This window comes from Haliotis rubra, unplaced genomic scaffold, assembly GCF_003918875.1.
Source record: "Haliotis rubra isolate DU_JTF1 unplaced genomic scaffold, ASM391887v1 Scf769, whole genome shotgun sequence".
NCBI classification, from domain to species: domain Eukaryota; kingdom Metazoa; phylum Mollusca; class Gastropoda; order Lepetellida; family Haliotidae; genus Haliotis; species Haliotis rubra.
The window spans coordinates 134,074-278,252 of NW_025767489.1; the positions used below are offsets into that span (position 1 = coordinate 134,074).

Sequence of the window (144,179 nt, forward strand, 5' to 3'; positions counted from 1 at the left end):
AATGTTCTCACGCTTCAGTGGTTGGTACTAGTTTTTTCCTACTGTGACTTTTGCGCTGGTCACCACGAGCTATTCAGGTTACCTCACATGTATCCTGGGTAATAGCACATGCTGTAAATGGAACGAACTCAAAGAAACAAATATGGTAATTATTCTTAACATTGCATTCCTTCTCCGTTTTCTGGCCTTATTACGGACTCCATCGCGTAAATCATTAGACGGGTCTAGTCAAGCGAGGAGGTGGGAAGGATTAGAGGTTGTCACAGTATGTTCAGGCTTATTAGGTGATTGTCTGGGTTTTTACAGGGCAAGGCTGCATGGCAGGCGGACCGTTGTGTGGCATCAGGTGAAACAGGCTCCTATGTTTCTATGCAAAGTTGTGTGAGTGTCAACTGTTACCGGTAGTTTATCCTTAGTGTCATCACCGAGTTTCAGTGGTCCACCCATTTCTGTTATGCATTTGAAGCCCAATGGAATCGTTTTGAGGAGACCGCCTCCCTGGTGTAGTGGTTAGAGCGTCCGCCCGGAGAGCGGAAGGTCGCTGGTTCGATCCCCGGCCGCGTCATACCAAAAGACGTTAAAATATGGTACTTGTTGGTCCCTGCCTGGCCCTCGGCATTAATGGGTACAACAAGGACTGGTCGGCTCGGAGTCAGTATAATGTGTCTGAGTGGGGTATTCATGCATCACTGCGGCATGGTATCTCAGTGGGCTAGCACTATAAAACCAGCTTAAGTCTTGGCTAGTACAAGCAGCCGCACATACACATACACAAGCATGCACGTCGTCATATAGCGAAATATTCTCAAGCACGACGTTAAACCCAATTTTACTTCACTTCACTTCACTTCGTTTTGAGGAATAATCGAGACTGATTATTCCATGGCGTTGACATCTTATATATCTTGGAATACCCGCTCATCCATTGACTGGCGTAATTTGGTCAGGTTCCTTGAATGTACTCGTCGGTGGCGCGCAATATTGTGCTTACGATGTGGTCTACAGTTACATACAATAAATGTTCATGAACCTTCGTACTATATAGGACCATGATATTGTTAAAACATTGTCGCAACCCTCTTGGGATCCACTGGCTATAACTTGGTAATCATAGTTATTTTCTGGGGATCACAATTTGACTGATATTCCAGTTAAGGTTATACTGAAAGCTTTAGATCCTTCTACTTTTATTAGTTACTACAAGCAGTTGTTCATGTTCTACAATGATACTGCCCAGTCATGACATATGACTGTTATGGCCTTTCTCCTGAACTTTGCAAAACGGTGTTACAAATCCGATGAAAAACTTCGTTTTGAAGCTCGTCCCTCCATGTCTTTCAATGGATAAGAACTTCTAAAACCTTTCCTTTACCACATCATTAATCGCATCTAACATTTAGGAACTGCAAGACGTTTACAGCTGCCATAATCGTGTTAAACTACCGCTGAATTTAAAAAAGCATATTCTCATGAGAATGTGGTTTTGTTGGAATTAGGCCTATTACCCGAACTGTCTATATTTTTGTGGAGTGAAGGCTTTTCTTCGGCGTTCGATGGTGATGTATGCTTCGCTATCGGGTCAGGATCAGTGGCTATATCCTCAACGAAATATGATAATAAATTCAATCTGATATGGAAATTATGTGACAGTATATAGCTTAATCTGTTTTGGCATAACACAGAATTTTCGTATTTCTTGCTGAATATGTTTCGGAAAGCAGACTATCTTTTGGGCTTGTAAGACTGAACATTATTTAAATGTTTGTGAAATACCTTGTATATATATCACTTGTTTCTGTGACTTTGCTGCGCTAAATTCATCTACAATCAGACGGTGTCTGCACAATCGCTGTTTGTACGACCTTCAACATGTACACCGACTGTTTGTATGACCTTCAGTCTGTACACTGACTGTTTGTACGAGCTTCAGTCTGTACACCGACTGTACGAGCTTCAGTCTGTACACCGACTGTTTGTACGACCTTCAGTCTGTACACCGACTGTTTGTACGAGCTTCAGTCTGCACACTGACTGTTTGTACGACCTTCAGTCTGTACACCGACTGTTTGTACGACCTTCAGTCTGACGAGCTTCAGTCTGTACACCGACTGTGTACGAGCTTCAGTCTGCATACTGACTCTTTGTATGACCTTCAGTCTGTACACCGACTGTACGAGCTTCAGTCTGTACACCGACTGTTTGTACGAGCTTCAGTCTGTACACCGACTGTTTGTACGAGCTTCAGTCTGTACACTGACTGTTTGTACGACCTTCAGTCTGTACACCGACTGTTTGTACGAGCTTCAGTCTGTACACCGACTGTTTGTACGACCTTCAGTCTGTACACCGACTGTACGACGACCTTCAGTCTGTACACCGACTGTACGACCTTCAGTCTGTTACTGTTTGTACGACTGTCTGTACGACCTTCAGTCTGTACACTGACTGTTTGTTCAGTCTGACTGTACGACCTTCAGTCTGTACACCGACTGTTTGTACGAGCTTCAGTCTGTACACCGACTGTGGTATGGTTGCTGTAAACTGTATGTAATGACAGTGTCTAGCGACCGAGTCATGCCTGGTACCCATATGCAGCACATCAAATGAGCATGCTGGTTTGGACTCTATATAGATGTGTTGACTAATATCGTTAACTGTTGCTATCAAACCACTTGATCATACAACAACTGTAAGTCCACTTTCCGCATATAAAACATGATACAAGACATTTTACCTCTACTACTTGCCTTACTAACAGACTGTTCTACTTGTATGCCTAAAGGGAAATGTAGGGTTCCCTAAAATATTTCTGTTATTCCTAACACTGTAAATGAGTGAACGATCTTTTGTACTTGTGAAATCATTAACAGATGTGCTAGAAATTATCCAAAATATACATGTTTATAAAAGTGAAGCAGCAGTTCGAAACGATCAACCATACCACCCGTCTTCTTCTCAGTCTTCTGAACATTTTACATCAAGTGCACTTGTGCATGTTACATCAAGTGCATCTCGCCATCATGGAGCTCACACGAGGCAGAATAAAGATGACATTTACATTCAATTTCCTGAGTAAGTCACTTTGCATTCAGGGACTGTATTTTGTCTGCATGAAGATCGTACTTTACATAATTATGCAATTTTGGGTTGTCAAATGGTCTGAGGCGTTGTTGCAGGTTTGCATCCCTGGGCAAATGTTCACAGATTGTAATCCTGTGATTAACAGCGCCATGCCCAAGCTCGTAGGTTTGATCACAGTGGTACATGTTTTACCATATCACTTTGACTCAACACTTCAAGACATACCTGAAAATACTATTATAAATATATTCTATTATTCTTCAAAATTCTTAATCCTCTTTACAAAGGAAGTTTCCAGCGCTGCAATAACTTTTAATATATTGATTCATTTGTCTCTTTTTTAAATTTCCTTGACGGTAATGGAACTTTCTTTCCGACCAATAGTTTTGCATAAACGTATTGATTGATATGCCAACAGAGGCAATTAAATGTGGACATGTGGCTGCTAAACTTGCCATATAGATTGTCATAGGTTCACTACGCGCCGTAAATTGAACAGACGCTTTCTGACCTTTGATACAACATGCATTCAGTTTCCCGTTTATCTTTCCTTTATGCTCCATATACAATGGTTTGTAAGTCACATAATGTGATAATTTCAGCATAGAGACATTTGAAAAAACAAGTTGTGAAATGAGCTTTCTTATTTGTATCACGAAAACGTCACACAAACCGAAAGAGTACGTCCTCAAGACAGAAAACACACTTATCATAAGGTACTTCTGTTTAAAGCAGAATCCGTTGTACAATTCCCATTTCAATTATATAATGAGCATGTGTGTATGTACCACAGTCATTTAGTAACGGTGTTAATCTCCAACTGGCGGGTCGTGGTCTGTAATGATGTCTGAGAATTACTCAGTGAAGGTATTACTACTTCCTCAAAACGTTTTGTGTAACACTGCATATCCTCAATATATCATTAAACGTGCCAACCTCATCTTTCCCAGGGGGTTCATTTGTTGTACTATGATGAAGTCTTGTTAGCCATCCGAAAAGGAAACTGTTATCTGAATGGCCAGTTAAATTTCAGTTAATCATAGATTTGACATATGTTATATTTGGGATTATACTTTCTTAGTAAAGTACAGATTCTAGAACTTTCGTAGAGGAAGTCGCGGTGGCTGAGCGGGTAAGGAGGCTGACTTTGTGTGCTGGCGATGAGGTGATTGACTCTGAGGGTGTGGGTTTGAATCCCGCATGGGACTCAACTCAACAAAAGTACTAGAATCTGTACTTAACTAAGAAAGTGTAATCCCAAATATAACATATGTTACATTTGACCACTTTCGAAAATGGCATTGTCTATTCATAATCAGAAATTCCTCCTAAACACATATGGAAGTGAATTTGTGTGTATAAAGTGCTCCTTCTACATACTTGGACAAGTGTGCCAGAGTGACACTGCTCAAGTCTGAGGAGCCCGTGAACATGTGTTTCCATAAGTTATGCTGCAGATGATGGAATAGCCTGTAGTGGGATGTATCAAGAAGATGCTGTCACCAGCCAGATGGTGTCAATGCCACCAGCACAGATAGGCAAGTCAGGAAGCGGTAGCGATAGTATCGGCGTTGCACACGACAGGTGCGACTGTCTTTAGACTTATGGCGTCAAGCACACATACAATAACTGCCATCTTTTGGAGATCGACCTGGAAATATATACAATCAAAGGCCTAAATGCCTCCGCTGCAAACTGCACTACATTCAAGATAGGGAGAAAATGTTCACAAGTATGATTATTGCTGGTGGGACATCAGATAGTGCACATGTACAGTAACGGGAAATAATTATAGTGCTTCAATACTATTCATAAGTTATTGGACATTTTCAGTGTTCGTCGAAAGACAATATTATCTTTTTGGAGAGGTTTTCTACAGCAGTGCAGCACTCATGATTTGCTGCAGGCCGCTTGATCACTTGTGATGTCATAACCGTATGCCGCCATGGTGTTGATGCTCAGCTGTTGCATTAACTCTAGAACCATTCCTTAGTTGAAACGAGGGAGTGGTAGAACCGCACACAACCGGCTCAGGAGGACAACACCCGGCCAATATGTGCAAGAAATCTATAAGTGAGTCATATAGTGTTGGAAGATGGGCTCATATAATGCATACGGAATCAATTTCACTTTTGTTTGAACTGTGTACAGACCAATGCTTGAAAATATTATCATGGGTCACTGGGAGCTGGGTTTTTTCATATACATATGTTCATGCAGCTGACACTCAGCTTACATATATCATTATTATTTTTAAGTCATTAAAATGTCAAAACCACACAAACACAAGCACATTTACAGTAACGTGTTTCTTGGGTATATTTTACAGTTGATCGGTAAGTCAACGAAACCATGAGAGGCCATAATTCATGAAACAACATGCCGGAAATGATGCACAGTGATAAATCGTTCCATTATCTGTTTTGCCAGTCAGCGTTATTGCACTCTGCTGACAGAGTTCCATTGCCATGTAGCCATTCATTCACCAACTAACAAAAAAAGTGAAAATGTGTTTATGCAGTTGTGGATCATTCTGGTGATTGCAGACTGCTCCTCGCTATCTCGCCTTGATACATCACCTGCCCGGTCTCCTGCAACACCGAGGAGCCTGCTTTATTTCAATGTACATGTTAAAAAAATGCAGCAGTTCATCGTAACAACGTTTGGCTTTATCATTTAGTCATTTCCCCGCAATGTATGAATTCCTGCCACCTTTTCAAATGAAGTTACCTCGACCGTCTGTTGTCCATAGTTTTTGTCCACATGTAATGAATGAATTATGGTAAACGTCTTCATTGAAATGCTTATCAAATACAGCATGTCTGGCATTGGATTGTTGTATAATATCTGTTTTCCAGCTTTTTAGGTAATGACTTATCTATCTTATGTCCCTCTTCACATGTGGGACAGAATGAGTTTTCACGCATTTTCTTGAAACAAGTGTCTAAACTTTTCATAGCAATAAGCGCAGTAAGTAAAAAGAAACTGCAGGTGTTAAGCGAAGAATATGTCCTCCGAGACAAATTAACCCACGCTCACAAATCAAGGATCCTGAAATTGGGAGGGTAAACAAGTCTGTACATGAAGCACTTACATCTTTGGTTTCAAACAGACCTTGGTGGCGGTCGCCTTATATGCATTCGTACTACTTCCAGGTTCTCTAATGACTATGGGACTCGGATCCATTTTAGGGCATTTCGGATAAATACGTTGTACTCACTGATGCTCATGGAAGATGAACAACTATTAAGAAGAAGCGATGAAGTTTATAAATCTGAATTTATAAGAAATAGTAAACACATATGTCTCACAGCTCATTCATAATGTCACCTTTCGACACCGCATTCATGTATAAAAAAGAGGTAAAACTACAAGACTTTTAAAAATATGGATTTTCCAGATGGATCTATTATTTTGGATGAGCTTATGTGTTTTTGCAATCCAAAAAGATAATTAATACATGCAAAGCTAAAGGTACACATCACATAAATAACACTGTATCTTGCTACCATCTGTATTTTTATCACATTTTGTTCTTATTTTCCGTAATTATCTCATCCTTCAGTTCTCAATTGAACATGGAATCGGAACGTTCATATAGGGACAGCGGGCATCTAAATATAAACCTGACGTCGAGAGTAATTTAGATCCCCATAGTGGATGTAATAGTTCTTGCTGAGGTCGCATTAAGGCGCCTATCACAGGATAGTTTAGTAGTAAGATATCAAATGCTTGTAAAACAGTTTGGATTCTGCTCTTAATATGTCCTACGTCCTATCCTCTTGGAAAGTGATGAATATTACTTACTTGCAGCAGATGCAGTCGAGGCAAAATGACTATTTAGCAGGTGCGACAAAGAAGAGGAGATCTTGGATGGTTCAACTGATTCCACTGAATGTTGGCATTCTCTTGTCCCAATGTGTCGGTCGCCTCTGAAGGATTGCGATGTGAGGGGCCACCTGTAGTTGCCACCATGTCCACGTGAATCACTGTTTAAGTTTGTTCATATCATTGAACAGAGGGTCGATGGTCACTTTGACTTGGTTGTCGAAATGATTGTAAACCGTAGGGCAATATTTACATGAATTACATCTAAATGCCATTTATAACCAAAGCAAATCGCAACATTGTACACAAAACCTTCCACAACATCATCAACATTGTACACATGTAAAGCAAGTATCCGTAATCATCACTGGAATTTTACAATACACAACACATATCGTTATTGAAAACAATCGGGAGTTAAATATAGCAAACACAAAATGTCCATCAACATGCACCCAACCTGTAGCATCGACAGCTTCATTGCACAACATTGTTATCAGCAACGTACAAGAAAGAACAACTCAACACATCAAATAAAACACGTTTGAAAAGATATTGGTATATTCAGCATTCGTGCACCGGGAATACTGATAGCTCCATGGACCAATAGTTTGGTTTTCCACAGTGGAGCTTAGGTCACAGAACTTCTAACTCGTACGATAAGACAACTTCATGTCCTCGGTGAACCTCATGTGACGTGTGCACAACATGATAGTCTTAGCACTAGATAAAACCCACATGTATTTGTTAAAACCACCAAATGGTTTGTTGTGTCAGCTGAAAGAGATAGTGTCTGTAAAACAAATCTCGAAGGTACGTGATGAAACAAACGTGTAAGCCAGGCCCGTCCTGATATCGCCAAATCAACGTTAACCGCATGGACAGAAATAGTTATAGACTCCAAGTTCAAGAAGCAGTAAAGCTTTGCCATCATACGAGGTTGTTTTCTACAAACCACATGGCCACGATTCTGGTCGTTCCCTGAAACAACACGAGGGAAGAATTTACAATTTGTTAAACACAATACATATGGGACCTGTGAAATATTAGAACTGTGCATACCTTCATAGGAACACATGTACACTAGTATATCGACATTAATGGAAAACAGTGCTTATGAACAACACATTGCGTCCCACGCGTTTACTGTTCACTTACATTTGTCATTGATTCCACAATTTCTCTATGTCAATAACTAGCAGTGGCCATGCAATGTGTTAATCGTATTACATGTTTCTTTGATGCTGTGTCTTTCCTCCCGTTACCCCATTCACTTTCAATATAACTGGGCATCTTTCTCCTATCGGAAGTTGGACTTGTGGTTATCTCAGACTATCAAATCGATTTGACTGGGACAATGACAGAGTGGCTGTTTTATTAAAACAGAAGGAATGTACACATTTCGAGACACAAAATAGCAGATTAAGATAAAAGCATTTCTGGCTATGTTATTTTGGAAGGACATTATTATTTGGGAACACGGCATATTTCTGTGTGCAAATATACTTCGCTACTTCGCTATAAGTTTGATCGTTTACCTGTTATATGTAATCTATACGTCATCATCATTCAAGCTGACATGTGTTCATTACTTCTGGTTACGATATATGCAATGCGAGATGTATGGTGCATAAACTACATGTCATCAGGCATCTTTCAGAACTGCCTGTATATCATGATCGACATTCAATGATATGGGTAAGGAATTGTCCCCAGTTGGACCTTACTGTTTCGCGGTTTGTATGATTTGGTCAGTAATGCATTGGTGTATACTCAAAGGCCAAAATGGCAAATACCATAAATAGTGTTGGTTAAAACGGTCAAATGCTGCATATAAGTGAGTTTCAAAGTCCCCCATGGTTTAAACAACGAAGTAATGATGTGCCTAACATCAAAGGTAGACTAACCTTACTGTAACCCACAGCAACCGGAATCATGACAGATGGTTATCTGGGTCCAAGTCCTCATCGACTGTTGTTTCGTATTCAACATCCTTGACCTTACGCAGCCGTTTCATTAAAATATCAAACTGGTATGAACTGATAGTTATTTGGTCGAAATGTACACATGAAGACCAACAATCGTAAGCAATCTGCACTTTAAAGACTGGACCAACTACTCACTGAGTGAACCCAACAACCATTACAGCTTCATCGTATACATAACAAAAAAAGTATTGGCTACTATTAAAGGCTATAACTGACGAAATATGTTTACGTTGAGATAACTACTTCCCTGAGCTAATTCCTCTATGGAGCACTTGCCTATACACATCGCCTCACCTAATCTATAGGCTGAACCTGATCATATTCATAGATATTCACATACTACATGAATACATCGATGTTCACATTAAGGCATGACGGTTTCATGCATATAACATTAGTCTTGCTGCTTGAATATATCAATATACCGAAAGTAGTCACGATAAATAGTCGGGACAATATGTCCGTTGTATTTTACGACTAGTCTGTACGGGTTGATGTTCAGATGTGATCGAAAGTCAAGACGATTTACATGGATTATAGATACATGTTGTAAATTATGCCCGGTGAAGAGTGTGTTTTCATGGAGTTGTATTTTGGGTGGCCTCTTTAATAGATATTGATTTGTATCCCGTGTCGATGTTCAGTATCGCCGTTGTATAGTGTCTCGCTTTAAACATTGATTAGGTGGGCTGTTGTTGGAATTGCGTGACAAACCGGCGTCTGATGACAAGTGTACGTTTTTAGTTGTCGACACAATACCGCGTCAGGGCTGGCAAAATTAGTGTTATGACAGGTATGACTTTCTGGAAAGTATCTGCTTTCTCTCAACTTAGCATTCCTTACATCCGATATAGGCTGATATGAAATGATTTATGAATGAATGTAATACAGAGGAAGACATTTGGACTGCTTGACTTGCTTGCCTAATACAGAAGTTCGACAAAACCAATGTGTATGTTACTATCTATTTTATAAATACTATAAACAGAATATGCTACATGAAATCCAAAATGAGGGGTTTTGATGTTTCACATTTTCCAAACCAGTTTCATTGCTTCACATGAGGAAAACGGTTGCCGTGAGTCAGTGTGGAGTGACCTACATCTGTCAGTTACATTATGAAGGCCTGTGTATATGTCAGCAGCTTCTTTGTCAGTTATTACAAGAATCTGAAAATGGATTTGCTTGTGTCCATTACATTTGATTTTTCACACTATCAAATTTGGAAAAAATATGATAAAACTTAATTCCTTCATCATTGGGGTATTTGTAAATATACCTGGTCAGCATAGATAGGGTTACATATTTATGTTTAGAGCTTCAGGACAAATTGTCAGAATTACAAGCACTTATCATCGGAAGTTTACTGACAAAACAATATATGAAATAGAGGACGTCTTAAGAGTATTTGGGGGTAAAACATTTACACAAATATAGGCATCCCCATGAGCACCCACTATGCTCCTAAATTCTTTATGCATTATGATTCAGAACTGCAACTAAAAAAAATTCGAAGAAGTTAAATTTAATCTTCGTGTATCGATGAACTGTTATAATTCAATAACAATCACATAGCCAGTTCCCTTCCACTGATCTACACACCTGAACCTGAAATATAGGTGATCAGTTAAACCGCTTCATATGTTTGACATTTTGATCTATGCAAAAAGATTCAGGGTCCCAACCCGATTTTGTAGCGCTACGAACCCGACATGCGTAAGACTATGATAAAACATAGAGTTACGACAGGTCGTAACGTTAAGGACGTTTTGTGGATCGGGACCCAGAGTAACATAAACCCTCTGCAAGCCTGTACGACAACAGGGATGATTTCAACGTTCCATTCATGGCGAGTAATATTCAAACATTTCCAGCATTTGGTGTTAACATTTCACAATGTTTGGGCTGCAATCAAACGTGCTCTTATGTTTCAAAAAAAAAGATTTAAAAAGCGTACGACCTGAGACATTTTGTGTGTATTCCTTCTACACCTCGACTGTACTTTGCCTCCGTTTCGTTGTATCATGCCATGGCGCATGATACGTTCCATCAAGTTTGACTTAGAACATGAGTTTAATGAACGTTATACACTGCACATCAATCCAGCAATGGGCATCAAACAGTGTATGGATCCATTAACATCGCCACAGCTACATCCGGGTTGTTCGTCCCCACTGAGATAATAGTCCACGTGGCCACACTCATGCCTCAATTCAATACATCTAATGTATCTGCCTGTTTCTTGCACCATGACAAAATAGAAAAATTGAGGTACATTTTACTTAAGTGTCTGCAGGATGTGATCAGGATATACTTCGATAATGAGTGGGAAATGTCGACTGGAGGGATCGGTCGAACATCAATTATGATATTAGAGCAGGGTGCAGGACATTATGTCCAAGCACGTTGCCTGTTCGTTCTTCAGAGCAGCAGTAGGAACACTGCTTTAGGAGAGTCTTGCGGCGCTAGGGAGGACGTGTGTCGGTAAGGTACCTTGTCACTTCTGTGCTTAGGAAGTAGGAAATCGGTATGGTAAAAATATATATCATTACCTGTGATGGTGTGCGAACAATGGTTGGATGCGGTTTATGTCGCAGCAGAGGAAGCTATATCCTTGTTGATACTGAAATCGAGGCATTCAGCCTGATGAGAGAGCCCATTAAGAACAAGACTCCTCTCTGCTGCTGTGAGTGGTGGATTACATGGATATGATGCCATGTCACTCTTGCTTTGATATACATTGAACAAAAAAGGTTAGGGATGATGAATTGTCTGGGGGAAGTGTTAGATTGTAGTGTAGACTTGATTTCATAAAATATAACAAACGATTTTCAGATTGTTCAGTACAGTCTTCTCTATTTTCATTTAGTAATATCATTTGTGGACAGTTTGGGGCATATGATCTTCACAGTTATTCACATTATATTCACGCGAACCCATTCATTCATACCCGTGAAGATCCGGGTTAGAATTGATCTTCAGTAATCTATGTTTGTCGTAAGGGTCGACTAAAGCTTGCTGACTTGGTTGACACATAGCATAACCCAATTGCGTAGATCGATGCTCATGCTGTCCAAACTCGAATATTTTCATACCGCCATCATATTATTTGAATATTGCCGTATTCCAATTGTGTAGATCGATGCTCATGCTGTTGATCACTGGTCTGGTCTGGTCTGAACTCGATTATTTACAGACCGCCGCCATATAGCTTGGATATTGCTGAGTGCAGCGTAAAACTAATCTCACTCACTCACCAATGTGTTCAGTCAATCAATGTAAACATTCATGATGCAATCATAAGGACTAGTCAACCTGGTTGGACATTTAACAAGATATCGAAATTGTTACGCTTGCATTACCAATTTGAGTGCAAGCTGCCTGTTTTGTTTTGATTTGAACCCAACATCATTATATGGATATAACGCCGAGAATAACAAGTCTCTGTTACGTAACAAAACAGATCGTATAGCATACAAGGAATTATATGAATCGATGAACATTAGGAACGATACATGCACACAAACATAGGACAGTACAATTTTATTCCTTTCAAGTTTATGCTTTCTTAAAACTGTGGTATTACTACCATGGAAGATGTTAATTTAATGGAACTGTATAAAGAATTCACTTCCTGTACTGCTGTCCTTAATAGGCCGAAGTCTTGCATGTGAATGAGAGTTACTGCACGTTTTTCTCTTACAGACGTTCAAATAACTAAAACGTGTTCTAAATGTTAAAGGGTTGATGCTGCTTTACATGGTGATTTCTTCCGTCTTGGCGCATAAACTGGCTGCTAGTTTCTAAATATTACAATATTTACCCTTGCTGTATGAAATCCGTCTCATCCAGTAACTATTGACTTTGAATAAACAGTTACGACACATGTGAGCAATTGTGGATCATAAGATTACATTTTATCATAAAACTATTTTCATATTGCTTATTGTTTTTCCTGAACCAAAGTCCCATATCAGTAACGCACGATGCTTACTGATATCAGAGGGCTTCAGTATTTAAGTACCCGTTACAGCTGGAACATACCGATTTGCATAGACATTGTTTGCAGGCCTTTACTTTATAGGTAAGGCTGTATTTGAAGCTGTAGATCATCTCAATTCGTCGCGCAGTCGTACTCAACTTCATGGGACCTGGTGACTGGATTGTTTTGTACAATGCAGACGTTAATAACACGAGGTATCAAACAGTCTCTAAATTACTTCTCCCCATAATACAAGTATTTAAAATCGTCGAATGTTCGTTTGCATGCCAGTGTGCCAACCTAAAATAATCACATGTTATATTCTGAACGCTCTCATGTTCAGAAGAAGTCACGGTGCAATGGAAATGTCCCTTGTTTGATGGTTTTAGTGGATCTTCAGACACCGCATATACGCCTGTAGGTTACCGCCAGGTGAGGTTTGTTGAATCGTCAGCAAATCATGCATTCCTTATACACCAAACTTGCAAACGTCTAATCAATTTAATCAATCAAGTGCAATTGTAAAATTTCGATGCTTTCGAATATTGATTTATTGTCTCGTTTTTCACTACACTCAAGTAAGTGTTGTTGAATTTTCATTCATTATATCTCCTGTAACATATGTCTTACGTAACAGAGTGTGAGGAAAACTTCAGATTTCCGTTACAACCATGTTTAATCACAATTAGAGGAACAAAACAGAGGAAGTCGATACCATGATACCTTTGTGTCAAATAGCACCACGCTGGCTGACATAATAACGCCGCTGTACGCTGGCTGAATAATAACCAGCTAGGGAATATCACGGCGGCTGACATAATAACCTGCTAGGGAAACTGTCCACGCTGGCTGACATATTAACCTGCTAGGGAAACTGTCCACGCTGGCTGACATAATAACCTGCTAGGGAAACTGTCCACGCTGGCTGACATAATAACCTGCTAGGGAAACTGTCCACGCTGGCTGACATAATAACCTGCTAGGGAAACTGTCCACGCTGGCTGACATAATAACCTGCTAGGAAACTGTCCACAATAACCTGCTAGGGGAAACTGTCCACGCTGGCTGACATAATAACCTGCTAGGGGAAACTGTCCACGCTGGCTGACGAATAACCTGCTAGGCGTGACTGTCCACGCTTTGACATAATAACCTAGGCCACGCTGGCTGACCCCACCGCCCCATCCACGCTGGCTGACATAGAACCTGCTAAGTCCAGGCTGACATTAACCTGCTTCGTTTGTGTCAAATACCTGCACCACGCTGGCTGACCTAATAATAACCTGCTGCGGGAAACTGTGCAACAATGAATAGAGCCCGGTATCATCACTATTTTGCCATCTGTTATGGCAGATGATCGCCTAAGGCGTTGTCGTTTTATATACTCTGCAAAAGGAAAAAGAAAAGAAAACAGAAGTGTTTTCAGATGTATACTTTATGTAGTATATAAATAATCAACAGATCACAATAGATAGTTCCTACTTGGCACAAGTTATTCCACTGACCTAGGTTCACATATGAAAGGTGAATGTCAGTGTCAAGGTGAAGGTAATCTGCTCTTAATATCTTGCACGGCCCCCCTGAGACTCCCAAGCTGCCTGGGAGCTCCACTGGACCAATCAGATTACGAACTGCGGCCTGGGGAATGCTCACCCCGTCCTCCTGCAGTACTTGTGCCAACTGTTGTAGGTTCTGTGGCTGTTGCTGACATGATCGCAGACGGTGATCAACAGATGCTTCAGTCAGTCGTCGTATGTTTCCACTTGTACACTTTTGATGGCAGGAAATGAAAATCCATCGTTTTCAAAGCCTAACAATTCATGCTGCACGTTCATTACATGTTGGTGTTGGCCGTCATACTCAGTTTCCCCCCCATACTGAATACAATGTAATACTACACGTACTGTTGAACAACACTGACACATATCACTTATTTTAGTAACGAATACTAGTGTAAATATACCCACTTACTTCAGTCAACTGTGCTAAACTAGATTTTGCAAAATGTTCCATACTGTTTAAAGGTACTGTTAACACATGAACTGATGCATTGTAAAACAAATTCGCAACTTTGAAAAGAGTATTTCATATGGAACAAGTTTTTATGGATAACAACTTCTTTATTTCGTGAAAGAACGGTACAAGAATCTGTATCGAAACGTCGCACTCACTAAATAAAGAAGTTGTTATCCATAAAAACTTGTTCCATACTCAACTTCTAAAAATACCACCCAAACAAGTATATATATATATATACTAACCATCAAAAGTTTAAACTCACTAGTGTAAATATATATAGCCAATTGCTTCAGGCAACTGTTCAATACTACATTTTGGCAAATATTCCATACTGTTTAAAGGTACTAAATTAGACATGAACTGATGTATTGTAAAACAAATTAGTTACGTTGAAAAGATTATTGTCATGAGCTCAATAAATGATGAAACTCAGTGAAAATTGGCGGTTTCTTAACAAAACTTTACACCAAAACGCATCTGTTCACATCCACGATATTTGCACATGCTCTTCAGCAATTTGATGTATGATCCTCGTGCAATTTATCTGCATACGGTTTGCAGTTGGTTCCCCCAAGTTAGTGGAGAAATTCATCTTCGATGTAACCATATATATACATATACATAACATATGTGAGTGCCTAAGTGAGTCTAAACTTTTGACGGGTAGTATATTTTAAATGTCTGTAAAGACAAACATCAATTGCATCAAACCGACATTCATTTACAATGGTACAATGGAACAGGTAAGATGTTTAAACAAATCGAAAATATATGCCGTTAAATGGCCGGAGTAGAAATTATCATTGCTTTTAAACTTAACTTATATAGATTTGAGTGAGTGAAAATGATAAAATTTAACTTCAAAGAATTCAACTTTTAGCATAAAGAAACATTCAGACGAACGAAAAACCAGTGACTTTGGTGAACCAAGTATTACAATATATATTCATTTTAATCGAGCTGTCTTTCCTTACTTTGTATCCAATCTCAGTGGAATGTGCCACAGGCCTAATTCTAAGACGTGTCAGCGCACGAGAACGCTGCAACGTGTGTTTTCCTGGTGTCAGATTTTGTTGGTGAAGTCAAAGGTTCTCCCAGGGAATTGTAACAGGTAACATTCACTCTGGTTTCCCAAAGGCGTCATGAAAAACTACTGTGTGGCTGTCATACCTCCAAATTAGTCCCTCCCATACAATCCAAAAATCATCTAACCAGATCAACCGTTATTATTTTGTAAAATCAAGATATTTCTTACACAATCATTTTTCATAAAGACGTTATAGACACATAACGTTTTGTGCGAACATTATGTAGCAATAGCTCTCATGCTAATTTCATCGCATGGTAGGATTTCTATGGCGTCAAGCAACACACACTTATGTTCTTATGCCAGGGCAGAACATGCCTTCTCTTTTGGGGAACACCCGGTGTCCTCACTATATATTTCCCCAATTACATATGATTTTCACCTCAGTTTTGCCTTTTACGAAACTCTAGTGGTGTAGATGCTTGATTGTACATGCTAGTGGTATAGTTTGTATTTATGGACGTAGAAGGTAGCCTTGTTCCCAAACTGTGTGTTTAATATTTAGGATAAGTCAGTCAGAAAATGGAAAACGATCTCTTTTTTGTGATGTTTTGTCACATTTAATATCCAGAATATGCAACATTTCCACTCTACAATATTGGGTAAAATTGTTAGATCTTGCATTGATATGATCACCAGAATTTCCTTATAACCCAATGGCATTTCAAATTGTATGCCATTTTCCACTCACTCGTATATACCTCCGGCTCATCTATATTTACGTATGCACCACCACCTGAGATTAAGGGACTGAGCAAAGGACGAATAAACTTGCCTGCAGCAGAATGAGTCTGTAGGTGCTGTCACATCATCACTGCATTACTCCGACACAATATGCAAGTCAGGCGACGGGATCGACGTTATAGACGCTGCAGGTGACAGGAGCTGCTCACTTTAGACTGCCGCATCAAGTACTCATCACTTACAGTAGCTATCTTCTGTTGGTAATCTATCTGGAACAATGAGCCTAGCTATCAGGCTTTTTACAAAACACTACGCCAAGCTACTTCCCCAGACTAGATTGTGGATTACTAGATACCTGAAAAAAGCATGCCGTTCAATTAACTTGCTCCAGTCTTGGTTCTTTGTGAAGTATTACCACATGCAAGTATATTGCATGATTGACAAGATCTGTCTGTACTGACATGTACGTGAAATGTAGAGGCGTGTAAACGGGTTACCAATACATCCGTCCATTAACATACTCCTCCTACACTGCCACCACGATCTAAGACTTAGGAGTGTTACGAAATCAGCCTGTATACACATAGACCCTTGACGAGCTGTCACATGGCTGATGTAATGTCACAGAACATGCTTAAATTTATTCCCCATGCCATGCAAAGTGCAAAATGCATACGTTACATGCATGGACATGTCGATTCCCTCTTGATATGGCAAAAATAACGGTTCACACCCGTATTTTCTTCCCGTAGGACATCCGAACATATTTCAGTGAATATTTGTTGAATTAATCTTCAAATACTTTTCAAATAACAGTATACAATAAATTTACTATTACCCTCGTGTCTTTCCACGTCGTACAAGCTACAAAATGAAAATTATTTGTAATATATATTTTGCATTTTCAATTAATTATCAAATAAGTTTATGCATATTTTTCTGTATTTAAAATACGCGACAAAACCCTTGCCATAAGCATAAGCGATATCTGCCAAAAACAATACCCATTTTACGATTCTGACTATCAGTTTATTATAAGCATGTGTTATGAATGATTATTAAACAGTCAGGTGTTGGCGAAAAAGTGACAAACACATGCAAAATCAAGTCATGTTCTGAAGTAAAAAAAACAACGAAACACGGGAACATCGGACATTGTTTAGCGTCATTATTGGTGTGCCAGCAGGTACTACTAGCGTTAATAGTGAATGTGCTCAGCGATAGTGGCAGTAGGTTGATTGAGATTGCCTGTAGACTGCAGGTAGTGTCGCGAGGTAACAGTTTCAAGAAGGCAAGCCTACCAATATAAACATATGTCTTAGGTAGCTGCCTAATGCGGGTTGGATGACGGTCTGAAAAATACCCAGCAACACTGTTCCCGGATTCAGGAACGGAGCATGTTCCTCTCTCAAAACGTTCGACATTGTTTTGCATTCTGTCATCTGTTGTATTGACTGTTACTTAATGCTGACGCCAGATATTGTACCCATTGTATTGCCTCATGGCATTGTAAATCTGTAAAATGTGAATTATTCATTGATCTTCTAAAGTTATTTACTGATTTCACATTGAATTCTTTTCGAAGCAATGTCTGTATTAACATTTTGTTTCAACAACAATTGCCAATGAAACCTCCAGATGCCTCTGTTGAACGAAACACACTATCGAGAACAGGAGATTCACGTGAACAACAGTCACGCTTTTTCATTACTTGATTGTTTTAACATTTCTACGGGGACAACAGCCCCTTAAATTGGTACAGAAAAGAACTTAGATTTGTCCTATTTCTTAACAGAGTGGGTATGATGGGCCATATATCATACTTCACGTGTTTAGATATATCATTAAGATACATCGTGAGCAGTGTTTGACAGTAGTCAGGTGAGAATAGTAATTATTTTCTTAAACATTTAACAATAAAACAGTAAAGCCAAACCAAGTAAGACCAAGATTCTAGATAATGCCAACTTATAATTCTAAACTTAGAAATGCCGTGCCTACAACTGCATGATCAAGTAACATCAAAACATACTGGTACTGTTTCTTTACGACTGATTATGTAATCAAATACTGCCGAATAAAATGTTAAGCTGGCATTTGAAAGAAATCTTTGAGTGGACGTGAAAAAACAGACAAATAGAGAATAATGTAATTAATTGAATCTTGCATACAATCTACGACGAAAATAAAATCCATATTTGAATATATAATAATGATGTTATCAGTATCTCACTCGTATCACTATTTTGTCAGATTTCTGACATGTGAATGTAGAAAGTTCTTCGATTTGAAACATAAAGTAGTTAAAGGTTGAAAGAATAAAGTCATTGTTTGTGAACATTCTAATACTGTTTTCCTCACACCAGCACTTACTCTTTCTAAGTGATACTACTATTCACAAAACAAAACCATTTGCACATCCACAAGAAATTTCGGCCACGAGCGACGTTGATCATATGATTCCGATTATATGATGAGGATGTGTTTATGAATCACTATCAAATAGGTGAACCGAACACCCAATATAAACACATGCAAATGCTAATGGCATGTTCACCTGAAAGTATTCGAGAAAGTCTGGTACAAGTCAAATTTGGAAATTGCAACGGATACGGTTTTTGTCATTGATACGCCAAAGTTGGAAATGTCCTTCACATATCTACTATAAACCTTGAGTGTTGTAACCGTGAACCCTAGGACGCATCTGGACATCTTGTACCTCAGTAGTTGTAAAGGGAGGAGCTGTTGAGACATACCTCGACATTAAGGGAACGTTGACTGTTGTGAAGTTGAATTCATCTCTCTTGTCATACAGCGTTGTCAAGAGGATTTTTCTATCACACTGAATCTGTAAAAATAGTTCTAAATATGAAACAGATGTGGTGGTTCCACTTCTTGGCGTTATTTCATATATGCATGTATATATATATATATATATATATATACTACCCATCAAAAGTTTAAACACACTAGTGTAAATATAGCCACTTACTTCAGGCAACTGTTCAAAAATACGTTTTGCAAAATATTCCATACTGTTTAAAGGTATTGTTTACACATGAACTATGTATTGTAAAACAAATTCGTAACGTTGAAAAGATTATTGTCATGAGTTCAATAAATGATAAAAATCAGTGAAAATTGGCGAATTCTTAACAAAACTTTACACCAAAAACGCAGCTGCTCACATGCTCGATATTTGCACATGCTTTTCAGCAACTTGATGCATGATCCTCGTGCAATTCATCTGCATACGGTTTGCAGTTGTTTCCCCCACGTTAGTGGAGAAATCTCTCTTCTGTGTAACCAGATATATACATAACAGATACTGAGTGCTTTAAGTGAGCCTAAACTTTTAATGGGTAGTATATTTAAAATGTCTGTAAAAGACAAATATCAAAGGCATTCATTTACAAGTCTAAACTTTTGATGGGAAGGATATATAAAGCCACATCATATCTGAACATAGTACATGTGGCTCTACCTAGTATACTGGCATTCGGTCAATAACGTGGACACATTGCTGATGTTCCATCATCAGTTCTGAAAGTCGCTCGCTGAGACAACTCCAACGATCACCCCTTCCTTCACTAACTGATAGTGAAAGGGCGAAAGGTGTTCCTGCTGTTGTGAATCATCCTGGTGATTGCAGACTGCTCCTCGATGTCTTGCCTTGATACATTACCTGCCCGGATCTTTTACACTACCGGAGAACCTATTTCAGTTCAATGTTTAAATGTTGCGGTGCATTATGACATGAGTTTCTTTTTGCAGAACCACATAATCACTTTCTGCAATGAAGTGATCGATCTCATGCCACTAGATGGGGTGAAGGCTTTAAAATCTGCAACCCCATCGAATCACTGAATTACGTTTCCAAGTAAATCAATTTTTCAAACATGGATTGGATGAATTATGAGAATATGCATCTTATGCCACGTGACTAACATATATACGCGCCACCTTGTCGCAGCCTCCCAATCTTTCTTATTTCTCTTGAAAGAAGCTACACTGCATTTACTAAAACATATATTCCAGCTTTCATTTTCAACATAAAAGATACATGTTTTACTGGAGCTCATTTGAAACTCGAGAGGGTAGTTGATATTGCAGAAATGTGAAGAAATCTCTGTGTTGCCTTTAAATAAACACGTTGCGTCGTGTTGGAGACCAAAAATAGAAACATGTACCTAAGAATATTCTTCAACACGGGGCCATTAAGTGAAGTGTAGTTAAGCGGGGATCAGTACAGAAAGTTTGTCCTCATTTCATCCCCTAAGACCTACAAACTTCCATTTGAAATCAATCATAGTCACTGTTGGTACTTGGTAATAGTAGTCTGTGGTCTCAGATTTGAAGCAGACTGGCCACGTGTCAGTGGATTGTTTAATCGATGTGTCTGGGAACATCTGTCTTATGTTACGTCGCGTGCATAATAACATCTTTCTAGGGTTTTCCGTCTTTCTTCGAAATACAAGAGTTTCCCAATGTTGTACCAATGAAATGTGCCAGTGTATATAAAACGGTTTACCTCAACAAGTAATACCAATACAGGAAATAATACCATGTCCTTGAAACAGCGTTCTTTTTATGCGTTTGTCCTGGTGGTATACTGATATCAGTTTAACGTCAAAACTCTCTTACACGTTCCTGAGTCCAAGGAAACTCTGGGGAAGAATTGATCCCCAGTGACCAATTCCTGCAGTTACTATCGACTAAATGAGATCTGGAAGTGACAAACTTTGAGTGTGTAATCTCGTCCCAGCTTTGTGGCATAACTCCATCCCTTCCAAATGAACCAGAGGTGACTGGATGCTTCAAGCCAGATGTAAGTGATGACACAGGCGTGCCGTTTCTACTATGGGTATTCGTCATTGTCTTCATCGCGGGGGGCAGTGGGGTAGTCTAGTGGTTAAAGCGTTGGATTGTCACGCCGAAGACCCGGGTTCGAATCCCCACATGGGTACAATGAGTGAAGCCCATTTCTGGTGTCCCCAACCGTGATTTTGCTGGAATATTGCTAAAAGCGGCGTAAAACCAAACTCACTCAGTTAGTCAGTCTTCATCACGATGACTGTCACTGTTGAAGTTAAAAAGCTGCAAATAATGTTGATGCAGTATATTGTATACATGGTGCCACAGTTACGTGATCGATCGAAAACAGAACGATTTCAATATTACTTACAAATCATCATGCAATCTAACAATGCAATAATCTGTAATTGAAAATACTAAAACGGTTACAATGTGACTGGAATACGTTATACGAAATTTATTTCTTAGAAATGAACAGAATTTACCAAAAGATCTGAAGGTGTTCTCATGGATGCACCAGTCCCAGAGAGGTCTGACCATTGATCAGCAAGTGATACTTTATTTTCAAAGATGAAGAAGTGGCAAAAGGCTAGCGTTAAGTGGGGCTGTCCATCAAAAGTTACGCGGTCCAAAACATTATGCAAGACATCAATTGGCAGGACGTTATCGGCGCTGCAGGTGACAGGAGCGACTCTCTCCTGAAATGTGATGTCAAGAGTTCTTCATGTACACTAACTACCTTGTGTTAGTTATCGATCTGGAACAATGTCTCTTTTGAGCAGACAGGTAATGTGGTATATTACATTTGGAGAATGAAGGGCAAGACCCTTGTGTTTAATTACTTTCCGATTGCTGCGTTTAGGAGGATGACAGTTTAGATCGGTAAAATTAAATGCCTCATCATTGGCATTCACGACCTGAGACCCAGAAACCGAGTGGCCGAGGTACGTGCACCATCCTTTGGCGTCAGATTTCTCACCTTTAGTGACGGTTTAGTGGAACGTTAGTTGACAACGCTCTCAATCATAATATACATATACATATAACTCCCATATGTCTCTCAGCACTGCTCCATGTTGGAGGAATGGAGTGCCTAAGAGGTAAAGATATGAAGTCATTTCATGACTGCTGCTAACAGTTAAATAATTGACTTTGTGCTTTGCTGAAGCCTTTGATGAGTATATGTAGCACGTCATTCACAATAATTCCATTGCAAATTACACAATAATCTCTCATCAGTTTTGACAATATTGTATAGCCTATCTGTCTTCAAAACTGCAGCTAAAGTTTTTAACCTCGTAATTACGTACATGGAGCCGTTAATACGAGAATAAAGTCATTATTATCAGTTCTTAATGTTGATATTTCGGTCATGTTTGCCAAATTAGTAATAATGAAAAAAATCACAGATTATTTCCAAAAGAGTAACCGGGACAGAATCTCTCCAGGCAATGAGAACAGTTGACCATCCAAAAATAAAATAACGTCGTAACAGAACTTATATTGAGACTGAATATATTATATACAATATAATTCAGGCTTTAAAAGTAAGTGTAAATCACATAGACACATATAGTTTAATCTATACCTCTACTAATACATGGTCATGCATTAAATGGCTTTCCTATGTGTACAGAGTATAACCAATTTCAAAGGCAAACACCATTTACAATTATAATTGACACAATGATTTATGCTTCGGACTTTATGATTTCGGACTTTTCAGCTTAAATTGGTCACTTACATAGTCAGATAAGATGATGTTTGGGATATATGACTGTACATAAAAGCAATTTCAAGACGTTTTAAGCTCGGGGTTTGTAAGCGGCATTTAATTTCCATTAATCGTGGAATACATCTTCCGCCTTTATATATATAATTTAAATATCCTCTCTCTTTCTCTAATATTCCCCAATGTCGTACGTCCAAACATTGACAGAAGGAATGGTGATTACAATACTGACGGATTCCCTTATTTTACCGACAAATACAATTCAAATCGTCCTGAAGCACGAGGCAGTTTTAGATGAGTCTTGAGGTTTCATTCTGAGATTTAAACTATATTTCGCTCCACCCTTGAGGTGTGTTTGTATTCATCATTCATTTGCAATTATGGTACCTTTGTTATGATTATCATATATACTTCTCTCAGGTCCGATTATCATAACACGATCATTGTCAAGGTAAACAAAATGTGTATATATAATCTTGTGTCCAAACCATACTTGTTGGTTTATAAAATCAGCAGCAATATGTAATAAAATAAAACTGAGGAAGAGTTTACTTACATGTGTTTCCATGATGGAGCGCCATTGTCATGAGAAGTATTGTGCCAAATGTAAGAGGTAGCTATATTGAATAACAACATGCAACATAACAAGGAACTAGAGGAGATTGTCTTCGTTCATAGGGGCGCTTTGAATTGGAACTGATGGAATACATTCAATGATGAAACACGATCAGCTAATTAATCTTTTGCCAATAGAGAAGCATGACACCTGTTCTGTGTGGGTCTGTTTTGTGCTGTTGGCTTTTTAATATGTGTGTTTTTACTTTAACTGATATGGGTTAATATTCCCTTGTTAAAGTAAGAAGGCATCCTGTTCGGAGTGTTTTATGTAATATTTTAAGGAGAGTGTATGTGAAGGTCATAGGTGGTGGCATAGGTGACAAGCTTCATCTGCTCCACTCCAATAACCTGAGTAGTTATACTCTGGTGTACTCACGCTATAACGTGCTACTCTGCATAATCTCTGTAAGTATACTAGACTAAACCTGCAACGCATGCCCTGCGATTTATTCCTTAGCTTGAAATTGGATGTATATATGTCACATCCATCTTTGCAAGACTTTCCTCTTTCAGGAACATATCTCAGATAGTAGATGGAACCTACCAGGACCTGTTGCAGCTAACCAAAAGCCCTTTGGAAGTTTTGTCGCAAACTCATGTTTGCAAGTCACTGAAGTAATACTGGAGCTAGAAACATATACGTGTATTCCTATATAAGCGACGCAGTTTTTTAAAGGGATTAATCTATTTATTTCAACTGGAAATATGAATTTCCCGACGACGCTCTTTAGATATTCTCATCAGAATTCGTCCAGTTGCAAGTAAGGTTGTCAGTTGTCGGGATATATGTAGCGAGTTCACTTCTGTTTCCCGATCATGCTGCAACAGATATAGGCAAATCTCGTAATCATGAAGATTGCAAAGGGTCCTACTACACCCGACGAGGATGACCCGAATACCATTTCCGGATGGACTGCCACCTCTCTCCTTCTCTCATGTTCATATTCATTTTGCCTTGAGAGAGATTCGGACAGAAACTAGTGAGATTATAATTAAGAATTTAAGGACGCATGCAGCATTACTCAATATACAAGTCAGGTCACGGCAACCACGTTAACCACTTCAGACATATGGCATCAAGTACTCATCACTTACAGTACCTACATGTGGGTATCTTCACTTGGTAATCTTTGTGCATCATCACGAAGAAATACCGCATGATGCTAATTAGCTGGCACCATGCTTATTTATGTGACAGTATGTGTATGTGAAATAATCCGTAATGGTGCTCATCATTAAATCATGAAATCTATCTATGTATCCTAAAAGTATTAATTAGTGTTACCTTTTCTTAGATCTTTCCTTTTGACAATGGGAGAGGCGTTCATCTTCGAGTGTCCAAAGAGTTTTTGGAAGGCTGTCGAGGCGAAGACGACTCGAGGCGTTCTACGAATTGACAGGCGTATCCAAGTGCCCTGTGCTGTGCGGGATACCTATCTTGGAGCATCGATTGCCGGACACCATACTTACGCCATTCAAGAATGGAGCACTTGCCCCTCAGAGACAGTGACATATTATGGGGATTCGTGAGTGCAGTTGCATTTGTTGTGGGGGGTGTAACTTGTTGGTGCTACCACATAATTGTACCCATGGTATTGACTGTTCTAATTACAAACCTTATCCTGTGTGTTAAACCATAACATTGATGTTGTATGGGTTTATACTGATTTTACATTTAGTTCTCCACCAACCGATTATTGGGGTTAACATTCAAATTTGTAATATTTTCTGTAGTATATTCAGCTAAGATAACATTCTTATTATTTAGCATATAATCAGCTCTCCTGAACGGGCATCTCTATGGCCGCCCCATATCTACAACATCGTCGGAAAACTTTGGGGTTCCCTTGCAATGTCTTGTTTTAGTCAATACTCGGTGGCGCAAACTTGAGCTCCATTCAAGGAAACGGTAATCTCAGAACATCATGGCATCGCACACTTCTTTTAATCACTTGCCAAACTGACACAAAGGTTATCTGAATGTCAATGTACACTTCGATCACATGTGCACAAAAAACTAATACCCTACAGATCACCGAGAGATGTTAAATCATGAGACAGGTTTCTCTGTACGAATCGCTTCTTACCATATGTGTGTTTACTGGAATGAAATGAGTTAGGATTAATTTTCAACCATCAACAGATAACAGGACGCTAGTTTTTAATTCATACATATTCAAGGGTACATATTCAATTATTTGATTAAAAAGTGGAATTATTTACGATCACAATGAAACAGATATGGCAGAACTAACTCCATCGTCTTCAGAAAATCCAGAACAAAGCTGCACGCATCATCCCTCTCACCAGTCCTCGCTGTCACATCTCTCCCATTCTAAACTCTCTGCACTGGCTCCGTATTCGTGAAAGGATTGATTTCAAGATTCTCTGCCTCACCTATCAGTCTTTCTACAACTCAGGACCTTCCTACCTTCAAGACCATCTGACACATTACTCTCCAGAAAGAACTCTGCGCTCATCACAACAACTGTTACTTGCTTTCCCGAGCGAACAATCTAAAACCATTTGGCTCAAGAACCTTTTCATATGCAGCAGTTTCTCTGTGGAACTCTCTCCCTATCGAGTTAAAATCATCTCCTTCCCTAAGTACATTCAAAACACGACTGAAGGCTCATCTATTTCTCCGCAACAAGTTACTTCCAATCATCCGTACCTGCCAGCTGTATATAGTTTTAACTTGAGCTCAGGAAGCGCTTTGAGCATACTCTGTGACGTGGAAAGGCGCTATATAAATGGCCTATTATTATGTAATCTGAATATCAATGAGCAATGATGAAGAACAGAGCAACCTTCTTTAATCTTATATTTTGAATGTGTATATAGTAATACCTCATGCCAAAACATGCCAGCTATTATCTACCTGTAGTTCTTTGTACCAAAAGATGTAGAGACTAAAATGCCTTCATCAAGAAACTCCAGAGCAGCACATAATATAGTTAAACCTGAAATCTGAAAATAATCTTAACTAGACATGAAAGACAGAGAAAGTTTTAGTGACTATATTTCCAAAAATGTAAATGACTCGGTTCAAGCTCTGCCATTCAGACCTAGCACACCTCCGGTGCACATCGAGAGTGAACATATTTCCATATAAATCTTTCCTGGCAGTAGTCAGTTACGAACACATATCCATCTCTCGGGGAATGATTCAATACAATACCGTACCATTACAGGATACAACACTGTACAACAAAAGTTTGTTGTCAAAGGTGAGATCAGGTGTACTTTGGTATTACAGTCATGCATCCATCATGAAGGGAGAGACATGTATCACCGTCAGATATACAAACAAAAAAGTGTGTGTTCATTCGGATGTAAATATTACTGAAACAAAGTATATGTTGTTTTCACAATTGATTCAACTGTATACATAGCAATTACAAACAAAGACTATACACCATCCGTCCCATTCCATAAACCTTGATGCACCATGCAGGAGTTCATGTGGCGGAAAAGTAGAATTCAGGAGGCGGTCAATAACCGGAAATAATTATTGATGATAAATAGTTTTATTATTCGTTTTGAGTGAGTGAGTGAGTTTGGTTTTACGCCGCTTTTAGCAATATTACAACAATATTACGACGGGGGACACCAGAAATGAGCTTCACACATTTTACCCATGTGGGGAATCGAATCCTGGTCTTCGGCATGACGAACGAACGGTTTAACCACTGGGCTACCCTACCGCCCTTTATTCGTTTAGAAAGTGGCTCTCTTGACAGAATTTCCAAGCAGAGTAGCTATTCCGTCAATGTTTAAACGTTACAGCAGATTATGACATGACGTTTCTTTTCATTTTCATTCTTTGTGTGGAACCACACAATCCCTTTTTGCAATTCAGGGCAATATCTCACACTTTTCGGTAGGTTCCCGGCCTGAACGTTGGTGCACCATTGAACTCGATGTCGACGATGTTGTTGTCGAAGCAAAGGGCCAAAATAAGGTCTTCTGGCACGTAAACCAGCCTCTCTCAACCTGTTCCTGGCGGTCTGTGCAGAAAGCCTCCTCAATCCGGATATTTGTCGAGCGGTACTGGTCGCCGTAGCTGTTCGATGAAGCAGGTGATGTACCCGGATGTAGCGATCCTGCGCCACAGTGGTCGCTCGAGGTCGCCCACTACGAGGGGCATCTGCTACCGCATTCTGCCGGCGATATCTCTCCCAGAGCCGTGAAATGGTGCTTTGGTGAACATTCATGCGTCGGGCAACTGCACGTTGAGACACCAGCTTCAAGCAAACCAATGGCGATATGACGGTTGGCTTCACTTAGACGTGGCATTTTGCGTTCGTCAATAATATTCCAAATACAGTGAATAATCGACAGAAAGCGATCAACCTTTTATACCCATCATTGAGACTATCTGATCCCCAACTTTCACGTGCATTGCATGTGAATTGTGTATTCTGTTACACTACACTCCGAAATTGAAAATCATGCTGTTAAATACGGGTATTTTACGGATGGTGCGTTTTGTTGTGATGTTTCAGAACATAAACACCATAGGACTCATAAACAGAGCAAAACCTTTTGTAAAATGAATCACGTTTTACTTCATTGCTACATGAAATTGCTATTTTCATGATGCGTTTCTTTTTGGGAGAGTATATTTTCAACACAATTTATAAATACATACGAACTCATTTGAAACTCGAGAGGGCGGTCACCTCAGGCTGTATCTAGTGAAGTAAATTCAGTCTGCAGAAATATGTGAGTTGCCCGTCGTACTGGAGACCCAAAAAAAGATACATGTACGTAGGAATACTCTTCAACACGGTCATTAAGTGACATTAGGTTAAGCCGGCATCGGTACAAAAAGTTTGTCCTCGTTTCATCCCCTTAGACCCAAAACCTTCCATTTGAAATCAATCATAGTCACTGTTGGTACTTTGGAAATAGTGGTCTGTGGTCTCAGTTTGAAGCAGACTGGCCAAGTGTTAGTGAGATTGTTTAATCGATGTGTCTGGGAATTTCTATCTTATGTTCCGTCGCGTACATCATAACATCTTTCTAGAGTTTTCAAAAGTCATTAAAATGAAATGTGCCAGTGTATATAAAACGGTTTTATCTTAAGAAGTAATACCAATACAAAGAAACAATATCATGTCCTTGACAGAGTGTGTTTTCTTATGCGGACGTTGTAAACTGATATTAGTTAAACGCCAACACTCTTACACGTTCCTGAGTCCAAGGAAACTCTCCTAAAGATTTGATCCCCTGTGACCAGTTCCTGCAGTTACTACCGACTAAATGAGATCTGGAAGTGACACACTTTGAGTGTGTAATCCCGTTCCCACTTTGTGGCATAACTTCATCCCTTCCAAATGAACCAGAGGTGACTGGATGCTGCAAGCCGTTTCTGCCATGGGTGTTCGTCACGATCTTCATCACGATCTCCATCACGATGTTGAAGTATAAAAGCTGCATTATGCACTGTAATAATGTTGATGCGGTATATTGTATACATGGTGCCACAGTTACGTGATTTATCTTCTGCATCCTTCGTCAACAGGTTTTTTTATAACATTCATATATTTCATTTCAATATCAAATGTTCTCGTCACGATATGGCTGAAATATTGCCGATGTGACGTTAAATTTTAACTCACTCACTCACTCACTCACTATCTTCTGCAAACGGGTGATTTTTGAAGAAAGAACTTAAAACAACAAGCCGTATAAAATGTAACTAGTATTTAACTGTTTCTTTATCAATGTCAGTCGGCATCAACAAGTACATGCTTCACTTAGTTCGCAATGTACTATGTATTTTGATATTGTAAGATGCAACACACTCGTGCGCGAGCCTTTGCAGAACATTGCCTGAGACGATGCTGACCTTCATCCACAGTGCCCATTCGTACAGGTGGAAGTATACGACGGGTTTTAAGTGTGCTGCTGCCTTGTTACAAACAGAACAATTTCAATATGTTAATTATTTATAAATCACCATCCAATCTAACAATGCAATAATCTGTAATTGAAAATACTAAAATACTAAAACGGTTACAATGTGACTGCAATGCGTTATAGGAAATTATCTATTTAAATGAACAGAATTTTACAAAAAAATGATAGAGGTATTCTCATGGATGCACCAGTCCCGGACGGGTCTGACCATAAAGTGATACTTTATGTTCAAAGATGAAGAAGTGGCAAAAGGCCAGGCTAGCGTTAAGAGGGGTTGTCCATCAGTAGTTACGCGGTCCAGTACATTATGCAAGACAGCAACAGGGTGGATGTTATCGGCGCTGCGGGTGACAGGATCGACTCATTTCTGAAATGTGATGTCAAGTGCTCTTCAATTTCATTAAGTACCTTGTATTAGTTATCGATCTGGAACACTGTCTGTTTTGTGCAGACAGGTAGAAAGTCAACTATGAAAGCTTTGGTGGAGTGAAGGGCAAGACCCTTGTGTTTAATTACTTTCCGATTGCCGTGTTTAGGAGGATGACAGTTTAGATAGATAGATTTAAATGTACAAGAATGCCTCATCATTGGCATATAAAAACATGAGACCCAGAAACCGTGTGGCCGGGGTACGTGAGGGACTTTTGCATCATCCTTTGGCGTCAGATTTCTCACCTTTAGTGACGGTTTAGTGGAACGTTAGTTGACACCGCCCTCAATCATAATATACATGTAACTCCCATATGTCTCTCAGCACTGCTCCGTGTTGGAGGAATGGAGTGTCTAAAACCTTGTTTACATGCACCCCACCGAGGGGCAATTATTGTCGTGTAAACAGGTCTAACAGGGGGTAAATTATACCCCAGGGGTATTCTGCCCCTGAGGTGGAGCAAATTCAGTTACCCCTAGGGGTATTCTACCTCCAGGGGGTAAACGTGTCATGTAAACGGTTTAATATCAAGCTAAATCCAACCAGGGGTGCATTTGTAGATCCTTCCACCCCTGTTTATAATGGAATAGTTTTACAGGAAATCTAAATATAGCTGTGGTGCAAATTGTTGTGCACTATCCACCCTGCCATTAATCTGTAGTTCGACACTGGAAACAACATGCCTCCGAAAAACAAGCACTTACGATGTGGTTATGCCTGGATAGATGATGAGACGAATCTGGAGAGACATGCACATCCAATCCCAACTGGACAGCCCCTCAAACGCTGATACAGCTGTTTATTCAAAGGTGAACAAGGCAATGGATGAATTGGGGTTTGAGAACACGGCTGTACAATGCAAAGAACGAATGAAAACACTTAAAAAATCCTATAGACAGTGTATTGAGTGGACAGATCCGAAAGCTCTGCAAATTTTACGAAGAGCTAAATGGATACAAGACCTGCGACATCACCTGGAAAGGTCATTGAAAGTCTCCAGCAGTCAGTTGCATCAGACACAGACCTATCTGATCCTGACGTTACTGATGACCATGTTACCGACAACATTGCTGATGATGTCGAACTTGCTGACCCAGGAGTTGATGAATTTGTTGAAAATGTTAAAAATGACCAACAAAATGATCATATGAAAACAGACGGAACAAAAGATGAAACTCAGAAGAAACAAAAAGGAAAACAAAGAAAAACCAAACTGCAAACAACTTTGGAAACTGTCATGGACAAGTTTGTTAAATCTAATGAAGACATTGAAGGAAGGCAACTATGAGTTGGAAAAGATACGAATTGGCCTGGAAATGACGAAAATCGATGATGAAAGAGAAGAAAGAGTGTTTGAAATTAGAAAACTGGATAAAGAAGAAAGACAGAAAGCTTCTGACCGAGAACACCAATTGCGAGTGCTACAGTTAATCATGAACACTCGTCAACCATATGCCATTCCATCATCCATCCAGTGTCCACCAATACCTCGGCCTCCTGTTGATCCGGTATGTGATCCTTTTCAGGAAGCAGTCCCTGAAACCAGCTCTGAAGCCACGTCTCTAGTCAGCTCTGACTACACCAACAACCATGTCCCTCGCTATGGTCAGAGAAGAACTAGAGGCAGCGTCACTCAAGGAGAGGACGGAAACAGCTACTATAATATGTAACTTGCTGTGGGATGATGTTGGAACATAATCATTTTTTAGTTTTGGTACTCTTTAAAACCTTTTAAATAATCAACAAAGGATGATAACAAATGTTTTGAGGAAACTATTTTATTTTGAACATTAAATACAATTGATGTTTGTCACTTGTTCAACGTTTCTGTTGCATTGAACATTTACGGAAATATAATCATTAAACATTATTTGTCTTGTTTTACCTTGTTTCAACAAAAGGAATTATAAAGTTGAACTTACCCGGGTACACATTGTACATGTTGTCATGTTTATGATAAGATGGCAGTATACAATTTATGTTGACTTCAAAAGATAAGTTTTTTTGTGAAGAAAAGACCGTGTAAATGACCATCCGGGCACCGCTGAGGCGAAAGTTGAAGTATGACTTCTCTTCTGATAGGGTCCCTCTGTTGCTGTAAGGTTTTAAGAGCCATTGAGACATGGGATCTGCAATGATGACGAAAGGCATGTCAACTACATTGTCAGCAGTGCCGACATTTTTCTTCAATTCTGGAGACTTTGGTAAGATGCGCCCAGCATCTGCTGAAGATTTGAATGCTGAATTAGAGAATACCCTGGCATCATGAATTCTACCTGGCTACCCGATGCACACATCTGTAACCTTGTACTTGTCATCACATACAGCCTGCAGAATTACTGAGTACCATACTTTTCTCCTGACGTCGTCGGCGTGGGGGGTTGAAACTGTTGTGGAGCAATGATAGGGATGTGCGTTGCATCAATAGCGCCACCACAGTTCCTCGCCCGTAGGAAACTTCACAACATCTTGAAACACGTGTGTACAAATGGCATAACACACTTCATGTACTACACAACAAACTGTTGACCTGTGAATCCCAAAGAGATCACCACAAGTGCGATATTCTACTGTTGTTGCCAAGTAGTAAATTGTCACCGCTATTCTGTATTCGGTTGTCATAGCATCTCGAATGGGGCAATCTGTTTTAATGTGAGGATGTAGCTTATCGCAGAGGCGTTGGAACATGGCTCTGGACATTCTGCAGTTTTCCTTCCACTGAGCTTCATCAAAACGTAGTACAGTTACCTCCCACCAAAATCTACAAATATCAGTACCCCCTATCCCATACCTGTAATGTAAACGCAGACACAACTTTGCCCTTTACCCCTGTGGGTAAATTTACCCCGGGGTAAAATACCCATGAGGACAAATGGGGTGCATGTAAACAAGGCTTTTAGAGGTAAATATATGAAATCATTTTATGACGCTCAACTGCCGCTAACAGTAAAACGATTCACATTGTGCTTTGCTGAAGCCTTTGAGGAGTACATGTAGCACGCCATTCACAATAATGCCATTGCCAATTACACAATAATCTCTCATCAGTTTTGACAATATTTTATAGCCTATTTGTCTTCAAAACTGCAGCTAAAGTTTTTAACCTCGTAATTACGTACATGGAACCGTTATTACGAGAATAAAGTCATTATTATCAGTTCTTAATGTTGATATTTCGATCATGTTTGTCAAATTAGTAATAATGAAAAAATGTTTCAGATTATTTCCAAAAGTGTAATCAGGACAGAATCTCTCCAGGCAATGAGAACAGTTGACCATCCATACATAAAATAACTCCTTAACAGAACTTAAATTGAGACTGAATATATTATATACAATATAATACAGGCATTAAAAGTAAGTGTAAATCACAAGGACAATTACATTTCAATCTATACCTGTACTAATACATGGTCATGCATTAAATGGCTTTCCTATGTGTACAGATTATAATCAACGTTAAAAGGCAAACACCATTTACAATAATAATTGACACAATGATTTATGCTTCCTTTCGGACTTGTATTTTGCAGCTTAAATTGGTCACTAAAAACGTCAAATAAGATTGATGTTTGGGATTTATGACTGTACATAAAAGCAACTTCAAGACGTGTTAAGCTCGGGGTTTGTAACTGGCATTTAATTTTCATTAATCGTGGAATACATCTTCCGCCTTTATATAGTTTAAAGATCTTCTATTGTGCGTTTATCCTCTCCCTTCTCTGATTGGCCCCAGTGCCGTTCGTCCACACATTGCCAGAAGCAATGATGATTACAATACTAACGGATTTTCTTATTTTACCGACAAAGGCAATTCAAATCGTGGGCAGTTTTAGCTGATTTTTTGTTGAGGTTTATTACATTCTGAGATTCAAACTATATATCGCTCCACCCTTGAGGTGTGTTTGCATTCATCATTCATATGCCTTTATGGTTACTTTGTTATGATTATCATATATTCTTCCCCCAAGTCCGATTATCATAATACGATCATTGTCAAAGTAAACAACAATGTGACGTATATATAATCTTGTGTCCAAAACATACTTGTAGGTTTATGAAATCAGCAGCGGTATGCAATAAAATAAAACTGAAGAAGAGTTTACTTACATGTGTATCCATGATGGAGCGCCTTTATCACTTCTCATGAGAAGTATTGTGCCAAATGTAAGAGGTAGCTATATTGAGCAACATAGCAAGGAACTAGAGGAGATTGTCTTCGTTCATAAGGGCACTTTGAATTGGAACTGAAGGAATACATTCAATGATGAAACACGATCAGCCTATTAATCTACCTGTTCTGTGTGTGTGTGTATTGTACTTTTGGCTTTTTCATGTAGTCCTGTTTTTTTTACTTTAACTGATATGGGTTAATATTCACTTGTTCAAGTAAGAAGGCATCCTGTTCGGAGTGTTTTATGTGATCTTTTAAGGAGAGCGTTTGTGCAGGTCATAGGTGCTGGCTTTGCAGACACATATCCGGCAGAGAATGTATTCCATGAATCAATGTTTCGGTCACAAGAATATACACACTCCTTCATCTGCTCAACTCAAAAAAAACCTGAGTAGGTTCACTGTGATGTACTCACACTATATCGTGCCACTCTACATAACCTTGTAAGTGTTCTTAACTAAACCTGCAACGCATGCCCCGCCCTTTCAGCATATACAGAAGCTACACTTTTTAGTGGGCGTGATCTAAGTATTTTTCAGTTTATGGATATAAAAACAAAACCATTTTGCTCAGTTGGCCAATGAAATGTAAAGAATCATTTGCGATTTATTCATTAGCTTGAAATTGGATGTATATGTGTCACATCCATCTTTGGAAGGCTTTCTCCTTCAGGAACATGTCTCAGATAGTAGATGGAACCTACTCGGACCTGTTGTAGCTAACCAAATGCCCTTTGGTAATGTGGTCGAAAACTCATGTTTGCAAGTCACTGAAGTAAGACTGAAGCTGGCAAATTATACGTTTATTCTTATACAAGCGATGCATTTTTTAAAAGGATATTACATTATTTATTTCAACGGCAAATATGAATTACTCTCTTAAGATATTCTCATCAGAATTCTTCCAGTTGCAAGTTTTAAACTAAGATTGTCATTTGTCGGGTTATATGTAGGGAGTTCGCTTCTGTTTCCCGATCATGTTGCAAAAGATATGCCAATCTCGTAATCGTGAAGAATCGCGAAAGGCCCCAATTGCCCCGAAGAAGACGGCAGGAAAATGCCATTTCCGGATGGACTTGGCTGACAACGATTTTAGAGTATGTGTCATCATAAAACTACCAGATGCCAATGGGCTTTGATTTGATTTGAAATTACGTTTTCTTGACATACACTGGCATTTGTCATGAAATACTTTATTACTGGTGTATTTGTTGCAACTGCCACCTCTCTCCTTCTCCCATGTTCATATTCATTTCTTCTTAAGAGAGATTCGGACAGAAACTAGTGAGATTATAATTAAGAATTAACAAGGACACATACCGCATTACTCAATATACAAGTCAGGTCACGGCAACCACGTTAAAAGACGCTGACGGGAACGTCTCACACCAGACATATGGGATCAAGTACTCATCACTTACAGTACCTATCTTCACTTGGTAATCTCTCTGCAACAACGAGTCTAGCACACCACGCCAAGCTTCGTCCTCCAACTGGATTATGGATTTGTCTAGATAACTGAAAGAGCATGTTGGTCCAATTAGCCGAGCGCTCTCTTGGTTACGTGTGATTTATTGTAACATGCGTGTATATCCGAACAAGAATTATTCTGTCTGTACTGAAATGTAGAGGCGTATACCAGGATAAACAACATATCTGTCCATTAGCATATTGCACGATATTGTCAGTGTGATGTAACTTTCAACATCTGACATGGGACAGAAGTTTTGTCACTGTTGCATCAGATTTGGAAATGTCCTCAAAACACAAACTTCCCTGGCACATGTAATCGAGTAATATTTTTGTTGTTGAATTATGTCAAGTTGAACAGCTATAAATGAGTGAGTGGTATGTTGTAGTAGGGATATGTTTGTGCATCATCACGAAGGAGTACCGAATGATGCTAATTAGCTGACACTATGCTTATCATCATAGTTTATGTGACGGTATGTGGAGTAATCAGTAATGGTGCTTATTATTGAATCATGAAATATATCTATGTATCCAAGAAGTATTAATTAGTGTTACCATTCCTTTGATCTTGCTTTTGACAAAGGAACAGACGTTCATCTTCGAGTGCCTTCGTGGGGTAACAGTTTTTGGAAGGCTGTCGAGGCGTTCTACGAATTGACAGGCGTATCCAAGTGCCCAGTACTGTGCGGGATACCTATCTTGGAGCATCGATTGCCGGACACCATACTTACGCCATTCAAAAATGGAGCACTTGCCCCTCAGAGACAGTGACATATTATGGGGATTCGTGAGTGCAGTTGCATTTGTTGTGGGGGTGTAACTTCTCGGTGCTACCACATAATTTTACCCATGGTATTGACTGTTCTAATTACAAACCTTATCCTGTGTGTTAAACCATAACATTGATGTTGTATGGGTTTATACTGATTTTACATTTAGTTCTCCACCAACAGATTTTGGGGTTAACATTCAAATTTGTAATATTTTCTGTAGTATATTCAGCTAAAATAACATTCTTATTATTTAGCATATAATCAGCTCTCCTGGACGGGCATCTCTATGGCCGCCCCATATCTACAACATCGTCGGAAAACTTTGGGGTTCCCTTGCAATGTCTTGTTTTAGTCAATACTCGGTGGCGCAAACTTGAGCTCCATTCAAGGAAACGGTAATCTCAGAACATCATGGCATCGCACACTCCTTTTTATCACTTGCCAAACTGACACAAAGGTTATCTGAATGTCAATGTACACTTCGATCACATGTGCACAAAAAACTAATACCCTACAGATCACCGAGAGATGTTAAATCATGAGACAGGTTTCTCTGTACGAATCGCGTCCTACCATATGTGTGTTTACTGGAATAACTGAGTGAGTGAGTTAATATTTAACGTCACATCGGCAATATTTCAACCATATCGCGACGAGAACATATTTGACATTGAAATGGAATATATGTATATTATAAAAACCTGTTGACGAAGGACAGTAAAACAACTAGAATATCACAATTGGAATTAAAACTAGCGTGGAAGTTAAAACTATTTGGACAATACAATATAAAAACAGGCAATAGATCGCCAACAACAGAAGGTAGATCACCATACCAGGGACCATGGGTTAATGGAAAGAAATGAGTTAGGCTCAATTTGAACCATCAACAGATAACAGGACGCTAGTTTTGAATTCATACATATTCAAGATCACAATGAAACAGATATGGCAGAAGTAATCTGAATATCAATGAGCAATGGTGAAGAACAGAGAGAACTATATTTTGATTATCTCTTTAGTAATGCCTCCCGCCAAAACATGCCAGATGTTGCCTACCTGTAGTTCTATGTACCAAGAGATGTAAGGCCTAATTGTCTTGATTAAGTTACTCCAGAGCATCACATAATATAGTTAAACCTGAAATCTGAAAATAATCTTAAGTAGACACAAAAAGAAAGAGAAAGTGTTAGTGACTATATTTCCAAAAGTGTAAATGACTCGGTTCAAGCTCTGCCATTCAGACCTAGCACACCTCCGGCTGCACCTCGAGCGTGAACATATTTCCATATTAGGCTTTTCTGGCTGTAGTCAGTTACAAACACACATCCACATCTCAGGGAATGATTCAATGCAATACAGTACTATTACAGAGTACAACAGTGTACAACAAAATCTTGTTGTCATAGGTCAGATCAGGGCCCCGATCCACAAAGAGTTCGTAGCGCTACGACATTCGTAAACCTATGGTAAACTATAGAGTTACGACAGGTCGTAACGTTACGAATGCTTTGTGGATCGGGCCCCAGGTGTATTTTGGTATTACAGTCATGCATCCATCATGAAGGGAGAGACATGTATAACCGGCAGATATACAAACAAAAAGGTCTGTGTTCATTAGGATGTAAATTTTACTGAAACAAAGTATATATTGTTTTCAAGATTGATTCAACTGTTGGCGTTTAAGTCCATCCGGAAATGGCATTTTCCTGCCGTCTTCTTCGGGACTATTAAGGCCTTTCGCGATTCTTCACGATTACGAGATTGGCATATCTTTTGCAACATGATCGGGAAACAGAAGCGAACTCCCTACATATAACCCGACAAATGACAACCTTAGTTTAAAACTTGCAACTGGAAGATACAAATGTATGTATGTTGTATATGGGCCTGTGGGCTACATACGGAATAAAAATACTTGACCTGACTTGACACTTCCAGATCTCATTTAGTCGGTAGTAACTGCAGGAACTGGTCACTGGGGATCAAATCTTTAGCAGAGTTTCCTTGGACTCAGGAACGTGTAAGAGTGTTGGCGTTTGACTAATATCAGTTTACAACGTCCGCATAAGAAAACACACTCTGTCAAGGACATGATATTGTTTCTTTGTATTGGTAAACCGTTTTATATACACTGGCACATTTCATTTTAATGACTTTAGAAAACCCGAGAAAGATGTTATGATGTACGCGACGTAACATAAAATAGAAATTCCCAGACACATCGATTAAACAATCTCACTAACACTTGGCTAGTCTGCTTCAAACTGAGACCACAGACCACTATTACCAAGTACCAACAGTGACTAAGATTGATTTCAAATGGAAGGTTTGGGGTCTTAGGGGATGAAACGAGGACAAACTTTTTGTACCGATGCCGGCTTAACCTAATGTCACTTAATGACCGTGTCGAAGAGTATTCCTACGTACATGTATCTATTTTTGGTCTCCAGCACGACGGGCAACTCACATATTTCTGCACATTAAATTTACTTCACTAGATACAGCCTGAGGTGACCGCCCTGAGCTCGTATGTATTTATAAATTTTGTTGAAAATATAATGTAAAGTGTAATGTAGCTTCTCTCCCAGTAAAACGATTGGGAGGCTGCGACAAGGAGGCGCGTATATACTAGTATGTTAGCCGCATGATACAAGATACATATTCTCATATTTCAATCAATGTGTTTTGAAAAATTCATTTATTTGTTTACACCAAATGATTCGACGGTATAGTAGACTTTATCGCCCTCACCCCAGTAGGTAGTGTCAGATATTGCCCTGAGTTGCAAAAAGGGATTATGTGGTTCCAAACAATGAATCAAAAAGAAAAGAAACATCATGTCGCAGCCTCCCAATCGTTTTACTGGGAGAGAAGCTACATTACACTTTCTAAAAGATACATTACTCGTTTACATTATACTTTCAACAAAATTTATAAATACGAACTCATTTGAAACTCTTCAACACGGTCACCTCAGGCTGTATCTAGTGAAGTAAATTTAATGTGCAGAAATATGTGAGTTGCCCGTCGTGCTGGAGACCAAAAATAGATACATGTACATAGGAATACTCTTCAACACGGTCATCAAGTGACATCTGGTTAAGCCGGCATCGGTACAAAAAGTTTGTCCTCGTTTCATCCCCTAAGGACCCCAAACCTTCCATTTGAAATCAATCATAGTCACTGGTGGTACTTGGTAATAGTGGTCTGTGGTCTCAGTTTGAAGCAGACTGGCCCCGTGTCAGTGAGATCGTTTAATCGATGTGTCTGGGAACATCTGTCTTATGTTACGTCGCGTACATAATAACATCTTTCTCGGGTTTTCAAAAGTCATTAAAATGAAATGTGCCAGTGTATATGAAACGGTTTACCTTAACAAGTAATACCAATACAAAGAAACAATATCATGCCCTTGAGACATGCCCTTTTTTATGTCTTGGTGGTATACTGATTTCAGTTAAACGTCAACACTAACTCCTGAAGCCAAGGAACCTCTGGTGAAGAATTGATCCCCAGTGACCAATTCCTGTAGTTAATACCGACTAAATCGGGATCTGGGAGAGACAAACTATGAGTGTGTAAGCTCATCCCCGTTTTGTGTCATAACGCCATTCGCTACCAACTGAACCAGGGTATTGGATGCCGCAAGCCAGATGTCAGACTCACCACAGGCCAACAGTTTCAGTATTCGTCATGGCCTTCATAACTGTGCAAATGTAAAGGTTACATTAGCCACACAATTAGGCCGCACTGTCATGTTGTTAATGTAGTATATTAGTCAACATGATGATACAGTTTTGCCGCACATATGAATATATAGTAGTGAGGTTTGATAAAACATTATTGAAGTGAAGTGACAGGTGACAGGAGCTACTCACTTCTGACATGTACTCTTCATACACTTATACCTTGTGTTAGTTATTGATCTGGAACACTGACTCTTTTGTGGAGAAAGCTGCCGAGTTAACTGTGAAAGTTGTACCATATTTGACACAAGACCATTTAGTTCAGTTACCTTCCGATTGCTGTGTTTAGGAGGATGGCAGTTTAGATCGGTAACATTAAATGTACGACAATGCCTCATCATTATCATTCACGAACTCGAGACTCAGAAACCGCCTGGCCGAGGTACGTGAGACTTTCGCACCATCCTTTGGCGTCAGGTAGCCCACCTTTAGTGACGGTTAAGTGGAACGTTAATTGACAACGCTCTCAACCATCATATATAATTCTCATATGTCTTCAAGCACTGCCCCATATAGAGGGAATGGAGTATCAAAGAGGTAAAGATCTGAAGTCTATTCATAACGCTCAACTGCCGCTATCAGCGAAATGAGTCTCTCAGCAGTCTTGCCTGTTTAGCCTTTCAGCTAATTTGTCAAAAACATTTATCTCGTAATTATTAAGAGTTCGTGAAGTTGATATTTTGAGAATATTTTTTGCATTAGTAATATTGAAAAGGTGTTTCAGAATATGTACAATAAATTTCCATACATAAGATTAAACAGCAATACAATGTAAACTGAATATATAATAATATAATAACAATTATCATGTACATATTAAACTTGGGTGAGATGATAACATGGTATTTGTGAATTCATAAATCACTAGGACAAATACCTTTGAGTCTATATCAATACTAACACAGGAGACGTATTAAATGGCTTTCCTAAGTATACAGATTATAACTAATTTCAACGGCAAACACCATTTAGAACAATAATTGACTCAATGATTTATGCTTCCTTTCGGGCTATTTTTCGGATAACATTTTTCAATAAATAGGTAAAAAGATTGATGTATCGGTATTTATATCTGTACATAAAAGTTACTTTAAAGCTCGGGGTTTGTAACCAGCATTTTAAGAAAACAAACTAGAGGAAGGGTTTTTTTACGTGTGTATCCATGGTGGAGTGCCTTTATTAAAGTTTTTCATGAGCGGCGTGCCAAATGTAAGATGTTGCTATATTGATAAATATACACATAATGTGTGATGTCAAGATTGTCTTCGATCAAAAATGCGCTTTGTGTTAGACTGATATCATACATTTCAAACACGACCAGCTAGTATTTCTATTGCCAATAGAGTTTCCTACTTTAACTGGTATGAGTCAATATTCCCTTGAAGCAGAGAATATATTCCATGAATCAGTGTTTCGTATACTATGATATACACACTCTTGCGTGTGTATAACCTGTGTTTGTATACTGTAACACTTTAACGTGCTCCACTCTGCATAACCTCTGTATGTATACTCCGATGTATTTACGCTTTTAAAAGCCCCATGCTTTCAGCATGTACAGAAACCGCTAAGTATTTTTCAGTATGGAAATATAAACAAAAACGTCTTGCAGTTGGCCAATGAAATGTTACAGAATAATCCGTGCTTCATTCATATGAGCTTGAATTTGGAATCCGATGTATAATTGTAACATCCATTCGTAAAGGACTTTCCCCTTTCAGGAACATCTTTCAGATTATGGCAGAAACCCACTAGGACCTGTATTCGCTTACCCAAAACCTTTTGGTAATGTGGTTGCAAACTCGTGTTTGCAGGTCGCCGAAGTAAGACTAAAGCTGGAAAAACAAATTTATGTTTAAACTCATACAAGCGATGCATAAAAGAGATTACATATTTTTCTGGAAGGATTTTAACATGTTTCTATCAACTGGAAATATGAATATCTCGACGACGCTCTCAGATATTCTCATCAGATGTCTTCCAGGTGCAAGTTTTTAGATTAAGGTTGTCAGGTTATCTGTAGGGAGTCACTGACAGTCCTCTTCTGTCTTCCGACCATGTCGCAACACATATGCCAATCGCGTAATCGTGAAGAATCGCAAGAGGTCTTACGAGACCAGAAAAAGTTGACAAGAAAATACCATTTCCGGAGTATGTCACTGGGTAGTCAACGATTGTAGAGTATTTGTCAACATAAAAACTAGTAAATGTCACTGGGATCAACGTTAAGACCTTCTAAATTACGTTCTTTTGACGTTGATTGGCAGTTGTCATTTTTGCTAAAATCGATATTAGTTAACGAAGTTCAACGTAAACATCTTGCTTTCAAATACTACATGGTCCTGCTATTTTCTGCACTTTTTGACAAATACGGATCTTCGAAACATAATGTTGTCTCACATCGCCTGTGCTCGATCTTAATCGGTCCCCAAAGTCAAGCAATATATATAGAGAGATATATCTTGTCGAATTCAGGGAAACTCACCTTCTTAATCACTGATATCCTGCTAATTACTCGAAAGCCAACCGTACAATGCTGGCGCTTTTTTGAGTAAGCAACGATACGGTATTCACATATCCAACTCAAAACGTGTTCCAAAATAGGTAGCTGCATTGTAAGCAAAAACGAAAAACAACAACCCAAAAACATTTGCCTTTGGGCAATAGCTGTCTGTAGAATACGTGTACTCACTCCTCTGTCACCCGTGAAGGTCCGGATTAGAATACTGGCCTTCAGTAACCCATGCTTGTCGTAAGAGGCGACTAACGGGATCGGGTGGTCAGGCTCTCTGACTTGGTTGACACGTCATCGGTTCCCAATTGCGCAGATCGATGCTCATGCTGTTGATCACTGGATTGTCTGGTCCAGACTCGATTATTTACAGACCGCCCCCATATAGCTGGAATATTGCTGAGTGCGGCGTAAAACTCAGTCGATCACTCCTCTGTCTTTGATCAAGCTTTAGCTGTACTGGGAATTGAAAATGCTAAATTCTGTGGTGATTGAAAACAGTGGCCTAAGATCTATACTGTTCACAAACCGTACTTTGCCGATCAATAGTAATTAATTTGCGGAGATGTGTTCGTGTGTGAATGCGTGTGCGCGCGCATGTGCGTGTGTGTAGATATACAGATGATCTTCATCTGCGTGAGATGAGCATGGAGGGTCCAGATTTCTAAGGTTTGAGTTGGAGTTAGCCTTGACCATGAACAAACCACATGCGTATCTTCCGAATGTGTTGGCTGATGTTGGAGTAAAGCCAACACTTACGCAGTCCAGTAGATACACAGTTGTGTTATGCTGAATTACATTTACAGAAGGTAATTCATTTATGTAATTTACTTACTTGAAAGTACATGTTTTATGGATGATGTTTGATCCATGTAGCGAAGCATGGTCTTTGCAGTCAAATTACTAATGGTGTTACACACTAACATATGATTCAGTGTCAAACCATTATAAAGAAATCGATAAACCAAGTACATATCGCTACTACGACTGATATATGTTGAAGCAGTTCCAGTCAGGTTTGTCAGGAGGCGCCGTGATGAGTCAAGCGCAGAAGCACTCTGGGATTTCATTTATGTAAGGACGTATCGCACTGTCATACTCGTATAAAATATGATAAAGTACTGACCCTAAAATCAGGTACACGATATACGATTTTATGTAATTTGGAAGTATTTTGAAAAATGTAAATGTGGTAAATGTGTGTAACAATAAATTTTACTTCTTTTAAAATTACAGGAAAGTAAAATGAACAATAGGGTCCATCCCAGACGTTTAAATGAAGCCCTTCTGAATGCATCCCACATCGTCTCTATATATCTGGATACATGTTTTCAGGTTGGTCATGATAAAATGCCAAGTATTACCCACCAGCCCTGGAAATAATAGAAATAAGTGAAACCTCCCCATCTGTTTCATATTTACATCTACGCTTAAGAAGACTTCAAGTATCTCAGAGTCAGCAATATTCCAGCAGTTTCAGTCTTGGTGTCTACATTCCACAACTGTTGCTGGCAATCGACTATGCTCTCAGATGCATTTCAAAGATCATGTATAACGTATAATCACAGCTCAAGGTCACAGTGAAGGGAACCCATGAAGATCGGGGTTAGAATTGATCAGCAGCAGCCCATGCTTGTCGAAAGAAAGGACTAACAGGCTCGCTGACTTGGTTGACACATAGCGTTGCGTAACCCAATTGCGTAGATCGATGCTCATGCTGTCCAAACTCGATTATTTTCATACCGCCATCATACTATTTTAATATTGTCGAGTGCGGCGTTAAACAACAAACAAACTATCAATTATGTCAATATTTCAAATATGAACAAAACCGTCAGTATAATTTCTAGGGTGCTTACAAAGCGACCAGTAAGCCAGTTAGCTTGGTGCAGTCACATCAGCACTCCGGTCCTCCAACCAACATATTGTGCAAGTCAGGCGGCAGTAACGAGGGTATGGGCGCTGACATAAACAGCTGACTTCAAACAATCTATGTCAAGTACTCATCACTTACATGAACTACCATCTGTTGGCAATCGATATGCAGCACTTAAAAGGAAAATGTTAATGCTTGAAGTGAGCGCCATGTTAACGGTGCGGTGCCATCAGCAGCAATCATCAGAAGTAATTGAGTTGCATTACGACAGCCTTTAAATTATTGAGTCTTGACCAGAGGTGATTGCTATTACAAGCAGCGTTGTCGCGTGATGGTGGCATGCAGTCAACCACCCGATACACTAATCTTAAACAACCGAGGACCTATCTTGAACACAAACTAAAGAAATGCCTGTCCAATTAGTCAATACCACAGGTGGATCCGAATTCTTTCTTCGTAAACAAGTCTGAGACTACATTATAAACGTGATTATGAATTACTACGAAATAGGGAGGATATCAGGTGAGCATAATCCGCCGCATTGTGGCAAGTCAATTGTTCACCTTTCTCACACGGTACGAATTTCATTGGGCATTTTGTAACTTATGCGACAAATCTGGAAATGCCCATCTGGGCCTGTCTACTTACCGCTTGAAAGCTATTTGAAAGCTTTTCTAAAACCTTGCATGTTACAACTGTGATCAAACCGTGACGCTCTTTGAAATCGTCGTTGAACGAGCATGCTCGATTGTGCCTAAACAATATTGTGAAATGTAAATACCTAAGCTTTGAACTGCTCGAATATCGCAGGACGTAAAGGGAAAACTTATTACTGATAAGTCTATGTCAATCCTCTTTTCATACAGGACCCGTGAAGATCCTGGTCAGAATTGATCTTCAGCCACCCATGCCTGTCGTAAGAGGCGACTAATGGGATCGGGTGGTCAGGCTCGCTGACTTGGTTGACACATGTCACCGTATTCCAATTGCGAAGATCGATGCTCACTGGATTGTCTGGTCCAGACTCGATTATTTACAGACCGCCGCCATATAGCTTGAATATTGCTGAGTGCGGCGTAAAACCAAACTCACTCACTCACTCACTTGTCTTGTGGAACGATTTCGTCGCTCAGGTAGGTAAATCCGTAGAAGAGAATTGGCTATTGGTAAATATATGAACGATATCAGGTCATCCAAATGCCCTGCGCAAAATTAGGATGTTTTGGGGACCGTGTTATTCACACCCTATCATTGGTAAGCGCTCAGATGTGCCTGAAAAATATACTCAACAAACATTAACCCATTGCTCAAAATCAACATCCACGCCATGTGAATGTGCTGCAGTTAGGAATAATTGCAAAACGAAGCTCCCAGGTGTTGAAATGTTAACTGAAATACATTCTTATTGTCTTTTGGCGATGAGATCTATGACAGGGCAACACTCTTGACATCTGTGGTCACGTCAACAAGACAACCATATTCGGGTGGTACATCTACGGACCAGATACCGCTTCGGACAATTCCTGGGTTGGGACCAACAAGTAAAAGAGCCGTATGCGATCGGTTGAGGAGCAAAATGCGGCCCCGACGTCCAGCGATACGCCAAAATGTGCTTCCACGTGTGAGTGTGTAAATGATGGGGCTAACGGTACGGCAAAACATACCTTTTGCCAACACCTGAGTGATCAACTCGTATGATTTTTTTTCTGGTTTGTTGCCAAATATATTTCTGTAGATTTTCCGTATTTTATTAATTTTAATTATTTTCTGGCGTTGGCATTTTTATAATTTCTGGCGTAACTTCAAAGTGTCCTTATACCAAATGCGTTAAGGGACGTGTACTTCGATAGCTTCGGAACAACGACCTTTGAAAAATTTATTCCATTCCATACTGTAAGCGATTGTCAACACTGAGATTATATATCCAACAGGTTATTGCATTATATTCATTTCTGGCATACACATCATGAGCTGCCACGTCCATGTTCAGCAACTCGCGTCAAGAACTGGATGAGACAGGAAAACGACACTGTTGGTGGTTCTTAACATTTTACATTTTGTGGGATGTTTGAGAAAAAAGACTTTTGTCCGAGAATGTTACTTAAGATTAAGGCAGTAATTCCCTTGTTTTCAAATTACAAATTCAAGTCTTCTTCTGATTTCGTGCAGTCTATTTCAAAGCAATATATAACACTATACTCTCGAGTCGATACCTTTGGCTCTTACTGTTTTCAGATCCATCCATCAGTAAAACTTGCCACTCATTTTACTTTTCAGTGTGGTCTTGTTCTTTCACTAAAAAATTCAAAAACTGTTTTGGCTCACCTGACTGATAGTAGCCCAGTCAATCTAAGGCTGGAAACAGGCCAACCTCAAACAAATTGAAAAAGAAATGGTTTTAATTGTTTTGATTAGAGAAATGCATCCTCTATCACATATCAAAAGTCTAACTTTCACAGAGGTGGGGAACATTTCCAAAATTGAACTTTTTATAACACACTCTTTCTAAACATTGACAGGATATTTACACCGCTAAGATATATATGACTCAAAAACACATAGATAACTTATTTAAAACTTCATATTGAATGAAAACATTTAACTGGACGAATTAAAAGTTCTTCTGCTTCATATTTACATACATACTTTTAAAATCCATATCTGGAGGTCCTCGTCAAGGTCACCTTGAGGAGCTGCTGGCGAGTTGGAGCAGCTGATACCCCGACAGTTCCCACACCCGGGCGAACACTGCAAGCCGTTTTCTCGACAGCTGCAACGTTTGTTGTCACAGACAGTCTTGCAGTTACACCTTATAACCTTCAGAAGAGATTCTGGGGCCGCTGGCAAGTGTGTCCGATTTATAGGACAGCTGTCCAACCCCAGTCCTGTGGAACCAGATCAGTTCGGCCTGATCCAGTGTTGAACCTGGGGGTAGACTCGCTGACTGTGGTACTGAGCAGCAGCTGAGGAGGCGGCACATGTACTTGAACACAGGAGGTACTCTTTGTTACCTTGGCACAGAACCCCCGACATCGCAGTTTGTTCAAACGTTCTCCCGGGAAACCACTGTATAGACATGTAATTGCCTCCTCCCCAGCTTGAGCAATCTCCTTCTTCCATGAACTGCCGGTAAACACTTCAGGCTGGTGTTTAAAGTGAGAGTCTGTTTCCAGTTTCTTCAGTGAAGCACCTTTGCCAATGCCATAGGAGCGTGATGTTGTGTCACAACATGTGAGGTCATGAATGAATGGAAGGAAGCGACACAGTTCCAATCAAAGTTTCTCCTTTATCCCTTTGATATCCCATTTACGCTTCCTTTTGTCTGTTGCCAGTTTCCTCTCTGACTTGAAGTAGATTCTCTTTGAGTTGAAATCTGCATGATAGACCAGGAACACAGGCAGGTCAATGTCTTCTCACAGTAAGACGGTCACATTCTCCAATGCCGAGAATACAGCCGTCTGGACGATCAACAGGTTGGCATCACCAGGAGCATGCAATGTCCGGATACCAGCTTCCTCCATCTCCTCGTCAAAGAGATCAATAAAACATGCTTGTTCTGAGTGTTTGCAAAGGAACTGCTGCTTTTTGGGTGTTAGATTCATGTCGTCCGTGAATTTGACTTCAGGCCCCGCAACACCACCAGTACCTCTCAGGTGTGTGGGTGGGTGGTGGGGTAGCCTTGTGGTTAAAGCGTTCGCTCGTCACGCCGAAGACCCAGGTTCGATTCCCCACATGGGTACAATGTGTGAAGCCCATTTCTGGTGTCCCCCGCCGTGATATTGCTGGAATGTTGCTAAAAGCGGCGTTAAACCATACTCACTCAATCACTCAGATGTGTGTTGTATTTTGTGCTTGGGGATTCTGTATAGCCATTAAAGACAACTGTAGGATTTGAATATTTTTTCACATGCTTCACATACAAATTGCTGAGACATGAAAATGAAGCTCCCTACGACCATGACAATCTTTGCAACAAAGTGCTTCCACCAAAGATGTGATTCATAACATCATCATGTGACGAGTTCTTGTCTGGTACAGTTAAACTCCAGATTGCATCTACAAGTGTTGGCATCTGTGCTTCCAGTAGAAATCCTGATGAGTAAAACAGTGATGATGGTGAAGATATCAGAAATGTCCTCAAACAAGTCATCTGCTGCGTTGGAATAGGAACTGTGGATCAACAAGTTTCACTGTTGTCTTTGTGCCAAGTGTGATAACATGATTTACTTTCTTGAAGGTATAACTTTGTACTTGCTGATTGACCATCGATTTGAGAACATTTCTGTCAAGTTCGTTTGCATTCTCAACATTAACCTTAGCATTAGATTTACACCAGTGGCGATGTTTCTCAAGGCTTGATCTTTCAGAAACGGGTTCCTCTCTTCAAGACAAGTCAGTATGGTTTTATCATCTCTGGTCTCCCTTTGTTTTGCTTTTGTCACTTCCTTGAGTTGCTCATTGGTTGTGAATTCTGTTTGGACAAACTGTTGCATGGCAGCATTCAAATCTGAACTAGTCGATAGCTTTGGCGCTTACTGTTTTCAGGCCCATTCATCAGCAAAAAATGCCTGATATTTTACTTTTCAGTGCAGTCTTGTTCTTTCACTTAAACAATCAAAAACTGTTTTAGCTCACCTGACTGATAGTGACGCGATAGAATGTGCATGAATTGTTTCATATGTCGCTATTGTCTTTAAAGTGGTCTTTGAGAATTTAGATAAGATTTTAAACACGTCAGCATGACATATATATATGTTATTTTGCATAGTTATGCTTTGCTTTGCCGCGCATTTTGTTTCCTTTGATACATAAAGGTTTGGCTAAAACCGCTGATCTCGTGTGTGTTTGTTGCAATGGTGAATTGCAAACATGGTCGACAAAGTAATCACAAGTAAGTATTATCTACATGATGTGAAGCACTGTTACACGCTTAGCAACAATGTTTCACCAGCCTTCACACGTAGGTGGCGCAAGAGAGGGTCAGTGGTGTACAATATTAGACTTGTACTATGTTAATACAGAGTGCAGGTATGGACATTTCCAGCAATGTATATTTGTGAATATAACGGCAATTAACTATTTCCTCTGATCTCACATTACATCTCAAGTCGCCAGGAGACCAGCATTGTGGGTGATGATAATACCCTGCCTAATCCCTAGTTGCAAGATGGATTAATGTTGCTGTAAATATAGAGGCGAATATTACAATGATTGTCTTTATTGCTACAACCCCTGCTGTTGTATTATAAAACCTTTAAATTTGTACGGCCACACAATTTTCTACTGCCATTTGGACCCATTTGTAATGATTTGTGAACTCCATTTTAGAATATGATTTTTATAACCTTTTTCACATTTCAGCTTTGTAATCAACACGTAACAATATGTATACATATGTTTATGCAATGTATTATGCAATAAACATGTGCTATTACCAGTTTTTATCCACAGTATGATGATAATCTCTATAAATATGTAAGCACTATACATTCGTAGTCAGAAATTCATGAATAAAAGTGTAAATGCTGGTAAGATGTATTTTGTGAAGAAACTTCGGTCTTTTGCTTATTCTTCGTCATCCACAAATGACCTTTGCCATGTAAAATAATGAAAATTTAGATGAATCACAGGGACTTGTGTCTTAAGTTTGATTCTTATTGAACACTTCAGTATCCTTCATACTTCATCATTCATGTTTTCCTAGTTATCCTTTTTCTGTTACACTTGAGCGTTGGGAAAGCTCTTTTACATTCTTATGCACCTAGAATGAATCTCTCAGCATGTGTTGTGATCAGTCATGCTACGAGAATAGTGTGCCTACTGACAGCCAAAGTATTCAAATATTTAGCCCCGTTGAAATAGATCCAGTGCATTAAGTAACTGATGAATTCGAAGAAAGCTGATTACAGATGCAGTATGCAACTCAGCAATACAAAAACAATTCTTTGATTTGCATTCAAAGAGGAATACCGTGCCCCTGCAAGAGTTAATATCTGCATTTGAAGTTGAGCCTCTTTCCGTTGGTTCGTGCGGTTAAGAGCAGCCATCACAGCTGGATAGTTTATAAATATGATATTTTTCACATAAAAGTATAGGAGCGAAAACCTGGCCATAAATCTGTATCAATAACAGACGGGAATTATATATTTGACGATACTGACTACGTGAGTGCGATGACTGTTTGCGGCAGCTGTATGAAATGTATGTTTGTGGCCATTACACGGCCATTTTCGTTACAATGCGAGGAGGAGGGGAAGGTGACATGATGTCTCTGTGGAAAATTATATTTGGATAAACATTTGTCTGGTGTCTTTTTGTCCCATTCATGTAGACGCCGATGTTCAGGACGCCATGACATTGTGTGAGCGTTATTGAAGGTCAAATGATGTGTTGAATAAGCACCTGGAAGGTAAATAATCGTTGTGTGAATATCCTCACAACAAACAACGAAATTGTGCGCCGTGCAAAAACAAGTATGTGCATATTGTGAATCCAGACCTTAGAGACATGTCTTCCTGTATATGTATTGAAAGATGGAACGATTTAAACATTGTTTAACAAATTGTTTATGAAGTGCATTAACCTGTCCTGTAAGTATAATGTCACTCGGTTGAAGCTAAGTAAAACTAAACTATAATCATATCATTGCATGTATCTAGAAACAGATTGTCAGCAATCAGTACCCAGCAATACTTAATGAAGTCAAATCGTTTCACCGTGTGGATTATGCCAGTTGAAGCTAATAAACTCAATATTAACGCAGTGCAGCTATAATTAATTGAATACTTTGCAAAGAAAGAGTGAAACCCGCAGATCCAGTGATTGCAGGCTGCTCCTCTGTGTGTCGTCTTCATACGTCAACTGTGCCAGTCCCCTGCAGTCAACCTGGTCAATGTTTAAACACTGCTGCAGTTCATGATAGGAGCTTTTTCCGAACCTTATCATTCCCTCCACTTGTTTGTTTGATCTCTTACCACCCTTTGATGTGAAAGCTATAAAGTCCGCCTCGCTGTCGCATCGTTCGATTTCAAATAAAGGTACTTTCAATATGCCATGAATGAATTATGAGGAAAAAACTTCACTGAAGTGTTCATTCACTTCTAACCTCTATTTTAAACGAAGTGTCTGCCACATACGCGCGTCCCCTGTCTCAGCCTAAAGCTATTTACATTGCCTTCGGGAGAAAATTTACTAAACATTTTCCCAGAAATATTAGAATATAGTTATAAAGAAGAGACACAGGTTATACATGTGGAAATGTGTTTTCGTGGAAAGGGCAAACATTTCTGGTCACAATATGCTCATTTCTAGAGCTATGTAAAGACTGTAACGAAATATATTAAGAGGACAGTCATAGTGGACAACCATAGGAACAACTGTTCTTAAATGTCTGATGGAAAGGTGAGGTGAGGTGAGGTGACATTGGGTTTAACGTCGTGCTTGAGAATATTTCGCTCATATGACGACGTGCATGCGTGTGTATGTGTATGTGCGGCTGCTTGTACTAGCCCAGACTGAAGCTGGTTTTATAGTGCTAGCCCACTTAGATACATGAATACCCCACTCAGACACATTATACTGACTCCGAGCCGACCAGTCCTTGTTGTACCCATTAATGCCGAGCGCCAGGCAGGGACCAACAAGTACCATATTATAACGTCTTTTGGTATCACGCGGTCGAGGATCGAACCCGCGACCTTCCGCTCTTCGGGTGGACGCTCTAACCACAAAACCACGGAGGCGGTCTCTGATGGCAAGAGAGCATAGATGGTTTTGTATGACTGCTCCAAGACACAACATGTATAAATGTATACATAACTTCAGTAATTGTTTTTTCTAATATTCACATGTTACCATAACGGTATTTTGAATTTACATGATGAAGGATAGCTAGATTTGGTCTCATCAAAGTGGCGCTATCTGTGTTTACTGCAGAAGAATGTAACAGATAACAGTCTCGAACCTTTATTAAAGGTGTTACAGGGTTTTGACAAGGGGAAGCCTTCACATACAACGTACAAATATACGAAAATGAAAAGTTAACATTTGAAATATCTTGTAATGGAGGGGAAGCATGTGTATCTTTTTCCTGAACATCCGATTACTAACCACGATCAACCAAATGCATCCACAGTCACATACAGACAAGGAACTGTCTTTACCAAACGCAGCTGACTGCTACAATTGGCAGAAACTAATTGCAGACATTCCGGTACGAGCCCTCAGGAGCGCCAACAAGAACAATTTGAACAGCTTTTTGTGCAACCTGACCTTCTCAATACATCAAGTACTTGATAACATTCTGCTGCTTTTTCTGGTAGCTCTTGTACTTTAAAGTAATCTACATGCAAGGGATCACTAGAACAATGTTATTGTACGTGAACTTGTACGAAATGCGGCATGCACTGAGAGTACATTTTGTTATCAACCAACGATATCGCATTGCAAACTGTGTTCTCAAAATCTGCAGCCGTTTTGAAAACGATGAAGCCATATCCAGATGTGTCCTTAGATGTGTCTCAAATGTTAATTATATGAAACATGTTTTCCGGATTCCTTACATTTTCCCCGAGCACATCCAAGTTAAGAGAAAATGTTACGGATAAAGCCCCTGCTCTACCATCAGAGCCAATACGTGTACAGCCAAACAGTCAATGCCAACGCTATTGGGTATTGCAAACAGGAATAAAGATCCACCAAAAGTATCAGTGACCGTCGCCAAATGTCGTTGACCTGAAGGATGAAGTAATATTGGATAAAGCGATCAGTATTGTGTCACTGGGATACGTAAGTATGGAGATGTGAATAGGTGAATATTGCTGAACGCGTTTGAGAACTTATGCATGCAGCGCCAGTATATTTACTGGTCTGCGTCTACAACTTTAAAAGTCCTGTATATTGTATCAGTGCATATGTGTGAGAGATACTGCATGCATTGCCTCAACATTGTATATATCAAGGTTTAGGTGTGAAAACTACCTCAAGTTCAGGTAAGTAGGCTAATAGTAGGTCATTGATCCATGCATAACGTTCAGGCACCGATCCCAACTGTATGAGTGGTTCAAGTGACACAAGCATTACGTTATAATCCGGTAAGTATTCAGCATTACTTCTCTTGGTGATCAATCCGTAACAGTTACAATAACGCTTTGTACACAAGACAGGTACCATTATTAATTGTCCAAAGTAAAGTCGGCGTTATATTGCAAAAGAAAAGAATATTTCCCTTATGTGTCTGGTACGGTCTTTGACAGTTCATGATGCCAATGTTTCCTGAGCATCCCGACAGATGAGGTCAAACTTGCATTTGTCTGCGTGAGACTTACTAAATGCATATGTCCGTGGAGAGGCAGTAATTGAATTTATTTGACTCAAGACTGATATACCACTAAATCAGTGTGTACTTAGGGTTCAGAGGCATCTGAAAGCCAGCGACACTAATGGATAAAGTAGTACATAAATGGCAATATTAACTATTCATAGTGTGACTGTACTTTCCTTCTCGTAGCTGAATGATAGCACATATAACGTCTTTGTCAAGGAGGGATGATAAGGATTTGCGATAACCGTTTTGAATCTTTACTAAGGAACACAGAGAAGCCAGTTGTAGGAATCTCTCGCTATTGCATTGAAGAAATACTGCTAACGAGCGTCTCAACCCATACTAACTTACTTCATCTTGTGCGTTCTTAATGTGTTCTATCTGCGTCAAAAGGACTACTTAAGCGTTAACAATTCGTTCAACACTGATCATATACTTAACGCCATTACAGTGCTATATGGCTAATGTGTTCAAAACCCATATACATTCATATTATCATAGAAATGTTCGAAATTACTTTATTTCTTTTCATACTGTACACATAACTTCTCAAACACCCCTACGGTTCCAGGAGTTATCTTTCCCATGATATATCAAGGGGGCAGCATTGATTTTATTTTGGTAGTGTTGTGGCCCAGTGTCGATTAATTATTTACTTAAATCTGTTAAATATTTCTGAAAGTTCGGGTTTGAATAAACGCAATCGTGAATAAACGTCTGGCAAGTGGTTTTAAAGAGAATACATTGTAACTTAACAGCAGCATCTTGTCTCAGCTCATTTACCACAAATAGTTCTTCCAATATTTTATCCTTCTCCAACAGTTTCCCATGGCATAAAGCATAAAATCGTGATGTACGCTGTAGCATTAAACAAATGCAACACTGGTCAAAATAGAGTGGCTATTATAGAAAAGTTTCCCACAGAGTTGTCAAGAAATATCATATGTCACATTTGCAAGCACATCATTACCGTCTTGAATAAGGGGACACATGAAATGTTATACATATGCATGATACAACTGAAATGGTACTGCATCGATTTCATGGAGAACCAATTAGAATTCTAAAACTTAATAAATATCTTTCGGTGGAGAAATCAAATCAATAACACGCCGAGTAGAATCAACCTTGTGATAATATTTCGATTCTTTTAGAATTACCATATTGTATGTGAGCCAGGGTCGTAGTTTGTGTCCCTCGATGAATAAAGAGCCTATTATTACCAAAAACAATGTGCACAATAAGTCACTTAAAATATGAACTGGAAGCAGTGCAAACTACATTATCTTTACAGGAATAAATGTCATCTGCATAATACACAAACACTGGCACCAACAAATGTATAATCAATTCAAAACGTCAACATCAGGGAACAAACAGTATCGATTATCTGCCGAAACAGATTTCATGGGATGTAAAAGGCAAACTGCTGATTGAAATAATATGAATAGATTACCAAGCAAAAGATCTGCAAAAGATCCAGCGATCAGTATGAGTAGCAATGATCTGTGTCGTCGACGGACGACGTCAACGTCAACCGAGTTACCACCCCCAACCACCCCATCGCCTCAGGTACTCAGTGAGTGATAAACGCCTGAAAAGGTCAGTGTGGGTTACCATCGTGATCAAATGTCACGAAGGGACATCGGCATTTTGCACACGAACATTATAAGTTGTTCACTGGTCACGAGTGGGACATGGGTTGATGTATCCTCTATGTTTGTTTATGCTCACGAACATAAACATAAACAAACATAGAGGGTATCAACCCATAGGCCCCGAGGGACCAGTGAACAACGTATTATAATTTTGAACTGTTGGAAGCACAGGTATTGGATCTTAATAAGGAGTACCGGAGTTAGGCAACAGCCCAAACACTTATAACACTGAGTACCAAACGAATTCCCACAGTTCGGCATTTCCAGCGGGTAAAATAGAACATGTTACTCATTTGTAAGCGGGGTACATTGATTGGCTCAGCCAATCAGAAAACGACATTTATGTGTAAGGTAAGACAAACATACTTCTGTATGCCAATCAAAAGGTTATTGTAGAAGTGTCCTGTTAACCCTGGTTACGTGATGTGATAGGAATACGTAAAATAAGATATACCGAAAGACATTCATCTAAGTATATGAACTGAAAGACATTCATCGAAGTATATGAACTGAAAGACATTCATTGAAGTATACGAACTGAAAGTGTCTTTATTGGATAGAAACATCGGCCATCAAACAAATCATATCATGTACATATTAAATAACTAATTATATTTAGGTAATTGGTAATCTATCATGCAGCCCCTGGTCACTAACTCATCAGCAGGTGCTTGAAGCTGACAGCTGTTTGGAACTCTTGTTCTCCACTGCAACGTTAGACCCACAAAACTGGAATCTGCAACGATGAAATAACATGATGCACTTTAGGACCCTGTCATGTGCATTACAGAAATAACAGTGCAGGGAGAGGCAATGAGCTGTCTCACCATGAGGGATCATGTCAATTTAACACTACAACCACAGGATCAAACAGATGCCTTTGTTTTATTCATGGTGGTCGGCAGAAGTTGTTACATTAAGGACTAAGTGTACATGGCCAAGTGGCATATCTCCACCATGAATATATAATATAGAATACTGATGAGAATATCAATGAACAAGAACCATCTCGAATAGCAGGAGTACAATTCTATCTCTATGATTGTGTTTGTCAAATGATAAAGACTTTAAATCAAAATAAGACCGTATGTGACCTTGAACATGTAAATTAATTTTAAAAGTTTGAAACAAAATACGAAAAATCCGTCGAAATAGCTAAATCATTACGTGAATTCATGTTAAATGAACATGTCATGTACCAAGCAATGCCTGCAACCCAACAATAAGATTACTCGTCAAACTGAGAGTATTTGACCACAGTATCACAAATATTCATTGTCTAAAATAAATGCATTGTCAATACAGGTGATCCATGTGATGCGATCATATCCTTGGACCGTCGTCTCATGCTCACTATGTGAAGACTGTTTCACTGTTCAGTGAGAGCATTGTCGAGTTCCTGTAGAGTTACAAGAAGGAGAGGACGTTATGAGAGGCCGATCTACAACTCGTTCCAAGGGGGTTGAGGTCCGCTGGCCGGACTGCATGCGCTGCGGATCATCGTGTCCTGCTCTTAGTAGGCATCAACGTTTCTGGCACAATGAGACCGTGTGTTATCGTCCATGAAGTCCTGTCCGACTGGACTGCCGTACAACATCATGTAAACGTCCGCGATGTTATCCGTGTAGCTGCTGTCATTGTGTCACGCAGGACATGGAAATCGTTGTCAGTGAAAAGAACTGGAGCCCATTCTTTGTTTTCTCCCATTGACGTGATCATCATCCCAATCCAAACGTGCCTACTTGCTATGTCGGGCCGGTGGGATGCCATTGCAGGCTCTCTGTGATCACTAGTCTCACGGAGGCGGCTGCGCGCTGCATAAGTAGAAACGTCAACGCCATCGGCATTTCACAGGTTATTTCTGTGTGCGGGGGCAATTATGAAGTGATGACGTTATGGTGCAATCTGGAGAAATCTGTTTTTCGGCTTTGTGGTGGAACGCTGTCGATCACCTGGTCGTTTGGTAGCTGATCTGGTATCAGCTCTGCATACCATATATACTATTCCCCCCAAAAAGAAACGCACAGGCCAGAAATCTGTTGCGAAAATGTTGTAATTTCAAACATGTATAACTCGTCCACAAATAGACTTTAGTACTTGAATTTTTACATCAGTTTAGAAGAAGGAAATGTCTATACAACCAAGTGGATGATTTCAGATAACGGTGACGATGAGCGCAATGGTGACGACGTAGCAAGGTCCAGACGTCGGGTCTCCTGGCTCTCAGTCCAATCTTTCTCAACCTGTTCCGTACAGTTTGACGGGGTATCCTCCGAAGTCCAGGCACCCTTGCTGCTGATTTCCCACCCGTGGCAGTACGATCACGCAAATGTAGTACCCGGATGTACCGATCTTCGGCTGCACTGGTGACTCGAGGTCTGCCTGTACGGGGACGGTCATTTGTTATACCTGTTTGGTTGTAACGAGCTGCAAGCCGTGATATCGTGCTCAGACTAACATTCAGACGCCTGTCATCAGAAGATTGGTAATTTCCAGCGTGCATTCTTTTAGTTGCGATGTTACGTGTCGCAGCGTCAAGACGTGGCGTAGTGATTTGACCTTGAAACTCCTTCAAAACGAATGCCGATTTCCGAAAGTAATCTGGATTTTCATAGCCAGACAATGCATGCTCTTTGCTGTACAATTTCAACTGGAAGGGGATTTCTGTTTCGTTGAGGCGATGCCTATTTAATCATTGTAAGAATTCTCATCAAAATCAACACTTTCAGGTAAAGTCGATTCTTTACTTGTTCAATTGTGTAAAATCATGTTATGAACACTTTTGTTACATATTTTGACGATTGTTTGAACACAATAGGTAATTAATAGATTTTAAAAAATACAAAACGTCTATGCGTTTCTTTTTTTTTGGATAGTATATCTGCCTGATTGTACGGTCGTCATACGACGTCTTAAGGCTTAGGGGAAATAAAGGCAGTCAGTGGGCAAATGTTGTGATCACTGATAATGACGTGCAACGATTCAGTTACGATATTTCCAAGAGGTTTCCAGTCACCTTGTGCACATCATGCCTTGAATCCAAGCTTCTTTCTGCGTGTTGTGAAATCTGGCTCACCCAATCATTATATATCTTCATAATTAGATACCATGAAAATCATAAACTATAATCATCATAACATATTATATCTGTGTTTCCTTACAGAGGGATAGATGGACGATTGATAGATGGATGGGTAATAGACAGATGTGGAGAGGTGATCGATGAATACATTACTGTATCGATGGAAGCTTGGTGGATGATGGGGGACAGTTTGGTAGACAGATCGAGTGAGTAGAGGGTCGAACTTGTAAACAGTACTTCATGGTTATACTACTTACTGTTGTGTGTTCTCCCCTTCTACGACCTTCACCTTCGATATAAAGAGAGTAGGGTGGCGGAAATTAAGCGGGTTCCAGTCTACAGGTTTGTACCAGTGCGCATTCTCCTCCCACCGGAAGTTAAATTTGGTCATCTGGCCGATCTCTTGTGGAGTTGTCACAACAAAAGTGTAGGATTTGCCGGGTGTCAAATCGATATGGCTGAAATATCCAGAGAGAAGCTTTTTGAAAAGAGATAGAGTATATTTTCTGTAAAGAAGTGCATATAAGTACCTGCTTTGGTAAGAAGAAATGTACGTTTCAATCTTTTTACGCATCCTTCAATTCTTTTTACGTATATAGTGATAACAGGATTTATGGAACGTGGACGGCTTGCATTTGGAAAGATGTTGTAGATAAACATGTAATCAAATATCGAACATTACGTGGTCCCACCTGTGGGTTATATGATCACTATTTGATATTAGTTTACTCGTGTTCATAAACGCATGTCTTATAATCATGGAAATTGTTTTGTCACTGATATAATTACGTACGTTTACTAAACTGACATTTAACTTTCAAGAAATTACATAATGTAACGTGACACAATCGATACTAAGTAGATTCTAAGCTGTGTCGTGTCCACATGCCTAGGTGAAAGTACACCTAGAGAAAACTGTACCATAGCAGTTATAACAACAATTGAAGTGAAATTATAAAATTCAAAACAAAACAGGATATTATAATAGTAATTTCTACATTTTAACTATGTATAAAAATGGGCTATAGATCGCTAACAACTGAAGGTGAATTTCCCAAAACAGTTTAATGCCGTCTGTGCTGAATTTCCGGTAAGTGCTGCCGGTAAGTGTTGCGTATAAATCGCCCCTCTCTTCACGGGACCCCTGTGGCGCACCAAATGTAATCTGTATCTGGTAGTGGAACCCTGCGAAATACGTATACATGTATATGTACACACGTACATACACACACACACACACACACACACACACACACACACACACATGCAGTTACTTACATGATAATGCACAATATACTCTCCGAAAGAGCCAAACACCATTTCTTACAATGCATTATTTCCATTATCATATCCAGTGAACATATTGCTAGTTTCAGGTAAAACATATATTTTAATTTTAGTTTGAATTTCTTTAAGCAAAACCAACTCAACCTTTCCTTCCATGACTCTGTACGCAGATGTTTTGGCATGACAAGGTAAGGTTAGGACCAAGGTTAAAGGATGACAGTATATTTCACATAACCGGGTGGATGGAGCAGACCGAAGAAGTATAATATGTGCAGCTAATTGTCTCAACACGTGAAAGCCCTCAAGTTCATGTAAAACATAATCGCAAAACGTTATTATTAAAAGCATGATGTTAAGCATGACGGATGCTGAGGTATACCAATCAAGACCTTGGCTATTGCTGCATGGATTGTAAATATGTTATGATGGAATTTTCTAAGGTACCGTTATTATTAAAAAGCATAAACTGATTTTCATCTTTAAATGTCACCTCTTGTGTGTAACTGTTGTTACACTGTGTCTGGGTTCAAGCATATGTTTTTAACACCCACATAAGTGTGTTGTGTTTTCAGAAACATGTTTGCCATATGTTTAAACTGAGAGTGTTGGTTAGACCTGACATTTTGGAATGAATGAATTGTTTGCTTATTCAATATAGCAATCGGTCAGAAAAACTGAAGTTGCTAAGACATGTTATTGCACACTCATCTGATTTCTGTAACTATAGGGTCACCTACATCACTGTGTCATACTTTACCTGACATTCTCAAGTACGATTATTATTAAATGATCCGTTCGTGAAACAGATTATAATAAATTGTCTGCTTGTGGATAAACGACATTACTTACGACAATAGGGCGCGTGCAGACCAGTCTTCAAGAAATACTTCACTAACGTTTGCCCGTTGTTTGGTTTGACACGGTCACCATGGTAACCCATGTAGCCACATCCGCCGCCGCTGCATGGAATACATTTGCCAGCCTAAAAACATTTGAGGCATTTCTGGTTATTGCGCTCCATAACCTCAGATGTTATCCGTGTGTTTCACAAAGACACTAACTACTTGCACTTACAGCTTACATTCGACCGTGAAACACAGCCCACCAATTGATCCAGAAGAAAACAGCACGTCACTTGCTGTACATGTTGTTCAGTGCTATTGCTATGTCAGCATTTATCCGACCTTGCCATGGCTCCCTTCGAGAAACGTAACACACACCTAGCTGAGGCTTTTATGTTCTTTTCACGACGGCTTTAACATTTTCCGCTCTTCATATTTACACAGAAAAGATAAGCTATTACGAAGAGATATAACTAAAGTCAATTATATCAATTCTAGTTTGACACTGAATAGCAGGTTTTACTTCATAACTTACACTGAAATCGTCGTAACTGTTACACTTGTAAGCTTCGAAAGGACATTTGCTATTGATGGATTCTATGAAGAGCGCATGTGAGCGTATGTGGCTGCAAGCAAAGAACTGGTGGACGCCTGTTAACACATGAAACACAGTTGGATTAACATTATAAGAAATTGTGAGGTCACAAGGATAGGTTTTCAATAATTTTCTATTTGATTGAATCAACTTTATCCCTTAAATCCATGAATGTTAAAGTGCTCCGTGCCATTTCCCAAATTGTAACAATAGGTTGAACCAACGGAATACAACTGTGAAATAACACGGCTTAGATATATGTAATAATTACTGCAAAGTAAGCGCATTGCCATTAGACCAGTCAGTGGCAATATATAGCATATATGTATACATATTAATATAAGTAATAACTTTATACTGAGTATTAATAACACTCACAAGTAAGCTTGCTGCAACAGTGGTCAAGCTTTCAGTCTAGGCATGTTTGTCCTTTTATACACTAGTCTATATAACCTTGCATACTATGTTGAAATATTCTACGCTTCTCTGGAAAATTACACTTGAAAAGCATCTAAATAAGGTAACACACACGCGGTACTACATTAGATAGATAAGTAATATTTTGCCGGCAACGAATTATTGTTGAAAATTAACTTTACTACATCGTACTGAATCTTAAAGGAAACAATGTAATACAATAATTGTTCAAGAATACACCAGACTGCCAAATAGCTTACAGTTTTCCCTTGTGTTTATTTCGGAATATATATGGTACCCCAACCATATTTCCAATGCAGCAGATGTTTCAAATGACCGAATGCAGTTCAATATGCGTGATGTCCTGTTTCTTTATCAAATACTGACGTTTCAGTTAATCATTCTTATCAGAGGTGTGCTCTTCAGTTTCATTCCTGAGGAGCGAATACCTATTTCCATTACGACTTTTGACATATGACTTAAGTACAAAAAGAGTCGCCACTGCGAGTTTTTGAAGTTGAACAGATGTCAAATTATACGTACCGAACCCTTAAGAATGTCACTTCCTTCCGGCAATGTCACAACACATTTGACAATTCGTCAAAGTGAGGGCTCCCAAGAGGTCGCATGCAGTCGCGATTGTTTCCGAAATATATCACTTCGCTTAAGCTGACTTACATCTACATACCGTCTCCCTCCTTGAGATCACTACACGTCACTTAGATCAATGTTGAGGTATCACAGATTATTTCAACTTCTTTCAGATTGACGTGTGACCTTTCTACTGTTCAAAAGTCATACTGTTTATGTCATTTTAACTACAGAATATTCATGGCACATCATGACTGCCAATTTGTCAGGAAATATGTTAGAAATTATGACCACGTCGTAAAAGGCTCCTCTCTAGATCTATATATCACATGGAACATGTTTCTCTTTTTGTAAACCTCTCATCTCAAAGATCTTCATGTTAACGGTTTGAACATCACTAAGTCTTTTCAGAAGGACGCGATTTTCTATGCGTAACAACAGTCAGCAGTCTCTCAGGGATAATCTTGTGTCACCATTAACTTCAACCACAGACATCGATAGGTTTGTCAGTTTGAAAATACAACTTTATTCTGGGGCATTTAAGTAGCAATTATTTTCTAGGGCATTTCGAGAATAATCAAATATAGATTAAAGCTTTAATTGAAATAGATATGATAAAAGAAAATACTGACTATTGGATATTCTGAAATATAAATTGATTCAGAAAGTAAGATGTAGATATGTAAGTTTTGTGTGACTGACACTTCCAAATTTGACCGGTCAGTGGCTAAGAGTTATCTCCCATTGTTGTCATGCTTGCAAGTGTGTTGAGGTGAACACCTGACTAGATCTCTCCATGTGTTTCCGACACTTGGGACAGAATATACTTTCTTTTACGCGAACACCTGCTACCATCGCAATTTGAATGTGATTCATAAACAAATGCTTATGATCTAGTCGGAATCATACAATGGATTCAGCTTTTAGCAAAGGTTTGATATACTGTGTCAGATGTATTGGTCCCTTTTGGTTAGAAAGTCGGTCCCTGTTCATCCGATCTGGAAAATAACACTACACACTTCCTCACTTCTGTGCTTAAATATGTTTCAAAACACGATGCCATCCAGTTGCTGTGTCTAGATCTATTAGAAATATGTTTCTGACATGCGAAATTATCACTTTGAAGTGGCATTATGTCTTTGTGACACATACAATTGTGAGGCAATACATCAATGTACGTAATCTCACCGCCTGGAAGTCCCTCGATCTTTACATCTGCCACTGCGTTCTTCGTGTCACATCCGGGCTGTGTTAGTCCGCCATTAGGGTAATAGTCCACGTGACCGCACGGTTGTTTCATCCCGAGACCTGAGAGAGATACGATATTTTAAAAAGTATACCACATCTACGTGGTTGCTCCGATCATACCATCACAAGAAAACGTGGTATTATATCAGAAACACTATCAACAGTGAAAATTACACCACCAAACACGGTTGGTTATCATTGCAGTAACACATGCCCAGTTTAAGAATTGATTCTCCATTGGTGTGTATGATGTCCACAAACAGGGCGTCGGTCGGGTCGAGCCTCACTGTAACATCAGTGTCCTGGAAGTAGGGTTCTGCTGGGTCGAGGCCTGGGCGAAAAGAGTCATTCATAAAGCTATTGGAAATTAGTGCTCACGTTTTAGCAAACCTCCTTTACCACTAGTTATTCTGGTATCAATGTGTCGTTTACTTTGATGACACCATGTGAAGTAATTGTTTCTATTGGGCATTGGGTCAAAAATTCATGTGAGGAAAGTTAAGGGCATAATCATTCACATGTTAATGTATCCATTAATTTATTCATCGTTGCTGGAATATTTACATTTATTTATTCTGGTTTCCAGAAAGGTGTTAGTTTGCATGACCTATCCATTATTACTTTATTTTGTTATAATGGTATTGTTGATAAAGTGGTTCAAATGTTTCCTCGTTTTTCATTTTAAATGTTACCCGTGATTCTTCCAATGTACTGAATTCTTTCCCCTGCATAACCAGCTGTATGGGCGCCCAAACTATGTCCAATCAGATGAAAGTCTTCAGGCTTGGCATGACCCACAGTCTGTAACACATGCCATCGTTACAAAAACAACTCAATGGCACAATTAGTAAAGCGATGTGACGTGAGAACAGTGTGGCTAACATCACATTAGCCGGTCTCAGGACAAGATGCAGATGGCACGAAGATGTATGTAATGCGCTTATGAGTTAGATAAACAGTGGCCAGCCATGGGATTCACCTCAAATACTAAACAAAACACAAATATAATATTTGTTTTGTTTAAAATAAGTACATAAGAGGCCATTAAAATACAATGAACAAACATTTGTGATGCCCCTCAAAGAGGTTTGGATGTGGATTTTCGTCCAACCTTAAAAACTGATATGAATATTCATCCCCAGACAAAACATACAACCTAACCAATTCCCCTGAAACACAATGTCATAAAGGACAGCACCTGATGCCGACTAATGGTGGTCTAGTGGTTAAAGCGCCCTTTCGTCAGACCAAAGATCCTGGTTTCATTCCCCATGTGGGCGCACTAAAGCAAGCAGGATGTTGATTTCTCCCTCCCGATATGGCGTCTCGGATATTGATCAATGTATTGTATAACCCACTCTTGCATTCCCCACCGCTCTAGTTTTTCATGTACATAGACAGTCTGAATGCCTGCGACTCGTGTTGTTAACATGTCTGCAGGTCTTAAATGCTAATATGGCACGCTGTAGCTTCTCAGTTTATCAGTAAATATTTGGGCTTCAATTTTAGAACAACCATCTCGATAGCGATACAAATTAACGTTTATTATAACACTTTATCCAATAGTCTTGTATCCGCATCTATATTGATGGGTCAGACTGACTGACTGAGTTTGGTTTTACGCCGCTTTAGCAATATTCCAGCAACATCACGGCGGGGGACACCAGACATTGGCTTCACACATTGTACCCATGTGGGGATTCGAACCCGAATCTTCGGCGTGACGAGCCAACGCTTTAACCACTAGGCTACCCCACCGCCCCTGATGTGTCAGAATTTATTCTTAATGCAGACAAACACATATAACAACCATTCCCAAATATTCATTAACTAGTTCCATCGAAAGTAAAGTTATAGCCGAGCGCTATCGAAAATAGAAACTAAGACAATAAATAAGAAAGTTCCCTGTTGAATAGAATTACTTGCCTTGAATATCTTAAAAATCAGTCCTTCAGACACTATTTTAAATAACATTTATTACCCTTCCAAAGAAAGTGATAGACAGTTCTTGTTATGTCATTCACATGCCAGTAAATCACATATACTTTGAACAACTGGAATAATTTCATATATTATATACTATGGACTCGTCGTTTCTTCAGAGTTCTTCAATATATTACTCAGTTGTTAAATATGAGATCAGTCCATGCCGAACGTTCTCGTGTAGTTGATCACAAGAGGCGATCTACCAACAGTTTTTCGGGGTTTCACATTATATAGTCATTGGTGCTTTCTGCGTTATTACATATTAACTTTCCATGCGAGCGTTTGTATCAGGTTTGTATCATACGGTGTACAAGCAGGAACTCACACGATTCATCCATTAAATCGGCTTAGATCACATTAACGAAAATGCGTGACCAAAGACAATTACAATAACAATTCTCTACCACAGAAAACGTGACCATTCTGGCTTTAAAAAGACTAGATCCCATCACGAAAGTCATGATCCCGCAGGGCACATGGTGTAATATCAGATCAGCCTTGATCACGCTATGTCTTCATGTCGAGCGTTTCCGAACTACGGTGATGATGGTGGCATATTAGCATGAAGTCACTTTTGTAGTGAGTGAGTGAGTTTAGTTTTACGCCTCACTCAGCAATTTTCCAGCTATATGCCGGCGGTCTGTAAATAATCGAGTCTGAGCCAGACAATCCAGTGATCTACAGCATGAGCATCGATCTGCGCAATCTGGAACCGATGACATGTGTCAACCAGGCCAGCGATCCTGACCACCCGATCCTGTTAGTCGCCTCTTACGACAGGCATGGGTTACTGAAGGTTCATTCTAATCCGGACCTTCACGGGTACAATTTTGAAGACATACGACCAAGAAGCAACCTGGTATCGATGCATCTTTGCATCACATACACTACACATCGTGTCATGACAGACATAGGATGCCAGGGGGGACTGTGTTGACCATAGCAGGCAGTTGCACAATTTGTCACGTTCACCACATTCATAAAAATGTGAGCACAATAATGCATGAACAATAAAAAATACTATAATAAAAAAACAGTAAAGAAGTACACGACAAATATAATTAGTACACGATAACTAGAACACCCCTGTACCAAGAATCACCGTACTATTTACAGTACTAGACATGCTAAGAATATACAAAAACACCATATCTGCTGTAGCAACACAGTTGTCTTGGCTGATATAGCTTTGCTATTTATGGCAGCGGTCAAACACAACAGGCGCCCACACACAACAAGATGTCAACTTTGATTAAAGCCAGTTTACACAATCACATACGTATAAGGGTTGGTCTTCGTGGTCCATTGGACAGCGCGTCTGTCTGAGCGGAAAGTCGGTGGATCGATCGCCAGCCGCTTCATTTTATTCTCATTACTTCCATGACGTAAAGATGGCATAAAGATGGCATAAAGATGACGCACTATGACCAAACCGGGTTCTTTGAGTATACTATGTCGGAGTTGAATGTAGTAGACTGTATAATAGTCCCTACACATGAAGGTCGAAGGTTCGATCCCCGAAAGACGTTAATAGATTGGACGCGTTACTACTCTGTCTGGTGCTCGACATTAAATGAACACAAAAGGGTCCGGTGTGCTTGGATTGTACAGTGTCTGAGTAGGATTTCGATGTTGACCCGCGGCATGGTACCGTAATAGGCTAGCACTGCATTAGGCCGAATGAGGCACTCACCTGCACATGCCTATAGGTATATGTATGTACACACATTCTGTCGTGACGTGGTGCGGTGGCTTAGCCTAGTGGTTACAGTGTTCGCTCGTCACTCACTCACTCGCTGTCTTGACTATGTCTTACAACTTGACTTTAACTGTCATACAAGTTAACATTTCACCAATATTTCTAAGAATGTGACATCGGACTCGAAATTTAGTGATTTTCTACATCACTTTTATCGTGTTTAACATTCTATTAAGGAAAAGACATTCCTCGAACCGCTCGAACAGCTGCAAATTTGCTGGTGCAGGGTTAAGTAATATTCACCCACTCACTCACTCTAAGATGATTAATAATAATCATTAAATTATTACATTACGTCTTGATGACGTTCACGTGATAAAACTGAGCCAAATTTACTTAAAACCTAAATTATTAATCCATGCTTTATGGGAGTTTGGATACTCACACACTGAACAGGTAATAAAATGTGACTTATTAAATCTTTAATATATATTTGAGGGTTGTTTTATCATTTGTACAACGTACGGTGCATGGAATGGGGTGGATCAATCCATTAATTAGCCCTTTCCGAAGGTATATAATTACGGAATTTACAGATTTGATTTTAAACCCGTCAGAAGTAATTCTATAATAGTGCAGGGCAGGAGTATACAAATCAAACATTGATTCCACAACAGTCTCGTTTCCTGTTGACTGGGTTCCGTCCTATTGCGCAACTTAGTACAATAACAGTCCTGAATTTTGAGACCAATTCATTTAACTGGATACATAAATATGGATAAGTATTATTTGATACATCTAAGCACTTGTATATTGCAACACTACGCTCCTTATAATCCTTGCAAACATGCAGTGCAGCGTGCACTGTCGTATAACGAGCACTGACAAACAGAAGCCTGGAAATCGTGGAAATCTCAAAACGAGGCTCTGCCGCTAGAAAAGTTTGGCGGTCTGGTACGGACTTGATATTATATCAATCACATTGTGCGTTATTGAACTACACTGAATAAGTGGAAAACACACATAACAGGTGTAGCCAATAAGCCAGATGCATTGTGAATCATTTTACGACCTCATCAAACTGGGGCAGTCTGTGACGTCTTAGTTAATGTCATGCTGCCTACACCTCGCCATAAATATAGAAATACGATGTTATTAAAGTTTAAAATTGAAATTCATTTATAACAACCACTTTCTTATGAAACAAGGAATTGGAATTCAATGTAACCATAGTTGTTTGTGATGTCTATTTTCACTTTCACACGAGAAACTTCGGATCGGCTGAAAAGTAGGTCATTGTCTGAACAGGTTAATGAGACTCATGTTTAGGTTTGTTTTTAACATTATACATGTAGGTAGAGCAAACGGTATTTTTAAATGCCCACATTTTATATTGGACCGCATATCGTTCTTAATGATTACCACTACACATGGTCAACTTGCAAAATACCGCCAAGTGTCTTTACAATGATAAGTTTACCAAGAACTTTTATAGCATCATTTGTTTGATATTTATGAAACTCAAATAACATTAATCTAGCTGTGTATATTGGCCTACTCTATTTGTCCTCGTGTACCTACGATGTTGGTTCTATTTGAGTAATAAATTGGTGTGTATTTAACAAAATGGAGCAATGTTTCGTGACCCTTTTTGTGTACGAGACTGATGCGTGTGATCCACCAAGCGAACGTGTAATTAGAAAGAACGTTCTAACAGAGGTCATTGTAGTCAAACACATTTCTAGTTTACGGCCTTTTAAATATCGCAGCCACTGATTGTTAGTTGCTGTTAGGACCAGTCGTATGAGTAATATTTTCGAGGGGTCAGACTTTTCATTTATGTAGGAGCCGAACAACGATTTATCTCGTTTAAGCTCGTCTAGCGAGCACCCATATTATAATCTATATTTGTATAAATTTAAGAAAGTCACACACACACACACGCGCGCGCGCACGCACGCACGCACGCACACACACACACACACACACACAAACAAACAAACAAACAAACACGTGGGATCACTGACATAAATACGCACAGAAATTGCTCGAGAACAGCTGCAGCATGATGCTGTATATGACATGTTACATTTACCGGAACACTGATCAGCTCTGAGAAAATCGCCGTGGATTGGTTTACAGATCATGTGTTACAGATTATGTGTTCTGCTTGACAGATTCACGTGACGAGAAGTGACCGTTAAACAACAATGATGCTTCAAAAACACATTTACAAGTTACCTGGGGCTAGATGTTCAGCTTGTGCGTTCTTGAAAGGGTATTGATTTACCGTTATTGCTGTGCGTAGAGGCACCATGGGGAAAACTGCTGGGTAACAGACTACAGGCACCTTACCATAAACACCGATAAAAGGTTGCGATGAATTGTAACGGAAATCATAATTACAAAACGCTGTAAGACGTATGAGGAGTCAACTTAGGGTATCTCTCTAACTGGCTCTCTGACTCTCTAACTGTTTCGACTTGATGACGTTCAGCGGCAACGCACAGTTTCTGATACATTATGGGCTCACATTGCAGCATGTGAACGTAACATAAGAGCACATTTATAGGATAAGGTCGATATGTCTCAACTTTAAAGGGCAATAAATTAAGAAAACAAAGAAACCCATTCGCTTCGTTGAATACTTATTGTGCTATTTTGGCATGGAAATTCTATAATGGTTGACTCAGGGTGTAAACATTCGATTAGATAAATTGGGAGTGGGTTAAGAGATATCACCAACTTTAAGGTAGCCAGCTACATAAGTTACTAGCAATGCTACGACCATGGTTGGCGGTGGAAAGTTGGAAAGGTTGGAATAGTCGAGTTACTCATTGAATGTTTGTTGTAGGGGATGCGTGTTGCCTCGTCTTGTTGTGGGGAGAAGCATTTACCATGATAGCTGATACTCACAGCTTACAACAACGAGTCTTACGGCTCATTGTTTATCAAAGTTATTCATTCGTTCATTGAAAGGGAGAGTTCGTACTTACACTGATCGCCCAATCTAAGTTGTTGGATGTAATACAGAGTGTTACTCACTCTGAGCGCCTAATCCCGCCAGAGCTGTCTGCTGGATGTAGAGCAGCGTGTTACTCACTCTGAGCGCCTAATCCCGCCTGTTCTAAGCTGTCTGCTGGATGTAATAGACTGTGTTATTCACTTTGAGCCCTAATTCCGCCAGAGCTGTCTGCTGGATGTAGAGCAGCGTGTTACTCACTCTGAGCGCCTAATCCCGCCTGTTCTTAGCTGTCTGCTGGATGTAGAGCAGTGTGTTACTCACTTTGAGCGCCTAATCCCGCCTGTTCTTAGCTGTCTGCTGGATGTAGAGCAGTGTGTTACTCACTTTGAGCGCCTAATCCCGCCTGTTCTTAGCTGTCTGCTGGATGTAGAGCAGCGTGTTACTCCCTCTGAGCGCCTAATCCCGCCTGTTCTTAGCTGTCTGCTGGATGTAGAGCAGTGTGTTACTCACTTTGAGCGTCTAATCCCGCCTGTTCTTAGCTGTCTGCTGGATGTAGAGCAGCGTGTTACTCACTCCGAGCGCCTAATCCCGCCTGTTCTAAGCTGTCTGCTGGATGTAATAGACTGTGTTATTCACTTTGAGCCCTAATTCCGCCACTTAGCTGTCTGCTGGATGTAGAGCAGTGTGTTACTCACTCTGAGCGCCTAATCCCGCCTGTTCTTAGCTGTCTGCTGGATGTAGAGCAGTGTGTTACTCACTTTGAGCGTCTAATCCCGCCTGTTCTTAGCTGTCTGCTGGATGTAGAGCAGCGTGTTACTCACTCCGAGCGCCTAATCCCGCCTGTTCTAAGCTGTCTGCTGGATGTAATAGACTGTGTTATTCACTTTGAGCCCTAATTCCGCCAGAGCTGTCTGCTGGATGTAGAGCAGCGTGTTACTCACTCTGAGCGCCTAATCCCGCCTGTTCTTAGCTGTCTGCTGGATGTAGAGCAGTGTGTTACTCACTTTGAGCGCCTAATCCCGCCTGTTCTTAGCTGTCTGCTGGATGTAGAGCAGTGTGTTACTCACTCTGAGCGCCTAATCCCGCCTGTTCTTAGCTGTCTGCTGGATGTAGAGCAGTGTGTTACTCACTCTGAGCGCCTAATCCCGCCCGTTCCTAGCTAACTGATTGCTGTCTGTTCTTTACTATCTGATCACGTTGATCACCCCGCCGTGCTTTTTGTTGATTGTCTGTATTATGACTGTATCTGGTCGTTGAATGAGAGTTTCAATCACTTTTGGGTAAATGATGATAAATTGGTGCCCAACCTCGTCCGGGTGCATGTCGAGAATGAGCAGTATCTTACTTACTTGGAGGTATATCTTGAGATATCGATTTTCAAACCAGGAAATAGTGGGCGTATATCAATGGTCATGCTCACTTGAGGATGGTATAAAGCGACCTACATGTGCCCTTACTTTAGTGCCCCAGGGCGTGATAAAGGGCTTCTGATTGTACGTGATTCAAGGGGTAAGGAACTGAACAACTGTAGAGAGTGTACGGCCAGAGGGGAGGATCTTACTCACTTTGAGGTGTGTGATGAACTGAGCCACGATTGCCCCGACCAATCTGGTGTTCGCTGTGGCCTGGGTGTACAACGTCTTGGAACCACCGCCCCAGTCCACAATGAAGACATTGACGTCGTGAGTCTTGAGATACTCGTCCTTGAGCTCCTGGAGATACAACACGCAAAATGCTCGTTATCATTTGTCAGGTGCCACAGGGCCGACGCTGCAGGAAACCATACTCCCAACAAGAAATTGCATTTCTTCTGGAGCGACACCTAAAATCAATGTTAATAAACATCCCTGTTTGTAATGTTGTAAAGTTCCCCGACAATGATGATAGCAGACACGAACGTATGTAATCCATTTACCTGCTTCACAAAGATAATATATATAATATAGATAAGAAATCTTGTTTGGTTGTATATACTGATTATGCGGTGAAGTTGATACCTGCAAAACATCACATGCTTTGTGTTTAGAATTTATTTTAGTTTATATTGAGTTCAAAAAGTATAATATGTTTAATGCTATAATAATACTGCGAACAACCATGAAAGAGCGGAAAGTGGGGTGAGGTGAAATTGGGTTTAACGTCGTGCTTGAGAATATTTCGCTCATATGACGACGTGCATGCGTGTGTATGTGTATGTGAGGCTGCTTGTACTAGCCCAGACTGAAGCTGGTTTTATAGTGCTAGCCCACTGAGATACCACGCCGCAGTGAAGCATGAATACCCCACTCAGACACATTATACTGACTCCGAGGTCGACCAGTCCTTGTTGTACCCATTAATGCCGAGCTTCAGGCAGGAACCAACAAGTACCACATTTTAACGTCTTTTGGTATGACGCGGTCGGGGATCGAACCCGTGACCTTCCGCTCTCCGGGCAGACTAGACGCTCTAACCACTACACCACGGAGGTGGTACTCGGAAAGTGAAGAGGCTGGCCAAACAATCAAACAAGTAAAAGAACTACTTACATGAAGCCATGCTTTTTGGCCATTGTCATAGTAGCCATGTATTGCCATCTTGGTGGGCTTTGTTGGGTCAAAGTTCGAAGAGGTCACGGAGGCAGAGCTGTTACTTGATAGAATCTGTTCTTTCTGAGGATTGCGTTTGGTGTACAGCATGAACGTGACCTTGATATGGTCGGGTGACTCAGGAAGGAAGTTCAATGGACGATGGAGACTAAAAACGGCGGGTCTGTGGCGAAACATCCCAGATGGTCGTAGCAAACGGAGGAACCTAGAATGAAATTACGACATGTACAATTTTCTCGTTTGCCTTGTGAGCAGATCATGATTATACCACATATAACCTTCATATGTAATCACAATTACACACAAAACAAATTCCCCACATTCTGCACATGGTATTGACTCCAGCCTTCCATGATTTGACCTCAAGTTCAAGGCTGCTTCGTGTTTCCGGTGACCATTGTTGAGATGGTGGGTCCAGGCCGATATTTTGCCGGTTATGTCACAGTGGCAGGTTGGTCAGCATGCAACAGAAGAACAGCCTTTAACCGATATTAAGTATGGTAGACTGGCATGTCACTGCAGATAGCAAGGAAGGAATTAATGATGGTCCAAGGCCCTTGATACAGCAAGCGCATCTAGTCTCCCTTGTTATAAAACCGCTTCCGTGGTGTTGTGGTTAGAGCGTCCGCCCGGAGAGCGGAAGGTCGCGGGGTTCGATCCCCGGCCGCGTCATACCAAAAGACGTTAAAATATGGTACTTGTTGGTCCCTGCCTGGGACCTGGGACCTGGGACTGGTCGGCTCGGAGTCAGTATAATGTGTCTGAGTGGGTATTCATGCTTCACTGCGGCGTGGTATCTCAGTGGGCTAGCACTATAAAACCAGCTTCAGTCTGGGCTAGTACAAGCAGCCTCACATACACACGCATGCACGTCGTCATATGAGCGAAATATTCTCAAGCACGACGTTAAACCCAATTTCACCTCACCTCACCTCACCCTTGCTTCAACATCTAAATCGCAATATCGTCTTGCCTTACACTCGTCACCACAAACAGTTTGTAGAGCACTGTTATTATAGCAAATCTTAAGGTCGGGTCGTGCAGTAGTCCTAGATTCCACAACTAGCAGTTGCGTGGCTCTCTCGTAAGAGATCCCCATATCCGTGATCGCGGCTAGCAGTTGCGTGGCTCTCTCGTAAGAGATCCCCAGATCCGTGATTGCGGCTAGCAGTTGCGTGGCTCTCTCGTAAGAGATCCCCAGATCCGTGATCGCGGCTAGCAGTTGCGTGGCTCTCTCGTAAGAGATCCCCAGATCCGCGTTTGCGGCTAGCAGTTGCGTGGCTCTCTCGTAAGAGATCCCCAGATCCGTGATTGCGGCTAGCAGTTGCGTGGCTCTCTCGTAAGAGATCCCCAGATCCGTGATCGCGGCTAGCAGTTGCTTGGCTCCCTCGTAAGAGATCCCCAGATCCGTGTTCGCGGCTTTCACCTTCGTCAAAATGTAAACTTTCAGCGGATTTGAACTCACTCACTCATTCTCAATGAGTGAATGAGTTTGGTTTTACACCGCTTTCAGCAATACTCCAGCAATATCACGACGGGGGACACCAGAAATGGACTCCACACATTGTACCCATGTGGGGAATCGAATCCGGGTCTGATGAGCGAACTAACCACTAGGCTATCCCACCGCCCCTCATTCCCACTGAACGTTATCATAAAACAAGTGTATCACTGTGCTATATATACTTCAGCTGCAAGCATTCGAACCAACCTCTCAGCTGTTGTTCCCATTGATATTTTTTCCAGAAGGTAAAAAGTCGGTTTTCCAATATGTTACAATGAAGGCATGGAAATTGAAATAAACGGCGTGGTTATATTACTTGTACAATGTGCCTGTTTATTTCTAATGGGCGACAGCCTAAAATGGATGATGTGAGATCAAGAGTTAGTCGTGTAATGACCGAACATCACAAAAATATGAGATAAAACGTTGGTCGTAACTCCGCTAAATCGATACCGAGATAAAAGCGGCATTTCAAAAACCGACATCAAATCATTTTTCACCAGGGCTAAAATCTGCAAAGTTGATATAATTACGGAAAAATGAAACAGGTCCATTCAATCCAGTTCGACTGTAAACTTTGCACAAAGCGTTCCGTAACGTGTAAATAATCTCCCCCACAATGGAAGGAAGATGGCGAAGTTCGGCTTATTGCATGAGGTCATTTAGCATTAGTTCCTATTGAAGATTATTCATGAACCATACAGAAGCGTTAAACCCCCACTTAGCCCTGTGCTCTGACTGCTTGAGTGATTTATATTGGTAATCGGAGTTAGATTGTAATCAATATTACAACATATTTTAGTTTTCGACCATTTGATCTCCTTCAACGGATGTTACTGTTGAAAGTCCACAATCGATGGAGGTAATATGCCTCCTTACACGGCTAAATCATCCCTGATAGATAAGAAAGTGCCTAATTATTATAGAAATGTGTAGCTAAGAAAAAAACAGAGCCCTCACTCTTCAACAGAGCATCAATACTTATCCGTTAGGCAGCATGCTTTTAATTTTTTTATCTAATACAGCTAGCTACAACGACTAAGTAATGCTGGGACAAGCGACATCCTCAGGGACAACGACCACGGGGCTGGCAACATCTTCAACTCTCCTCATTTACAGAACAAACACAGCTTGGTTTATCTGAGGCAAACACGGAGGGAAGAACAGGGACAGGCTGTTGCCCACGTTGCTCATATCAGCTTCACTGCAGACTAAATGCATCTTATTACCTCTTTTTGTGTTGCTTACAATATGAGTATTATTTGTTATTTAGTTTAGAATGTTTCGTAACGAGTCGGATTCACGATAGAGGCTAGTTTCCTCTGGCTGTGTCATCCGATGTAATGGCATATTTGATCTGTGGTATTTACTAAGCATACTTTGCAGGCATTTTGAGATAATCACAAGCCCTCTAGCAGCATATCAAAACACGAACAGTAGAAATCATATATCATTATTCATCTAAACTCGGAAAATACATTATGTTCTGTTTGTTCTTGACCACCATTAAATGTTTTATACGGTTTGGTTTCATGTGATAACGTAATAAGTGTATCATGCGACAGAATTTATCTTGACTGAGTTGGACATAATCACGGAAATTATCCATCCTATCATACGGAAAAACACCTGTTGTTTGGATTTATAGTACTATAAATATCTTAAAGTCGTAAATGTAACATCGTGCAGAAGGATTCAAGCGGTATTTCTCTCTGCTCGGGTATTTAAGTTCTATTTATTTAGCAACATTCTGACACCCATTCTTCAAATGATACTATTAAATGCCTGCGACGTTACTAACATATTACCCGGAAAACTGAAACTTTGTTCAGATAGGGAGCTGCAACATATATTGTAACATCATCTATAGGATTAAAGTAACACATAATGAAGAAACAAGATATGCATTCGTTCTTAAGTGATGCGATAAATGATCGCACGGTTTTAATGGAAAATACACTGTCCTGTATTTAACGGCTATGTAATAGACCTGATCCAAAATAACGATCATGACCCTTATGGAATCAGACAACTGCCTGACACAGTATCGAGCGTACTTGTAGTTCCCCATTGAATCAGCAGCAGAGCTACAAAGAGTTGTTCCGAAATACTATGTTCTTGCCACAGATTTTAAAAGTGGTTGACGCCACCTTCACACGATTTGTTCATGGGCGGGTGTCATCGTGTTCTAACTCTTGGCCAGTCATACGCACTAATGATACCACGGCTGGCATCAAAACCTCATTACGATAACGAACCCCATGAGTCAACGATCAAGATGGATTTTCAGATCCATTCATAGAATGTTGACCACGATTTTGCCTTTTACGCCCGTTTGAATCCTTTAGCCCAGTCAATCGAGACTGAATGTTATCTAACGCTGACGTTATATATTTACAGGCTGCCATAACCTATATGTGATTTCTGTAATTTTGTACTTTTATTTACCTAAATTACACTCTCCCAAACCATGATTTGGAGTATTGAGGAGGCACACTGCAGGTAGGGCTGATGAGCACGTTTCAAAAGAGGACTCAAGCCATCCTAAAATCGATAAGTGACCTCCAGTCGCCACTTCACATGGTGTAACGTCAATGATGCAGATGCCTGACGTTATGACCCCGTGTCCACACCATTCTGAAACGTCTGTGATTAGTAGTCATCCTGATGCCAATCAATGGATGACAGCGTTTTACTCGTGCCGCTGTCAACCTTTGCGAACAGTTCGATCACTTTAACGCCTCTTTGTGTTGACCCTAAAGTCAGCATGTATGCGGTGATGGTCTGATAATTGGACTTCAAGAGGTTAGTCATACAACGGTGTGTCTTTTTATATCTACATGTACAACGACCATGTCACAAATTCACATCAACTGTTTCATAACCTTCAAATGACTCTAATTGATTTGTTGAGGTCATTCGTAGCCTTTTGAAGTGAATTACCTCAGCTGACCATGTTTCTAATTCCTGCGCTACAGACATGACTCGTCGCGCCGTGAGGACAACATCACTGGTGACAAAAATGTAAAATGTTGCTAGCATGACTTGCGAATACGGATCCAATGAGTCTTGATACATTAACCAGCATACTTCCTGGTCATCACTGAAAGGACCACTACATCAAATGTTCCTAATCACTCCCCAGGCGATACGCAATTTTTTTCCCATTGGTATCTGTACAAACACGTGTTGATGCAGAGAGACAATCCGATATTTGATTTGAGTGTGACCTCAGGCATGTCATGTACAAGTTCTCACATAATTTACTCAAATGTAAACATAAATCACAGAAGACATGATACTTCACAGTTCATTATAACTACACTAACCTAAAGACACATTACGCTCATAAAATATATATATATGACTCTACATGGTTCTTAATTAAGAACAGAACAGCTGATGTTGGCAGTGGAAAGGTATATGATGACTGGTTTGTACAAAATAAATTTGGGGACAGCACTCATGGCACTGAAATTGTAGACTGAATGTTTCCAACATTTTTTGACACGTGCACATGTGAAAATGGAATAGAACATGAAATGCACAGTCAATAAAAAAAAAATAGTCCACTAATGGTAAATATCTGTTTTAGTTGATGGAACGTATACGTATATGTTTTAATGACATGGGACGTTGTTTATCTCAGTGTAAATCACGAGAACGGAAAGGTGCTTACAAATTCAAACGCAAAAGCAGCAGATCCTGTTATTTATAAGGGAAGTAACTCTGCTAAGCCATTTATGGCACCAGTTATTTTTGGTGTTTGGACTAATCTTGTTGTTTTTATCCAGTATGGGTTTGAGTTTGTGAATTCTGGTAAAAGAATAGTGATGTTATACGTTGCACCATCGTCATGACAAGAGAGAAAAGTTGGCCTTTCGTGAATTTCAACACAGCGTTCAACCCAAAAAAACATTTGCCATTTAACACGAACCTCGTAATCGATCTAGTAGCTGATAATTACCACAAACACATAAATAATGTCTCAAATGCACAGTCACAGTTAAGAGACACCGATTAATGAACAGTAAGTCAAGGTCACAGCCCCGTTTGACAGGCAGCTCTCATGACATATTGACGGTTTCGTGTTTCACACATGTCCCCTGTAGTACGTTTAACTGATTACACAGTTATCTGCATACGATGAAAAGCTTCGAGCGACAGACATATGCCTCGTGTACTAAGCTCACGTTTGTGCAGCCCTTCTGACAGCTGTAGACTGAGGCAGGCGAACAGTAGGCCCAGCACCAGGGTTGCCATGTCTTCCTGACAGTCACTAAACACACAAAACTGGCGGTATCTGGGTGTTCTCCTGATAAGACAGCCACACTAGTGTTTGATTACGCATGGTTAAGATACTTTTAGTGACATTCCAGTTATATCTATTATACTCAGCATTGTTTAAATTAGGTCTTTGCCACATTATAACGAATTTTTTAGAATTTTGCTTCTTTTCTCAATTAGCCCTACATATAGAAACATCCTCTTATCATGTCCTGTGGAAAAAGGTATTTCCTTGTCCCTCACACCTGGTGAATATTAAGTCTTATCTATAACAAAAACAGATGTATGCACATTTGTTCAGACACGCAGGAATGTGAGTAATTGGGAAGGAGGTTGTGCTTACCATGCTCTCTTGGTGTCATAGGGGGCTTTCAGTGGTCCATTCTCATAATCTTTCACCTGCTTTCACCCATCCGAAACCATCTGTTTTGGCGGTTAATGGTAAGAGGTTATTCTCTGGCGTCGAATTTTGATATTTATCTAATTTGGGGGATTAGGGCTACGGGAACAGTTTAGGTCCCATGGATTGTGGTATTGGTCTTTTCAAGGATTGTGGTATTGGTCTTTTCAAGGATTGTGGTATTGGTATTTTCAAGGATTGTGGTATTGGTATTTTCAAAGGATGAATACCACACAATAAGTCATGCATGGCACGTTTCATACACTGATACATATGTATATGGAAACTTATCTGATATTTTCTTCACAAGAATATTTTACGTTATGTGGCAGTGTATGCGGAAACTCCAATTTTACTCCAAATTTCCCATGATAGTAATTGCCCTTGAGAGTTATCTCTCTTGATTGTCAATAGTCTAAACTCCGTCAAAGTATCTGATATTTTCCATACCTTCCTGGTATGAGAAGTCTGGCGCATCGCAAAACTTCGTTGTTAGAGCGCTTTGGGGTAACATTTTCTAAATGACCGGCTGTACCCATTACTATACAAAGCAAGGACAAGTCGGGGCCTGTATGGTCAATAAGAATTGCCCCGTTTGCAATTAAATTAATATCTACAAATGAAGTATTATAAGAAGCATATCTCTTGTAAATATCTAGGTTATCTTTCCAGTCATTGGCGTTGCAATACAAAATCATGTTAATATCTACTTGATATATATTGATATATATATTCACGTATAAATTACTTCTCGCTGAATAAAGTTAACCCGTCTTTGTCAAATCAACAATGCATGTGAAACGCAAACCGTTGAGGAGCTATTGCATGACAATATGTTTAGTTTCGTTTTGTTCGTGATATCGGTGCTAGTCTAAAAAGCAGTGTTCGAGATTTTGCAATCAATGTTCTTCATGTCGTCATGAGGCGTTGATAATGGAAAAGTTAAAGAATTCTAAGCAGAAGACCTACTGAAGTATTTCTGCACGTAGATCAATGATGTTAAAGACAGGGTAAAACCTATTCTAATTTCAATGATATGTTTCCTCTATTTGGTTTATGATGGACTGGGACAGTCTCTATTTCGTATCATTACGATGCTAAACAATACCTGAAAGGGTATGAACAATTCGCTGCGGAAAATATTAAATATTGTTAAGCAGTTAAGATTATACATTTTCACAAAGTGTCAATAAAAAGAATCTATCCAGGGATATTCATACAGTTTATCAATTTTGCTATTTGACATGCCTTGTGAGTTATTGTTAATCGTGTGACTAAAAGTCTTAACTCACTCACTCACTATTGTTACTCGGTTTATGTTGCTGGCAACATAATATCGACCTCCGTTGATATATGGTTTGCAGGTGACAATTACAATCAAACGTACAATCAAGACCTTTCGACTCCTTTTCAGGTTCTCTTTTTCAGTATCGACCTGCTTTCTGTTCCTCAAAGTTAAATAAGATACCATTTTGGGTAGCCAGTCACAACTATGGATACCACCCCGCCGAAATAGGTGTATATGGGTTGACCGCTCCTTCCATGTTCTAAAAATGTTCAAACGTGTCGCAGTTGGAAACCAAACGCTTTAAGGAGTGCCTGAAGATAGCATGTGTTTATCATGTGGCGTATGTGGCTTGGTAAAGGACTACTGTTATCAATACAGTAAAGCAATACGCATAGGCAGACGGTTGAGGATGATGTAAATATACAACTCTTTCCAAAATCGCAATAAATCTCCAATATATAGAGTCAGTCATACAGATCCGATTATATCATCAGGCAACAACACATACATCTTTTGTGTCATGCAAATTGTGTGAGTAACGTTTGCTATTATAGTTGGGAAACTTTAACACAATTTAAACTCTCATGGTTCAAAGCGTTCTTACTCAGGTAAACCACCGCAGTGTGAAATTCGTTTCATAACATAAACTGTGATCTCGACAGTCTATCTAAAGGGAGGAAAATACTTAATGGGCTTGAACTCACTCGTGAAAAATGTCGATTAAAATATGTCTGTAACACTAAGAAAACGTATCCAGTGACCGCAAAACTTTACCATGTGGTTTCTTGATAAGGTATAACTGAACTTTCTCACTATAACAGATAAAATCTTGTTTGAATTTGGGAATGTAACAGTTGAATCTAAGAATAGATGAGTAATCAGAAGGATTTTAGTTTAGATCTTAGCTCAAATATAATGTTAAGCTTGTACGTTTTCAGAGGTATTTCACAGTTGGTTTGTTGATCGGGGTTGTGTAGCAGATTTCGCACATTTCATACTATCTGATACTTAAGTTTTAAATGAAACTGTATGGGTGGCAGGTGCTTCAGGCAGAGCAAGCCATGCTTATCTTTGCTACCAACATCGGATGTCATAAGTAATATACGGTGATCCTTTCACATACATGCACTTTTAACCAATACAACGTTTTCGTGTAATTTTCTGCAACAGTTCATCTTTGTTAGACAGACAGATGACAAACCATGGAATACACATTGATCAGGTGTCCTAAACCCATGACTTCTTTGGCATAAAACATGATTGAACATATAACCACGAGAGCTCCAAAAGATAGCTAGCATTGAATGTAACATATGTTATATTTGGGATTACACTTTATCAGATTCTAGTAATCTGACTTCGAGAAACTGTAACATATGTTAAATTTGACTTTTTTTGTAAATGAGATTGATTACTTATAGTGTGTATCACTATCAAGTAATGTCTTCAAGCAGTTTGTTTTATCTTTAACCTATATATCAAAATGTCAATCCCAGTCACTTATGACACTTATAATCTGGCTGCCAGACATGAAAGGTTTGCAGTTGGTCCCAGAAGCAAGGCATCAACCAGCATAACCTTAATATGTGAGAGCATCATTAATGATTCGACCACAGAACACATGAAATAATGCCACATATAAGTCGAGAATGGTAACTGAGAATGAAATCTGCACACATATACACTAGTCAGTAATATCAGCTCTTTCATGAGTCCCGTGGAGAGATTCTGAACCTGTATGAGTAGTGGATGGTTCCATTGGTCCTGATGTCTTGCTCAGATGGATAGGCACTGGTGGATGAAAATATTGAACGACACCAGACATCGATAAACATCTTGGCCAAATCTTGGAAAAGAAAACCCTTATGGTTTGCACTTTTCGATAATGATTACAAAAAATATCAAAGTGCCGCAAAGCAAATTGACAAAGGCGTAATCTGTAACTAAGGATGTTTCAAACATCTTGCTGGAATTCATGCTACTTCAGAATATCGAACCTCATTAACCTTGAATTTGAACATGTTTCGTAAATGAAAACATTAATGTTTTTCAATTCTTGATTGACGTTGTCAAAATTGAATGTTTCTTGTTATATTTCCTTGTCACATGTGACATATTGCTTGGTGTCGACACTGGCACATGTTCCACAATGTGATGAATAAACAATTTCAAAGTGGCATATGATGGCAACAATGATGGACCCAATTCAACCAGGAACTGCGCTTTCTTTTAAAACTAATTGACCACCCATGCTTCAAATGTTCCGATTATAATTCTTTCTCTGGTGTAATTTCTGAATTGAGTTTTTATGTGCACTCTTAGTTTTCCTTGAGTACCATATGGACACTCTAGGAAAGCATACCATAACGGACCTGAGAGTACGGCATACAGAGAGCCCTTTCGACATGTATTTAATAGTCAGTTACATCAACACTTTCTTCTTTTGAGATATGTATTTATTTGAGATATTCGTGTGCCTTTCTGAACTCACCATCAAGAAGATGAACGAACGCCTTAAACTATACAAGTAATATCATCGGGGCCTGATATGGATTTATACGTCTGTGTGCCATTTTGTCGTTCTACAGCAGAGACAAAAGCCCCTTCAGCCATGAATTTTGAAATTACTGACGCATTCATCCTACTAGCGATTGGTAGTGATTCAATAAAAACTATTGTTTAAAAATAGTTACAAAAGGCGGATTATAAATATAATCTTTACGGCATTACATGAATTTTAAAATCTTTTCGTGATTACCAAGAATGCAAACGGATGTTTCCGAAACGTAATAATGATTGTATCAAATATTTAAAGGCGATAAAACCCTTTCCACATCCATAAGAAATCTCTGCTAAAAGTAAAGTCGCTTATGCAAATCTGACTATATAACAAGCTTTCGCTTATTTGTGTGTTCAACGATACACCATTACATGTCTATAACGGCGGTCTGTAAATGATCGAGCATGGACCAGATTAGTTGGTTTATTCGTAGTTTATCGCCGCACTGAACAATGTTCTAAGCTATATGGCGGAGGTCTGTATATAATGGAGTCTGGACCAGACAGTCCAGTGATCAACATCATGAACATCGATCTACATAATTGGGATACGATGACATTTGTCAACCAAGTCATCGAGAACGACCACCCGATCATGCTCTTACAAGCATTGGTTGCTAAAGACCAATTCCTACCCGGATCTTCACGAGTATGTTAAACCTTGGAACAGAAGATGCAGTGATTGATATTATGAGATACGATGACAGATCATGTGTTTATTAATCACTATCAACTATTGATGATACGTGTTCGAGAAAAGGTGAGCGTATCCCACCCCACCTATGAAATCCTGTTAGAGAGACCATGCTCGATTGTGAACACCGATTCTAAAGCTGGAGCTGTTACAATATTGCTCGACGTGAAGGGAACTTTGACTATTGGAAAGTTGAAATCATACCTTTTGTCATACAGCCTAGTAGAGAGTTTTTCGATCTAAAGGCTTCTAACTCCGGTTTTCAATCAGTTGCTATTTGTTGTAAACGATTGTGTTGTTTATGCTGGGACAAACCACTGAGCTTCATGTGTCTGGTCTCGACACAACGAAGTCAAACCCAATGTCATTGCAGTTAGAAGTTGCCACATTTTGACGTGTCAAAACACTACTTGAATGTGATGTTTTTGTATGAAACGAATTCAATATGTAATTAGCAAGGCGCTTCAAAAGACAATCTCATTGAAGTTCTTAGTTTCTAATCCATCAACGACACTTTATGTTTATATCACTATCAACAAGTGGCGATACCAGCTGCTAGTGTAAACTATGAGCCTCTTCTCAAAACATTTAAGCATAAACATTTTGCAAATTTAAATGAACTGTGAACCTAAAACAACAGAGGAACATATAGTAAGTCAAATGAGTGAGTTGCATCTAAATTTCGGTCACCGATCCGTGTAATTTGAGTCGAATGACAATATGTAGAAGAAATAGAATTAATAAAATAAAACCACATGACACACTCAGGAATCCCACGGTAATACGTGCCTCGACAATACCTCATGCAAGAATGAAAATATAGGACTGCTTGAAAATCGCCTTAAAATGTTAAGTTGTCATAACACCTTATATTTGGAGCAATGTGAAATCTGCTCTTTCCATAAAAACGGTATGTGGATTTCCTCACAAACATATTATCATCGTCAAAAAACTACAATGTACGCCCACTTATACAGAAAAACTTGTATTATCACTATTTGACAGTATTTCATAGATATACGCCAACGCAAGAAAATATCCAGCCTCGATTCCATTGGGCCTTAAAGGCGAGATACTGGTGATCAGTTTATGTACGGGTCACTAAAATCAGTGATGACACCAAGCTGTTGTTTTGAGGGTGAGCATTTTTGCTCTTGAGGTAGCCGCCATTTCTCTCTCCAGTACAGTCTCTATTATGGTGATCTACCTTCAGTTGTTGGCGATCTTTAGCCCATTTTTATATTGAATTGTTGCATGTATAATTATTGTTTTATGATAAGTTGCTAGTTTTAAGTCTTAATCTGTGGTAGTGTAGTTATCTTACTGTCCTTTGTCGACAGATATATATTTTGTCTAATCTTATTTTTGATTTATACTACACTAATAGTCACGATATGGGTTAAATAATGCCGATGTGACTTTAAATTTTAACTCACTCACTCACTCTCTCTAGTACATAACAATACTAAATCCGAAATGTCAGAAAGCTGGTTTAAAAGGAGATATATTGAATATAAAATTCTTAAGATGCGTTAAATGGCCAAACAAAGTATACCTATTTACAAGTGAATTTATTGTTATCTAAAAAGCAACAAACAGCTGTTCTAACAACCTCTCCTACAACCTGAGCAGTGCATTCATCGGTGTCCTCCCATTACGCAGACAGCCAGTTCGCAGACAACAACATTTACGGTTCAGTGAACAGATTATCTACTACCTGTTACCTACACATTATAATGGAATAGTCCAAATAAAAACACAGGAACAAACTGAAGCTATATTATTTATTTTGAAAGATGAACGAAGAGACAGTAATTTGAATTTTTATTGCTGTAATATAAAAACAGTTTATTTTCATAAACATTTCGGTTTAACCTTCTAGTCTAACGGGGTCGGCATCATCATATTATTCACCTGCATATTATTCATATGGAATAAAGAAGATAAGAATATATATTTAAAATATGACGCATCATGTGAATGTGGCCATGGATGTGAGAATGTTTTTCATTACTTCCTTGAATGTCCATTGTATACTAGTCAAAGACATAAACTGTTACAAGCTTTAGAAAGCATTGTTAAAATTAGAACAGTGATTGGTATTAATCGTATCTTACATGGCAATGCAGGTGTCATTTACTGCAAATCAGAATGTTTTCAAATATGTACATATCTATATCTCTCCAACAAAACGTTTTCTCAGTTAACTTCTGTTGTACATATCCTATTATTGGGAGGGGCCTTTTCTGTCAATAAACACAATCAAACCTCTCAGTGACAAACCTTTTCGATAGTAATTGATAGTAAAATCAATTTTGAGAAGAGAAATCATTTATCATTTAATCACAACAAAGTTCTATTTACCAACAATCAAACTTCTCAGTAACGAACCTGTTTCAGGCTCACCCTGCACTACTCACGAGACAGCGGACTGTTCCATTATACCCGTGGGTGTTACCCTAATTAACCTTCTAGTTCAGTGTCTGTCAATTGGGTCTGTCAAATGGGTGTCTGTCAACTGGGAGATAACCCATTCATCTGTATGGCAATGAAATGATGTTTCCTGCATCCTCGGTGTGCAGTAAAGGCTAGTATGGATATTGTGGGGTTGTCCCAGTCGATCAAAAAAGGCACCAAGTGTCATTCCTTCCACCCTCCGAACCAAGGAACCGATTTAGAGAGGAGGACATTTCAGATACAGCTATGTCTTGTGTTATGCAAATAGAAGGGCAAAATGGCAAACAAGATACCGTTCCAGCTAATATTGAAAAGAAGAAATTTACCGGACATGATTCACTAGCATCATCCTTACAAAACCACGTTACATGTGTAGTCACTTGAATTATGATCTATTCCGTGCTGGTATAAGAGATAACCCAAGTTGTTCTAGTGGAAATGTTTGTGAAAATTCTTATCATTACCAATTTGACTGTCAATTATATACGGTACAGAGAACTACCATGGTGACTAATTTACGCAGTGTTACCAATGTGAATATAACCTATGAGTTACTATTACATGGCAATACAGATCTGACTGTTCACATAAATCAAAACATATTTAAATTGTTCAAACATATATTTGTCAATCAAAACGATTTTCTTAATTGTTGCAATTGTTCCTCTCTTTCCCATCTTTCTGTTCTTCTCTGTCCATCTTGTAGAATGAATGTAAATAATACTATGTAAATACTACGGAGAGGGTGTTCTAAGTTGTATAACTTGTACTCAATCCTTTTCTCATTAATATAATATGTTTTAAACAAAACCGGACATGATTTATCGACGGGAAATCCTCTCTGATTATATATTTACAACACATGCAGAGTGAACGTTTCCATAATGTGTAGGGAGTCTTGGGTAAACTAGTGTTTAGAATCATGTGTATCTCTAAGCTCATTCAAATGTTCAATTATGTTTAATAATCATAACCATGTACATTAAATACACCTTTTTAAAAATATAGTCAGCATTACTAATATATATAAAGCTGTGTCAGACATCGATAATGAAAATATTGTGTTCAAGATTTTGCCTCGGGAACCACTTTTGACAGAGAAAACACAATTGAAAAACGCATTTGTCAGTTTTATAGGATAAACGTGTGTGTGTGTGTCTGTTAAAACTGTGTTTATTACCGATCGTTAAAGTTCTTCAAAGGCATTTATAAGTTGGACGAACATGAACACATGACACGTTTTTATGGATAACAACTTCTTGGCAACAAACCAAGATTCTACATACCAACATCAACCACTGAAAAAAGAGGAAACTTCAAGAAAGCATAGAGATGCAAAGAAGCCAGCCATTAACCGAGACCAGCACAATTCTTCCCAGTGTATACTCTGTGGTTCTATAATCACCGGCTTCGTCAAACATTGTAGTGCGGTTTATCTCATTGGCTTCATACCTTTAAAAATTATCTTTGTACATTAATCCTATCTAATTGGCTTCGTACCATGCTGTTATCTTTGTACATTAACATCCCAACCCCCACTCTTGGCTTTGTCATTACAATATAGACCCGTGAAGATCCGGGTTAGAATTGATCTTCAGTAACCCATCTTCGTCGTAAGAGGCGACTAACGGGATCGGGTGGTCAGGCTCGCTGACTTGGTTGACACATGTCATCGTATCACAATTGCGTAGATCGATGCTCATGCTTGCTGATCACTGGATTGTCTGGTTCAGATTCGATTATTTACAAACCGCCGCGATATAGCTGGAATATTGCTGAGTGAGGCGTAAAACTAAACTCTCTCACTCACTACAATATATTGGTATCTGGTACATTAATCCTATCTAAATGGCTTTGTAATTGTTATCTTTGTACAATCTCTCATCTTGCGTTGTGAAACGTCATATACAGAGTATTCATTGTGTTCATATTCATATCGATCGTTAATGATCAGTCGGAGGTGGATTTAGGGTTTTGCAAATGGTTTACTGTGCGACAGAAAACGCTCTGCAATTAGTACTAAACTTTCATTTGTATAGAAAACATATTTAGTTCTTTGCTAATTGTTTTGTTCAAGCACATCACAAGCAGCTACCCTTTAACAATGGTAAGCTTCAGCGTTCAAGTACTCATTTTATTCAGAAACGTTAGGGTAGCGTTTAAAGTATGTGTGTGTATGTTATATATCCATATATAAAAATATATTAACATGTTCTCGATTTGTGAATGACTTTCTATGTAAAGTCACACGTAAAGCATAAAATGAAACTGGTTCTTGAGTTCAGATTTAATTCGAATTTCGGCTTCTCTGGGGGTTTCAAACGCACTTCAAACCTTCTGAAAATTTGACTTCCAAAGACACCAAAATAAGCTGAAGCCTTTTATCGCTGTTTTCAATGATTGCAAAAAGTGCAATACATATATCTCATACAGATACAACATATACCTCGTACAGATACAACATTTATCTCACAGATACAACATATATGTCATACAGATACAACATATATTTCATACAACATATATATCATACAGATACAACATATATCTCACAGATACAACATATATCTCGTACAGATATATCATATATCTCGTACAGATACAACATATCTTGTACAGATACAACATATATATCGTACAGATACATATATATCGTACAGATACATCATATATCTCGTACAGATACAACATATATCTCGTACAGATACAACATATATCTCATACAGATACAACATATCTCGTACAGATACAACATATATCTCACAGATACAACATATATCTCATACAGATACATAATATATCTCATACAGATACAACATATATCTCACAGATACAACATATGATCTCATACAGATACATCATATATATACAGATCATATATCAGATACAACATATATCGTACAGACAACAGATATCATACAGATACATATATCTCGTACAGATACATCATATATCTCACAGATACAACATATATCTCACACATACAACATAATTCTCGTACAGATACATCATATATATCGTACAGATACATCATATATATCGTACAGATACATCATATATCTCGTACAGATACATCATATATCTCGTACAGATACATCATATATCTCGTACAGATACATCATATATCTCGTACAGATACATCATATATCTCGTACAGATACATCATATATGTCGTACAGATATATCATATATCTCGTACAGATACATCATATATCTCGTACAGATACAAGCCAGCGGTTGATATCGTGATCAGCGTCGTACGCAGTCTGTCCCTGCGTCTGACCAGGATTCATGTTCCAAGTTCTTGCAACTAGCGATAACGTGTTTATAACTAAAGTCCCTGACCTATTAGCCAAGAGAAAAAATCGATCGGGAAAATGTCCAACATTTCATGTCAAAACTCGCAACTCAACGTTCATAATTTGATAAAATCAAGTGTTTTCAAATCACAGCCAAAGGAAGAGGTTTGTGGAAAAGTGTTCGCTGAAGTGGTACAAATATGAATAATTCGTATGGAACTGCCATATTAGAGGGACTTAGTGTGCGTCTTGCAGCTTAACCACAAATTCCTTTTCCCTTGTTTTGTAAGAAACTGATCTAAATGTCCATGAGCATAATTGAATATACAAAACTATTCCACGACTAGCTTGATATCGTATTTACTAATGTGTGTATTCCCAATTTATTGACATTAACAATGTTAAACCACTTTGAGCATTAATGTTGAAACTGATATTTAGTGAGTGAGTGAGTGAGTGAGTAAGTTAATATTTACAAGGGCAGTATTTCAGCCATATCGTGACTAAGAAAGTTATAAATTTATAAACGAATAAAAACAAATTTAGACAATATACTTGCCTGTCTGCAAAGGGCAGTAAAACCACTAGACTATCACAGATATAGATTTAAAAACTCGTAATTAAATCTCAAATATTTTAACCATAAATGACCATACAATATAAAAACAGGCTATAGATTGCCAACAACTGTTGGTAAATTACCATACTAGGGACCATGGGGTACATTTATATCCTGCATAGACCCTAGTTTACACCATCCCTCCAGATGCTAGCAATTTTGGACAATCTAGCCATAAATTAAAATGACATACACTGCGGTTAAAAAAGTAATACGTTTTAATTTACTTTGAACGTTTTAGGACATACGTACCCTCTCAGGAGGTCTGTTATTTAGACTCCAATGCAACTAGTGCCGTGATAGGTCACTATTCGATATACCTCTCTGTAGTTTCGCCATTATTACGGAGCACTTTTGTCGTTGTCTTACGATTCAGTAACTACATCCCGTATCTGATTTCCTTTTAAATTCAGCCAGCAAGAACTGATCTGCAATAAGATTTGAACAGTGATATGTTTTCGGGCATCCTGTTCGCGTATGAGAAATCTATTTTGAACATTAATCGCTGAACTGTAGTAAAAATTGAGAATGTTCAGAAGGACTTAATGACTTTTCCAGAGAGTTTCAGTAATGGTTGCCTCACTGATTAATAAAGACCTTTGCTTTGCCATGCTGCAACCTGTTTCTATTTCTGGCGCAGTGCTTGAGGCGATTGTTTGAAGCTGCCTCTTTGGCGACTGGAAGAACGCTGCTTTCAACCTCTGCAATACTTGTCATTAGAAGAATAAACACCTGCATGTTGAGCAACGTAAAACACGAGCCCGAAAACACGAACTATATTTTCAGCAATGTCAGCGGTACTTGGGTAAATCCATCTTGAGTTGTTTGTTTATTTGTTTATTTATTTGTTTAAGTATTTTGTAATGTGTAGTCGGGCACCATTCTAGTTTAAACAAACCATTACATATACATATAGGCCCTCCCGTTACAATAGGACAAGGTTAATAAAACTGTTACATTATTCTATTTATCTGTTTTATCCAGGTAGGTGAATCACAGGCATCGAGAAAGAATAGCCACCTTTAATTGAAACACCCCTAATCTCTGCCACACCACCTCGGAAGCTTACAGTGTACAGACACCTCCTTTACCATTTGATAACTTTTAAAGATAAGCGTAAAACTAAACTCACTCACTTACTACAATATCTTGGTATCTGGTACATTAATCCTGATTTAAATGGCTTTGTAATTGTAATCTTTGTACAATCTCCCATCTTGCGTTGTGAAACGTCATATACCGAGTATTCATTGTGTTCATATTCATATCGATCGTTAATGATCAGTCGGAGGTGGATTTAGGGTTTTTCAAATGGTTTACTGTGCGACAGAATACGCTCTGCAATTAGTACTTAACTTTCATTTGTATAGAAAACACATTTAGTTCTTTGCTAATTGTTTTGTTCAAGCACATCACAAGCAGCTACCTTGTAACAGTGGTAAGCTTCAGCGTTCAAGTACTCATTTTATTCAGAAACGTTAGGGTAGCGTTTAAAGTATGTGTGTGTGTGTATGTTATATATCTACATATAAAAATATATTAACATGTTCTCGATTTGTGAATGACTCTCTATGTAAAGTAAAAAGTAAAGCATAAAATGAAACTAGTGCTTGAGTCCAGATTTTATTCGAATTTCGGCTTCCTTGGGGGTTTCCAACACACTTTAAACCTTCTGAAAATTTGACTTCAAAAAAAAAAAAAAGAAACTGAAGCCTTTTATCGCTGTTTTCAATGATTGCAAAAAGTGCAATACATATATCTCATACAGATACAACATACATATCATGCAGATACAACATATACCTCGTACAGATACAACATATATCTCACAGATACAACATATATCTCATACAGATACAACATATATCTCATACAGATACAACATATATCTAATACAGATACAACATATATCTCACAGATACAACATAAATCTCGTACAGATACATCATATATCTCGTACAGATATATCATATATCTCGTACAGATACATCATATATCTCGTACAGATATAACATATCTCGTACAGATACAACATATATCTCGTACAGATACATCATATATCTCGTACAGATACAACATATCTCGTACAGATACATCATATATCTCGTACAGATACATCATATATCTCGTACAGATACAACATATCTCGTACAGATACATCATATATCTCGTACAGATACAACATATATCTCGTACAGATACAACATATATCTCGTACAGATACAACATATATATCGTACATATGCATCATATATATCGTACAGATACATCATATATCTCGTACAGATACAACATATATCTCGTACAGATATATCATATATCTCGTACAGATACAACATGTCTCGTACAGATACAACATTAATTCCGTACAGATACATCATATATCTCGTACAGATATACCATATATCTCGTACAGATACAACATATCTCGTACAGATATATCATATATCTCGTACAAATACAACATAAATCTCGTACAGATACATCATATATCTCGTACAGATATATCATATATCTCGTACAGATACAACATATCTCGTACAGATACAACATACATCTCGTACAGATACAACATATCTCGTACAGATACTTCATATATCTCGTACAGATACATCATATATCTCGTACATATACAGCATATCTCGTACAGATACATCATATATATCGTACAGATATATCATATATCTCGTACAGATACAACCTATATATCGTACAGATACAACATATATCTCGTACATATACATCATATATATCGTATAGATAGATCAGATATATCGTACAGATACATCATATATCTCGTACAGATACAACATATATCTCGTATAGATACATCATATATATCACACAGATACATCATATATATCGTACAGATACATCATATATCTCGTACAGATACAACATATATCTCGTATAGATACATATATATCGTACAGATACATCATATATATCGTACAGATACATCATATATCTCGTACAGATACATCATATATCTCGTACAGATACAACATATATCTCGTACAGATATATCATATATCTCGTACAGATATATCATATATCTCGTACAGATACAACACGTCTCGTACAGATACAACATTAATTCCGTACAGATACATCATATATCTCGTACAGATACAACATATCTCGTACAGATATATCATATATCTCGTACAGATACATCATATATTTCGTACAGATATATCATATATCTCGTACAGATACAACATATCTCGTACAGATACAACATACATCTCGTACAGATACAACATATCTCGTACAGATACATCATATATCTCGTACATATACAGCATATCTCGTACAGATACATCATATATATCGTACAGATATATAATATATCTCGTACAGATACAACCTATATATCGTACAGATACAACATATATCTCGTACATATACATCATATATATCGTATAGATAGATCAGATATATCGTACAGATACAACATATATCTCGTACAGATACAACATATATCTCGTATAGATACATCATATATATCACACAGATACATCATATATATCGTACAGATACATCATATATCTCGTACAGATACAACATATATCTCGTATAGATACATCATATATATCGTACAGATACATCATATATATCGTACAGATACATCATATATCTCGTACAGATACAACATATATGTCGTACAGATACAATATATATCTCGTACAGATACCAGCCAGTGGTTGATATCGTGATCAGCGTCGTACGCAGTCTGTCCCTGCGTCTGACCAGGATTCATGTACCAGATTCTTGCAACCAGCGATAACATGTTTATAACTAAAGTCCCTGACCTATTTGCCAAAAGAAAAAAATCGATCGGGAAAATGTCCAACATTTCATGTCAAAACTCGCAACTCAACGTTCATAATTTGATAAAATCAAGTGTTTTCAAATCACAGCCAAAAGGAAGTGGTTTGTGGGAAAGTGTTCCCTGAAGTGGTACAAATATGAATAATTCGTATGGAACTGCCATATTAGAGGGACTTAGTGTGCGTCTTGCAGCTTAACCACAAATTCCTTTTCCCTTGTTTTGTAAGAAACTGTGCTAAATGTCCATGAGCATAATTGAATATTCAAAACTATTCCACGACTAGCTTGATATCGTATTTACTAATGTGTGTATTCCCAATTTATTGACATTAACAATGTAAAATCACTTTGAGCATTAATGTTGAAACTGATATTTAGTGAGTGGGTGAGTAAGTTAATATTTACAAGGGCAGTATTTCAGCCATATCGTGACTAAGAAAGTTGTAAATTTATAAACGAATAAAAACAAATTTAGAGAATATACTTGCCTGTCTGCAAAGGGCAGTTAAACAACTAAATTATCACAGATATAGATTTAAAACTCGTAATTAAATCTAAAATATTTTAACCATAAATGACAATACAATATATATATATATATAGATTGCCACCAGCTGTTTGTAAATTACCATTCTAGGGACCATGGGGTACATTTGCATCCTGCATAGACCCTAGTTTACACCATCCCTCCAGGTGCTAGCAATTTTGGGCAATCTAGCCATAAATTAAAATGACATACACTGCGGTTAAAAAAGTAATAAGTTTTAATTTACTTTGAACGTTTTGGGACATACGTACCTCTCAGGAGGTCTGCTATTTAGACTCCAATGCATCTAGTGCCGTGATAGGTCACCATTCGATATACTTCTCTGTAGTTTCACCATTGTTACAGAACACTTTAGTCGTTGTCTTACGGTTTAGTAACTACATCCCATATCTGATTTCCTTTTACATTCAGCCAGCAAGAACTGATCTGCAATAAGATTTGAACAGCGATATGTTTTCGGGCATCCGGTTCGCGTATGAGAAATCTATTTTGAACATTAATCGCTGAACTGCTGTAAGAATTGAGAATGTTCAGAAGGACTTAATGACTTTTCCAGAGAGTTTCAGTAATGGTTGCCTCACTGATTAATAAAGACCTTTGCTTTGCCATGCTGCAACCTGTTTCTATTTCTGGCGCAGTGCTTGAGGCGATTATTTGAAGCTGCCTCTTTGGCGACTGGAAGAACGCTGCTTTCAACCTCTGCAACACTGTGTCATTAGAAGAATAAACACCTGCATGTTGAGCAACGTCAAACACGAGCCCGAAAACACGAACTATATTTTTAGCAATGTCAGCGGTACTTGGGAAATCCATCTTGAGTTGTTTGTTTGTTTGTTTATTTATTTGTTTAAGTATTTTGTAATGTGTAGTCGGGCACCATTCTAGTTTAAACAAACCATAACATATACATATAGGCCCTCCCGTTACAATAGGACAAGGTTAATAAAACTGTTACATTATTCTATTTATCTGTTTTATCCAGGTAGGTGAATCACAGGCATCGAGAAAAAATAGCCACCTTTAATTGAAACACCCCTAATCTCTGCCACACCACCTCGGAAGCTTACAGTGTACAGACACCTCCTTTACCATTTGATAACTTTTAAAGATAAATTGTAAACGTTTGTCTTAATCAAACAATAAACAGCATTCTCACCATCCTAGTCATTCTACTGTGTACGTCGCAGCTTACAAATAAATATGGATTAAAATATTATATTTCAACTTCTTGTCTATATCAATTTCATGAAACGTCCCGCAGGTTTACAAGCGTCCCATGTGTAATTCGCCCAATTTAACCTTTAAAGAGCAACGAAGGACTGTCTCGAGAACTGACATAATGATTTTCATCCATCTATAGTCATAGTATACCTATCTGGATTGGTGTTGTCTAAAAACTGATATTATGACCGTAAAGACATGAGATCAGGCAGCATCTTCTACCTGTTATCTGTATTGAGGGTATACAAGTTTGGACCTCTCTCGCTTGGTAGTGGTATTAGAAACTGCACCGAAACGTCGTTTTTAATTGTAATAAAGACGTTGTCCATCCGTACATCTTATCATCCCTGGGCTTCATGAGCACATCATCATAGAATGTTTGTAAACTTACAAAAACACTTGAAGTGTGACGCAATTCTGGTGTCAATATGACAGTCTCCGGTGTAGAAGTATCACGCTAATACACAGGGACTACTTACGATGCATCTCCTTACAGCACCAGGTGGACAAGTGTTCCCCTAAGTACTGCTTGAGTAAAGTTTGAAATTCCATGACACATTTGTGTGGACTTAGTTCTTGCGTCTTCAATTATATAAGGAATTTTGAAGCTTTTTTGTTATATGACACTGATTTAATCTACAGATTTCCGAAAGCCTTTTTCTTACCGCATATATCAGTTTCAAAACACATCATTTCACAACACGTATCTCGAGGTTACGAAGAGAACAACGTAACAAAACATTTCTTTTCACAAAATGTCAGAATGTCAGAGTGTAAATCTTTCTTCACTCTTAAGGGATTTCTGTATGTTACTTTACTTACTGAAATGTTCTGTGTATTAAATCGAGTGGACATGAACGTTTGGCGTTTCCGAACAATGATTCTTATGGCTTGTTGTGTGACAGTCGCATGCATATGTCATCACAAAATACGCGAATTAAATCTTCATTAAATATCAATATCAGGGGTTTTGTTCTATATTCTTCGGTTATTCGACTTTCCCAAAAGTCGTTGTCATTTAGAGTTATTGCCCTTGCATTTAGCTCTTCAATTATAACGATAGCGCTTCCGGTGAGTAAATTGCCGTGACTTGACGTTACTGAAATGGGGAAGCAATACTGCTGCATATGTAAAAATCACCGGGGTAAACAACTCGGTTCCCGGACGATATCCCTCCATTCTGTCCCACTGAGGAAGGATTTAAGACAAGCATGGCTTCGCCGATTACGACTTGTGAGAAAAGATTTTTCTTTTAGTAAACACACTAGGGTGTGCTCTGATCATTTTGAGGGATTGGCGGGACCTTCCTCAGAGATCACCATACCATCACTTTTCCCGAACAAGAGTTTCAGCAGTAGTTCAGTAAGTTACTTTACATGTAAATGTCCTGTTTACAGTAGAATTGACAAATAACGAAATGATTTTGAAATATTTCCTATTTACTAGCATTTAGTTCGAGTTACAAAGCACCAGTTATGAACATAATTATGATAATTTTCAGTGTAGATTGGTTTGCAGGCAACCCATGGAAAATAGCAAACTACGATTTTATGCTTACCTGAAAAAAATCTGTTTAAATCAAATGAATTGAATCAAAATTTTCATTAGGTTTTATTATAGCGTGGTAGCTTAAAATAGTATGATAATCTTATCAGTGCTAAAAAAATCATAAAATTATTTCTGTTTTCTTTTTATTGTGAACATTGTTTTTTACTGTAACTATAATTTATATTGAGTTATTTTCATGAAGAGGACATTAATATTCATTGTCAGAATCTAACCAAGAAAAACACTAATTTGAACAGATAACTGATGGAACTGACATGGCTCTGACAGCTGTCAAAGAGGAAGATGGTGCAGCCAACACCAATGATGGTGAAGACAACCAAACAACCATTCATCAAAATGAAAGGTTTGTTGATGTAACCACTTTTATTTTGCTTATTATGACTTAACATTAACCAGTGTAAACTAGTAAACACAATTCTTTTTCTTTTCAATGCGATTTGTTCAAATTGGGTAAAAAGAACACATGTTGTTAAACATATTACCTTATTTAGCCTGTATTATCTCCTAATTCCATTTACTTGATCAACAGGTCTTTTGACAAGCTTTCTGTGTTCTTGCATGACTACTGTGGGCCCATACCAGAGAACACTATTTCATCACAAAGAAATGCATCCTGTCAGACTGCATCCGTACAGAAGTGTTCCACTTCTACTCAGACAGATGAAGGTTTCTTTCAAGCCATCTCTAGTCAGGGCAAGCCATCAGCACCACAGCAGACCAGTGCCTGTACACAAACAGACTTCACTCAGACTTGTGAGCAAAGTACACAGGTGTTGCTACCATCACTCACATTTGCAGATATAAAGACAGATCCTGAGCTAGTTAACTTTTACACAGGATTAGGAGATGGAAATACATTTTCATGTATTTTTGACGAATTGTCTGAAGCTTATGAGAGAGATTATCCATCATCAAAGTTTGGAAGACCAAACTCATTGTCACTAATAGATCAGTTTTTTATGTTATTGATGAGACTTCGACTTGGGCTTTTAGTTGTAGATATAGCTAACCGTTTCCATGTTTCCAGAACAACCTGTGCTCGGACAATTAACAGATGGATTGATCTCATGTACAAAAATCTGTCATTTCTGATTTCCTGGCCAAAACGAGACATTATTGATGCTACTATGCCAAAAGGATTCAAGGATATATACCCACAAACACGGGTTGTAATAGATTGCACAGAAATATTCATTGAGAAGCCTTATTCAGTAGCAAGACAATCACAGATGTATAGTCACTATAAAAGCCATATTACATTAAAAGGTTTAATTGGCATTACTCCTAATGGTGTAGTCAGTTTTGTGTCAGATTTATGGTCTGGAGCTATAAGTGACAGACAGATTACTATAGAATCAGGTATATTAAACTTGTGTGAGTTTGGAGATGCAGTAATGGCTGATAAAGGATTTCTAATATCTGACTTAACTACCCCTAAAGGATTACACTTAATCATCCCTCCATTAAAACGTAAAAGAAAGCAATTGACATTGGAAGAAATTCAGAAAACTAGACGAATTGCAAATTTGAGAATCCATGTAGAGAGACACATGGAAAGAGTAAAAAATTTCAGAATATTACAAGGTATCATTCCCATAACTATTTCCAATTCTGTGAACAAAATATGGAAAATCTGCAATGCATTGACAACATTACTACCACCTTTGTACCCCCATAACCAGGATTCTGATACAATTGATGTACATGTGTTTGATGAAAATGCTTGATTATTTGCAAGATAAGGTGTTTATTATGAATACTGGGATTATCATTGATAGTGTAATCAATCTAGTCTGAGATGATATTTTTCATTCCCAAGAAATGACTGAATGCTTGCTTTTCATGGGGTGGTGGGTAACCTAGAAGTTAAAGTGTTTTCTCGTCACGCCGAAGACCCCCCTGGTTTCGGGTCCCCACATGGGTAGCCCATTAATGGTGTTCCCTGCTGTGAATTTTGCTGGAATATTGCTAAAAGCTGTGTAAAACTAAACTCACTCATTTTTCTTAATGTTGGGATAACTGAACTCTTTCAGTAATAATAATCTATCTTATTTCCAAGAAGCTCATGTAAAAGTAACTTCTGATCATCTTTAATTATGTTAATTGTACAAATGACATATAGTTGTATTTACTGAAATGTTTTATTTATGTACAAATTGAGGCAGAACAATGTACAAGTGGTGCACATTATGACAAGTTTCATCATTCATAAACAATGTACAAATGTACGACCAAATATCATCAAAGGCCTTTAATAAAGGCTTTATACTCCAACAAATGTTAAAAGAAATAAATTCATACATCAATTTATATCATCAACTTTTCTTATCTTTTTGCAGCTTTATATTTGAAATAATGAAGATTTTCCATGTCCCTTTACGGTAATCACTGGAGTTATCCGCCCTTTGACTAAAAACTCAATTTTGTCACTGTTGATGTATGTTCTATTGACGATATATGTACTATTATGTAGTTCTGCATAATGTGAAATTCTAAAAATTCCGTTGGAACAATATATGAATATGAATATGAAAGTTGTTACATGATGATAATTATTACAATATCATGATTTGAGAATATTTTCAAATATTTTCAATCAGTAATAAGTCACTTGGTGTAATACTTGTGAAGATAATTAGTACAGTTTAAGTCCACGATGCACTCGTCTGGAGAAGAGTTCTGGCACAATTGCTGTCACATAAAAACGTTTCAGTTTTTGAAACATTTCCTCCCATTTCAATTTATCAAATGCAATTCTCTGAATTGAAATACCCTTCAGTGTCCAAACTACAAAGTCACACCATTCTCTCTGTGCAATAGCCATTTGACCTTGAACTTGAAAGTAATAGGGGTGATTTTCTTTAAGTTTCAAGTTCATATTTTCATCCAATTTGCAAAAGAAATCCGTTTGTGAAGCAGCCTCTTGTGGTTTAAGATCCCTGAGTGTCGAGGGACATTTGATCTCAAGTAGTCCATATGATGAACAGCACTTTTCACAGTCAACACAAGACACCAGGCCATCAGGACTAGCTCCCAAATAGGGATACTGTGGATTTACAATGAGTCCACACTGTGTTACCCTAACATTAGGATGGTCTTTAGTCATCCTGAGAACATATAGTTGTCGAGCAGCTGGCTCATGGGAAGTGCCCCATCTCGTATGAACTGATGAAAAATCTTTACCGTAACCCAGAACATGGTGGACAAGTCTATCTGGTTCAGTAGTGGATCTCCGTAGACAAACGCTGCCAAAATCAGAACTTGTTATCCTCTCTTTCCTTGCCTCCTTCCAATTCTCCTGCTTCTGTTGTCCCCTAGTAATGCTCTCAATAATTGTTGACTCTTCTTCAGTAACTTTGATAGTTTCAGCATAATTTTCAAACACATTCTGACAACTCTGAGAGGAAAGATCAACACTATCACAAAAGCAAAAGTCAACTGGTGGTGCATGTAACTGTGGAAGTCTTACATCATCCATCTGCCCTTCATCATTTACTACACCTGTTGTGACTACAAATCCACATTTCTTTTTGTTTTCATTACTTATTAATTTTTTCCTAAATCGGTCCACATTTATGCTTGTTTTGGGCATACCTGTATTGGGACACATATCACAGGGTTCATCAATATATGAAGACGTTACTGTGCAGTTAGTTTCTTCTCTTCTCCTCTTTAATACACTCCTTCTCCCACTTGACATTAGATGTAGGTCGTCGGCGGTCAAAGGAGCAAGCTTTCGATCGCGAGGGATCATCCATTTACATTTGGTAGAGGTACACGAGAGTTGTCCTGCTTCCTTCTTCTGTGATATATCCACCAAGGCATAGAGCAGAGCAGAGACATGGTTGCAGGCTTCTCCAGCTCTGTAAAAGAATAGTAATTAAGTTTGTGCTTTCAGTGTTTAGTTGACTCATATTACCCATCCTAGACATAAATCCATCAGTGAACACTAATAAGAAGAATATAATGTTAACTGCAAACCTTTAGACAATAATACACAATGAATAAACAGATTATCAGTACAAATTATTAGCATGTAATATGTTTCTCCTAATCAAGATCTAATTACAGTTATGTAATGCCATCCTTCATCAAGATATATATATTTAGATTTAAACGAAGGTGTAAAAAACAAAAAAACAAACAAAAACAAAAAACCACAACGAATTTATCTACTATCAGGGAACTGTAAAGTGATTCATGTTTATCTGAAATACTCTGAAAACTTACCCAGCTGCACAGGTACAGTAAGCAGAGTTGATATGGCCTGTTACTTTAGACAGGCAGACCCAGACGTGATGGTCAGGATTACTCTTCTTATCTGTTGTTGGTAGAGATGGTATAACTAAACATCTGACAAACAGATGGTCACAGTCGTCAGAGATACCGTGAACAGCTATGCTGTGGACGTGCCGGTCTTCATAAAATATCGCTGCCTTGAGTTGACGAATAGCTTTCATGGGTTTACTGTCCACAGTTCGATGGGTGCTCAATACCAGGTAATTGTATATGTCCCTCTCTGTGAATAATGGCAGCAACTCTAGATCATCGCTCCATCCAGTAATTAATGAAAGAGGATCAGGCATCTGATAACCACTCGGCGTACAAAGCTTTGATGTTATTGACAAAGAAATACCGAGGGTACCAGAAGCGTTAGATTGTCCAACCACAGAAGTATTTTTCTGTAATTTCAGTGCATGTGCACCTTTTGCACGAGCTATGAGTTGATCCTTAACTCCTGTTACCTTTTGGTTTCTGTCTCTTAAGTATGTTCTAAGTTCTTTCATGTTCATTGAATCAAAATTTACATCACTCGCAACAATGCTAACGTCACTTTTCTCCGCCATTTTGATGAAACTACTCACCGGAAGAAGACAACGTTCAGGGGAGATAATTCTAAAATATTATGTAAAGGGAGATAACAACACTTTTGGGAAAGTCGAATAGGACAGCGTTATCCGGATGGACTGCTGATAGCAGTATCATTCCTGCAAGCTACGCATGGCTTTAATGTTCGACCCTCTTTACTGCAAGGAATTCCTTAGGTAGTGGGGTGTAGTGCAGATGGAATGGCTGCCCTCCAGACAGCAACCCAATTGAGCATGCCTTGGATGAACTCGGTCGACGTGTGTACACACGTCACCCAGCACCTGTGGATCTCACATAGCTGTAGAAGAGGAATGAAATGCGATTCCGCAAGCTTTCTTCATGAACTTGATAAGAAGCATGAGAACAAGGTGCACAGTGTCTTGGACGCACGAGGAGGGTACACAAGATATTGAATGACCGAGTCCTTTATATTTGTCATTTTCATTTTGAGGGGTTGGTCTATACAACTCATGTTTGCTTTTGCTGTTTGAATTTTGTGTCTGTATGTCACGATGTGTCACGTTTTTCAACAGATTAAACATTATCATGACACTCTTAGTTCTATTATTTCTGAGAAACCTTTATTTACATGTGCTATATATCATTTAACCCTTTATTAGCAACGCATAGTATATATCATTTAACATGAAAGCAGTAGGACTGGATTACGACTGTCAATAATATGTGTATATATTGAGAGACGTGGGTTAATATAAAACATAACTGAACTGAAAATATGAATACTGCTCGTGCACCGAACGTGATATCATCTTAATGCTTGTGTAATAGGCTATAAATCCTCCAGTTTTTATTCCTGATCTTGCAGCATTTCGCACGATTTTGCTCCCACGGTATATTTTTTTTCAAGTCTGAGAGCATTGCAACTGTATTGCTTTTCCTAAACCCAGTCAAAATACAACGTCTGGTGGCTGGGTGTCATGTGAGATTCACTGACCGAGGTTTGCTGTACAATGTATACGGTACGTATGGACATATATGACTACATGTAACCTCAGGTTAGACTGCAATATGTAAAGTGCATATGTTTTATAGGTGAGGAAGAAAATGTTCTTTAACAATGCATTCATCAGTATTGAATCTAGACATGCAGCCCTCAGGCCTACCATACAAACGGTAAACAAATCATCAAAACTGAACTCAAATACACCAAAACAGAACAAAAATGACCAAAATAGGAAAATCAACTTCCAAAATTGCAACAACATCCCCAAAACCGAAACAATACATATGTTATGGAAGACTAATCGTTTAAAATGGAAACACTTAGATATGCAATTCACGGAGAATGAACAGAGGTTTTGTAAACGTTTTAAATCACTAACATATACTAATGTTGAATGTGATGCTATGAATACTTTATTTACTAAACTGAAGAGAAACAGTAGCAACAAATCCTATTCGGTCGAACGAGGGACCACATTGTGCAGAATTGCAAGCCTCTCACTGAGAAGTATGGACAAATGTTTGAAGCTTACTACAATAAGGGGTTTATGCACTACAACCCCATATCAAAATTTCATCATTAGACTCCTAGTGACGAAAGACATTATGTACCAAAGCCTATTCGTGTCTCCTCGCCTCCATATTTGACGATTTGTTTCCGTTTCGGGATACTAGGACTGCCGCGTTGGGATGCTATGAATGCCGTTTTGTACGCTCGGCAACCGTTCTCGCACGCTCTTGTAGCTGATACGCGAGTTTTGTTTCCATTTCAAACGATTAGTCTTCACTTACAGATGTATTGTTTCGGTTTTAACGGATATTGTTGCGGTTTTGGAAGTTTATAATCCTACTTTGGTGATTTTTGTTCTGTTTTGGTGTATATTAGTCCAGTTTTGATGAATTGTTTACCGTTTGTATGGTAGGCCTGAGGCCCTGCCACCTAAAAAAACTAAGACGCCTTTTCCGACCTCATGTGAGATTCTTGGAACCTATTCTAATCTGTGTCTCTTGGGAACTCCAAGCTGTAGGCTTATACAAGCTTACAATACGGACAGTGCATCCAGGGTTAGTTCGCGTTATTACATTTAACTGCCACAAAAGCAAAAACGTGCAGGGAATTTTCTACAGCGATGGAATATTGCAACTGATTTTCACATGCATGTCTATAGGCTGTTTTCCGATTTCGGTTGTAATATACTTTATGATGACGCTTCAGTAACTTCAAGCTGCTCAAGTATGGTGATCTACCTTCAGATGCTGGCGATCTACAGCCCGTGTTCTACATTGTACTGTCTTCTTTAATTACATTGTTTTAGTTTTAAATGCTAGTTTTATGTTCATATCTGAGATATTGCCGATGTGACGTTAAATATTAACCCACTCACTCACTCACTCAAGCTGCTCAAGGGAAGTATCATAACATCGTCTTTGATGGTATACCAAGGCTTCACACTTGAATGGTATCGACGTTTTGGCAAACCAAAAGATTCCGATTCCGACCTAAATGTGCGCTGCTACTATCAATTGAACATGAACTAGACGTTGGGCAAATGAGCGTTACATATCCACAATGCTCCAATGTTCGTGTTTCAAGACATGGTAATGTATGCTAGTAATTAACAGAATATCGCTGTACCCATCAATGTTCGTGTATGAAGACATGGTAATAGTATTTTATATATAACATCGCTGTATCTAAACTCTGTCAAAAAAGAAACGCAACCCCTGTCCTCAGATATGAAAATTCGTTTGAATGAAGTTATTGCTTCCAAACTAAATTTTATTCGAATGTATTGAAATGATACACGTAATTAATTAAGATTACCATCCAAACAACTGCATTTGTACGCATAAGTGTATTTTATTGCTTATTCCGTCACAACGCATGAAATGACCCTCGGGGTGACTTCGCACCAAAAAAACACATGCAAATCATGAAAATGGCAGTTAATGTAGGGGTGTATAAAAGCCCATGTGCTTCCGTATTATATTCATTCATTTGTCGCCGAAAAGCTGTGTTAAAAATGCCACGATTGAGTGCTGCCGACCGAAATATCGCCATTGGTCTTGTTCAAGCCGGAGAAAGTTTTGGAACTGTTGCACGGCAACTAAATGTTCACAAAACAACGATATCCCGACTTTGGAGCCGCTACAACAACTTCAATTTGACCAACGATCGCCCGAGAAGTGGAAGGCCAAGAATCACGACCCCCCTTCAAGATCGGTACATCCGGGTCCATCACCTGCGTAATCGGCATGCCCTACCAACCGTGACTGCCACACAAATACCAGGTTTGAGGAGAGTGTCAGCTCAAACGATTAGGAACCGTCTGAAAGAAGCGGGTTTACGTGCCTGTAGACCAGTTGTTGGACCTGTACTACGCCCCCTACATCGACGCCGACGACTCAGGTGGTGCAACAACGTAAGGATACGGACTTTACAAAACTGGAGGCGAATCTGGTTTTCTTATGAATCACGTTTTCTTTTGCAACGTCACGACGGAAGACAGCGTCTGTATAGGAGACGTCATAAACGTTTTGCGCCCATCTGCGTCCGACAGGTGGACAGATTTGGCGGAGAAAGCGTCATGGTTTGGGGAACCATCTCATACAACCAGAAATCAGACTTGGTGATCGTTCCAGGGAACCTGACAGCCCCACGTTACATCAACCACGTGTTAGAGCTTCACCTTCTCCCGATTATTGACCAACAGACACAGATTTTTCAACGGGACAACGCCCGGCCTCATACTGCACGTGCAACAATGAACTTTCTGCAGAATTCCAACGTCAATGTCTTGCCATGACCCTCTAAATCACCAGACCTCAACCCTATTGAACACCTGTGGGATACTCTGGATCGACGCGTACGTCAACGTCAGCCGCCGCCACAGACGCTGCAACAGCTCGCCGTTGCACTGCAGGAGGAGTGGAGAGCCATTCCCCAGGAAAGAATCCGGCGTCTTATCCGTTCTTGTCCAAGGAGATGCCGTGCAGTGATTGCAGCGCGTGGTGCTCATACGAGATACTGAGAAAGACGCCCCCCTGGTGACAAACTGGTGTCTGTGAGATGACTTTTGAAATGACAATTTTAAACATGCCCATCTGCGTTATTATTCTGCCAAATGTCAGACTTCTGTCTTAAATAATAAAAATGCCGTGTCGTCCTAAAACTTCAGATCAAAATCTCTAAAATACAGGGGTTGCGTTTCTTTTTTGACAGAGTTTATATTCGTTATAGTTCTGCCGCCATATTTCTGGAGTGAGTGAGTTTGGTTTTACGCCGCTTTTAACAATATCCCAGCAATATCACCACGGGGGGCACAAGAAATGGGCTTCACACGTTGTACCCATGTGGGGAATCGAATCCGGGTCTTCGACGCTACGAGAGAAACGCTTTAACCACTAGGCTACCCCACCGCCCCCATATATACTACCCAGCAAAGGTTTAGTCGCACTAGTGAAAATGTAGCCACTTACTTCAGCCAACTGTTCTAAACTATATTTTGCAAAATATTCCATATTGTTTGAAGGTGCTGTTTACAGATGAACTGATGTATTGTAAAAACACTTCGTAATGTTGAAAAAATTATTGTCGTGAGTTCAATAAATGATGAAACTCAGTGAAAATTGGCCAATTCTCCACAAAACTTTACACCAAAACGCAGCTGTTCACATGCGCACATGCACATGCTTTCCAGGATTTGATGCATGATACTCATGCAATTCATCAGCGTAAAGTTTGCAGTTAGTTATTTTTGACCAAAAGAACCTATAAGTCACTGCGGTTTCAAATATGTCTCCGTTTTGATGAATGATCTGTGTCGCTAATAGTCCATAGTTTCTTAGTCCTGGCGCAATTTCATACCAGTTTCTTGCAGCAAGTTCGTCTTTGTAATTGTTACATCCGATCTGCACATAGAAAAGAACAAAGGCACCATAAGTGAACCGGAATTCCTGAACGGTATATTTGGAAGGATGGAATTCTGGAATTTTACACTGAAAATGTATAGAAAGCCTAGCCAAATTAAGAAAGGAAAATAAGACAATTCGTCATTTCAGTTGTATTCCCTTGACACCATTCTTTCTCCCATCACAAATAAAATGGACATTCTGAATTTCACGTTTACATAATCTCGTAAGGCCTTTCGTAAAACATCGTGTTTAGATTTTGAAAGATAGGCTGTCATATGAAGTTGAATGTTGTTTTTGCAGTACGCCACGTAACCTCTTATATGTGCGCAGAGGAGGTGGTCTTTGGTTACCACAGAGAGAAAAAAACACATTTATGGAGTTAAACTTTTGTGAATTCTCGTCATGCTGCTTTTGTGCTAGGAATAAATAATCACGGAAAATTGGTGGTGCAAACAAAATATTGACACTCAAATTTTGAGTGCAAGAATACCGTCAAAGTATTTCATTTGTTTCCATCACAATAATTAACGTACCTGTTACACAAATGTTATATTCTGAAGTATTTTAATTGTCGAGGTGGAATCGAAAGTGTGTACGACTTCTTTAACAGTAAATCATACTGGAGCAAGAATATTCATCGGACGGTTGAGAATATTCTCCTTATAATAAAGACGTTGACTTTCACATATTCCTTCCCTCCTGTGTATCACTTCTAAATGCCATTTGAAGACTTATTCAGTGGGTTTCAGCACTTTTGTTCTCATTGTTACATCCACTGCTTCATACAGGAAGTGTTAGTTGATATTGGACACAATCATGTCATCACAGTGACAGCTGTGGGGGCTAAATGTTAGCGGCAGACAAATTCCGTGTCCCAGTAGGATTTAAACAATACTTGTATTAAGTTTCAGTTTGGCGTAAAACACGTTTCAACGTACTTCAGTTGAGGTGTGGTGAAATTGGGTTTAACGTCGTACTGAGAATATTTCGCTCATATGACGACGTGCATACGTGTGTATGTGTATGTGCGGCTGCTTGTACTAGCCAAGACCTACGCTGTTTTTTTAGTGCTAGCCCACTGAGATACCATGCCACAGTGAAGCATGAATACCCCACGCAGACACATTATACTGACTCAAGCCAACCAGTCCTTGTTGTACCCATTAATGCCGGGCGTCAGGCAGGGACCAACAAGTACAATATTTTAACGTCTTTTGGTATGACGCGGTCGGGGATCGAACCGCGACCTACCGCTCTCCGGGCAGACGCTCTAACCACTACATCACGGAGGCGGTGATAATGAAAATTGCACATACGTTCTATCACTTTCAAGTTTCTCTTGGTAGAGATCATCCTTATTTCCCCGGGAACAGAAAGAATTGTGAAATACAGATTTGTTACTCTATTTTAATCTATTGATGCTTTCAAGCGATAAAGATTCTATTGCCCCAGAGGCGTACCGATTTGATTTTAATGACTTTTGCTTTCTGTACATTCCACGTGTGACGTACGTTTCAGACGCTCTCATTGTCGCCATCGAGGTGAGTTTAAATGATCCCATCCATTGATGTAAATGAATGGTGATCCCCTATAGAGAGAGCTGATATAGATAACTGTCACATTTTTTCAGATGTCTTGTTATTCCACTGCGACTTAAATTCCCTTGAAACAAAAAAAGTCATGATTGAAGGTGATGTAATTACATCACGACTGCCATCTTCACCCATAATGATAGCCGTCTTAAATACTTGAAGTTGAATACTAGAGGATTTAACTGCTTCTCCATGCCAACTATGTCGGTATACAGGGATATATTTCTCTCTGACATGTTTCAGACGAGGGAGCGGGACGCGCTGGTCATGCTGAATCTTCTGGTTCCATTTTGGTGCAACGTGAGAAAAATCCAAAGCTGTAGTTCCCCGCCATTATATTGCTAAATACAAAGTATATAGTCTTTCTGTCAACATAACAGAGACAACTTTTGACCGAAATGTTCTGATGTATTGAGAGCCGTTGATACTGAGTGTTGCTGTCTATCCATATCCAGTTTGATGTTAATGATTACCGTGATGATCTGTGTTTGCATACGTGGAACTTATATGATAATCATATATGATTTCTCTCGATCTCTCACTTTCTGTGTGAAACCAGTAATCTCTATGGTGTATTGTATAGATACGTTTTATAGCCACCCTTCTATGGAACAAGTCTCTTTGCTCCAAACGTCTTAATTGGTCGAAGTGGCCAAATATAACAAACGTGATGTCAAACCTGGTACTCTTAAATTTTGATCACATTCCTGCTTGAGGAAGAAAATGATCGATGAAAAGACTGGCATTTTACCTCTGAAGAAATTAGAACTCGAAAGAGAAATACTGGCCATGGAACAACAAATTCAGATGAGACAGTTAGAAACTGAAGCTTATAATGAAACACAAAGACTGATATTTCAAGCTGAAAGAGAAGAGTGAATTTCAGACTGAAATGAAATACATGTATATTGATTCAGAACATTATCCCTCGTACACAACCTCAGATTGTGCAATGCAGATCATACTTCCTCTGAACATGATGTTGAAGATGTTTTCTTGCATTTCGAAAAGGTGGCTAACATTTTGATATGGACTGGACGTTGACCATTGTCTGATTATCAGTGTGTTAAGGATGCAGGTTTGAAGGCATACACATTAGTTCCTGAAACTTACAGGCAAAAGTTTAGGTCTGCGAAGAAAAGGGATAGCACTACTCACAGGATCAAATGCCGGATAGTAAACCATTGAAATAAACGTAAATACAGTAGGAAATACATGCCATGACCGGATTTACGTATGTTTTCAGATATTTTCTAACTTCGGGCATATATTTCATATGAATCTATACCTTTCAAACATATGCTCATCGTACATTTTCGTATGCACAAGCACCTCATTCATGTATGCCATAACCGAATTGTCAGGTATTTTCAAACATGAATTGCAAAACAGATACCCCAGTAAATACATGATCATACAGTATTTCCGATGCATTCCTATGAATTTCAGTCGGTGCTGAAATTTCCGATTTCGTTCTTAGTTTACTCGGGTAGGAAACATGTAAATTTACTTAGGTGGGGAAACACATGTAAATTTTCAAATTTGCAAATGTTTACACACCTTAGATATGCATGTATCATACCGGATATCAGGGGTATGTATATGAACGGTTCATAAATCTTCATGCTACTTGTGCTCAAGCAAAATGATCATATGTTCCAATCATGTGAATTACTTGGTTCATGTAATTTCATTTGCACATATTTTAGCATGTTTAAAAATCAACGTTCACGTGACCTCATTATTCTTATTACCAAAACAGCCTGACAAAGAAAGCAGTATAACGCAAGCTAACACGCCTTATTCAGCTGCACTCGCTCTTGCTACCACTATCAGTTACGCTTTGATGCTTTGTCTGCGGTGTTGGCAATCTTGTGAGTTGCTTGTTTCGAGGGATTATAAGGTTCAGTGGTGAACAAAGAGCGATGAGGTGCCCCTTTGTCCTTGCAAGTGTCCCTAGCTGTCCCAATAAAATAGCACTTTATCTCTCTTAGAGCAGAGCCAAATATGCCACACGTATCAACTCGTAATTTTTCAGTCTATTCAGCTCACTACTGTAAAATATTTTTGGGCAGAACATAATTGGAAAATTATTGCACTGCATGATACCTTTCTCAATAGGCTCACAGTGCCTGAACCATGTTATTTCTCCTTCCGCTCATCCTTTGCTGTAATAACGCCATACATCAACTTTAAAGTTGACCACATTTGTTTCACCAACGCAAAAGTATGCAACAATCAAATTATATTATTCTGTAAGATATGAAATGAAAATTATTTTTATCGTGTAGCGATTATGACCGGATAGCACAGGTGGGTGTGTTCTCTGAGTATACCATAGGCATGTTGGACGTCCGTGCCTTTTGTGAAATTCGTCTTGATTGTCCTGTTTAAATTAACGATCGATAATCTCAGATTGCGAAAGCAAATATCACACAAGTAAATGTGATGTTGCATTGCTGTACTTATCCCCGTCTGAGAAGTCCTTCACGCAAGATATATATTCTGTTGTTTGGAGCAGGCCTATGACTATTACGCCCCCGGGTTGCTAAACAAATTGTAGAGTCTTACCTTTAATCTAACACAGACGCAGACCCCGAATGTTCAAGTTCAGATCTGACAGGTGCCGAAATTATTGATTCTGACATGAATGCAATATCTCAGTGGGTTATTGTTTTCCTAAGTAAGTGGAGTGCCTTCTACAATATTTGGAGATAATTGTATCGCTGTCCTTCTGATATTCCCCCGAACGGAAGCTCTACCCATTTAGTGTATAATGTGTATGTTACAGAATTGTAGGGCATAGTCTTAAGACTTTTCTACTTTGACCAGGATTCTTCGAACTTGTAACAGTCGCTTGAGAAAATCAAAAGAGAAAGGGGTAGTGCGTGATGTATCTGACGGACGTTTTTTGAGAACGTTCGAAGAATTATACTGGTTATGTATAAGAAGTACCCTCAATCTGATAGCCAGAGAGGTTATTGTGAACGATCGCAGTATGTATCATTATAAACGGACCAAGATAACAGTACATGTCATTCATCCCCATATTATATCCCTTTTATAGACACGAGACAACGTTTTTACAGGTAGGGCAAACCCTTTCTTCTATAAGTATCTGCCGGTTTCACGCTACATACATGTATTCAGATTATTGAGGAAACTAGCGACGCAAGTTCTCCTCCATCACACATATACTAGCCACATAAAGAAACTGTGCATTGTCAAAATATTATCCTAGTTGATAAGTACGATAACAATGTCAAAGGTACATATAAACTTTAATGGAGGGATCATGAGACCATAACAAGTCAGGAGAATTTCAATTGAAAAGTCAATCACAATGACGTCACGAGTCCACAAGCGGGACAGGGGTGAAACGACCATGTCACAAGCTCAATAACGGGTATGTCCACCATCGGCATTGAGAACAGCAGTGCATCGACGACGCATTGAGCCTATCAAACGTGCAAGGAAGGCTTGTGGGATGTCACGCAAGATTCTCTCAAGTTCTGTTGCAAGGTCAAGGACGTTATCTGGCGGATGAGGAAGACGACGTAGACGTCGATCCATCTCGTCCCAAACAAGCTCTATCGGGGAGAGATCTGGTGAATTTGCAGGCCAAGGCAGTAAGTCAACGTTGTGGTGTTGCAAGAAATCCATAGCAACCCTTGCCGTATGAGGGCGGGCATTGTCCTGTTGGAATGTTAACCCAGGGCCATGACGTTGCAGAAAAGGAATTGCCACAGGTCGAAGAATCTGATCCCTGTATCCCACACCAGTTAGGTTGCCCTGAACAATCACCAAAGGAGTTTTTGGCGTGCTGTTATTGCACCCCAAATCATCACGGAACCACCACCAAAGCGATTCCTCTCCAAGACACATGCCTAACGTTCTCCCACGCGTCTATAGGCACGTTGACGTTCATCACTATGGAAATGACAAACCTGGACTCATCTGTAAAATAAACATTTCTCCACCAAAACAAGGGTCTGCGGACATGATTTCGGCACCACATTCGGCGAGCTTGTCGATGACGCTGTGTCAGGATAGGCCGTATGGCGGGACGTCTGATCCCGTGATGACGTAAACGTTGTCTTACTGTGTTGGGGTGGATACGGCGAAGTCCTGGGATGTTTCGGGCAGTCATCACTGCAGTCTGAAACCTGTGGCGGAGATGGGTCACCCTTATCCATCTGTCCTGTCTTGGCGTTGCTACACGTTGACGTCCAGAACGTGGCCGATCGATGACGTCATTTGTGTTCTGGTAGCCAGTGCAGAAATGGTGTTCCGGTGGCAGGGGGCATGTGCAGCCATTTGTCGTTGAGACATTCCGACACGGACCATCCCAATGGCCTCATGACGTTGTGCAGACGTGAGCCTTGGCATGTTATGCATTTCAATAGCCGTTTAAGTTTTTGAACGATCGCAAGGGCAGGGGTTGAGCTTTCCAAAGTGACAGTATTGTGTGGCATTCATTTGCTCTGTTTCTCTTTCCCGGAATGCACGTGCAACAACGTATTGCACGTCTCAAGGACGAACCCACCGCCGTCACGGAACGTGGCTCGTGCATGCATGTTGGATACATGTCACTTATCTCAGAGTTTTAATCCCTATGTGTCTACACAGGTTTGATCAATTTAGATTTTAAATATTTGTATGCACAGTTTCATTATGTGCCTAGTATATAATTGTATGGATACCCAGTGATTAGTGATAGCGTTGAAGCAACTTATTGACATGTACGGCCGACAGTATCATCTGCAGTAGTACCGCCATACCTAGCATCGTATATATTACTCTTTTACATAATGTGAAATATCACAGGGTTGTCATGGTAACGATAATTTGCATACTATTTATTATCTTACTCTTTAATCAGCGATTAGAATTTAAACCAGTTTTGACGTGAGCATGTTCAGAGAAAAGAAGCTGTAAAACGAAAAGTATTGTGATCGAATCTATAGGCCTTTGTAAAAGCAAGTTTCAAGCCACTTACATAAAGACATGTTTTCATGATAAATATCTGCTAATCCGTGGCACGATTCCGACCATATCATGAGCATGTGTTTGTGAATCATAATCAAATAGTGATGTTACAAGGCGTCCATGCCGCGTCAACAACACATGCAAACGCACGAGAATTACAATACGGGCCCCTAAACCACAGATTCTCCGTGACCTGGAGACACTTGTGACTGAGCGTATGTAGGGGCGTAGTCTGTCATACAGACCCTGAAGCAAATATATCCAAGTCCACGCAAGTCTAGAAAATGTGGCAAGTCTAGATTTCCACAGCTTCAGGAGAAAGTCTCAGGGCTGTAGGGATAAATCTATATTTTCCAGTTTCAACCAAATGTACATTCGAAGGATATCGAAATCTAGGTTAAGCTATTTGAATCATATTTACAATTACAAGAACCAAACAATGGTCTGTTGTCCAAATTATTGGGTTTCCATATCTTGTCCCAGTCTGTATTAGTCTCAGAACGATATTATTTCCCCTTCCGCCCAGCCCTTACTGTAGTTCTTACGCCCTGCCTAGATATTCCCAGGTTCATCGTCTGTTATAATCTGCAGGAAAACGCACTGCAGGTTTAGGGTTACTGAGTAAACTATACCAAACTCCCATGGCTAGTCTGTCTCATAGTCCCTTGACCACATTATTTTCCCTACTGCCAAGGCCTCTCTGCAGTGCTCAACCCCTAAATAAAGCAAGTCTAGATTTCATCAGGGGGAATCTCTGGTCTCCCTGGGGCTCCGTTTCAATTTAAATGGGCTTGTTTGTTACTATCAACATTATATATATATATTCAGAGACTAAGCATTAGTCTAACCCATGGTTGGCGGGACCTTCATCTCCAGTAACATTTACATCTGCCAACACTTAAATCGCAAGTGGTGAGGCAATAAGCTAATGAGGCTAAGGGTCTTGTACCATGTTTGTGAAATATCTATGATGCCTTATATGAAGTATTTTGTTATAATCTAAGCAAGCCTAGCTGTGTAAGGCGTTAAGTCGTTGCTTGAAGAAAGGCTCCTCTAGAGTACTTTTGTTGTGTTTGCTGCGGGATATATTTTTGATAGGTGGCTTATTTTAAAGTGAGTGAGTGAGTTTAGTTTTACGCAGCACTCAGCAATATTCCAGCTATATGGCGGCGGTCTGTAAATAATCGAGTCTGGACCAGACAATCCAGTGATCAACAGCATGAGCATCGATCTGCACAATTTGGAACCGATGCCATGTGTCAACCAATTCAGCGAGCCTGAAAGCCCAATCCCGTTAGTCGCCTCTTACGAAAAGCATAGTCGCCTTTTGTGGCAAGCATGGGTTGCTAAAGACCTATTTTATCCCGGATCTTCACGGGTCGCTTAATTTAAAGGATGTCATTGTTACGTTTTGCTAGTTTGAGGCAGTTGGATTTGCTTGTAGATTGTACGGATCGAAGGATAAGGATTAAGATTTCAGGAGACATTCGGACTTGATCAGCAGAAGGTTGATCAGCTGCACCAAGCTGCTATGATGATGTGGACTTGCTTTTGGGAATCATTTGGCAGGTGAAAATGTTCGGTTGATCTTGTTGTCATGAGCAGGGCAATTCGGAAAGTACTGAAAATCTTGAAAAGAAACTACAGGTATGTTCCTTCATGTATTGTTACTCTTGCCAAGGCAATGGAAATATCTTCTGAGAATGATTACATTTACGATGTCGATGGCACTTTCGTGGACCATTCTCATGACATGTCTAAATTTTCAAAAGAAACTCTTCTTTGTAAAATGAAGAACAAAACCCAACACCTAATTATAATTCGCTAGAGTTTGTCTTTGCAGGATTTTTTTATGTAGACATCAAACCCATTAAAGGAAAAGACACCATTATGAATTATGCATTATCACGAGTTGGTTCAGGGTGATCAATTTTGACTACAATCTTGACATTATTATGAAATTTGTGTTCTTATATCATGTTTACACATATTGTTTATTGTTACTGTTCACCATGCCCCGCAGTTTTATACTATAATTAGTAAAAATGATAAAATAAAATAATAGATATATCTAACAATATCTGCATAATCGACTTTAGATAATGAACACGTTTGGTAATTGACTCATATACCTGTCCTGTCTAAATATTATAATCTCAGATTCACGGATGATATACTCTTATGGAGCGCCCAATCTTAGTCAACAGATGTATACAGTTGTTACCACGTGGTTTTCCTACTTACTTTCACATATTGCAAACGTGCAGATACAATATATGTCTGTTTTTGAATCGTTGACAGGGTGAGTATGCTAGATCAGCATATCTGCTCCAAGTCTTTGCTTACTTTGCCGTTTATTGCATCACCAGAGTCAATTCGGAAATAAACACAATCTTCGGGAAACATCATTTTCAAATGAAGCTCGTATAAATCGTTTTTCATTTTATGTTTTTCCTATTTTCCCTCCTTACATGCAGTTCCACGATCTTTCAGTGTCGTGTTTTTGCTCAATTTTAACAAATTGAATCCGAAATTATTTTCCTTCATTTACTTGCAACACATTGAACAGCTGAAGCGACTTACAGGAGAAATAGTTATTGACCATGGTTTAGGATTGTGTAGATTGCATGGTGAATAATGTCTGTTAAATGAATGCACTTGGGTTCAGTGTTCGCCTGTGTCAGATAGCAGTGTGCATAGTTCAAGTAGTGCAAAAACATAAAGGATGTCGGTATTTTCTTGTCACTAGCAAGTGAATGTTTTATTTAGAAGGTCATAACTTGGTGAAGTTCTTATAATTACAGGCAGAAAAAATGTCATTACTAAATAAACGATGCATATGTCAGCATGGTAAACATGAATGGTGATCTTGAATATCACGTGTTTAGGACTGTCTTGAACTGTTCGAAAAGGGCTTGAGGGTACAAAGAGATCCAATGCATGTCACATATAATCACGTACACAAAAACCAAGCAGGAGATGCTGAATATATACTGAGTCAAAAAAGAAACTTCACAAAATGTTATTTGAAAAATAATGAATAATTTTTCTCTGATGATACATTTATGTATCTGAAATGGGATCCCTATCTTTCGACTCTAGAAAAACGTGAGCAAAACCCACTCAAACCCATCCATTCGTCGTGCAAATGACGTTAGTGCCAAATCAGGTTGTGCGCGTGCAGTCGATCACGTGATCTTCGCATCGAAGTTTTCTTCATATGCACGTGTTTGCATTGGCCTCAAGAATTGAAAAAAACACTTTTAAACCACAGTTCTAACGGTACTTGAAATGCCACGATTGTCAAATGTGCAACGTGAACGTGCCGTTGGCATGTTGCAAGCGGGAAGATCAGTTATTGACGTCGCAAGAGCAATGGGATGCAACCGTCGTACTGTGTATGACTGTCGGCTACACGAACCAGGGCTGAGATGTTTAGAGGTCGACTGTCCTCACAGACCATTCGAAATCGGTTGCGGGCTGCCAATCTCCATTCTCGACGTCCATATCGTGGACCAATATTGACGCCGTTTCATCAACGTCAACGTCTGCTGTGGGCCCAACGTCACCTCCGATGGACCCAGAGAGACAGGAATCGAGTCGTCTTTAGCGATGAATCCAGGTTTACCCTAAGATTCGCGGACGGCAGGCATAGAGTCTGGAGACGACGTCGTGAACGGTATGCCCAATGTTGTGTACAGGAAGTCGACAGATTCGGGGGCGGAAGTTGCATGGTGTGGGGGTGCTTTCTGTTGGAACAACCGTTCCCTACTTCTGGGACATCCGTGGAAACCTCACAGCTGCTGCTTACCGCGACCAGGTGCTAACCCCTGAACTCGTTCCTTTCATGGCGGCTCATGGCCAAGGTCTACAGTTCCAGCATGATAATGCTCGGCCGCTTACCGCGATGTTGACACGAAATTTCCTTCAAAACGCTGGAATCAACTTCATGGACTGGCCATCGAGGTCCCCTGACTTTAATCCAATAGAGCACGTTTGGGATGCACTTGGGAGAAGGCTTCGTGGGCTTAAGAACCAACCTCAGAATTTGCAGGAACTTGGCGCTGCCTTGCAAGAGCAATGGCGCAGAATCCCCAACCACGTGTTCACAAGCATCAGGCAGTCGATGAGGAGACGGTGTTTGGCAGTGGTGAATGCGCGGGGCGGCTATACACGATACTGACCGGAGAATTTCGCATTTTTATTCTTGTGACTTGACATTCTGTATACCCATGTTGTGGAACGGCGGTGTAGCCTAATGGAACTGATTGTGGCACTGTCAGTGTATCGAGTACATCACACAGATCTCAGCAATGAAATAATAGCAATTTAACCATCTTTAATAGTGCCCTGAAGAAAGAATGTGAAGTTTCTTTTTTGACTCAGTATAGATATCAAATTGAAAAGACATAAGAAATCCAATTTCCACATCCATAAGACATGTCTGCTAAAAGCAGAGTCGATTGTACAATTCAGTCGATATCATGAGTATGTATTTGTTTCAGCTGCACCACAGCTAATTTGTTTGTAACCAATCCAGTGAGTGTCACGATACGATGACAGAGCATGTGTTTATGAATCACTATGAAACAGTGAGATACCAGGTGTTCCCGAAAAGGTGAGCGTACCCTGTCACCGGTAGCACCCGTCATAAACATATGCAAAGAATAGCCAAGTTGGTCACTTGAAAAGAAAAGGCAGCACATGAATAGCATCATTCATGATTTCTGTAAATAATAGAAATAATAACGAATATGATTAATTAAAACCTTTTCGCTTTCGTTTTAGCAGTATGCAAACAGAAATGCATGTCACACATTGTACCAACGTCAGATGGGGATTCGCCATAACGTGCTAGCTCAACCGTCCATGCTATCCCTCTGTTCCTGAATGAACGGATCAGAGAGAAATATACCCCCACTGCATTGTCACCATCACAGACAACGTGGGTGTGTAAACAGAATTGGTATAAAGCCACAGTGCTTAAAGTATTTAAAACTGTAATCATGGGAGTGAAACAGACATTATGATGTAACGTCGTTTTACACGTTTTGTCTCTAGATTATATCAGTCTGAACTAAACCATGCACCGACAACACAACCATGTTTGACAGGAATTTCATGCTTACATGGTTACATTACGCTCAGAGGCATAAGTAATGATTTGATGCAGTTGAATAGCCTTAAAACTGAAAACCTTTTTTTCTCGTGTGCCATATCTCCTAAAATCCAGCAGTTGGCATTTCTAAAAACATTCTGCAAGTTCAGCAAACATAACACGCAGTTAGAGACACGTGTACAGACAGGATGTAAAATATTTTTAAAAATACACTTTGAAAACTCCTGTTGTTGAGGTAGCATGTTTGCCAGGCGAAAACATCTTAATGTTTATTCTTCAAATGTGGAGTGTTAGAGAGGCTGGATGAAGCATGCTTTCGTCGACAAAGAAGTAGCCTCAAGTTTTTATCTCAAGCACTGAAATAGAAGCTCACTGCAGATTAATCACACATGTGACCCATTTCATTAGCAACACGGGCTCACTTGGAATATTAAGGCTCTGGTTTTGAACGAAGGAAGGCATTAGAACTATACTCTGACGCTTTCAATGCTTTTCACACATTTTGTTTTTGGGCACTTTATGAAGGACTCGAAATGTTCTTGTCACTTCTCTGCTATACTAGTGTACAGAAAACCCTGCTCATTGGTGACTGAACAACAGAAGATCACTCAGCTGAAATCTGAAATATTTTCTAATATTGATTACCATCGACGACAAATGCTTGTACAAATCTCTCGGGATCACAAGCCGCATCGGAGCTTAGCTCTGTTTCCTGCTTCATAGGAATACTTCTTGATATGAACTAAGGCATAATAAAAGCGATTAACCTATTTCCATAATCATGAGAAATCATTGCTTGAAAATGTGACGTGAAATGGGCTCGAGACAATAAAATTGCCTTGAACTGTTTTGCAAAACAAACTCATTTCTTTAACGTTTGTCTTTACTTATAAAGAGCAGAATCTTGTAAACACATAAGTTTTAGTTACAACAATGCCAGTAAATGGGCTTCCATGTGATGTTCTGGTCCATTACTTGATTGTATGGACAAGACTTGACTGTTTACAGGCGCCCCCAACAAAACAAAAACACTTACCTGTTTATACAAATTGTGTGGGTGGCAGAAAACGGTTTTTTTTTCTTTTCACTAACACCTTGCATCAAAACTGATTTTCAGTGATCCATTCTTAGAGTATCTCCTATTATTCAAATTAATCTGCAAATATGTTGATAATTTATCTCGTTCAGTATCATTGCTTTTACTCGGAAACGTGCATGCACGTAATATGTGTGTACGTCTGATTCTTCTAGACCAAACACTGCCGGTTTTATGGAGCTAGCGTCCTCATATGCCGTGTCGCAATTTAACACATATAGCCCCCATTCAGACAGTGTCGTTATTCCTGGTCCACCAGTCCTCGTTTCATCCCCATGAATCTGACAATCATCTATTTATCTGAGGTCGTACAGTTATTGTCAAATAATGCCATGTATACATGTAAAATGATACGAAGCGTTTATCCGTTTATCCGAAAATTGATATTACCTTGTCTTGAAATTCCCAAATACGAGCACAAATTCAAATGACATTACATTATATTGGTCGTAACATAATCATGTTTTCATGGAGTACTATTAGATAGTGGAGTTGGTGTGACGTATGGCCCTAGAAAATAAATGCGGGATTGTAAATGTCATTCAAACTTGTTGTGAACATGTCAAATGGACTAGTTGAAAGATTTGGTCTGCTTGAACATTGATCAAACTGAGCAAACTGTTACTAGTTGAAAGTGCTTCCTTCTCGTAATGTCCTATTCACAAGCTTCACAAACACGTTAAACTGATACGAAAGGACTTGAGCAACAACTGTTGCCGGAGTGCAAATGATGGTGCTTATTTGTTTCACTATATGTCCTATGGGCGAAGCTTGACATGTTAACACGGATGCATCGTCATATTTGAGAATATTCCAAGCACGACGTTAAACCCAATTTCACCTCACTTTGTAAATGCTCAGCATTGCAATCAACTTTGTCTGCTCATTTCCTATTACCGAAAGCGCGAGAATACCGCATCGTACAGACTGACTGCTTCGTATCAGATCATTTTAAGTTTATTTTCTATTGAGAGCAAACGATAGTAATTAGTTTTCAAATCTTTCCCTGTGTCACTATTTATCTTACGACATTGACTGATGTTCTATACCAGTTTACATATACACATATATGCATATATCCCCCTCGTGCTTTTCACCCCAGGAATCCTGAGCTATGGAATGCCTACGTTAGTTCTGCGGATCTTAAACAGGACGATCTGTAGCTCGAACATGGCGTCTGAAAATGACGACTCGAAAACGGGGAGGTCTAACACTGTCGCCCATATATATGGGCAAGGGGATGAACATCTAATTGTGGCACTACGGTGATATTATGTAATTCATGTTGATCATTTAGAGTCCCAGGTACTCTCATTAGATCCAACTTGCTGACATGATAAACACAACCCAACACCATCGTTGAGCTGCACCAAAGGGTTCAGCTCCACGGATCATCTCCTGACGAAATGCAATAACGGCCGTCGGTAACGCGAGCAAGAGACCGACTTCCAGTAGACCAATGAACCCTTCGCCAAGTCCTCCAGTTCCGGTTTTATGGGATCCTGACTTCCCTGCCTGTCTGTCTGCGAGAAAGGGACGTTTGATCGAAGACGTTCCCCTCAGACCCGTAGCCTCATTCTGAAAGTCCTTGTGAAGAGTTGGACTACGACTCACCACCTTGTGAAGAGTTGGACTACCACTCACCACCTTGTGAAGAGTTGGACGAACACTCACCACCTTGTGAAGAGTTGGACGAACACTCACCACCTTGTGAAGAGTTGGACGAACACTCACCACTGGCTTCGCGGCATGGGTCTTCGCAGAGCGCTAACCTTTTGAGGTATGGTGTCGCATAGCGCTAAAGTAGTGTCGCCTGATTGAACCTAAAGGCTCTGCCCTTCAGGTGTTGCCTTATTAATGAACATGTGTATATATAAACAACTCCCACAAACAAAGGCCTAAAAGACTGGCATTATTGTTTTTCTAACTTGACCATACATCTTTTTATATAATATATATTATAACTGAATTCGAATTCTTTCTCATCGTTACAAAGTATAGTTGTGCAATATACAGTTATCTGGGATATTAAAGATGTGAAATGTTGGAAACACACTATATTACAACCGCCGTTAACTATGAGCTGGTAGAGCTTTCATGTTATTTGTCGCGATAAAGTAATCAATAATCATCAATATTTATGTACTCTGAATCAAGATTACCCAACAGTGGGTTTCGTGATGATGGAAACAAATCATCAGTTATTATTCCTGCTTCATCCGCTATACTAAACTCAACGCTTTTGAAGGGATACGAAACAATTACATCACACAGTTTCTGGCATGTCGTGTTTCGTTAGCTTAATGAGTGTGCAAAGCCAGGATGAGAAGGATTTCATGCTTCAAAAACAGCCTTGAAGCATGTTATTGGCTATCACGCAGACTTACGTTCTGATTGTGGTATCGGGAGGATTTATCCACGATATAGAATATGGAATCACATTATTAATATAAACCTCCGGCTATTTTATCTTTATGGTGTTGTTTTTTTGCAAAATCTGCCACGAGATAATGACGGCACCATATCAGATCCTTCAGACTTGAGCTGGGAGACTGGAAGAAGCTGCCCCACACCGGTTTTGTGTATACACGTGGAACTGGAAAAGAAGGAGACCGGCAATTACAATGCTGCGAATCCACCTACTGATGCATGCGAACAATAATCAATGAATCGGTGTGTACTAGAATTTGATTCTCAGTTCCATTTGGATAATGTAACCCATGTGCGTGGCATAAACCATTCTCATGAAACGAATATAGAGACGTCAATTAGGTTGTCGACTGCCAATGTTTTACCTCTTTTTTACTTTTTTTCTCAATTTCTGCTGTTATAACTGTCAACTGATATCAACATTGCCCCACAACCCGTTTGAGTGAGTGAGTGAGGTTAGTTTTACTCCGCTCTCAGCAGTATTCCAGCTATATGGCGGCGGTCTGTAAATAATCGAGTCTGGATCAGACAATCCAGCTATCCACAGCATGAGCATCGGTCTACTCAATTGGGATACGATGACATGGCCTGACCACCCGATCACGTTCGTCACCTCTTACAACAAGCAGGGGTTACTGAAGATCAATTCTAATCCGGATCGTCACGGGTACAAACTGTTTGAATGATGCTTCCTAATCAGATGCAACATCATCTCATCTAACAAACATTATCCTAATAGTAATTAGCATTTATTCAGCGACAAAAAAATATTCTTTGATTCACAGATCAGTTTACTATTCCGACTTATTCATAAATACATTAGCACGTATGAATCACGATCAAATAGAGAAGATAGCAAGTGAAAAGATTATCCTTTTTCTGGCCTTCTAGTGGCATCCGTACAAATTAAATTCGGGAATTTTATCGGACGTCATTTTCGTCATTGATGCGTCAAATTTGGAAATGACATTCACATGTCTGCCATAAATCGTTTCCAAAGTTTTGCTAGGGCTTTGAATATTGTAACCTTTGTCTCATGCGGCTTTCGAGCAAGAGGCGTATGACGCTCTTTGAAACCCTCGTACAAAGAGCTTGCTCGATTGCACTTCAGCACTTATGAAATGTGGACTCAGATACTGGACATTCTGGAATATAGCGAAACATGAAGAAAAAGACAGCTACTGGAAAGGTGAAGTTTTCCTTTTTGCATTACAGTCTCATAGAGAGATCTATATCAATATAGATAGATCTAAATGTGAAAGAGACGAGGTGGTTTCACTGGTGTCGTTTATTTCTTGTTCACGTGGGTAATCAGTGGAGTGAGTGAGTGTAGTTTTACGCCGGTTTTAGTAATACTCCAGCAATATCACGGCGCGGATCATCAGAAATGTGCTTCACACATTGTACCCATGTGATGAATCGAACCCGGGTCTTCGGCGTGTCGAGCGAAGAAATCAGTGGAAGGGAATAAGCTTTACATGGACCTTGAACGATATCAGATCATCAATATACCTGAAGCTAAGTTAAACCTCTTTGCCAAATTACCGTTTTGATTTTGAAAACCACAGCAGAAATTCTGCTTCATACTGTGCATTAAGAAACAGATCCAGGAGGGGAGCTCATTTGGGGTCCATGAAATGGCTTTTTCTCGTTATGTAAATGTTATCAATGAGACAGGCATCTCACTCCATATTTTTTATTCAGTAAAATTCAGATGGCATTTGCTTTCATCGTTGACAAATGTCCCTGAACGTCGGAAGATAAGTGTTTAACGATATCTATCATCGCCAATTTACTAACAAATGCCCCATAGATCAAAGAATGACTTTTTCCTTTGTGTGTGTCATATGTGATAGTGAGGTACAATGTTGTAAAATGAAATGTTTTGAGAGAACTGAACTCGACCCTATTCTTTGAATGTAAAACTTCCAGGAAAACCTTTGTGTTTTTCATAATAAGGATGGTACTTATTCCCTTTTCTCAAAATATTTTCTGTGAAAATAAAGAAAGTCTTTCCTTGAAAGTTCATCTTCGAATGAGGGTTTTGATAGTACGTTACTGGATCCAGCAACTGATACATCCATTTCTCTTTTTGTGAATTTGTATGGAGGTTCACATGGTTTTTTATAGAAGGGAGACCTTTAGATTTTAGAGTCAAGACAAAACTGATACGGTTGCCGAATAGTTTAGGCAAATGTTTTCCCAGTTTCAATCGTTGCGTGTTAAAGAACAAAGAAAAGTAATACAATTTACAACTATCGTATAAAATTAACAAAGTTTACAAATGAATACAAATCACTTCTGTCAGTACAGTGGCAGTACCATTACAATACCAATATGATATAGATATCAATAGAGACAGTGATGATAATATACACCTAGCTGCAACAATGCACAAGCTTCCAAAATATGTCTAGGATGAGAATCCAAGGTGAAAAGCGATCTTCACAACAACAGATGGTCTTCTTGTAATATATACATGGAACTAAGATTCACAGGGTCAGACCACACTGAAATGTTCCCGTTCGGATACTCTGGAAATTCCCAGACTAATCTTGGCCTTGACTGACCCAATATAAATACAGTAACTTCCACATCACTACCCTTTACTGAAACCTACATAAAACAATGCCATACACTCGAAACAATGCTCCACAATAAATATAGAACTCCCACAACCTCTGGGACGTTTTACATGTCAGTTATGCAAAGTCCAAACAAATAATTGAATTATGTCTTCATGTAATGGTTATGTTATATCAGGTCTTGTTAGGGGGAACCAATCCACACTATTCATGTTTCTCTTCTGACCCATGACTGTGGGCACATGCATAGACAGTATCTCTGAGTCTTAAGTAATCCCAATTGATAGGAAGATACTCACGATCTGCTGTTTAATATTTACCGGACGAAGCTTGTTACTGATAACAATGGAGAAGTCACCCAACACCGACAGGGATCTTTTATGGAAACATGACCCTTAAAACACCAGTTAGTTTGGAGAGGACTATGAAGCCTCTGCAGCACCAGTTAATCATGAATGTGATTATTGTTTTCAATTAAAGAACTAACGGACAGCAGGTTCTATCTGCTAACTTTAAGATGCATTGCTGTAACTTGTCCTGCATTAACTATTCGTTGCTCAATAATGCTGCAAAAACCGAAAATCCGAGATTTGAAGGATTAATAACTGCATCCCTTGTCAGCTGTCCTAATTTTCTGAAGAGGAACCCATCTTTTTAGTCATCCTTCATTCTTTAAGTGATTAAACCGCTTCTTCATTCACGATTGTATAAGTCTGTTATCTGCGCTGAACCGGCCTCTTAAGCCCTACTTCATCAATCCAGAAGCATACCGCAGAATTATCCTGCACTTCTGCCCTTGTGGTGATATCGGTAGTCTTACATGATCATAGTTTTAAAGTTTACACGTTCGTACCTTTCGGCATGTGTATAGAGTACAGCCATTGAACTTCCTTTACAGATCAATAGCACGGCATCCGATGCTTGTCCTAAACTAATGCGTAGCAGTGTGTCGAGGTCATATTGATCATTAACTTGATTGTCAGAATAACATTCCTATAACAGTAAACGAATTTGATTGCGTAAATAATGAATAGTCTTCGCCTTTTGAATGTCCTTGCTTAACCGTGATTTTCTTTCCATAGAGAACTAAACTGTAGTAATAAACAAAACACTGGAATGAAAAGGTCAGCCGTTTCTGACACAATGTCATCTATTTTTAAGACGTCGGATCAAAAGAGGAGGCATCTACAGCTTGTTCCTAAGTAGGAAATAAAACAAAGACGAGCACATGTTTGAACCACATGCAATGCGACATTGTCATACAAGTGAAGTCGTATGGAAACCAAGCAGCGACAAAGAGGCAGGCATCATTAAAGCCATGTCAAGTTTACATTAACACCATCGCTTTAAGAAAAACAATGAATTCAAAGTGCAAAGTCTTTCCATTAATTTCTGTTTCATGTCATTGGACAAGGTTTTATTATTGGGAGATCATTATATGGTTCGTGCTGGCTGTTACATATAATCAGAGGATCCGCTGCACAGATTAATACGTCAACAGAGGCTCCCGATTCGCAAGAGCGATAAAAAATAAATATGCTTTAATATTGATTTCAATGGTGAAATGCAGTCAAATCACCTCAAGCTACCCTCGGGGTCTGATGCCTCTCTCAAACTAATGCTTGATGCAACAAGATAATCCGGATCATGTTTTATCCCCTACTGAGCGATGACATGTGCATGTTATTGACCCCATAAGAAGCTGATATTAATGAATAACCTTTTTTGCTTTATTTGTTATCAGTTTAACAGAACCATCTCTTGAGAAGAATATTATGTTGCGTTTGATTTCAGCAGATCATATTTAGTTTTATGTCAGTGGTCGTTATTGGAGAATGATAATCACGAAAGATAATGTGTTTGTTCAAAAGTATTCTCATAGACTAATCATAAACTAAAATCCATAAACGAAAAATGCAAAGTGGAGTATAAAGGAGACTCCTTTCTAGAAACAACTGTGCTACATTCCAAACATACACCCATGCATTGGGATTACATAATTCAGGTTATAGTTATGTAAATCAACTACCAACAATACAGCAATCCCTTCGTGTGACGTTTAACAGTTTAATAGTAATTTTAGTTTTACGTCGCTTTTAGCAATATTCCAGCAATATCACGATGGGGGCACCAGAAATGTACTAACAGCCTGAGAAAAGATGTGTATGTTGCGTGTTCGTTTTGAAACTGAAATTTATGGACATGATACCTCTCAGTGACAACAGCAAAGTGGTACCATACTCTTCAACAGAACATAGTTGTGTGATTTAGAATGGAAGTAAAATAGTCAATGTTGTACCGGGAGCTCCATTTACCATTGAGATGAACGAGAGAATGCAGTCATTTTTTCCCTCGAAGAAGCTGTGTTTAAGCTTTAAAGTCGACTGAGGCTTTTTATGTATCAACAAGGGAACCAATCACGAAATGGAAATTATTTCAGAGAATGAACGTGACATTGAATTTAATAAACGTTAAAATATGGTACTTGTTTGTCCCTGCCTGGCGCTCGGCATTAATGGGTACAACAAGGACTGGTCGGCTCGGAGTCAGTATAATGTGTCTGAGTGGGGTATTCATGTTTCACTGCGGCATGCATGGTACCTCAGTGGGCTAGCACTATAAAAACCAGCTTAAATCTTGGCTAGTACAAGCAGCCGCACATACACACGCATGCACGTCGTCATATGAGCGAAATATTCTCAAGCACGACGTTAAACCCAATTTCACCTCACCTGACCTCACCCAAGCTTGACATGTAAATCATCTTTGAGAAATTCCAGCATTGCAATCAACTTTGTCTGCTCATTTCCTATTACCGAAAGCGCGAGAATACCGCATCGTACAGACTGACTGCTTCGTATCAGATCATTTTAAGTTTATTTTCTACTGAGAGCAAACGATAGTAATTAGTTTTCAAATTTTTCCCTGTGTCACTATTTATCTTACGACATTGACTGATGTTCTATACCAGTTTACATATACACATATATGCATATATCCTCCTCGTGCTTTTCACCACAGGAATCCTTTGCTATTCCTTATGGAATGCCTACGGCAGCTCTGCGGATCATAAACAGGACGATCTGTAGCTCGAACATGGCGTCTGCAAATGACGACTGGAAAACGTGGAGGTCTAACACTGTCGCCCATAAATATCGGCAAGGGGATGAACATCTAATTATGGCACTACGGTGGTATTATGTAATTCATGTTGATCATTTAGAGTCCCATGTACTCTCATTAGATCCAACTTGCTGTCATGATAAACACAACCCCACATCATCGTTGAGCAGCACCAAAGGGTTCAGCTCCACGGACCATCTTCTGATGAAATGCAATAACGGCCGTCGGTAACGCGAGCAAGAGACCGACGTCCAGTAGACCAATGAACCCTTCGCCAAGTCCTCAAGTTGCGGTTTTATGGGATCCTGACTTTCCTGCCTCTGTCTGTCTGCGAGAAAGGGGCGTCTGATCGGACGACGTTCCCCTCAGACCCGTAGCCTCCTTCTGAAGGTCCTTGTGAAGAGTTGGACTACGACTCACCACCTTGTGAAGAGTTGGACTATCACTCACCACCTTATGAAGAGTTGGACTACCACTCACCACCTTGTGAAGAGTTGGACTACCACTCACCACCTTGTGAAGAGTTGGACTACCACTCACCACCTTGTGAAGAGTTGGACTACCACTCACCACCTTATGAAAAGTTGGACTACCACTCACCACCTTGTGTGAGTTGACCACATTGGACTACCACTCACCGCCTTATGAAGAGTTAGACTACCACTCATCACTGGCTTCGCGGCATGGACCTTCGCAGATCGTGCTACCACCTTTTGAGGTATGGTGAGAAGCATGCTAAAGTAGTGTCGCCTGATTAAACCTAAAGGCTCTGCCCTTCAGGTGTTGCCTTATTAATGAACATGTGTATATATCAACAACCCCCGCCAACAAAGGCCTAAAATATTGGCATTATTGTGTTTATAACTTGACCATACATAATATATATAATATATATTATAACTGAATTCGAATTCTTTCTCATAGTTACAAAGTATAGTTGTGCAATATACAGTTATCTGGGGTATTAAAGATGTGAAATGTTGGAAACACACTATATTACAACCGCCGTTAACTATGAGCTGGTAGAGCTTTCATGTTATTTGTCGCGATAAAGTAATCAATAATCATCAATATTCATGTACTCTGAATCAAGATTACCCAACAGTGGGTTTCAAAGTGTGTTTCGTGATGATGGAAACAAATCATCAGTTATTATTCCTGCTTCATCCGCTATACTAAACTCAACGCTTTTGAAGGGATACGAAACAATTACATCCCACAGTTTCTGGCATGTCGTGTTTCGTGAGCTTAATGAGTGTGCAATGTCGGGATGAGAAGGATTTCATGCTTCAAAAACAGCCTTGAAGCATGTTATTGGCTATCACGCAGCCTTACGTGCCTGATTGTGGTATCGAGAGGATCTATCCACGATATAGAATATGGAATCACATTATTAATATAAACCTCCGGCTATTTTATCTTTATGTTGTTGTTTTTTTGCAAAATCTGCCACGAGATAATGACGGCACCATATCAGATCCTTCAGATTTGAGCTGGGTAACTGGAAGAAGCTGCCCCACACCGGTTTTGTGTATACACGTGGAACTGGAAAAGAAGGAGACCGGCAATTACAATGCTGCGAATCCACCTACTGATGCATGCGTACAATAATCAATGAATCGATGTGTACTAGAATTTGATTCTCAGTTCCATTTGGAGTATGTAACCCATGTGCAGGGCATAAACCATTCTCATGAAACGAATAAAGAGACGTCAATTAGGTTGTCGACTGCCAATGTTTTATCTCTTTTTTACTTTTTTTCTCAATTTCTGCTGTTACAACTGTCAACTGATAACAACATTGCTCCACAACCCGTTTGAGTGAGTAAGTGAGTTTAGTTTTACGCCGCTCTCAGCAGTATTCCAGCTATATGGCGGCGGTCTGTAAATAATCGAGTCTGGATCAGACAATCCAGCTATCTACAGCATGAGCATCGATCTACTCAATTGGGATACGATGACATGGCCTGACCACCCGATCCCGTTAGTCGCCTCTTACGACAAGCATGGGTCACTGAAGATCAATTCTAACCCGGATCGTCACGGGTACAAACCGTTTGAATGATGCTTCCTAATCAGATACAACATCATCTCATCTAACAAACACTATCCTAATAGTAATTAGCACTTATTCAGCGACAAAAAAATATTCTTTGATTCACATATCAGTTTACTATTCCGACCTATTCATAAATACATTAGCACGTATGAATCACTATCAAATAGAGTAGATAGCAAGTGAACAGATTATCCTATTCTGGCCTACTAGTGGCATCCGTACAAATTAAATCCGGGAATTTTATCGGACGTCATTTTCGTCATTGATGCGTCAAATTTGGAAACGACATTCACATGTCTGCCATAAATCGTTTCCAAAGTTTTACTAGGTCTTTGAATGTTGTAATCTTGGTCTCATGCGGCTTTTGAGCAAGAGACGGTATGACGCTCTTTGAAACCCTCGTACAAAGAGCTTGCTCGATTGCACTTCAGCACTTATGAAATGTGGACTCAGATACTGGAAATTCTGGAATATAGCGGAACATGAAGAAAAATACAACTTCTGGAAAGCTGAAGGTTTTCCCTCTTGCATTACAGTCTCATTGAGAGATCTATATCAATATAGATAGATCTAAATGTGAAAGAGACGAGGTGGTTTCACCGGTGTCGTTTATTTCTTGTTCACGTGGGTAATCAGTGGAGTGAGTGAGTTTAGTTTTACGCCGGTTTTAGTAATAATCCAGCAGTATCATGGCGCGGATCATCAGAAATGTGCTTCACACATTGTACCCATGTGGGAATCGAACCCGGGTCTTCGGTGTTTCGAGCGAAGTAATCAGTGGAAGGGAATAGGCTTTGCATTGACCTTGAACGATATCAGATCATCAATATACCTGAAGCTAAGTTAAACCTCTTTGCCAAATTACCGTTTTGATTTTGAAAACCAGAGCAGAAATTCTGCTTCATACTGTGCATTAAGAAACAGATCCAGGAGGGGAGGTCATTTGGGGTCCATGGGAATGGCTATTTCTCGTTGTGTAAATGTTATCAATGAGACAGACATTTCACTCCATATTGGTTATTCAGTAAAATTCAGATGGCATTTGTTTTCATCGTTGACAAATGTCCCTGAACGTCGGAAGATAAGTGTTTAACGATATCTATCATCGCCATTTTACTAACATATGCCCCATAGATCAAAGAATGACTTTTCCTTTTGTGTGTGTCATATGTGATAGTGAGGTAAAATGTTGTAAAATGAAATGTTTTGAGAGAACTGAACTCGGCCCTATTCTTTGAATGTAAAACTTCCTGGAAAACCTTTGAGTTTTTCATAATAAGGATGGTATTTATTCCCTTTTCTCAAAATATTTTCTGTGAAAATAAAGAAAGTCCTTCCTTGATAGTTCATCTTCGAATGAGGGTTTTGATAGTACGTTACTTGATCCAGCAATTGATACATGCATTTCTCTTTTTGTGGATTTGTATGGAGGTTCACAGTTTTTTTAATAGAAGGGAGACCTTTAGATTTTAGAGTCAACTGATACGGTTGCCGAATAGTTTAGGCAAATGTTTTTCCCAGTTTCAATCGTTACGTGTTAAAGAACAAAGAAAAGTGATATAATTTACTACTGTCGTCTACAATTAACAAAGTTTACAAATGAATACAAATCACTTCTGTCAGTACAGTGGCAGTACCATTACAATACCAATATGATATATATGCAGAGGTGATAGCAATAGAGACAGTGATGATAATATACACCTAGCTGCAACAATCAACATATGCCTAGGCTGAGAATCCAAGGTGAAAAGCGATCTCACAACATATGTCTAGGCTATTTATAATGCGCCCCTTCCACACCCTAAGGCATGCTCAAAGCGCTACAGAATATTTACACTGGAGTATTTACAGATGAAGTTATACATAACTGGTGGTCTTCTTGTAATATATACATGGAACTTTCTCAGATTCACAGGGTCAGACCACACTGAAATGTTCCCGTTCGGATACTCTGGAACATCCCAGACTAATCTTGGCCTTGACAGACCCAATATAAGTACAATAACTTCCACATCACTATCCTCTACTGAAACTTAACAGAAACAATGCGATACACTCGAGACAATGCTCCACAATACATATAACACTCCCACAACCTCTGGCACGTTTTACATGTCATTTACACAAAGTCCAAACAAATAATTGAATTATGTTTACATGTACTGGTTATGTTATATCAGGTCTTGTCAGGGGGAACCATTCCACACTATTCATGTTTCTCTTCTGGCCCATGACTGTGGCCACATGCATAGACAGTATCTCAATTGATAGGAAGATACTCACGATCTGCTGTTTAGTATTTACCAGACGAAGGTTGTTATTGATAACAATGGAGAAGTCACCCAACACCGAAAAGGGATCTTTTATGGAAACATGACCCTTAAAACATAAGATATATTGGAGAGGACTATGAAGCCTCTGCAGCACCCGTTAATCATGAATGTGATTATTGTTTTCAATTAAAGAACTAACGGACAGCAGGTTCTATCTGTTAACTTTAAGATGCATTGCTGTAACTTGTCCTGCATTAACTATTCGTTGCTCAATAATGCTGCAAAACCCGAAAATCCGAGATTTGAAGTATTAATAACTGCATCCGTTGTCAGCTGTCCTAATTTTCTGAAGAGGAACCCATCTTTTTAGTCATCCTTCATTCTTTAAGTGATTAAACCGCTTCTTCATTCACGATTTTATAAGTCTGTTATCTGCGCTGAACCGGCCTCTTAAGCCCTACTTCATCAATCCAGAAACATACCGCAGCATTATCCTACACTTCTGCCCTTGTCGTGATATCGGTAGTCTTACATGATCATAGTTTTAAAGTTTACACGTTCGTACCTTTCGGCTTGTGTACAGTGTACAGCCATTGAACTTCCTTTACAGATCAATAGCACGGCATCCGATGCTTGTCATAAACTAATGCGTAGCACTGTGTCGAGGTCATATTGATCATTAACTTGATTGTCAGAATAACATTCCTATAACAGTAAACGAATTTGCTTGCGTACATTAACGAATAGTCTTCGCCTTTTGAATGTCCTTGCTTAACCGTGATTTTCTTTCCATAAAGAACTAAACTGTAGTAATAAACAAAACACTGGAATGAAAAGGTCAGCCGTTTCTGACACAATGTCATCTATTTTTAAGACGTCGGATCACAAGAGGAGGCATCTACAGCTTGTTCTTAAGTAGGAAATAAAACAAAGACGAGCACACGTTTGAACCACAGGCAATGTGACAGCGTCATACAAGTGAAGCCGTATGGAAACCAAGCAGCGACAATGAGGCAAGCATCATTAAACTCATGTCAAGTTTTCATTAACACCATCGCTTTAAGAAAAACAATGAATTCAAAGTACAAAGTCTTTCCATTAATTTCTGTTTCATGTCATTGGACAAGGTTTTATTATTGGGAGATCATTATATGGTTCGTACATATAATCAGAGGATTTGCTGCACAGATTAATACGTCAACAGAGGCTCCCGATTCGCAAGAGCGATAAAAAATAAATATGCTTTAATATTGATTTCAATGGTGAAACGCAGTCAAATCACCTCAAGCTACCCTCGGGGTCTCATGCCTCTCTCAAACTAATGCTTGATGCAACAAGTTAATCCGGATCACGTTTTATCCCTTACTGAGCGATGACATGTGCATGTTATTGACCCCATAAGAAGCTGATAATAATGAATAACCCTTTTTTGCTTTATTTGTTATCAGTTTAACAGAGCCATCTCTTGAGAAGAATATTATGCTGCGTTTGATTTCAGCAGATCATATTTAGTTTTATGTCAGTGGTCCTTATTGGAGAATGATAATCACAAAAGAGAATGTGTTTGTTCAAAAGTATTCTCATAGACTAATCATAAACTAAAATCCATAAACGAAAAATGCAAAGTGGAGTATAAAGGAGACTCCTTTCTAGAAACACCTGTGCTACATTCCAAACATACACCCATGCATTGGGATTACATAATTCAGGTTATAGTTATGTAAATCAAATACCAACAATACAGCAATCCCTTCGTGTGACGTTTAACAGTTTAATAGTGAATGAGTTTAGTTTTACGTCGCTTTAAGCAATATTCCAGCAATATCACGATGGGGGCACCAGAAATGGGCTAACAGCCAGAGAAAAGATGTGTATGTGATATCAGGTGGACATCCTGCAAGATGCAAGGAAAATAACTGACTCTACGGCTCTGGTGAGAGACGAGATGATAACCTTTTACTGAGGTGACATAATTGTTATAGTCCTATTTGACACTAACGAGTCCGAGGTCAACGAATTCTTCGAATGAATTCCCGTGTTTCTGATAAATTTCGTAAGATACCATTGCTCTCGAAAATGCGTATTCGTTTTGAAACTGAAATTCATGGACATGATACCCATCAGTGACAACAGCAAAGTGGTACCATACTCTTCCAAAGACCATAATTGTGTGATTTTAGAATGGAAGTAAATAGTCAATGTTGTACCGGGAGCTCCATTTACCTTTGAGATGAACGGGAGAATACAGTCATTTTTTCCCTCGAAGAAGCTGTGTTTAAGCTTTAAAGTCGACTGAGGCTTTTTATGTATCAACAAGGGAACCAATCACGAAATGGAAATTATTTTCAGAGAATGAACGTGACATTGAATTTAATAAAATGCAATAAATCCCTTTTCCGACTTTGTTTCTGCAATGCACAGATTCTCGTCCTCCCAATGGTATTCTCGCTCCATTTGAGCAGATTGAAACCGAAATGCCAGGATGGCTTCAACCAATGCTGTTGGGCAATGGTGAAGGTTAAATCATAAAGCGGATAGTGCACTTAGGTGCAGTTTCTACACATGACCATTTTTAGGTTATGGTCATATTGAAGCGTACAAGCCAGTACACGTTATCAAATGAAGGTCGATCTGATATCCATAAGGCATAGAGACCAAGTACACATGAAATTTGCAAGGTAGCAGGTCTTTGCTTGCTTAAGACGCGGATGACAAGTATACATTTCAGGGTATTAGGTCTGTTAGGGGTTGACAATATCATATTCTGGGGTGGATTGCGAGAATGATGAAAAACATTATATCCAATTTGACACGTTGAAGTTATACGGGTCTCTGTCAGACAAACTCGTTTCCATGTCAATCTGAGACGTACATGCCTACTAGGTTAGACTGTTAGCATTCCCAGTGCACATTGCGTAATTTTGGGACCAACGGAATATTATTTGCTGATGAATGAACAAATCCTGATCTGAGACTGATAACATGATTATGAAACAGAATACTTGTAATTACTTATGTATGCATGGTATATGGTTTGAAGTTCCAGTCTCCTTGTAAGAAGTTGACATAATTTCTTCTGTTTGTAGGGGACATACTTTTAAGACTGATTGTACCCAACTTAACCTTTTGCATTTAATACTGGGTTTCTTTCTGTTAATAGTGCGTCGTAACATCAGCTGATAGTGGACACAATAGGTTTCGCATGATACGATGCTTGAAGAAACAGTTGTTGAGTATCATTGTACCTTGATAATAATAATAATAATGTGTCCATTTATATAGCGCCAAACTCCACACTAGGTATGCCCATAGCGCTAACCTTGATGACGTGGACAGTTGATTAGGCTTTGGACCTAGTAAAAGGGGCGGTTGTTTACATTCGCATGTGATATAACTGCAATGTAGCTGTATAGCTGTGTGATATGGTAAGAATATTACGATATACCTATGTGATACAGCTAGAATATTGCGGAATGCATATTTGATATAGCTGGAGTACGCGGTGTACCTATGTGATATAACTAGAATACTGCCGTCTGCATATGTTATATAGCTACAATATTATGTGATACAGCTAGAATATTACAACATACCTCTCTGTGATGCCTATATAATATCGCTAGAACATGGTGCATAACTAAGCTATATAGCTAGAATATTGCTGTATACCTATGTCATGTAGATGGAATATTGCAATATTCATATGTAATATAGGTAGAATATTGGCGACTGCAGCTTAAAGTAAACTTTTAGCAATTCATAGTGTATGGATTTTCAATCGCTTATTAAGAACGAACTGACAATTTGTCATATTGATTACATCAATCAAATTCATCCATACGTCTTTGTAGTATGGACCTTGGCGAATTAATTGAACAAGTAGTCAGCTGATTCTTCAATGCAATCGTAAAGTTGTAAAGAATGAAAGTTTCAGTACGCCTTATCTCATATGAATATCTCCTTACATCAAATATTTTTACTGTGATTTTACTGAAAGATATTAGCGAACAAGTTTCACAAACATACATAGCAATTAGACGAAAGTGTAACGGCAGGATGCGGGAATCTTGAAAAGATATTGCTTGAAATATTCTCTGTTCTTGGGGTTTCTTGTTTGCCAAGAGAAAACATCTTGGTGTTTATTCTGCAAATGGCTAGTGTTGGAGAGGTTGCATGAGGTGTATTTCTTGCCGCTTCAAGTAATCGCCTCGAGCTCCACCACTGCAACAGAAATAGTAGCAGAATGCAGAATCAGCAAGCACAGGACTTGAATAATCAGTGAGTGACTGAACTCTTACAAACTGATATTAGCTCTGTCCCAGCAAACACATTAGACGCGACCTCTGGTGGCTGCTTGGGATTGATGCTCTTCGAATCGTATCATTGTTATACATGTTATTTCATCACATCTTAGTACCGTTCAACTCTATTTAAACATTTTCAGTTGATATGTATATTCTGAGTTATGGAGAAATGTAATTCACTTACTGAAACGCGAGAAGAAGACGTGTCTGCAGATCACTATGTAAACGATTGCTTTATGTTGTGTAAGGTTGCACTTGTCAGATAAGCCAGGTTGATATTGCGTTTCTCAAACTTTGAATATTTCCACTATACTGACTATATGGCTGTATAGTTGAAAGAACAGCACACACGTTCATTATTGCCTGATCAACAGAGCTCTGATCTCATGCAGATATTATGATGGTTGAAAGAGCAGTCTTTGTACGAATATTGATCTTAAGGAATTAATTAGAGTTTATTTCAGACTCTAATTGATTTTCACGAAACACATTATGATCTGTATCAGATCAAGTTACTCTTAATAGAAAAAAATCAAAATCCGTTTTTAAATACTCACACAATGTTGAGCTGAGTATAATGGGTCTTAAACGTACTTTCAATACAACCAGAAGCATGTAATGCTACCTTGCCGCAATACAACTGGGAATCCCTACTTTGTCCCCACATTAGCAAGTACAAGTATTCTGTCAGGTACATTAGACACAGATTCAGATTCAGATTCATTTTTATTCAGTATTTCGGGCCTAAAGGCCTATAGTACAAATACACTTGCTACAATTATATGCACGTGGTGGTTGTGGTGACATTTCTTGCATTGAAGACATGTTTTAAATAAATAGCAATAGATTTGATAACATCAATATTTTTAGAATTTAACAGACTGGACAATATTTGTTCATCTCTTACGGGTGTTGGTACAAATGATAAATACTTACTTCTTAAATCTAAATACTTGGTACACACAAATAATACATGAAATTCACTTTCAATATTACCTGTATTACAATTTTTACAGATGGATTCATTTACATCACTGAAAGCTCTATTGGGTTTGCGTAAATAGTGAATTCTAAAATCTTGAAAGCCAATTCTAAATTTACACAACGCCCGTATTAACGATTTGTCTTGTAGGTTCATAATATAAAACTCCGGTTCTAACAAAGATTTATGAGAAGAATAGTGTTCTAAAAAGCTTGAATTATTTATAGACATAGACCATTCTTGGAAGAAAATGTCCTGAAGACGTTGCTTAAAAACATATAAACAATTACATTCATTTCCAACCATTTGTGAAATCCACACATGAGAAAATCCAGTCGAAAAAAGTAACTGTCTAACCTCTGATGCCCAATTAAGCTTGCCAATATCATCTTGTAGCTTTAGGAAAATATAACTTTGCCTTGGGTACCTATAAGAATCCATTTTTAATAATTAGACACGGTTGTAGTTAATGGGATTATTTCAGTTTAACAAGCATCTGTCAAATGTATAACGTTTAACGCAATCTGGATAGTACACCACGAACTCAACAAATATTGCAAGCCTTTATCAAGGTCCAGCATATAGGTATAACAACTATAATCACATTCTTGATAGTTAGTATATGTTAGTATGTACTGGCCCGGATAACTTAAACACTAACAATATTCATGACCATTTATGATCTTACACTCTACAATGTATAATGAATGGTGACATCGTGAATGTATATGTTGGTGTGCTGCCTACTGGATGGTTAGTATGTTGTCGTAAGTGCAACCATAGGTACTGGAGCCGCGTGAAGAAGCATCTTGTTCTCAGTTACCCTATGCAGTTGCATCATGTCGGATTACTTGAATGGAACTGTCACAGTAATGACAAAAATGCTAACTATCAATTAATAATTTCATTAAGAAACACAACCCGAAAAGATTGCAATGTCCTTTTCTTCCGTACAACTTTCTGAAACTTGGAAAGGAACAAGGCAGTAAATATTTCTATCAATCTTTATTAAACACAAGCTTTTCCAAATCTTCTGGACAAGGTAAATAGGAAAAAGAATTTGATGAAGAATATACGGAATCTGAACAAGAATGAATCTATTTGATGTCGAAACGGTGTACACAGAGTGTTAATTTGAAGTGGTTTCAGTTCAAACTTGTACATAGCATTCTGTTTACAAACACAAATTTACATAAGATTGGATATGTTGACTCTCCATTGTGTACGTTCTGTGAAGCGGAACCTGAAACAGTGATTCATCTGCTATGTGAATGCGAACATTCAAAAAGATTATGGAGTCACTTGTCAGCTTGGTTACATCCATGTTGTACTTATCTAATGCTATATTTTCACTTGTTGAAACTGTCAAATACTCTATACAGCTGTCGATAAACTCTGTACATCACTGCAAGTTAAGATAATAGGTACAACATTCTATGATTTGTAAAACACTCCTATGTACCATCTGCTGTACATTATCATACCTAATGAAATTTTATGTGTACATCATAATTTAAAATCTCACTAAAATAATGCTATACCTAACCAACCCCCCCCCCCCATGGTGTTATGTAGATTTATACACATTACTGTATACCTACCTTTGTAATACATTAAAGTGGGAAATAAAAGACTTAAATTATAAAAATGATAACTACACACTCCTACAAAAAAGCAACTTGTACATTTATATTGATAAATACATACTTACTTCGTACAGTGCGCTTAATATAAAAATATACACCAAATGTCTATTCTCTGGTAAATGCCTGCCATTACGAAAGACGTAAAATCATTTCCCGATAGTGTCTTTCATGATTAAATTTGATTCATGTATTTTGACAATAATATATTGGACATTTACCAGGAATATAGGTACAACCATCACATTAAAACACCAAAGCAGAACGGCTCATTTACGACCTTCCGATGCACCAATATTACATGTGTATTTCAAGACTGCCCATTAGAACAGCAAGTAATATTACAGCTATATGACAACGGTTTGTAAACAATCGAGCCTGGACCAGACAATTTAGTGATTGACATCATGGGCATCGTAATCGAGATGGGTTGCTGAAGGTCAACTTTACGGGTAAAAAAAAGGCACATGTTGAGTTAGTGATGTGACACAACATATTGATATTGCGGTGTCTAATTGTTGCACCTTTACTGGAATTTTGCACTTCGAAAGAACTGAAAACTGACCATTTGGTTATGTACCAAAATCTGGTTTATATGTAGTTGGTAGTTGGACTGACCACAAGGGTTAAATTGTGTCCGCGATAGTTAACCTCTTTATCTATATTTGACCAGATTTATTTTCTCACCCATTTCTGGTCTCAGAAACAACAAAACCAATGACATTGAAACTTGCATGATCATTGAAATAAATTTCAAAGCTAAATGTGTTTACGATGTCCAAATCCAATTTTCAGTTTGGGTTTGTCGTGTGATAAACACATATTTACAATTCAATACTGGCAGCAACCTCTGTTAGTTTGTTTACCTATTAGACAGTTGGCTACATATCCAGATGAGCTACAGTGTCGAGGAACCATTGATCTGTCCCTAAATAAGAATAGCTAATATGGTTATAAGAAAAGCTTCTTTAAACTCCTGATTTCATTGATTTTCTGTTCCTCTTAGATAAATGTTGAAAATCCCCCTCAAAAGGATGGGGATTTCCATTCGAGACAGGGACTACAGGATAAGGGTTCTTGCAAAGCCGTAATGTCATCATTGTAACTATACACTAATTTGTAAAGGTAGATTTTTAAGAATTAGTTGTTGCCATTTTGTTTGGACTCTTTTCATGTGATGTATATACGATGAAGACTGTCCCGATGGCTTTGACGTTGTTCTCTCCTCCCTTCATTCAATCAAGGCTGGTAATCCGTACTTCCCATGACTCGGTACTCATTCTCAAAGCACAACCAGTGGGTACCAATAACGGCTGCAGGAGCTTTGTCTCTTGAACAAATCAGTATATTTGTAAAGCATATGATGGCTTCAGTTTCCCACACGAATTTCCCTCACATTAAACATTTTCACATTAAGATAGATAGTGCACAATGAAATACGCAACAATTTCTGCAAACACGCTTTTTAACAGGATCCTTTGGTCATTAAGGTTTGTATCTGTCATATGAAAAGAAATGAAGTTGAAACGCAATGGGAATAATTAAATGAGGACCTGTCGCTTACGGACATAGGACTGTGTATTGCCACATGCCCTACCTCAAGCATCAGGGTGCCGTTGTACAAAACAACCTTAGCGCTAAGACTACCTTAAGTCTATATTAAGGTATGGGAGTTACGGTCACCTTAGAGCTAAGATCGCTTTGTACAACACGAGGTGTACACGTGGTCATAGAACATTTCAAGGCGTGTATTCCTGTGTCGAGAGTGAGTGAGTGAGTTAAAATTTATCGTCACCTGTGTCGCGAGACGTAATTCACAGGTCTCCAACGCCACGTAAGACAACGTTGTGCCTGCTCTTGCATAGACAAAACTTGTTTGGGTATGTCTTGAGTAGCCCCACAAAATATGATTTTGCTTACACCACCTTTCAATATTGACAGAGATGATATTAAATTATATGACACGTTTAAAGACGTTATTTCACCAATCGATAATTGATGAGGATTGATTGACAGTGTTGATGTTATTAAGGATAGGTTAGATCACAGGTAAAATATTAACAGCGTCATGACGTCATGTCCATTATGACGTCACTTAAATGTGAATACTTCTCCGTGAGTTGAGAACGAAATCTGAGGAAACACTAATCCATGGACAAGGGTAATCTATTGTGTGCATCGCCATGAACAGCTATGAGGCATTGGTATGGAGCAATATAACAAGCATCCATGATTATAGCATGCATTTATTACACAAGTACAGTAACATCTCCAACAGCAGATATTACTGAAAACGACCAGCTTTTGGCATTGAATCTTAAACTAAAACTGAATACACAAGGAAGACCCTATATAATTAAAGCTTAATCCTAAATTCATTTTCCTTTATTAAGATGACCATTCAATAACACCTATAGGATAATGCCAGAAAAAGCATCATTACCACACATCAGTAAAATACCTAGTGTCTGTAGTCTTCCACTTTTGTTATTTCTCCAGTGTAATTTAGGTATATAGGTTAATACCGGAAGATGATAGCAAAGAATGTTTGAGCGAGCCAGCGAATATCTCTGCTTCGGGGCTGCTTTGACTATTATCTGCTGGATAGAAACGTTCGAGGCATTATAGTTTTTCCATATATCATCGGCAGTGGCAATCGGGAAATGGAAATAATTTGGAGGAAATGGTCGTGAGATTAAATTCGAGCACGTATAATACTTTTTAAGATTTCTTTTCCTACTTCGTCTCCTCTCGGCAACATGCAGGTTGCGGCACTGGAAGATGTATCACTTTCTCAGTTTGAGCAGATTGAAAGTTCATCATTCCTTTTCCACTCACAGTGTGATTGAAAAACAAAGAGAAATGTTTTAAGGTGTAGGTCTATAATGGCAGTGTGCCAACGTAAAGTATTGCAATATGGATAATACAAGTGACGCTTGCAGATAGATAAGACAACATTGTAAGTGGATTGCAATGAACATACCGCGAAGGACATATATAAACATCTATTTAGAAAGACAGGACCTAGTCTTAATATCCACGCCATGTTGTTAAAAGCAATATACACTCTTGAAGCTTTTAAGGTAACATGGAAATGGAGATAGGATTTACAGTGGCACTCTACAATATACCTGTGTGTCAGTGTACCAGTTGAATATGAGAGGAAAGCTCAAAGGTACAGCGCCACTAGGACCGCATTTATGGATGTTTTCTCTTCTGCGTATTGGGTCATTAATATAATTCGTGACACATGTCTGTACCTGCAATATAGACGTAAGAAGTTTACATAAGCAACCTATTATCATTATATACGGGAGAAAAAGACAAGATGCAAAATCCATGGTTTCACCAAAGTTGTAATGACCGACGACATACCTTATGTTTTGACAAAATATGCTGTTGCAGAAGGGGAACAGCATCAGCGGAAGGTTATTCTCCTTTTTACCTTATTTAAAGGAATGCGGTTACGTTTGCAAAAATATTCTACGACAAAGGCTCTTTTCAGCTTAGTTAAGGGAATGCGGGTATGTTTGTGAGAATGTTACAAAATTGACTGACTGAGTTTGGTTTTACGCCGCTTTTAGCAATATTCCAGCAACATCACGGCGGGGGACACCAGAAATGGTTACAAAACTAATTGTTCACCATCATTTTGTAGGACAAGAAAAAACAATATCCTATGACAACAACAAAATGTATGGAAATGTTTTAGAACAGAAAACTACTAAATTTGTCGTGACAACTGTTTCTTTGACATAATGGCGCTACTCATGACCCAGACATCTAGAAACCATTTTTTATATTTTTTCAGAATCCCGAGTGACAACGGACATACTACGTTACGTTTTTTCAGTGAAGTCTCATCACGTAGCAGCTGACTGGCACATATTGGGTAGCGAAGCTTCTCAATATCCTGCAGATTAGAAAACCATCACAAGAAAACAGCCCTCATATCGTCCCAAATGACCATTTGAAATAGCACGTTGAGACATCATAACGAACGAACCTTTCTTTGAAAGAAGACGGTTTGATACATGCCACGTGACAACCGCTGCTCACAGCGACTTAGCATGTGTGCCCGTCATCAAACTAAAAAACAGTGAAGTCAGCTACACCACAAGGTTGCAGAGAAATCTGCCATTTATTAGGATTAAATCAGAGAATACTTCAGAGGAATTTTTAGAATACAATAAGCCATTGCTACGGTTGTGAAGTAAGCCTCGTTGATGAACTGCTGCTTTTATGTTGAAGCGTTAAACGCTGGCATGGAAATGACAGAGGGTTCAAGAAGAGGAGAATACAAACACAACATTGTTGCTCATCGACAAGAACTTATAGCTGTTTATTTATAGATATATTCCCTTATAAAAACGAAAATGCCCTTCATGGTTTTGATATTCCTTCTCTACGATTTAATTGCTAAAATATTTCAGCTTCGTTTTGTTAGATTTGTGGAACGAGGGCCTGAAGTTGTTCAGGGACTATGTAACGTAAGTCGCATTAACACAGCCTAACAGAGTCGGCACTACAGAGTTGGATAATATGAACAGTCGGAGGATATAACAGAGTAAAACTGATTCCCCATTCATGGGTATAGTGAATTCTCGTCAGACCGGTACCCGCTTTTAAGGTCCTCCATAATCCCGTCCAGAACATTTTTTATTGTAGGTGCATAACCATGCCAGATTACCACAGACGATTCCACTGTTGAGGGTACTGGTACCGGATTGGTTGATACTGTTCTGCGGCACCAGGCAACAAATAAACGCTTACCATTGTTTTGCAAAAGTGTCGGCTCTATCTGTAGGGCAGGACGAGCTCACGCGTTTTTATTCATAAATGATGATGATACATATCACTTTGCAAAATTAGAAAGCTGACACATACATTTTGGTAACAGTTGTGACGGGGGTAATCTTTCATATGCA

General features: G+C 39.1%; 3 protein-coding genes and 1 long non-coding RNA gene across 5 annotated transcripts; 2 read left to right on the top strand and 2 right to left on the bottom strand.

The window, feature by feature from the left end:
• Positions 1-56,251: 56,251 nt before the first annotated feature.
• On the bottom strand, positions 56,252-78,859 carry LOC124260548 (pancreatic triacylglycerol lipase-like). Its single transcript, XM_046694874.1, has 11 exons — positions 78,726-78,859; positions 72,969-73,233; positions 72,006-72,152; positions 64,483-64,591; positions 64,005-64,121; positions 63,731-63,850; positions 61,475-61,590; positions 60,947-61,079; positions 59,882-59,995; positions 59,068-59,269; positions 56,252-56,464 (listed from the first exon to the last, which is right to left on the bottom strand). The coding sequence occupies exons 2-11, from the start codon at positions 73,203-73,205 to the stop codon at positions 56,389-56,391; spliced, it is 1,371 nt and encodes a 456-aa protein (XP_046550830.1). The 5' UTR covers positions 73,206-73,233; positions 78,726-78,859; the 3' UTR covers positions 56,252-56,388.
• Positions 78,352-101,265, top strand: LOC124260549. The gene is made up of 4 exons (XR_006894120.1): positions 78,352-78,367; positions 78,564-78,566; positions 79,368-79,374; positions 101,168-101,265. It is a non-coding gene; the product is annotated as an uncharacterized LOC124260549 (long non-coding RNA).
• Positions 96,730-99,616, top strand: LOC124260547. 2 transcript variants are annotated; one of them, XM_046694873.1, is made up of 3 exons: positions 96,730-97,099; positions 97,511-97,649; positions 97,836-99,616. In XM_046694873.1, exons 2-3 carry the CDS (start codon positions 97,561-97,563, stop codon positions 99,031-99,033), a joined length of 1,287 nt encoding a protein of 428 aa, XP_046550829.1. In that variant the 5' UTR covers positions 96,730-97,099; positions 97,511-97,560; the 3' UTR covers positions 99,034-99,616. The 2 variants fall into 2 exon arrangements, with proteins under 2 accessions (XP_046550829.1, XP_046550828.1); XM_046694872.1 differs by having other exon boundaries at positions 97,543-97,649.
• On the bottom strand, positions 99,611-102,248 carry LOC124260546. The gene is made up of 2 exons (XM_046694871.1): positions 101,537-102,248; positions 99,611-101,169 (listed from the first exon to the last, which is right to left on the bottom strand). Exons 1-2 carry the CDS (start codon positions 102,151-102,153, stop codon positions 99,942-99,944), a joined length of 1,845 nt encoding a protein of 614 aa, XP_046550827.1. The 5' UTR covers positions 102,154-102,248; the 3' UTR covers positions 99,611-99,941.
• Positions 102,249-144,179: the final 41,931 nt, after the last annotated feature.

What these genes read in the sequence shown, in the direction of transcription:
- LOC124260548 (XM_046694874.1), bottom strand. Translation starts at nt 73,205, where the DNA reads ATGTTTCGCCACAGACCCGCCGTTTTTAGTCTCCATCGTCCATTGAAC. An exon ending in AGAATCAATTCTTAAACTGG is followed by an intron (nt 63,851 to 64,004) that starts GCATGTGTTACT and finishes TATCTCTCTCAG; the next exon opens with GTCTCGGGATGAAACAACCG. An exon ending in TCTGCACGCGCCCTATTGTC is followed by an intron (nt 59,996 to 60,946) that starts GTAAGTAATGTC and finishes CGTATTTCGCAG; the next exon opens with GGTTCCACTACCAGATACAG.
- LOC124260547 (XM_046694872.1), top strand. Translation starts at nt 96,842, where the DNA reads ATGGGGAAGCAATACTGCTGCATATGTAAAAATCACCGGGGTAAACAA. An exon ending in AGAGTTTCAGCAGTAGTTCA is followed by an intron (nt 97,100 to 97,542) that starts GTAAGTTACTTT and finishes TAATTTGAACAG; the next exon opens with ATAACTGATGGAACTGACAT. An exon ending in ACCATTCATCAAAATGAAAG is followed by an intron (nt 97,650 to 97,835) that starts GTTTGTTGATGT and finishes CTTGATCAACAG; the next exon opens with GTCTTTTGACAAGCTTTCTG.
- LOC124260546 (XM_046694871.1), bottom strand. Translation starts at nt 102,153, where the DNA reads ATGGCGGAGAAAAGTGACGTTAGCATTGTTGCGAGTGATGTAAATTTT. An exon ending in TACTGTACCTGTGCAGCTGG is followed by an intron (nt 101,170 to 101,536) that starts GTAAGTTTTCAG and finishes ATTCTTTTACAG; the next exon opens with AGCTGGAGAAGCCTGCAACC.